This window comes from Phyllostomus hastatus, unplaced genomic scaffold, assembly GCF_019186645.2.
Source record: "Phyllostomus hastatus isolate PE091 unplaced genomic scaffold, TTU_PhHast_1.1 phas_scaffold_46, whole genome shotgun sequence".
NCBI classification, from domain to species: Eukaryota; Metazoa; Chordata; class Mammalia; order Chiroptera; family Phyllostomidae; genus Phyllostomus; species Phyllostomus hastatus.
Window position 1 is genome coordinate 21,121,216 of NW_025334032.1, and position 142,797 is coordinate 21,264,012.

The 142,797-nt window shown below is 43.2% G+C and overlaps 4 protein-coding genes across 13 annotated transcripts; 2 read left to right on the forward strand and 2 right to left on the reverse strand.

The window, feature by feature from the left end:
* Positions 1-331: 331 nt before the first annotated feature.
* Positions 332-12,183, forward strand: LOC123807651 (protein-lysine methyltransferase METTL21C-like). Its single transcript, XM_045821688.1, has 5 exons — positions 332-345; positions 2,471-2,606; positions 5,529-5,680; positions 10,218-10,335; positions 11,202-12,183. Exons 2-5 carry the CDS (start codon positions 2,483-2,485, stop codon positions 11,594-11,596), a joined length of 789 nt encoding a protein of 262 aa, XP_045677644.1. The 5' UTR covers positions 332-345; positions 2,471-2,482; the 3' UTR covers positions 11,597-12,183.
* A 12,744-nt stretch (positions 12,184-24,927) lies between these two features.
* Positions 24,928-49,913, reverse strand: POLB (DNA polymerase beta). 3 transcript variants are annotated; one of them, XM_045821784.1, is made up of 15 exons: positions 49,690-49,913; positions 49,287-49,344; positions 46,659-46,725; positions 41,498-41,572; positions 40,834-40,892; positions 39,342-39,391; positions 37,382-37,433; positions 35,732-35,786; positions 35,313-35,385; positions 32,507-32,577; positions 31,738-31,824; positions 28,335-28,382; positions 26,778-26,842; positions 26,170-26,309; positions 24,928-25,171 (listed from the first exon to the last, which is right to left on the reverse strand). In XM_045821784.1, exons 1-15 carry the CDS (start codon positions 49,748-49,750, stop codon positions 25,077-25,079), a joined length of 1,056 nt encoding a protein of 351 aa, XP_045677740.1. In that variant the 5' UTR covers positions 49,751-49,913; the 3' UTR covers positions 24,928-25,076. The 3 variants fall into 3 exon arrangements, with proteins under 3 accessions (XP_045677740.1, XP_045677741.1, XP_045677742.1); XM_045821785.1 differs by lacking the exon at positions 28,335-28,382; XM_045821786.1 differs by lacking the exons at positions 26,778-26,842; positions 28,335-28,382 and having other exon boundaries at positions 31,738-31,769.
* A 90-nt stretch (positions 49,914-50,003) lies between these two features.
* Positions 50,004-52,217, forward strand: LOC123807587 (STING ER exit protein-like). 4 transcript variants are annotated; one of them, XM_045821556.1, is made up of 2 exons: positions 50,004-50,135; positions 51,161-52,217. In XM_045821556.1, exon 2 carries the CDS (start codon positions 51,264-51,266, stop codon positions 51,930-51,932), a length of 669 nt encoding a protein of 222 aa, XP_045677512.1. In that variant the 5' UTR covers positions 50,004-50,135; positions 51,161-51,263; the 3' UTR covers positions 51,933-52,217. The 4 variants fall into 4 exon arrangements, with proteins under 4 accessions (XP_045677512.1, XP_045677511.1, XP_045677513.1 ...); XM_045821555.1 differs by having other exon boundaries at positions 50,010-50,214; XM_045821557.1 differs by having other exon boundaries at positions 50,010-50,214; positions 51,284-52,217.
* A 3,984-nt stretch (positions 52,218-56,201) lies between these two features.
* On the reverse strand, positions 56,202-106,424 carry IKBKB (inhibitor of nuclear factor kappa B kinase subunit beta). Of its 5 annotated transcripts, XM_045821450.1 has the most exons (23): positions 106,291-106,424; positions 106,052-106,211; positions 105,496-105,618; positions 94,089-94,183; positions 92,733-92,850; positions 89,855-89,924; positions 80,283-80,371; positions 79,120-79,209; positions 76,729-76,853; positions 73,398-73,505; positions 72,075-72,204; positions 71,512-71,706; positions 70,725-70,839; positions 69,038-69,161; positions 68,311-68,462; positions 68,085-68,146; positions 66,892-67,013; positions 65,154-65,203; positions 64,945-65,044; positions 64,589-64,736; positions 61,084-61,211; positions 58,774-58,864; positions 56,202-57,111 (listed from the first exon to the last, which is right to left on the reverse strand). In XM_045821450.1, exons 3-23 carry the CDS (start codon positions 105,598-105,600, stop codon positions 57,046-57,048), a joined length of 2,283 nt encoding a protein of 760 aa, XP_045677406.1. In that variant the 5' UTR covers positions 105,601-105,618; positions 106,052-106,211; positions 106,291-106,424; the 3' UTR covers positions 56,202-57,045. The 5 variants fall into 5 exon arrangements, with proteins under 5 accessions (XP_045677406.1, XP_045677409.1, XP_045677408.1 ...); XM_045821453.1 differs by lacking the exon at positions 106,052-106,211 and having other exon boundaries at positions 66,892-67,001; positions 68,335-68,462; XM_045821452.1 differs by lacking the exon at positions 106,052-106,211 and having other exon boundaries at positions 68,335-68,462.
* Positions 106,425-142,797: the final 36,373 nt, after the last annotated feature.

Consider the following 142,797-nt stretch of genomic DNA (forward strand, 5'->3'; position numbering starts at 1 on the left):
GTCCACATTCCAAATGACATCTCAGGATACCATAGAGGGCAGTCTCTGCTGTGCTGGAGTGATTTTCTGGACCTTTTGAGGGTGATTCTATTTCATGTTGCCAGGATCGTGTGTGCGTGTATGTGTGAGAGAGAAATTTTGAGAGAGAGAGAGAGAGAGGGAGAGGGAGGAAATTCTAGCAAAGCAATGTGTCTGAGTACTGGTGGGTAATGCTACCCTAAATAACTTGGTCTTCCACTGGCTGGCTTTTGTTCATAAAATGCTAATCCTTTTAGGTGCAGATCTATATAAAACATTGGGGATTAAAGGGTACACAGAAATCTCAAATCTCTTCTGCTACATAAGGTAAAGTTACATTTAAACTAACAGTTCAAAATTATTTTGAGGGTTTGTACTAACAAGGAGTCATTTTAAAAACTTCCCAATTCTTTTTTAAATACTAACATATAATATATATCTTATGAGGTGTCAAACTAATGAATGCAAGGCAGATTGCTGTAGTTATTCTCTAGAAAGGTTGTTTTTCAATGCACAGCTGTTTTTAGGAAAAAAATTGATTTTTCATGTCAACTGTAATGATGAGGGAGGGAGTCACTTCATTTCACAAGGCAAATAATTTTCCTTGGCTTGCATGCACAGGAAGAAATGTCTTAAATTGAATGCTGAGAGTTCCGTGGTGCTGGAAGGGAGGCCAGCACAGAGTGCTGTGCGTCACGACTTCTCTAGCTTCGGAGAGGATAGTCAGAGTAGACATTGCAGGGTGAGTCTTTGCACAGATTACTCCTCTCAACTCCCACAACCAACATTCGAGGTGGGTGTCACCATTCTCAACAGAGACAGTGCATGGCAGAGCCAAGGTTCAAATGCAGGCTTCTCGCCACAGCGCTGAGACTTCTGCACGGAAGATGCTCTAGGGGCTCATAAGCGACCAGTCTACTATCTTTTAGGAGAAACTTCCTGGCATTGCGGGAAAGTCGAAAGGAAGGCGCTAGTCAGTATCTTCAAGAGAAAACTCTTCTCCTGCAAAGCACAGACCAGCAGAGCACTCTTGGCTGGTTTGGGGAGTTGGAGAATTGGGGTAAATGTTTGCTTATTTGATTCAAGAGCCAATGAAAGCGTTAACCTACTTTCACAGCAGTCTCGTTTGTTTGAAATCCTGTGGCACATGAACGTGAGGGACGTGCAGTGCCTGCAGGGGTGGGATGGGACTGCATTCGTGTCAGGGGCCGGCGCTCCTTCTTGTGTTTTGTTTGCTGCTGGAGTAGGCCAGCGCCTGGATGGCCGGGTTCCTGTTGGTTTCTGGGTCAGCCGGTTGTCCCGGTGTGGCAGGTGTGGCTAGTTGCTATCCAATGCTGGCTGAAACAATATGATGACAGGCAATGCGTGTGCGGGTGGAAAACACAGAATGGTAAACGCAAACAAGAAAAACCATTCACATTCTGTAAAAAAGACTAGAAAATGTCCCTGTGTTGGGGAAACATTATGAGTCATTTCAGGGCAAGTTAAGCCCGGAAAGCCTGGGTCAACTCAAGTGGTGTCCTGCCTCATGTATGAGAAGGCAGAGTCTGCAGCTGGACCCGGGTTTGATTCCCGGCTCTGCCACTGGCCGGCTGCACCCACTGGGGCTGCTTATTAATCTGGGCCTGAATTTCTCTCATCTGAGAAGAGGCATAATAACAGCATCTACTTTGCAGGGTTTGTTGGGAGGATTAGATGAATAAATCCACGTAAAGCACTACAGCTTGCTTGGCAACAATATACATCCTGCAGCGATGTCAGATGTTATTATTTTGACACCAGTCTATGATCCTAGCAGCCAGGTCCCCTTTTCTGAATCTGGGAGAGTTTTCCTGTGCTGTACTAATCACCTTTGCTCTCCTGTTTCTTGCCACAGCCCTAGGCGGTATTCTTATCCCCTTTTTGCTGACCAGGGAATAGCCAGGAGGCATTAGATGAATTGCAAAGTGTTAGAGTGGGGAGACAACGCAGGCTCCTGGCTCTCAGCCCTATTGTCTTGCAGTAAAGCCTCAGAGGAAAAGGGAGCAGCCCTGTGTTTGCTCCAAATCCTGGCTACTCGCCCATGATATTTCAGGCCACGGGGTGCTCCCAATGGCCATATTGCTAGACCAGATTTTCTGTGTTAAGATTCAGTTCCCAAAGCTACAGAAGTACACTTTAGACCCTGGCAACATTATGCCTGCCCCCGGCTCCATTCGCTCTGTTTTTGCCTTTCTCCATACAGAGAATACCTTCAGTAGTGTTTAACGATCTCCCTCCACTTTGCCTGCACAATCAGGATGGCAGCTCTGTGAGTGGCTGCTATGCTTCCCAAGGGGACTAAGCTGGAAAGCAGGCGTTCTTTCCCACTCAGCAGATGCTAAGGCGATAAGCTGCACCTTTAGAGCCCTCTGAGAGATTCAGACAGCCTGGGCTGAGCAACTCGGGTCTTGTCCAATGTTCTGCTCTCCAGCCGGCTCCGGTTATGGACGTGTGTCTGAGCTCCGAGCAGCAGCCTGGGCGCCTGCGGGAAGGACTGGGCTCCCCGGAGGGCTGGTTCGAGGCCGAGGAGACTCCCCAGAAAGACGGCACCAGTGGACCTGCAGGAGGTAACTCCTTCCTCACCTCCTCCACACCTTCGCTGTTGTTTTCCCAGTGACGGCATTGTCCAGCTAACTCCTGTGACAAAAATTTGCACTTCCTTTCACTTTAGATTTTTAAATGACTGTTGCTGAGATATAATTGACATGTAACATTATATTGGTCTCAGGTGTATGACAAAATGATTTGATGTTTGGATATATTGAGAAATGATCTCTACAGTAAGGCTAGTTATTATCCATGTAAACTGTTCATATAATGAAGCCAAGTAGGAAAACGCCCTTGTGCAAGCGTGGGCATCCTTACTACTTGTCAAAATCCACGACTTTGTTTTATCTTGTGTATAAACCGGAGATTGTGTATTTTTGTAACAAGAACTTTCAAAGAGACATGAAATCTACATTAGTTTCTGCTTTGCACCAAAGTGCGTTCAGCTCTGTCATACACGGGACCCTTGTAAAGCCAAGTGTATTTCCCCATCAGGACAATGGAACCAACAGGGTTGCATTTCCGGACAGGGGCTGAGTATGGTAGTTAGTAAATGGCGGATGTGACAAATAATGCCATCAAAGCCAGGAGACAGCGTTTGTAACATTTACAGTCATTTAATGTGGTATAATTATGTTCCAACTCTACTGAACTCAGGTGTTTTTTATTTTTACTAAACTGTTTACATAACAATGCGCCTCTACTTGTCTCTAAAACATGGTCCCTCTAAAGCCATCAAGCTAGTATGGATACAATAAATGAAAATATTTAATGTACAATAAATGTAAATTTCTATATCTTTGTAGAACACAAAAGGGTCTTGTGGGAGTATATTTACAGGCCCACGTTTCATTACACTGTTGATCAGGAATCAGGAAAGTATGCACATCAGTTTACTAGCCTGAGAGGTGATGAGCCATTCAAAACCAGCTCACTGACTGTTCCCACAGTCTTGAGAGTCCCTGGTTGGTGACACGTGGAAGGAAGGGAAGAATGAACGGTCTGGCCGTAGCGGGGGTGGGGTGGGGGAAGGAAGCCTGCAAGAGCTGGCGTGAGGACCTGATGGTCTGGCTGCTCCTGGCAGACACTCTGTGGTGAAAGCCCTGGAGAAAAAGCACAGCCCTTACCGACTCCTTGTACCGACTGGCCTGCACTAGCTCCCGAATTTCAGGAGTTTCGTGAGTTGGTTATTAAACACAGCTACTATTGAAATTTAAGTCATATAAACTTACAGTTAAATCGGTTATATAAAAGGCAAAGGTATATAAAACAATAAGGTAATGAGTATGACTCATCATGAATTATTTTAGCACACTTGACGATTAGCTACGCTCTTGGGCCCACTGATGTCCAGTGTAGCTGGATGACAGAAGTTCTCCGTCAGGGTGTGCTGCTGCACATCTTTTCCCAGTGACACTGTGTGGTAGTCTGAAGTCACCAGGGTGGGAGCGTTTATACCACAGTCATTGTCAAACCATGCAAATCAGTGCTTCCTCCCCTTGCCCCACACTGGTTGTCATATATTTACCAGTTACCACGGTCTATTGCTCTGCCTTCTAATTGTCTCCGAAACCAAATTCAGAGTCAGCCTCCCAGCCCTCTGAGGGCAGGTAGGGCTGCCCTGTAGGTATTGGGTTAGTGTTTTTGGATGTCAGTAGCTTCCCATGGAGGTAGGCGAGGACCATAGATCTTCCCTCCCCTGATTAGCCTCTCCACAACCCTAACCAGGGCACGTGACAGGAAAGGACAACGTCTCAGAACTGACTTGGCCACTCTTTATTAGTAGATTCCAGCAAGTTCAGTGCAGTCTTTGGTCCCTGGAAGCTCATCTTTTTGCTCGGGGCCGAGAATTCTCCTTCCAGGGGGACAATCCCTAAGTCAGAACCTGTAGCCAAAGGCTACACTCTGGAGAGCTGTGGACATCTGTTCTGCTAGTTCGCAAACTAGCCTTGTCGTGCACGCGATGGGCAAAGACCTTTTCCCAATCTGCCACATACTGACACTTTTTTTTGGTAAAATACAACAAAAATGAATTTCTAGGGATACAAAATGAAAATACATGCAAAGACATGCAAAATACAAGCATGTAATTAGATTCAACAGACATGATCAAATTGTACACATTCTAAATGCTTACTCCAAGTTTCTGTACTGTTCTTCCTGAAAACCTGTTACAGTCTGCAGACCAGCAGCATAGAACTGTCCCGGTGCCTGTGGAAATCAGTGATACCCGAAACGGCCTGTGGTACCTGCCTCTCAGGGGTGGACTCCTGAGTAGGTTTCCTTAAAGACCTACCACCCTTCACCCTCTATTCACATCCTCCTCCAAGCAGGTGCTCTTTTCCTCTCATTTTATGTGATAGTTGAGAGCTGCCAGACTGGGTCATGGGAGTAAAGAAGTATTTAGAGCAGCCGTAACTTAATAGTCAGAGCTCATCTGACAACCTCCCCCTGGACTGTGCGGCTGGCTCATCTTTGGGTGACCCGTACCTTTTGAGGAGCCGATGTAGGAAGGATTTAAGGAACACACTCCAGCCAACATGTGGGAATGTTACTTCAAGACCTAAAAATAGTCAGGCCCGTGTATGCCCAGGTCTTCCTCCCACAGGCAGCCCATCTGTGACATTTTCCTCATGCCATTTGGCTTTCTCCTGTCGTCAAAACAGAGCGTGGGGATGGAGCCACGCCTTTTACGTCCTCTCCTAAACAGAGGGAAAGACTCGGGACACCCTTTGGCATTTCATCATATGTTAACAATGTCACATCTGAATTTTATGTCCCTGTCATTCCATGTCATTGTTTTGTGCTAGTTTGTGGCCATTGTCATTGATAGCATTGGCCCTCTGTTGAAAGAATTCTGTTTCCCTCTTACCAATTGTACTAAGTACATATTTGCATGGGATCAACAAATCATGCAACCTATTTTATTTTCTGCCCCGCAGATTTTAACAACATAGAGCCGTCTCTTCAGAGCCTCCAGAAATTTGTTCCTGCAGATTATGCCAGCTACACTCAGGAGTATTACCGGTTTGCAGGCGAGAAGATTGTGGTTCAAGAATCCATAGAGAGTTACGGAGCGGTGGTGTGGCCCGGGGTGAGGGGGTCGCTGCGCTGGGATGGCAGGGTGTCTGGGGACGATAACAACACTCTCATCCACCTGCGTTGCCTTGAACGGTTTGCTGGGTATTTTAACATTCCGTGTTTCTCCAACCGAGGGTCCATGGCTGCCCCGCCTCCAGGGCTGTGGGGGTGTGCTGGGGCTCCGCAAATATGTAGCATCTCTCCCATAAGCACTGATATTCCTCTGTGCTATGTTCTTGGAACATTATTCCTTACATGAACATGAACTTGAATGTATCAGGAAGTAGAACGAAAAATTCATGTGAATTGTTAAGAAAAAAAATCACATCTTGAGAGTTTAGGCTTTGCAGCCTGTCCTTTGGGGCCATTCCCACAGACCCTTGGGGGCTCATCGGCTTTTCGCACTGTGGATGCTGCAGTGGAAATGTTTAGGAGGCATGACTGCATCGCGTGTTCTCCCAGCAACAGCCCTGTGAGGATGGCTCCAAAGTGGGGGAAACACTCTGAATTTAGAGCCAGAAAAGCTGCTCTTTCCTGGCTGACTGGTCATGGATGTTCACTTCTCCCCCATTTGCCTTCATTCTCATATCTGAAGCATGGGGCAGGGTGAGTGTCCAGTTCCCAAGATGGTTGTGAGGGTTCAGTGAAGTGATATACCCAACCTCCTGCTGGCTGCAATTGTTAATGTCATATTATTAATATTAAGGAATTACTAAATGAATGAAGAAAAGTTCAAGGTCTGGTGAAGCTATTGCCTTGGGGGTGCGGTGCACAACCAGGCTGGATCAGCAGCCTCGGATGCCAGCACTGTTGTTCCTTCCACGGCACAGGTCTGCAGCCTGGGCTGAGAGAGCCTCCAGGGCAGAGCAGCTCGATCGTCAGCATGGACGTGAACCACACTGGGGTCTTGTCAACATGCAGATTCTGATTCAGGAGCTCTGGGGGCAGGACGGTGGGTTGTGGGCTGTGCTTCCGCACTTCTCGTGCTCCCAGATGATACAGACCTGCTGGTCCCCGAACTGCATGTGCAATGTGTAGTCATGATTAGAGGCTCCATGGAGAGCCCCTGGGGCAATCTGGGGTACTGGTGGCAAGTGAAAAGGGGGAGCAGGGGGAGGGAGGGGCAGCCAATGGCTCCACACTCTTAGAGCTTCACCCCTTCTCACTCCTCTCAACCAAGGAAGCTCCATTGTTACCCTTTATGCATATGAGTGTGACTTCTTTCAAACAAAGATTTTTCTTTTCTTTTTTATATTGAATTTACTGGGTTGACATTAGTTAATAAAAGTACATAGTTCTCTGGCCAAGATGGAGGCAGAGGTAGAAACACTTCACTTCCTTGCACAACCAAAAGAAGGATAACAACCAATTTAAAACAATAAACAACCAGAACTGCCAGAAAATCAAACTGCATGGAACTCCGACAACCAAGGAGTTAATGAAACATTCATCCAAACTGGTAAGAAGGGCTGAGATGGGCAGCCGGGCAGTAGAGGACTTGCAGCAAGGCTGTGGACCATGTGGGCAAGGCAGAGGCTGGCTGGCCAGTAAACTAAAGACTCAAAACCTCTGGCTGTAAAATCCTATGGGGTCATGAAGGCAGGAGAAACTCCCAGTGTCACAGGAGAGTTCCCATAAACCCACCCACTTGAGAATCAGCACCTGAGAGGGCACAATTCACTTGTGGGAAGTGAGGGAAGTGATGGAAAGTGGGACTAGAGTGGAGTGAGCGAGTGGCATTGTTCCCTCTCTGACCCCTCCCCCACATACAGTGCCACAGCGCAGCTAAGTGGGTTGCCCCACCCTGGCAAATACCTAAGGCTCCACCCCTTACAATGTAACAGATGTGCTGAGACAAAGGAATATGGCCTGAATGAAAGAACAGATCGAAGCTCCAGACAAAGAACTAAATGATGAGGAGATAGACAATATCTGATGCAGAGTTCAAAACACTGGTAATCAAGATGCTCACAGAATTGACTGAGGTTGGTTGCAAAATTAAGGCAGAAATGAAGGCTATGCAAATTGAAATAAATGAAAATATACAGGGAACTCACAGTGAAGGGAAGGAAACCAGGACTCAAATCAACAAGTTGGACCAAAAGGAAGAAATAAGCATTCACCCAGAACAGAATGAAGAAACAAGAATTCAAAAAAATGAGGAGAGGCTTGGAAACCTCTGGCACAACTTTAAGTGCTCCAACATCTGAATCACAGGGATGCCAAAAGGAGAAGAGCAAGAGCAAGAAATTGAAAACTTATTTGAACAAACAATGATGGAAAACTTCTCCAATCTCATGAAGGAAATAGACTTCCAAGAAGTCCAGGAAGCCCAGAGAGTCCCAAAGAAGTTGGACCCAAGGAGGAACACACCAAGGCACATCATAACTACATTAGTCAAGATTAAAGATAAGGAGAGAATCTTAAAAGCAGCAAGAGGAAAGGAGACAGTTACCTACAAAGGGGCTCCCATAAGACTATCAGCTGATTTCTCAAAAGAAACCTTACAGGCAAGAAGGGGCTAGAAAGAAGTATTCCAAGTCATGAAAGGCAAGGACCTACATCCAAGATTACTCTATCCAGCAAAGCTATCATTTAGAATGGAAGGGCAGATAAAGTGCTTCCCAAATAAGGTCAAGTTAAAGGAGTTCATCATCACCCAGCCCTTATATGAAATGTTAAAGGGACTTATCTAAGAAATAGAAGATCTGAAACTATAAACAGTAAAATGACAATAAACTCACAACTATCAACAACTGAACCTAAAAAACAAAAACAAAACTAAGCAAACAACTAGAACAGGAACAGAATCACAGGAATGGAGATCACATGGAGGGAGAGGAAGCAGGGAGAATGGAGAAAGGTCCAGGGAATAAGACGCATAATTGGTAGGAACAAAATAGACGGGGAGAGGTCAAGAATAGTACAGGAAATAGAGAATCCAAAGAACTTAAATGTGCAACCCATGGACATGGACTAAGGGTGGTGGGGAGTGCTGGAGTTGGGGCGGTGCAGGGCAGAGGGGGAATAAAGTAAAGAAAAAAAATTGGGACAACTGTAATAGCATAATCAATAAAATATACTTAAAAATAAAAGTATATAGTTTTCAGATATACAATTTTAAGACATCATCTGTATATTGTATTGTGTGTTCTCCACCCCAAGTCTAGTCTCCTTCCATCACTGTTTATCCCCCCGTACCCTCTGCGACCCCTCCTGCCCCCATTTTGCTCTGGTAATCATCATGCTGTTGTCTGTGTCTGTGATTTTATTGTTGTTCTTTTTCTTTGGTTTAACAACAAGTGTGAAAATCACCAAACTACTCCACAGCTTGTTATTGTAATATATTTGGCAAATAGACAACCATAACAAGAGTATCAGAGATTAGGGAAGGAAAAAGACCCTTGTCTACTGGGCTGTTTTCCTCTTGTTAAGGCCTCAGCCTTTCTCACACCAAACCTGGCCTCTCTGGGGACCTCAGACCCCTGAGAGCTATGAAAGAAGGGTTCACGTAAAGTGGGAAAACACCCTTTTCTTGTGTGATTTCCAGTGCAGTTCTCTGTGAAAAAGACCTCTTTTCAGAGCTTACAAATAAGGAGTTGGGGAGTGTTCGTAATGTGAAAAGATGTAGCTGTTCCTGAGAAAAGCCTTGCCTCTGGAAAGCACCCCAGTGGGGCCGGCCTCTCACAGGGCAGGGCTACCTCCTCAGAAAACACCCTGAAGCATATGTCCTCTTGATAGCCTACGTGACCCCTTCTTCCTAGTATCAAAACCCCCACATTGCAAATAATTACCCTTGTTCCCCCCAGGGACTATCTTATAAAAAGCTGTCTCAATTTATTTGCATGTTTGTGGGTTTTTTTTAACATCTCCTTGCAACCGCTGCTCAAAGTGCGGTCCAGGGACCAGGAGCCCTGGCATCACCTGGCGGCTCGTTAGAAATGTAGTCCTGAGCCCCCGCCACCAGCCCCCGCCCCCTGCAGGCCCTACTGCACAGAGATGTGCATCTCGAACCAGGTCCCCAGATGATTCGTGTACACACCCATGTTTGGAAAGCGCTGTTCTGGTCGTCTAAGTGTTTCTTAGAGAAGCCACTTTAAAAAAATAACTGCCCAGCTGACCACTGTGGCAGACAAAAGTCCTAGCCCGGTTGGATTTTAAAGAGTCCAGGAGAGAGGTGTTGAAGACACTTACACAACATTCCCAAAGCAGGCAGAGGCCCGCCGTGACTAAACCAGAGCAAGAAGCGGCCGTCCCATAGGCCTCGCTGCCCGGATTCGTGACACAAGCTGGCCTTCCAATGCCTGGAGACCGATCGGGAGTCTTCTGACGCAGGGGTTTAACACACTGTTTCCTGTGATGCGTGTTATAATTCCCACATTCCAGAGGTCTAATTACATCATTAAATGTATATTGTGATTCTGATGAACCTTTCCATGAACTGAAACTCTTAATGACATGTCCTAAAATAGTTCGCTTGGGATAGGGATAGGGGTTGTTACTGGTTTCCATGTTCTAGTGCCCAAGTGACAACTGTAAATATTTTTTAGGCCACGGCTTTGTGTCAGTATTTGGAGGAACACACGGAGGAACTGAATCTTCAAGATGCTAAAACACTTGAAATTGGTGCTGGACCAGGCCTTGTTTCCATCGTGGCCAGTATCCTAGGTTTGTGCCTTTGTTTATTCCCGACACCTTTACCGTGACAACAATGATGAGTGTTGTTATCACAGGCTGCGGTTTAGGTAGTTGGCCATGACTGCACTCATTAAATCTCCCCCAAATGTCATGTGCTAAAATTCCCACAGAGATAAGATCATTGCGCCTTAGATAAAGGAACTTGCTCGGTGCACCAATTACCAGGTGATGAAGTTGAAATTTTGGAGGTGTGACTTCCAGATCCCTGTCGCAAATAACTATGTTGTGTTGTCTTCTTCTTTTTATTGCAAATATTGTAACTAACGTTGTGAAGGGGGAAAAAGTGAGTTAATCCAAGGTGAGCATAGATTTACCCCGAAGTGCAGGCTGTGAGTTCCTGGGCCCTGGGCAGGAAGCGGCACTAATCTGTCCTACTTCTGCACACAGTAATGGAGTTTTTAAAAAAACTGATCTGGTGATCTATTTTATGAACAATAGTCGCTAACTTTAAAAATGCCTAAGCATTAATTACTGGATTTAGATAAGGGTGAGAGATCATCCTTTGTGGAAAGAAAACTGGTTGCTGAATACTTCACGTAAGAAAAAAATAAAACTGTCAGATAAATGTAATTCGGGTGGGGAGGTGCTACTGTCATCTAGTTAACGGGGCCCAGAGAAACTGCCAAACATCTTACAGAGCACAGGGCAGCCCCTACCTGCGCCCCAGAAAGAATTACCCAGTGGAATTATGTCAAGTAAGTCCAGCCCGTGTGTCAGCAGGGCCGGGGCTGAGAAGCCCAGTTCCATTGCTCTTGTTTCTTCCTGAGAGTGTAGGTCCACTCTGAATGCCCCAACGTTCCCAGGTCATTGTTACCCCATTTCTCTTTCTCTCTTAGGAGCTCAAGTCACAGCAACAGATTTGCCTGATGTCCTAGGAAACCTTCAGTACAATCTTCTAAAGAACACACTACAACGTGTCACGCATCTGCCTGAAGTGAAAGAACTGGTGTGGGGAGAAGGCCTGGAACAAAACTTCCCCAAGGCAACCTTCTATTACGACTACGTCCTGGCCTCTGACGTGGTGTACCACCACTACTGTCTGGACAAGCTGCTCAGCACCATGGTGTACCTCTGCCATCCAGGGACTGTGCTGCTCTGGGCAAACAAGTTCAGATTCAGCACTGATTATGAATTTTTAGATAAATTCAAGCAAGTTTTTGATACAACCCTCTTGGCTGAATTCCCCGAGTCATCAGTTAAAATTTTTAAAGGGACACTAAAATGGGACTAAATTAAACAAAATGCCCTTCAAAAAAATTAGTGCATGTTTTTAGCAGTGTTAGAGATTGCATTGTCAATAAAACACTTAAAAGATTGAGAAGGTAGTATATAAAAAATAACTTGTATACCCCAAATAAACAGAGCTCAAAATTACAGCGGCTTTCTACAATAACCTATTTAAGATGATTTGGTTAATCTAAATATCAGCTAAGAATAACACAAAAATGTCAAAATAGTTTTGCTGGCTTCCAAAAGTCTTGATTAAATGTTTAGTAAATTTTACACAAATAAATCAATAAGTGTATTTTCTCCTTGATATTTCTACTGTAGAACACAGTTATAAACTTATCAGCATACTTTTGTCGCACGGTTTTTTGAAGCCAAGCTTCATAGGGTTCTTACATCTTAATTTGAAGAATCTACTTCGAAGGGTTTTGATTAGCAAAGGGAGGAGATACTGAATGAGAGAAAGCCATCACAGGCTAAACAATGACTAACAGTGAAAAATACGGAGCCAATGCTAGAATGAGGGAACGGATGCTGCCTAAGACACTTCCTAAGAGAATTTAACTTATAGATACTCTCCCTCTGTGTCAACTGCCTATGACCACGGCAAGTTAAATTTCTCCATTGTCTGATTTTTTTCTTTTGATTAAAATATCTTAGAAAATTAAGAAAGAGTGGAATTTTTATTTGTTCTAAATAAAGAACACTACAGAAAAATCTAAAATAAACATCACACTTAATTATAAAATGTTAATAGCTTCTCCTTTGAGATGAGGGGGGAAAACTTAAAATTCCAGCTTACCATCATTTCTCTTCACCATTATACTAGAGATTTTAGCTGATGTAATCAATAAAAGGAAAGAAATAAAACATGCAAATTTAGAATAGTAGAAAACTTTTTTTGTAAAGGGCAAGCTTTGTAGGCTCTATATAGTTTCCATACAATATTTTTTGTATTTGTTTTGTTTTGCTTTTTTTTACAATAATTTATAAAAATGCAAGAACAATCTTAGCTTGTGGGGCCTGTACAAAGAAGCCCTCCATTGGCTTTGGCCCCCTGGCCATAATTTGTGGCACCCGGGAACTGTAGATAATTTACTATGGAATTGTTGAAATTTGTAAGTTTAGACTTCCGGCAAGATGGAGGCATAGGTGGACGCACCGTACCTCCACGCACAACCAAGATTAGAACAACAACAATTTAGAGGTAGAATAACACCCAGAACTGATAGAGAATTTATCTGAATGGAAGTCGGACAGCCAAGAAGTTGAAGTAGACCCGTTCATCCAGACCGGTAGGAGGGGCAGAGATGAGCAGCCGGGTGCGGGTCAAACAGGGAGAACTGGGCACATAAGGCAACCGGGAGGGAGCACGTAAGGCATCTGGGGCACACAAGATTGCAGTGGGTGGACCCTGAGTACTCGAGCAGCAGCTGGCAGAGCCAGTGAGGCAGCAATTATGGAGCAGGGCAGAGTGCACAACCCAGGATCCCAGAGAAGGGACTGAGGTCCCAGGACAACGGAGCTACCGCCATAGTTCCCTCCGGCCCCTGCCCCCGTGCCCACATACAATGTCACAATCTAGCGACTGGGGTGCCCAGGCGTGGTGAACACCTAAGGCTCCGCCCCTCACCATAACAGGAGCGACCAGACCAAAAAAAGAGAGAGACATGTCTCAAACAGAAGAACAGATCAATGCCCTAGGACTCATCCTTTTGAGTGACCAAGAGATAGCCAACCTATCAGATGCACAGTTCAAAACACTGGTGATCAGCAAGCTCACAGAAATGGTTGATTTTGGGTGCAAATTAGATGAAAAAATGCAGGTTACCATAAAAGAGATGAAGGAAGATGCACGGAGAACCAATAGTGATGGGAAAGAAACTGGGACTCAAAACAATAGAGCGGACCAGAAGGAAGAAAAAAAACAACCAATCAGGAAAGAATGGAGAAATAAGAATTCAAAAAAATGAGGAGAAGCTTAGGAACTTCCAGGACATCTTTAAACGTTCCAACATCCAAATTATAGGGGTACCAGAAGGGGAAGAGGAAAAGCAACAGATTGAGCACGTATTTGAACAAATAATAAAGGAGAACTTCCCCATTCTGGCAAAGGAAATAGACTTCCAGGAAATACAGGAAGCTCAGAGAATCCCAAAGAAGTTGGACCCAAGAAGGAACACACCAAGGCACATCATAATTACATTAGCCAAGGTAAAAACAAAGGAGAGAATCCTAGAAGCAGCAAGAGATAAGGGGACAGTCACCTACAAAGGAGTTCCCATCAGACTGTCAGCTGATTTCTCCAAAAGAGACCTTACAGGCAAAGAAGGGGCTGGAAAGAAAGTATTCCAAGTCATGAAAGACAAGGACCTACATCCCTAGATTACTCTATCCAGCAAAGCTTTCATTTAGAATGGAAGGGCAGATAAAGTGCTTTCTCAGATAAGGTCAAGTTAAAGGAGTTCATCATCACCAAGCCCTTATTTTATGAAATGTTAAAGGGACTTATCTAAGAAAAGAAGATAAAGAAAAAACATGTATAGTAAAAGGACAGCAAACTCACAATTATTAATAACCACACCTAAAACAAAACCAAACTAAGCAAACAACTAGAACAGGAACAGAGCCACAGAAATGGAGATCACATGGAGGGTTAGCAACAGGGGAGTGGGAGGAGGAGAGAGGGGGAAAAGGTACAGAGAATAAGTAGCATAGATTGTAGGTTGAAAATAGATAGGGGGAGGGCAAGAATAGTATGAGAAATGTAGAAGCTAAAAAACTTATAAGTATGACACAAGGACATGACTAAAGGGGGGATATGGGTGGGAGAGGGTGTACAGGGTGGTGGGGTGTGAAGGGGGGAAAATGGGACAACTGTAATAGCATAATCAATAAAATATATTAAAAAAAAAGAAATTTGTAAGTTTAGCAAGGTTGCCAAATGTCAATATACAAAGCTCATGTGTATTTAGAGATTCTAACCACAAATAGTTAGAAAATAAAATTTAAATAAAGAAAGTATAATAGCAATACCAAATACTTAGAAGTAAATCTAACAGGAGATATGCAGCAGGACTTTTAGAAATGGCGGTGGAGTAGGTAGATCCTGTGTCCCCCTCCTCCCAGAACCAAGTGGAAACACAGCTAAACTGGGGAACAGTCACCATGAAAGACCAGCTGATGAACAGCTGAAGAGGAGTTTTATAACCAAGGACTTGCAGAAGAAACTGTCGAGACTCCACCTGCACAGCAGCTCACACCACAGTCAGGGATGAGCCTCACCGCCAGCCTGTCTGAGGGCTGATCCCACACACCAACAGGCCAAGAGCGATCAAGGCTCAATGACAACAAATGGGCCCATGAAACCCACGCGAGGAGCTTCCTAGGGCACCCAGCTCAGGAGATCAAGGTGACCACACCACTGGGTTCCACAGGCTGCCTACTACATAAGGCCACCCCATGAAGACTAGGAGCCTGAGCAGATCTATCTACTACACTGAGACAAATACAAAGAGACAGACAAAATGGGAGACAAAGAAACAGACCCCTTATGAAAGAACAGGGTGACTCTCTAGAAAAAGAGCTAAATGAAACGGAGGCAAGTAATCTACCAAATACACAATTCAAAGTAATGGTTATAAGGATGCTCAACAGCAGTAAAAAGGACATGGGAACCATGAGAAGTAGCCAGTCAGAAATGAGTAACATATCTGAAATAAAGAATGTACTGGAAGGAATAAACAGTAGGCTGGATGAAGCAGAGGATCCAATAGGCAAATTGAAAGACTAGGTGAAAAAAACCAAAAAATCACTCAATCAGAGGAGCAAAAAGAAAAAAGAATTACAAAATGTGAGGGCAGTTTAAAGGACTTTGGGACAACATGAAATGTAACAACATCAGCATCCTAAGGATACCAGGAGAACAAAAGTGAGCAATGGATCAAGAACCTCTTTGAAGAAACAACCACGGAGATCTTCCCTGACCTGGTGAAGGAAAAAGTCAACCCAAGTCCAGGAGACACAGAGAGTCCCAGTCAGGATGAGCCGAAAGAGACCCACACCAGGACACATCATAACTGACATGCAAATATGAAAAACAGAGAATCTTAAAGGCAGCAAGAGAGAGGCACTTAATTACCTACATGAGAGTTCCCATAAGATGTCAGCCAATTTCTCAACAGAAACATTGTAACAGAGGACCCTGCCCTCAGAAACGGGGGAGGGGTTGAGCAGCACATGTGTGAATCGCCCTGGCAGCCAGGGCGTGGCACTCCCGGGCATGCAAGGGATCCTGCGGGGAGAGGTTGATCTAAAAAAAGAGGAGCGGGCGGAAAATCTGCTCCTCCTGGGCTCTGGACACCAGGGATAGTAAGAGGGAAGGGGAAGAGGCTTGGCAGCTCAGCGGAGTGCGGGCTGTCAGAGGCAGGCCCCCGCAGGCCCTGCACAGACCTGTTTCCCCGAGCAGTTCCCAGGCCGCTCCTCTGGTCGGGAGCGGGCCGACGGGCACCAGGAGGGCGGGTCTGTGAGCGATGGTGGGAAGAGGACAGCGCACAGTGGGTGGGAGGCCTGGACACACAGACTCCAAAGATGCCTGAAGCTGGACAGTGACTGGGAACCAGCTAAGCCACTACGTTTACGATAGTTTTGGCTGGGAAAAGAGGTTCCTGGTGCAACCTTGAACTGGGCTGACAGAGGGTGACAGGGCGATTTTTCTTTGGGTGTCTTAGGAGATACCCAAAGCTTTCAGGAGATACCCAAGCTTTCAGGCAGAAGCTGGCCATTATTTCCAAAGACCTTGGTGATGATAGCACTGTAAACAGATTTTTGTTCTTGTGTTTGTTTTTTTCAGTTCTTAACCTATGCAGTAGTTGAAATGACACATATTTAAATAGCTATTTTCGATGTCATATTCTGAATTTTTTCTTTTCCCTTTACTTTTGTTACCTGGATATTTTAGGCAGGAACTTGCCATTATTTCAAGTTATATGATAATTATAAATATTTAAGTAACTATTTTTGGGTTTTTCCCCTTTTGCCTTTGTTATAATTGTTAAATAAAAGATTCCTTCTCTTTCCACCAACCTGTCTGCAGATTTGCTAGGTTGGCAGCCCACAGTAGGAGCCCCTCCCCCTACTGGTTGGGTTCAGTAACAGCACTACAGGCCAGAAGGGATCGGCATTCAGTATTCAAAGCATTGAAAAGCAAGGATCTGAAACCAAGGCTTCTCCATCCAGCAAGACAGTTATTTAGAATTGAAGGTACAATAAACAGCTTCACAGACCAAAAAAAAAAAAAAAAAAGTTAAAGGAGTTCATTACCACCAAGCAAACATTGCAAAAAATGTTGAGGGAACTGCTTTGAGAAGAAAAAATAGAGAGAGGAACATTGTGGAGGATACCGGCCAGCAATATCCATCTTGGCTGCATATGTTTGTCAAAACATTCTAAAAACATACACAGAGACAACCAGGTCCTATGGAGAGGTAGGAATGGAATGGCCACTCTCTCTGGTGGGGAAAGCGACCCATTCCCCCTCCAGAGAGGCTTTTTATTGGTTTTGTTTGAATAAGAATTCAGGTAAAAGCTCATTACTCATTGCGAGGAAGTAAGGATCAAACAATAGATAACAAGGAAGTCTGAGGGCCTATTTTGAGTCAGGGTCAAAGAGCTGTAAAACTTTGAGGAATAAACTTACTTCTTGCTTGGACCCTTATCATTCAACTGAGAGCATTCTAAACAAAGCAGGTTTCACAGGAGTTTGCATATTCTTTCTTAGGTCTGATCACCTGGGGAACCCGCCCTTTTCAGCACAGAGCTGCACCACCCTGTCATTGTTTCAGGCTTAGGTGGAGCAAGGGAACTAAGGCAACCAAAAGATAAGGAGATTTTCTCCCAGACGTTGAGGACTCAGGCTAGGTCAAAGCCGAGGAGCGAGGGTTCATCACCCCCTTTTTCTGTAGCCCCCAAAGTCCTTTCCTGGGGGCCTCCCACGTGATCGTGCCTGTCTTAGGTCATTCCACCCTTGGGGAATCTTACCCATCATTGGCTAACCAACCAAGCTTTGGGGTTCAGTTATGAATGAAGCAGCAGAAACCGCACTTCTGCCAGGGAGATAAGCTTTTGTCTCTTTGCTGGCTTACGGTCCAAGGCCACTCCCTCAGCTTTAGCCTTGGTGGGGGTTACAGCTTCTGATACCAGGCAGGGCGTTTCAAGACAGAACATAGTCATAAAGAAAAAAAATGGTGCCCTGGATGGTGTGGCTCAGTGGATTGTGTGCTGGCCTACAAACTGAAAGGTTGCCAGTTCGATTCCCAGTCACATGCCTTGGTTGTGGGCCAGGTCCCCAAGTTGGGGGCATGCAAGGGGCAACTGATCTGGTGTATCTCTCACACATTGATGTTTCTGTCCCTCTCTTTCTCCTTCCCTTCCCCACTCTCTAAAAGTAAATAAACAAAATCTTTTTTAAAGGAAAAAATGGTAATAAATAAGTACCTACAATAGTATCCCTAAATGTAAATGGATTAAATGCTCCAGTCAAAAGACATAGGGTGGCTTAATTGTTAAGAAAATATGACCCATATGTATGCTGCCTCCAAGGAACCCACCTCAGAACAAACGGTTCACACAGGCTGAAAGTGAAGGGTTGGAAAATAGCAGTCTGTGAAAATGGAAATAACCCAAAAGCTAGGGTAGCAGTGCTTATATCTGACAAAATAGACTTCAAAACAAAGGTCATAAAAAGAGACAAAGAGGACACTACATAATACTAAAGGGATCAATCCAACAAGAGGATATAATCCTGGTAAAGATGTATGTATCCAATATAGGAATACCTAAATACATTTTTAAAAAAACTCTTTGTGGACTATAAGGGAGCAATGAACAGAAATACAGTCATAGTGGGCATTTAACACCCCACTAACATCACTGGGTAGATCTTCCAGATAAAAAATCAACAAGGAAACAGTGACCTTAAATGATACACCAGGTCAGATGGGTTTAACTGATATTTACAGAACTCTTTATCCCAAAGCAGCAGAATGCACATTCTTCTCAAGTGCATGCGTAACATTATCAAAGATAGACCACATGTTAGGACACAAAATATGTCTTAGCAAATCCAAGAAGATTGAAATCCTATCAAGCATCTTCTCAGAAAACAATGGCGTAAAACTAGAAATCAACTACAATTTAAAAATCCTCAGAAGCGTTCAAACACGTGGAGGCTAAATAGCACATTATTAAACAATGAATGGGTTACCAATGAGATCAAGAAAGAAATAAAAAATTATCTGGAAACAAATGAAAATGAACAAACAACAATCCAAAGTCTATGGGACACAGTGGGGGCAGTCTTAAAAGGGAGGTTCATAGCATTACAGGCCTACTTCAAGAAGCAAGAAAAATCTGGAATAAACAATCTAATCCTACAAATAAAAGAACTAGAAAAAGAACAAGAAAAGCCCAGAGTAGGCAGAAGGAAGGAAATAATAAAAAAAGAAAATAAATGACATAGAGACTAAAAAAAGAATACAAAAGATCAATGAAACTAAGAGCTGGTTCTTTGAAAAGATAAACACGATTGATGAACCTTTAGCCATGCTCTTCAAGAAACAAAGAGAGAGGACCCAAATAAATAAAATCAGAAATGAAAGAGGCGAAGTAACAACTGACGTCACAGAAAGACAATGGATTGTAAGAAAATATTGTGAACAACTATACACCTGTACAACTATAGTATCTATAAAACAGTAACACCTATAACATGTATATGAGGTCTGTCTGGAGAAAGTCCAGCCATTGTTAATATAATGAGAATGCTTTGTGTGACACTGAGGTAACCTGGAAGCCAAGGAGAGTGGACTGGAATATGCATGTGTGAACAATGACAACTTCACTGTACTAGTCAGTGGGGGCAGTAGACGCCATTGAGTGAGCATGTGTACTGTGTGGCCGTCACATTCAAAATGGCTAAGTGAGTAGAGCAATGAATATGCATCATATTTTTGTGTGAAGCTTGGACATTCCTCTGTGGAAACTATTCAGATGATTCAGAAGGCCGCAGCTATGGGCAACTGATGGTTGGCAACTTCATTATGACAATGTGCCCGCTCATGCATCACATCTTGTGCAGAGTTTTTTGGCAAAACTTCAAATCACCCAGGTGACTCAGCTCTCTACAGCCCAGATTTGGTGCCCTGTGACTTCTGACTTTTTCTAAAACTAAAATCACCTTTGAAGGGAAAGAGGTTTCAGACCGTCAATGAGATTCAGGAAAATACAATGGGGCAGCTGATAGCGATTGGGAGGACTGTGTTAGGTCCCAAGGTGCCTTCTCTGAAGGGGACTGAGGAGTCATTGTCCTGTATACAGTGTTTCTTGTGTCTTGTATCTTCTTCAATAAATGTCTATTTTTCATATTACTGGGCTGGATACCTTCTGGTCAGACCTCATATATCTATGCAAGTATTGATATGCACACCAGAAAAATTATTTGTGACCAAATAGTTTTTATAGTCATGTATCCAATGACAAATGTCAAAAGGTAAAAGCTTTATTTTTATCTCAAATGAAAATAAACACAAAAATTTTAGGCATCACTTACTACTTACTTGTTTTTCTTAATTTATGCTCTTTATGTTACACAATTAAAAAGTACAAGGGTGGGTTTTATATTTGGTGGCTTTTTCTACATAAGTTGGCAGCTAACTGTGCTATAATATAAGCTAACTTCATTGTTCTCATACTGTGAGTGCAACTAATTTGGATTTCCCATAACTCTTGCTGATGGACATTTTTGCCGTTAGATTACAGTGGAACAGACAGCACTGTATCGTATCTAAAGACTAAAGAGTTGAAAAAGGCTCCCTCCCTCTACATCTGGTCCTTTCTGCAGGTCCCAGGAGAATTTAAAGGAGGAAACTATACTATAAAGAAGCAGTCATACACTATAAATAAAAGTATCTTTACTTACGTTGTTCACTTAGTCTGGTAAGCCCTTTTCTCGATCATTTCTACTGGCTGAAACCCTCCTTCCCACATTCTTCCAGAAAGCCTCACCTAAATTCTCGCCAGAAGTGGCTGCACTTGTGCATCCCTCAGCACTGGACCTCTACTTCCCTTAAACCACTGACTCTGAAGTCCACTTCAGAGCAAATTCCAGATGGGCAGGCCCTGCGAGATTTTGGTTTCCTGGGGGTGTATTTCCGGTCCACGGTGCCTTGCATTCAGTAGAAATCCACTTAACATTGGAGTAACTGAGGGGTTTTTATGTTTGCTTATTTTTAATCTAGTCTACTTCTAGAACAGGAAACTGACCTATTACATTTGATGTAGTTCCACCTGGACAACCCACTGCAGAGAGGCGTGAGCCGTTATTTCCAGCACTTGGAACATGAATTACATTGTGCTTCCACACTGCTACATTAATTCATAAACTCTCCTGAGAGAGAGAATTCCTTCGAACATAAAAGCTGTCCAGCTTTTCAAGAACTATATTATTGTTATTTAAAAATATTTGCAAATATGGTTTATATAAAAAACCAGACTAAAATATGGTTCCAAGTAATAGAACTAAAATGGTGGCTATACATAAGAAAATGTGCATTAGAATCACTCAGGGGACATTCTCCAACTATAAATGCTTAGCCTCCATTTCCAAAGTATTTATAATACCAGAATTTGTTCAAGTGCATGGCTAAGCACCTTTCGGCACCACCCACCCTCGGTAGGACATGGTACAGCCATTCCAGGAGATGCGCCCTCGTTGGGTTCCAGTATTGGGAAGCAGTGATGCGGGGAAAACTGTAAAAGGAGGACTGCAAGCAAACACTGAGTGACGAGCAGTAATGGGTTGTGGGCGACTGTAGGTTTCACTTCCATCCCCCACTTAAAATAACATACTCAGAACCAGCTCCTTGGGGGAGTCCTATATATATTTGTGGTTAGTGTCAAAGATGAAGGGGAAATAAGGCCCTAGGGAGAACTTAAAAGTAAGATTTAAAATATAAGCAATTTGGTCAGAGCTTGATAGCAAACAAGAAAAATGTGCTGCTCCCCTTTGTGGGAGAAGACCAGTTATACTGAAGAGTGAAGATGCTGCCTAAGCTTTGTCACAGCACTCACAGTGCCACTATGACTTGGCTTCCTCTGCCTCCCGCCTTGAATAAAACGTCACCTTATATCTCGTCAGAGTACCTAGGCCTGTGGCCAGTTTCTCATCACAGGGTCCGCAGCCCTTGTCCGACAACGCCTGCAGTGGCACGCCGTGGGTGGCGGAGGTGCCCAGGGACTGCCCACGCTGCCCCGGGACGCTGTGCATGAATAGGAAGCTCTCAGAAACCCTTGTGGGTACCGCTTTGCTCCAGGGATTGTTAAACTGAGGACAGCATCTCAATCCCATAGACTAGAATATTCCAAGATAGGCATTCTCTAAACGTTTCCTTTGATTCATGCTTCAGGTAAATTCATGCAGCTGCCTTTTCTTGACACAATAGGAGGCTTTATTTCCTGGCAATAGCTCTTGCCAGCAATGTGAGGTGATTTTAAAGGAAGGGTGCAAGTTGGAATCTTTCAAATTCTGTTTTCATTTGGATTTTGTTAATACTTAACTACCCTCTTTGCCATATGTGAGCATGTATGTATTTAGTGCACATGTCCCAGAAATCTAGAAAGTACGTATCAGCTGAAGGCAGAGGTTCTGCCCAACTATTTAACAGTATGACAGTTAGCATGTCTGTGGTTCCAATCCTTGAAGTGAGTAACTTACTACACCTGGCTGTCTCTTAGATGTCTGTACCACTATGGGACATGCAACCCAATATTGGGAAGGCAGATTGAAGACAATGACGGCATAGTTACCTACGAAAGGAACAACTGAGCATCCAATTCAGGAAAACAAATCCAAAGGAAGCCAACTATTAAGAAATCACAAGGCAGTAAGGGTAAGAGCAGCATTTGGAGTACTTAAAAAACGCCCCAGCTGGCATGGCTCAGTGGATTAAGTATCAGCCTGCGAACAAAGGGTCCAGTCCTGGTTGGATTCACAGTCAGAACACAATGCCTGGGTTGCAGGCCAAGTCCCCAGTAGGGGGTGCAGGAGAGGCAACCACACTTCGATGTTTTTCTCCCTCTTTCTCCCTCCCTTCCCCTCTAAAAATAAAATATAAAATATTAAAAAACAAAATCTTAAGGATAGGCTGAAACTGACTGTATTCCTCTCTACCCCAGAAACACATAGCAACCATGTCCTGTTTCTACTCTCTTTTCGTATGCAGCTACGGAGATCAGGTAGAAAGCAGCAGAAGGAAGTCAGCAGGCCAAGAGGACAGAGGAATAGCCATAATTATGGACTGGTTAGCAAGAAAACTTTTCATTGTTGAATTGAACTTTATATACCCATCTTTTTACAGTCTGTAATTTAACAAATGGCAGTTTCCCTTTTCAGATCCTCAGGATACAAAATAGAGATGAATGTAGTACATTAACTTTGCATTCTCAAACTCCACTATGGTGCTTTGTAACAAACTCTAGTGTCAAATTCCAGTTCTTGACATAAAACAGCTGGAAAGTTTGTGGGTGGTGAACTGGTCGTTTTTATTTGTGTCCTCAGGTGAACTGACCCCTTTATAAGTTATGGTCTGTTTTTGTCAATATTAATCCCACTTAATGAAACTCTAATGGGTGATACAGCTTTCAAACCTGGAAATCCCGCCTTTCTTTGACAAAGGAGTTCTAACTAAATAAAGTTAATTCTGTCAGGTGGAGCTATAATTTCCATTTCATTATTGCTTTCAGCATAAGATCAAGCTCCAGGAGACCTGCAGGCTCTTTCTATTTTTACTTTGAGGCTTTTAGTTCCGTGTCCCAAGCCTTTATCCCAGTAGCAATTTTCCCCACTTACTGCTAAAGCCCATATTAATCTTGTTACAGGAAAAGAGGGAGAAAGCCGTTGAAGGTGGACTTGGACTTTGCTGTGCTTGTCATTTCTGGACTAACATTTGTGGAGTGGTCCTACTGCTGGGACAGGTTTGCTCCAGGAGAGGGCATAAAGATACTGCTCGAGAGCAGACACCTTCCAGCATCATGACTGTGGTTCTGGACCTTTTCATCAAAGTCAAGTGCCTGGCAATTAACCATGTGCGTGATTAAGAGTATGCCAAAAAATCTAAAAAGCTGTAAATATTCTGAAATATAAAGATGGCTCATTGTATTCAAGCAGAAATTGTGGGCATTAATTGTTAAATCTTCCCACACAAATGTATCTTAAAATCCAATCTTGTAGCAATTTCAACCTTGTAGCGATTAGACCGGGTGAGTGAATGGTGAGATGCTGCCTTGTGATGAGTGGACACTAGCTTTGGCTTTTGTCTTTCTGCAGAAAAGGGATGTGATTCTGTAACAAAAAAAAATTAAATTTGATCTAGTTATTCAATTAGTTCAAATAATCTTAAATAACTTCTGGTGAAGTTCTGGTAACTGGCAGTGGTTGGGGAAAATGATGGCACCTACCAGGGAAATTACCACAGCAAACACTATTTTTTCCTTAAAAACATTATTGTTTAATTTTCTTCCATTTCTTGGAAGGGAAACACAATTTCACTACAAACTAGTTTAGTTAACAAAGAAATAAGATGCAAAAGGTAGTATCATCTTATGTTTGTACAGTGCTTTGCAAGTTACAAAGCATTTTTACAGTTTGCATTCAATAGCTTTACTTATCATTTGATAACTTTTTGTATTTTATATTTACATAATTTTTTATGTTTCCAAGCTATGGTTTTCAAGGAGTGTTTTTAGTGATAGTTTTACCATTTAAACTTAAAAATTACCTTGGAGGAAAACTAGGGCAAAAAAGTGACATTTTTGTTAGAAGTTTAAGAGGCCATGTTTTGTAAGTATGGGTGCATTTAGAAGTGGTTTTGCTCAGGGAGGGTCCTTCTGATGGATCACTACCAGTTTCTACAGATTTAAGAGTTAAACCTCATGCCTGTTCTTCTATTTAAGTACATATTACAAAATCGAATATGGCCCAACCCAAGAAAAAAATTAAATGTATGAAGGTCCCTAGTTTTTAAAAAAATATCAAACCGTCCTCAGGAAGACAGTCTCTGGGTGTATCTAACCGACCAATTTGTAATCAGTTAACTAGAAGGAAAAGAAGTGGGGGAATGTTGGTTTATAGCATAAGGGCAGAAGATGAACAAATTAAAATTCCCATTGGAGTTTTGCTGGCATCTCATCTCAATTCTCTCTAGTACACCCTTAGTTAAGTGAGATAAAAAATGTAAGTGTAAACATATTTTCTAATAAAATCAGGACAAGATCATCTGATAATGGTACAGGAGGTTTTATTGAGTACAGTGCAGGTTCAAGCACGAAGAAGAAACAATCATTTAAAAACACCAAAGACCCTCACATCGCAAAGGGTAAGAAATAAATTAAGACTCCTGTGGGGCTGTGCCTGGGAGGGAGGACAGGCCTCATTCACTCCGGTCCTTGGGTTCTCGGTACTTCCACTGGATGTAGTCAAAGATATCTTTCTCACTATCCACTGGCAGGGGCTCTCCAGCAACTCCTGCAAGTGAGAGACAAAAGAAAGTTACAATCCAGATTTAGGGCTGACGGTTGTATGCGACACACTTTCAGGGGAAAAAAAATGATAACCAAGCCACTGAGAAAAGATACTGACTGCCTCCCCCCATGAGCTTGTGTCTGAGGTTTGTCACATACATGCCAGCATGCCAGTACTACAAAAGGGACCTGAGCATTCCAACTACCACCTTTGAGGTGGCCCTAATTCATGCTTCTCCTCTGCTGGATCTCTGCTGTGGCCATCGTGTATTATGTAAAATACTCTCATTCGTTCCTTGCAGCTCAGAATGTGGCTCTTAGACTAGCAGTACTGGTGTCCCCTGCAAGCTTACTAGAAACGCGGAATCGTGGGCTGCACTGCAAAGCCCCCCGACTCAGGACCTGCATTTATGGGGTCTGTGCATGGTCTGTGCACACAATGACATTATGAGAAGTACTGTCCTCGTCCACCAAGGATGAAGGCCAGATTTTACAATTTTAGGACAAATTAACAAAATCTTCATTTTTCCTAGTAGAGAGCAGTAAACCACACAGTATATTGTGAAATGTTAACAAGATCCACAAAGCAGAAATTAAGCAATTCTTGCTCTTTAAACTTTAAAAGCATGGGCCAAAGCTAGATCTGGCATGGCACCAAAAGCAATGATACCTGGGTTCACCGGAAGTCTTGAAGGCACATTTAAAGAAACACTTAGATCAATACTTTTTTTTTTTTTTTACTGACCATCATAGGTAGAAAGAATTTAATCCATTCTGATAGAGCTAGAAATAATTGTTGCCACTGGGGGCCTAGGCGCACACAAGGTTGGAGCCCCTGGCGTTGCCTGAGGGCCAGATGATGCGAAGAAACAGCAACAGTTAGAGATAGTTACTTGAAGGCTTTTTAGAGAAATCAAAGTTGCTAAGCCAAAATACTGTATCTTTGAGAATAACTCTCCCTCCACATGACTGGGGTAGTGTCTGAGGGACACACACGCTCACCGGTGACTCCTAAAGGACGGATCGAGTACTCGTTGATGGTGAAGCCCTTTTCTAGGGCATGAGCTCTCATGTTCTTATTGAAAATATCGCTCCCAGTGAAATACAGAACACCACAGTAATATTGATCCTTGGGTATCAACCTAAAAAAAAGAAGCTGTATATAAGTTTTCTACTACACACTTCAAATTTAGCAAAAATAACTCTTAAAATCAATATGGTATATAGCACCTAAAATTAAGTATGTGGCCAAATAACCTGACCTCGCTAGGTAGACCATTCCAACTACCCTAAGCTGCAGTGTAGGTTTTAGTATGCTATGCTGTGCAAGAGGTGTGGGGAAATGAATCACTCATTACAGCTAACTTTCCCCAGGCAGGAAACCACTCTGGAGCTATGGAAGGCATCATGGGGAGATGGACAGCTAGAGAAAACAAATTAGATTCTGTAGACAGTTATTGTTTATATATTTTCAGACTATACAGTCTATAGCCGGAATATATGACACCTCAGAATAAAAATGGATTCTAGACATTTAGGTGGATTCCAAGATATATGGGGGGAGCAGGTTGGAGAAAAGGAAAAAATTAATAGGCCAGCAACAAAAATACCTGATATCAATTCTTCTGTGTGGATATTCCTTTCCATCATTTTTACTGGGAAGCTGGCAAACACCCTAAAATGGATATTTAAAAGAATGCTTAAAGATGTTTTTAAATTCAAGGCTTCATTTTAATTAAATATTGAAAGTGTGAGGTTATATTCATTTTAAATGGAGGCAGTTTTCAAATTTAAAGCTTTATTATTATTATTATTTTGGTTGTCAAAAGGTCGTTGAAATGTTTTCCTTTGTGGTTCTTCACTAGCCGGGCACCCACTACCCCACTGCTGATGTCATCTATGACGTCAGTGGGGGCGGCCGTCAACACTGCAGCCCACAGCCTGGGCAGTCCCCAGAGCTCTTTAAATGTTCCAGAGGGTTCTCCAGCTAAAGGTCAGTGCGGCATCTGTCAGGCAATGCTGACAATCTCAACAGAAGTGGTATTTCCACCGTGCCTAATGTGTTTTTTGCTTCTTTCTGCTTCTTGGCGGTTCTTTGAGGGCTTTGATAATCAGGACAGAAGTAGAAGGCACTACCTCAGTTAGGGCCTGCCTATTCTGAATGGTCAGTTTCACTGTAATCCTCAAACCCTTCCAATCAACAGGTTGCTCTGGTGATGTCTTTTGGAAACAGGCCCAGAGGGCCGATCTTGGGGGGCAGGGCAGACGTGGCACCAACTTCCCCACCAGTGCACCTCAGGTGTACGACTTTGATCTCCTTGGGATCAAACTTCAGTGGCATGGTGGAGGCGGCTGGTGTCAGATGAACCCAGACTTGGGCAACCAAAGAAAGTTGCACCATAGCCTCCTCTGAGCCGGAAACCAAAGAAGCTGAATTTGGAGCACTTTTAACTTTGTTTTTCTAAACACTATATATTACTGCTACCTCCCTATTATACTTCATAAGTGAAGAGCTACATGAAACAGCAGGCAGGGTATGAGGATGGGCCTTTCTGTGATTATACACAAACAACAAGCTGATCAAGGAAAGCATCAAACACAAAAGACAGAGACCGAAACAAAAAAACCAAACAAACAGAAAAAGCAACTTGGAAGAAATGATTATTCAGGAAGAAGAAAACAAAAAGCTACAAGTAATGTTTCTAGGTAACAAGATATTCCATCCATGAAATAAGGGTAGAAGAATACTACAGAAAAAGAGCACTTAAAGAACAGATTTAAATCAACATAAAAATCATGATAGCAAAAGTAGAAGAGTTTGAAACTGTGGAAACCTCCCAGAAATTAAAAGACAGAAAGACGAAAAATAATAAAAATTTAAAAGATAAGAAAATCAGGGGAGGCCCTGGCCAGGTGGCTCAGTTGGTTAGACAGTCATCCTGACACGTCAAGGTTGTGGGTTCGATCCCCAGTTGGGGCACATACAAGAAGCAACCAGTGAGTGCATAAATAATAAGTCCAACAACAAATCAATGTTTCTCTGCCCCCCTCTCTAAAATCAATAAATTTTTAAAAATCAGGGGATCATTTTCTTCCTTCTCTACATGTGAGTTTTCATTATACTTCTACAGTTTTCAAACAGGTATTTTTAAGGTCTATTTTGTTACCTTTTCCTTTTCCAGAAAAATGGGCCAAAATTCTGGACTAGTCAACAACTGCAAAATATGTAAAAAGAACTAGACATCAACAGATTTTAAAATAGGTTTCAAATGCCATATTCTAAGAAAAATATGCAAGTGACAGGCTTATGGTTCTACAAAGTAGTTAAGTTGGTACAAATGTCACTGAAAGCCATCCATTTTCACTCAGCAACACAGAAAAATTAAAATCTAAAAACCCAAATGAGTATTTACTTTAGCTGTTGCTATAGCTGCAAGATTAATGAAACCGGTTTGTCTTCAAAATAGGACACCTGCCTTCTTGGGCACTAACCAGCTCCAACTCTAGCCTTCAAATGGGTGGGGTCGGAAACGACCGCCATCTGGCATTCCCGGGAGGCACCACCTTGCGGAGCCGGATGTTCAGATGCCACAGGCAAGGACCTTACTGTTGGTCACAGCAGCAGCAGGATTCCACCCAAAGGCTCCGTTCCTTTCCTCAAGGCTAATTCTATTTCCTGCACTTTTTCTGAAGTACTAATGTTAAAGAATTTCTCCTGGTTATTGTGAATTCTTTACTAGCCAGAGTGGATTGGATTAGTTTGTCATTTCAATTATGTAGCTTCATGTGAGTGTCTGAAATACAGCCCCTCTTGCTTCCTCAGGGTCCTCAAGGTCTCTTCTGCTTGTCCCTTGAACCCTTACTGTAGTAGCTATTTCACGGGAAATCATCCAGGGCCAAACCTGCACAAAATGCTAAAATCTGAATGGTGCTCATCACACATAAAGCAAATAGGCATCTAGATGCAGAGATATTCTTTTTTTCTTTCAAATGTTATATTTAAGGAAGAATAGCTTAATTATGCAAAGACCATGATTTTATAAGAAGATCCAGAATGATCCTGGCTTTCCTAAGGTTTAATTGCTATTAAAGGAATTAATGTTTTGAAGATAACTCAAGAAACACACAAAGGGTCCTATCTTTAATACCATTTAGTCAGTGGTGACAGCAACAAGAGGTTTTGAAATCAAGTGGACTTGGAATGAGAAGGGTTTGTTGAGCATTATAAATTGAATTCACTTTGCAGCCAACTTCCTTTCAGAACCTAGAGATCTTAACTTCTTTGGATTTCTCTACTAAAGTTCATGCACTTAGGGCCACTGCTCTCTCTTCCCCCAGGTGTCTGCTCGGCTAAACCCCGTCCCTCAGTCTTCTCCCCAGTCTCGTCCTCTCTTCCCCTGATCATCCTCCGCAACGCTGGCTCCTGCAGGCCCATCTCCCCACACCCTTCTCTCCCCCTTTCTTTTTTTTTTTTAATAGTACTTACTTATTATCCTAACCCAACACATTGTACAATTTACCTATTTATTATATTCATTGTTATCTTTCAGTCCCTTCCCATACTCCCCAAATATAAGTTCTAGTTAAATTTGCTGATGTATGCCAAGCTCCTAAAACAGTGCCTGGAATGTAGACGTTCACTACAGATTGCCGAATTGACTGAATATACCTTCTCATCCTATTGACACTCATTCTCACCCCTTTGTTCTTTCACGTCGTGAACAATGAGGTCTGACCCAGCCTCCTCTGCAGCAGTCGCCAGGATTTGGCTGCCCATACCCTTCCAGGCAAAGGTCTTCTCTTGTCTGATGGAGCAGTTAACTACAATAACCCATTTCCACCACTTTCGGCCAATTTTTAAGTTCACATATACTTGGCTACCCACCTTTCCTTTTCAGGTGACACCTAGCCCACCAGCTTGTATTCTTGCTAGCTGCATTACTACAGCCTCTGTTGGTTTTTCCTCTAGATCGCTATTTGAGCACCAGCAGAATACTGTTCAGACTGTAAAAAAAAATGCTTCTGCTATAGTATTGCATAAACACCTCCCACCTTGCTGCTAACTGAAAGCAGGTGGTGCACTTCCCCCGTGGGAAGGCCCAGTGCCTTTCACAGAGTTGACTACCTGGGAGGAGTGTGCAGCCGGAGAGGCACCTGGAATGCGCCCAGGCACACAAGGACGCTCCCACTACGGGGGAAAATCCAACTCGTCCAGTTCATACTATCTTTAGGGTTTTATCTTACTGAGTGTACTTTAAATGTAAGATTTATGCACATTCATTTTGAGTGAATTAAAATCCATCTAAAATTTAAAAGGATGTTCACAGAGCATATATAAACCCTATTTTAAATAGGATCTTATGTGCGCATATACTTTTGGACATAGAGGTTCAGGAAAAGAGATCATATATTTAATTCCCAAAGACTGACTAGAATTTTTATTTTTACCTTTCCTGAAGTTCTTTTGAAAACACTGATAAAGTGTGACCAACATAGGTAATACACTTTCATAGCCCATTAAAATCACCAGGCTGGATTTAATAACATATTTTTATATGATTAAATATACATAACATAAAATTTACCTTTTTAATCATTTTTCAGCATGCAATTCTGTGGCATCAAGCACATTCACACTCTTATGCAACTATCACCACTATCCACCACCTCCAGAACTTTCTTGTCTTCCCCAAAGGAAGTTCTGCACCCACTGCACAGTAACCGCCCAGGCCCTGGCAGCCACCACTCCACTTTCTGACACATTTCAGCAATCTACCCCAACTGTCATCTTCGACTGCTGGTTAAACTATCATCAAATTTATGTACGACACCTGCTAATTCTAGCATGGCTGCACTCCAAAAGCACAGTCTCTGTCCTCTCAGTCTCACAAGGGGAAAGCGGGGCACAGAGAACAGGGATGCAAATGATGTGTGTTTACGTAATCAGTAGAATAAAAGGAAGCCTGTATTACCTCAGTCCTAGATTTCTATTAGCCTCCCTGCTGGTTTTTACACAGGGTCTGTTTTTAATCCATTTGCCATTTGTCTTGAATCTTTACATTTTAGTTCCCTAGGAAGACGACAGGATTTTGACAGTTCATCAAGATGGTTCCACTTTGAAAAATCTCGCAGGTGTATTTCCCTCTACAAACTCCCCCACCTGTCACTCCACGTCACATGCCTCTCCCCCTGCGTGTTCTATCACACACCTTGACTCCTTTCCTTTCTCTGGCATTGTAAGAGACTAATAATTTTCAATTTTACTGGAGAATTCTGAGTCAGAGAATATGAAAATGTGCTATTTTAGGGAAAAACACATATCAAAGTCCTTATGGGTATTTTGAAATAGCAGATTATGCCTAATGATCTATTCCAATGGCACAGATATTACAAGGGGGAAATTTAAAACAAAATATTCTGAGATTAGCATTCTGCTAGTTCTTCTTCTCTAAGATCTCGAGGATATTTACTGACTGTAATATGAAGCAATAATGAGGTCACACACAACCATTACTGAACAGTCTTTAAGGTGCTTTTTTCCCCAACATGTTAACTCAAACGAATACTTACCATGAATTTTGTTTCACCTTTAGACAGAGTATCTGTAATAAAATAGACCTTTTGTAACTGCTCCACAACACGATGTAACAACTTTGGCTGCAGAATCACAATTAGGGAATAAGAAAAAGAGCAATTATTCTGCTACAGCAAGAAAACATTTTTAACACGAGTTTTCTGAGTATCTGTGGAGAAATGCCTATTTTCCTATGTTCTAAGTAAATACTTTTTTCCTCTAACAGATAATTCATCTTATTAAATAAAGCTTATTTTTAGATACCATCATTGTTCACCAGTATCATGATACTCCTAAACGAACAGTATTTGTGTTTGTTTCATTACATCAAAAATTAGCTGCTTCATCTTTAAAAGGCATATATTCCAAAATCAAAATGCTTTTCCTTCTTGGGTTTTCTAATAAAGGTGAAGTTTTTTAATCCACTATTTTTTAGTAGAACAATGTTCCTTTAATGAAAACCTAAATATCATACTGGCTATTTCTAAAATGTCTATGATAGACAATAAATCATTCTGGAAATACTTTACTAAATTTCATCTCTTTCAAATGTTGGACTGTCCTCCCAATTCCTCATGGAAAAACATGTATCCCTTTCAACAACTTCCTCTGCCTTTCACAAAATTCAATCAGTACAAAACACTTCAAATGACTTTTCAGAAGGATGAAAACAAAAACTTATTCTGAAAATATCCAACTGTCATTTAGAAAATGATATTCACTGCCATGTAAGATTGATCAAGTTGATTATGAACTCTGAGGTACCTGTTTATTTGATTCAGAGGTAAAACTTGGGTGGGTCAGAAGAACATCCATGTCACCACTGGACTCGGCACCTAGGACAACAAAGAAAACGTATGGAATTCTTCATGTAAATGTATCTATTAGACAAACAGAACCGAGGTAAAGACATGCATAGAAGGGCCTCACTTCTCATAGCTTAACTTTCTATTTCACTGTGTTTCACATTCAGAATTAGTTAAAGGATTTAAATTTTCTGTCCAACTATTCAGGTATATTGATGAAAACAGCAGAATCTAGTATAACAATAGTAACTGACATTAGATATTGCACATAATCAGTTAATTTAACATATTAAAAATGAACTTAAGTATTCAATAGAGTAAAAGTAACATTTAAAAATAGCTTTAAAATACATCTACGAATACTATACATTTAAACATTTCAAATTAAACAATGAACTTCAACTCTATAAAGGTTAATCAGAAAACTCATTTCAATTCTTATGACCGAACTTATTTAATGAATATTGATAAAATTTACAACTATAGCGTCATGGATAGGAACATAGCACAACATAGATAACGACTTAGGCTTTCATTCTGGTCTCTACTTTAAAACCAAGTAACTTCATGCAGGTTCATACAGTTGTTTAAACCTTTCTTTTACTATAGAATTTTTTTCATTAAAAATTTGTTTTTCAGTATTGCAAATGAAGACTGCATATTCCTTTAGGCCTCACTTTCCTTGTTTACAAACTACTAAAAACTACTTATAGGCTGTTGTGCAACCAAATAAGAACATATGTAAAAGCATCTAGAATAGTGCCTGCCACACAGCTGGCATAAAACAATCCTGTTTATTTCCTCTTTATAAGTATAATATATGTAAAAAACACTTCTGGTCCCTGAAGATCCAACAGTGCCTCTGGATCATCATCCTACCCATCAGTAACCTTTAACCAGAAATTTATAAACATAAAGAAGATGAGATGGAATATGTGCTGATTCCAGAACATTCATGGAAGCTATTTTAACAATAAAAAAATTTATTGTCTTTTCTTCTCATTTCTTTCTCCTCAAAGATGAATGTCTTCCACCATCCACCAAAAATGTACCGCTTTATCCATTTCAAAAACAAAAACAAATTACTTCAGCAAATAAAGAGGAAGCAACCCCAGGGTCCATTAACAGAGGACTAGATAAAGATAAAATACGGAAATATCCACCCCATCGAATGTTATGCAGATATGAAAAACAATAAGGAGCTCTCCACGTACCAATGCGGAATATCTCCAGGATGTATTTTTAAGTGAAAAAAGGTACAGTACTGTGTATATATTACATTGCTTTTGTGAAAGAGAGAGAAGGAAACTGAAAACGTGCATGCACATTTAGCTGTCTTTACGTGCAGCAACACTGGAAGAGTGAACAAGACAGTGGCTGTTAATGTAGGTCAGCAGTGGGAGGGAATGCAGACAGTGAACGGGAACACAGTAGAAGAGAGGCTTCTTAGTGTGCATCTTTTTTATACTAAAGCACATAACCTACTGAATAATAAATAAAAGCAAGAAGAAAATAAAAATATATAAATCCAGAACAGTTGTCACAGTCAAATGAGCACACACATGACTTGCTGTGCATCAAAGTATATGTCTTGAAAATATTGATTCCAAGGCCCCACCCAAGGAGACTCATATTTAGTAGGTTTGTAGCAGGGTACAGCAATGTGCATATTTATAAAAACTACATGTTTCTGATGCACGGACAGACTTGAACAATTTGTTAACTTTATTATTATTATTTTTAGAATTTTTTTTTCAGAATGGGTAAGGGAGAGGGAAAGAGAAGAAGAAAAACATCAATCGACTGCTCCTTGCACACCCCCAACCAGGGGACCTGGCCTGCAACCCAGGCATGTGCTCTGATCAGGAATCCAACTGGCAGCCTTTTGCTTTTGCAGGCCAGTGCTCAACCCACTGAGCATACCAGCCAGGGCACAACTTGTTAATTCAAATCCTCTCATTCTGCAAATATGGAAAACAGGATGTAGAGAGGCAGACTTACTTAAAATCATACAGTGATAGATTTAGCCTTAGAACCCAGGTATTTTGGCCCTAATCCAATGCTTTTTATTTATCAGCAGTTACAGACTTAGTCCTTTTCTCTCCCCAAGTCTACATTCTTACAGCAGCTACCCAGAGAATTTCTTGTAGCCCATCACCTACTTTCAAGCAAAACTCCAGAGATGGCCAGAGAGTCAACCAGATATCTATTATAAAAGTTCTAAATAAAGTTTTTCTATTCTAATTGCTAAAGTTTATATTTTTAAATTTACATTACCCTTCCAAATTTTTGAGGCAGTATGAGACTCAAGATTATGTGGTTCTTGCTTTGCTGGTATTCACATAGTAAATGGAAATCTATACAATCTGGTTGTTGTGAGAATTGCTTTTGAACTGGTACTTCTGAGACATTATTTTTAGACTAATTACAGAAAACTTAGAAAATACAAAAAATAAAACAAAAACTCCCCACAGATTAACTAGCACCTAGCCAGACAACAACTATTAGGATTTTAACATACTCATAAGTATTTTATAATTTTATTTAAAATTAGTCACTAAAATATCATTCTATAATAAATTCAGTATTAATTTTCTCTAATTTTTCATTTATATTTCCATCTATAAATAAATAAACTTGGCTAATACAACTGATCTTATTAAATCTGTTAAGTAACACAAATTACATCTCTTTAATCCATGTTTTTATATACATTAGACAATTTTGACATCAAGGTATAAATAACCGGAGATTAAGTATATTACCTCTCCTGAAACTGCCACAGACTGTAGCAATGTATTCAGAATCCACTTTTTTAACTTCATTTAGTACAATTTCCTAGAAGAAAAATTAAGTCAGTATTCTAAAAATGGATTTTCACCAAGTGGCACTGTCAATTCTTTTTTTTTTTAAACAGCCTTGCATGTTTTACTTTTTTTCAAGATTTTATTTATTTTTAGACAGAGGGGAAGGGAAGGAGAAAAAGAGGAAGTGAAACATCAATGTGTGGTTGCCTCTCACACACCCCAACTGGGGGCCCAGCCTGCAACCCAGGCACACGCCCTGACTGGGAATCAAACCAGTGACCCTTTGGTTCACAGGTCAGCACTCAGTCTACTGAGCCACACTAGCCAGGGCGACCCTGTCAATTGTAATCAAAGAATACAATCCAGCACACTCTTACTTGCATTTGTAACATCTCTTCACGAGGAATTCTTTTTTCAAAGTCCTCAAAATATCTATAAAGACAAAATAGAAAATATTTTTGTGACATTTAAATCTTCTTAAAAACTACATTTCCTACCATATCATGTGTCCTTATACAATCAGGTCATTCAAAAATCAAGGTTAAAATTCATTAAGACAACAGTAAAATTGGGGACGGGGAAGGATTATTCCTTAACTTGGATCAAAATCCCTAAGTGTCACCCTTTCTGATATTCTAGATACTCTATCTAAACTTATTTACAGGTAAACTTCACATTCACATATCAAGAGTAAATAAATACATTTAGTACATTTGCAAATTAGAATGCTCCCTATTGACAAATCAAGAGGATATAGTTTATTGCCCTTAAATCATGTAAAATTATTGTATTTTAAAAAATTGTGGTAGGATCCTGAAACATGAATGAACCCAGACATTATTCTAATTGAAAGAAGCCAATCACAAAAGACCACATATTGCATAATTTTATTTCTATGAAATGTCCAGAATAGGTAAATCTACAGAGCCAGAAAATAGATTAGTGGCTGCCAGGAGTTTGGGGTGCGGGGAGGAGTGGTGAATAGGAGGGAGGTGGAGGGGTGGGGAGAAAAGGAGAGTGACTGCTCATGGGTGTGGGCGCTTTCTGAGAGAACAGAAGTGGTCTAAAACTGATTGTAGTGACGGCTGTACAACTCTGGGAATATGCTACAATCACTGATCTGTGTGCTTTAAATGGGTGAGTTGTATGGTATCTGAATTATACTTCAATAAGATTGTTACAAAAACATTATCTAAGGGAAACATTATCCATGAAATGACCTGGTCAAAACCAATTCTCAGAACTAAGTTCTTCAGAAGATCTGTTTACGATGCAAATGCAAGGAAAGTGAGAACTCTATTACCCTGGGCCTCTTACTGGCTCAGAGTTTTGGAACAGCAGTGTAAGTCTGAAATATTATGGTAAGGTATCAACAGGAAAGTTCAGGTTATTAGGGCTGAATCGCCAACAAGACTACACAGAGACTAGGGGAAAGATACATGCCCACACCTGTACAGAGCTTACGCACTGTGCATTGTAAGTAATTAGAAAGGGAGTTCCTGATTACATCTGGCACACAAAATAATAGCTAATGCTGATATACAACATGCCTATTAGTTATTCCTTTACTGTTACTTAAGTGTTCGGTATTTTTCTTCCTTTTTTAAAATCTAGTGTTTGAGGTTCATGTCCTATCTTCTGGGGTAGATTCTAGACTTCTCAAAAACTACCCTGAGCCTGTCTGTGTCTTTCGACCAGACCTAGTGCAGCGCTTTGTGTAAGTCAGCACGAGGGAAACACGCACCGACTGCCTGATGCACTCGGTGCTACATGTTTCCAGAAGACGTTCCCTGCTCAAGTCCAGAGCGTGAGGGAAATACTTAAAACAAGCAAGCAAACTAGAAAGCTAAAACAAAACATGTGAATATAGGTATATTCTCTACTGGAGTGTGCAACAAATCTTAGCATTTCTAAATTTAAAAAATGGTTGTTTAGCTAAGTTTGAAGAATTATTCTGATGTATGGAAGAATGCTACAAAAAATTTTACTTTACATCTCCAGTGTCAAAATAAAATTTGCCACCTTACTTCAGTCCAATTCGCTGATGATGGTTCAATTTATCTTCATTTTTTCTGAGATCTGTTTTAAAAAAATGCTAAATTCAGTGATCCTTTTTATAAAAAACTATTGTGCTAAAAATCCTGTTAAAAGGAGAGGTGTTATCTTTATTTTATAACTTAAAAAACTGTCATATCATAACATCATATCTTAAATCTAAAAGTGACTCGTCCCACTCGGATGTTCCCTTATCGGGCACAAGTGCAGGAGGGAGCCGGGGCAGAGAGGCAGCCAGGCCAGCACACCTCCCAAGCAGCTCCTGCAGCCAGCCTCACGTCACCCGGGCTCTCTCTGGAAACACAAGCTGGAGAAAACAGGCGTCTTTACAATACAGAGAGCACTTAATGTTTCTCATACATGCATTTACACAGAAAATACTAAAGCATACGACTGAAACAAAATAGAAATACTGAGTTTGTTTGAAACAACATATGATATATGAACAGTTCTATCACATATCTGTGAATTGTGAAATAACATAAAATCCATTACAGTAGATCCTTCACACTCCCAAGGGATGCAACTGAATACCTTTGAGAAACAAATTCTTGACTACTTTATTCAGTAGTTGACTCAGATAAACCATATATGCCACAAGCAGAAAAGCACAAAACCTGAGATGCAGCTGTAGAGTTCATTGTCTATCCAAGTGACCCACACAAATTCTTAGTAATATTACTAAATTAATCAGGCCTCTTAAGAGTTGGTTACTATTTTTAAGTATTTCAGTAGGTACCAAGCATTCTGCTAAGTGCTTTACATGAAGACCTTATTTCATCAAATCATGAGATAAAAATTAAAATACCATTTTGTGGCTCAGAAACTGAAGTGCCAGAATCATGCATTCTAATGAAGTGGTGGAGACTAGATTCAAATCTGGTCAGTCTCTAACACCTGTCCACCTAGTCATCTGTGTTGCTTATAAGTAGTTGAATGAATGCATAAGTATCAAATCCCAAATGCCACAGTAATGTACTACAATGAATCTATTTATACAGTATATGTGCTTGAAATGTACGAAGAAATAAGTTATGTTTAAAGGATTGCTATATTAAGCTTAAGAAAAATGTTTCATAATTACTTAAGTTCTATTTTAATCACTTCTTTGAAAGTAAAAATTCAGCAAGCATTACCAACCTCTTACTGAATTTTTCTCAATATACATAACTTGACTTTAAGCTGAATGTGTAGGACTTTATTGTCCACAATTTTATTAACGAAACAAAGGTAATTTAACTCATCTAAAAATCTGCAAATGAAATCATTGCCTTAAAACCAAAAAGCTGTCCTAGCCAGGTAGCTCGGCTGGTCAGAGCATAGTCCCAATGTGCCAAGGTTATGGGTTTGCTCTCCAGTCAAGGCACATACAAGAAGCAACGAATGAATGCGTAAGTAAGTGGAACAATAAATCGATGTTCCCCTCTCTCTAAAATCAATGAGAAATAAAGGCTACTTCTTGCTCTTCTTTTCTTCTGAGTTACAAACCTAAACATGTTGAAGATGGGACTATAAGCTACTCCTTTAAAAAAAAAATTATTGATGAATGTTGGAACTTTTTAAAAAGATTTTACTTATTTTTAGAGAGAGGGGAAAGGAGGCAGAAAGAGGGCAAGAGAAACATTGATGTGTGAGAGAAACATCTACTGGTTGCCTCTCACATGCGCCCCAAACGGGGACCAGGCCCACAACCCAGGCACGTGCCCTCACTGGGAATCAAACCAGTGACCTCTCACTTTGAGGGAAGACACCCAACCAACTGAGCCGCACCAGTCAGAGCTAAACTACTCTTTATATTTACTCTCTTCCGTAGAGTTAAAAAGAAAACATCATTTGTATCTACTCATTGAGAAACGGGTTTTTCAAGTTCTAGCTTGTCAGAGCATCTAAGAGTCCATCGGGACCACGTTTACCCTGGAATTACAAACTCACCTTCTAATGTTTTAATTCCTTCATCTACAAACTTCCTTGCAGCAGATGGACTACAAAGAAAAAAGTATTATCTCAAAATTCAGGGAAACTCAGGATTCTTAGAACAAATAACCAATATGCCTTCTCTTGTCAAACATAAAGAGTTATTACTGAGCTGAACAGGACTCCCTAAAATGTTGCATGGTCAGTTTGGTAAAGATCAATTTCATCCAAAAGCCTCAATTTAGGAATACAACCACAAACGTGGATATGAAAAAGATGTGTAAACAGCTAGGTGTCGTAATGCCCATGTCCTTTATTCATAAAAGACATACAAGCACTTGAAAACTGTCCATTCATTCATGAGATTTACTGGCAGGCTATTATAGGTCAGATACACCTCTAGGTGCTAAAAATATAACAAGAATAAACAAATAAGGGCCCTAGTCTTACCTACTCACATTCCAGTGGGTAGAGACAATAAATACATATATAAACAAACACAAAAATATCCAACAGTTGAATTGCAATAGAATATAGTATGACAGAGTGGCTAGGTACTACTTTAGACTGGGTGGTGAAGAAAGGCCTCTGAGATGATATTTAAACTGAGAGGAATGACAAAGGGCCTTTTTACCGAAACCGGGTGGTACAGAAACCGACATTCATGTAAGGAAGGCAATGTGACAGGAAAAACCAGAACTGAAGAGGGAGTCGGGAGACAGAGGTTCTAATTCTGATTCTGCCACAGTTATCTCACTCTCAGTAATTGGTTTTCTTGCCTGGAAAAAGAGGTTAATATAACAGATGCCCTTAAAACAACTTTTAACTAACATTTTTATGAAGGCCTTGGGTCAAGCTCATTTTCAGCAGAGTAGGTTTAAAAATTTAATCTATTTTAGAGTAACTTTCATAAAAATGTCATTTAAAGGACTGCCATATATTTAAAAAATTACTCATTCCATGAAGATGAGAGTTCAGTAAAGCATTATAGCCTTAATATTTCAATGTGCATCTTTACTGTGTCTAGTGTCAAAGAAGCCTCTGTTCATGCTAGTTCAAATTTTAAGATAAAGATTCCTTCATTAAAAAATGTTTGAGGGCTAGTTTCAAACTCACAAGGTACTCTGCTAGGTGCTATGGAAAAAAGGCTTAAATGCTTAAGATACATATCATGCTGAGAGAGGCAAGTGAGCTTTAATCTGGAGGAAGTAGTAAACTGGACACAGAGAAAGTGGAGTTTGGAGGAGGAAGAGATTCTTTCTGGCTGGGGAATTAAATTGGTTTCATAAAGGAGACTAACATTTGCCTTGGACGGACAGGCTTCCCCAGCAGAGGCACCACCCAGAGAGCCAGCCTCACACATATGAGCTATGGGAGAGTGAGCTGCATGAGAAAGGCATGAGGGGGAAAAGCACAGGTTTTGAAAGGAAACAGCATGCACTTTACTTTGGCTGACATAAAAATATTAAACCAACCCTACTATTGTGTCTGCTTAAAAAATAGTTCATACCCAATGCCAGTAACTCGGGTCAGGAAATTGATGGATGAACTCGTATCATCCTGCCGAATCTTTAAGGGAAAAAAAAGGCATAACAATGATTTAGGAATGCTTTGAGGACTCAAGTGATCTTACTGGAAATATACCAGTCTGCTGAGAGACCTGAAGAACCACTTGCACGTGCCTGGATAACCCCTACATAGGTATTCATATATAACCTACACAGTTTTCAGTGATAACAGAGCAGCTGAAGATGTCTCATCTCTAATTTATCTGATACTCTTAAAAGACTTACACATAAAAGACCAGAATGGATATAATTATTATCATCAGGATGAAATAAAACCCTAAAAATGCTTGGAAGAATTTAAGCATAGAAATTCTAAAAGATAACACCTTTTAGTTAGAGTTTAAATCTCCCTCCTGAATGGTACTGAAAATATGGAGATAATTCTATCATATATGCTAATAGTCTCTTAAATGCCACATAAATGAAGTGAACATTTTATAGGATGTTCAAATTTTTAAGAAACAGAACACAAAGCCATAAACTCCCCTCCTCTCTTTCCCTCCGGAGTCCCACCAGAGGGAGACACTCTGCAGTGGTGCTCCGTGACGGGCACCACAAAGACAGACATTAAAATCAAATATGCAAATAAATAAGTTAAAATTTTACCTTTTCCAGTTTACGCAATTTTCCAGTTGCCAAAAACTCATCAATCTTTTCAGCAATTTTTGTTCCTACTCCGGGCTACATAAAAAATTAAAAATACACAAGTCATACAAATAGAATGCTTACCAAATCACTAAAAAGTAAAGTACAAAATGAAAAATGAAAAACAAATGATCATCACATGACCAGTTTTGAAACAAAGGATAAAAATAATTGAACCCTAGTAAAAATGTAAAATACTTAAATGATTGACAAAAGAGAAACCCTAGCAAAAACAATTCTAAATGACACACTTTTTAAAAATTAACTTTTATTGTAGAAAAATTAGAAAATATAGTTGCATAAAGAAAAATATTTATATCACTTGTTAATTTCATCACTGAAAATTTAAACTGTAATAACCTTGTAACTTAGTATCTGCTATATATTAACTTCTTTTATTTACACATATAGGTAGATTTACTATATATGTATATACAGTTTTCTTACAAAAACAGAACCATACTGCTTTGTGAAATGTTTTTTCAACTTAAAAATACATCGTGAGCAGATTTCCTTATGAATAAATACAACTACGATATCTTTAATGGCTTCATAAACATATTGCTGTATAAATATACTGTAATTTACTAAACAAATATCCTACAGGTAACATTTTGATGGTTTCCAGGTTTTAATATTATAACAATGCTGTCATAAACTTCTTCTACAACAGAGGTTCTCAAGCTTTTGCACACATCAGCATCACCTGAAGGACATGTTAAAACACAGACTGCCAAGTTCCACCTTAGAATTTCTACTTCAATAGGGTGCATATCCAGCAGTTCCCAGGTGATACAGTTGCTGCCGGCCTAGGTACCACACTTTAAGAAACACCACTCTAGACCTTAGTAGTCCAACATGGCAGCCAGCAGCCACAAGGGGCGATTTTAACCTTACATTAATTGAAATTTAAAATTCAACCCCTTAGTCACACTCACCACATTTCATGAGCTCACTAGCCAAATGTGGATCACGGTTACCATTTTGGACAGCAGTGCTCTAGAATACACGTCCTAAGAGAGCAGAGCTCCTGTCTTTTCAGGATCTCTGCTCTACCCCTAGCACCTGAATGAATACCTGACATACAGGCACTCACAACTTATGAACAAACTAACAAATCCTTGTATACATGTATCTCTGCTGGTTTCCTTAGTATAAATCTCTCAAAGTGGAATTGCTGGGACATTTTGCCAACATTCTGCCATACTATACTTCAGAAAGGCTATAAACAACCAACATTTTGATCAGCAGTAAATGAGTGTTTTCCCCCCCTCATCTTTACTCATATTGCATATTACACTTGATAATAGGCATTATACAGCACCTTGTTTTAACTTGCAACTCTAACTCATGAAGTTGAACTTTATTCATGCTTACTGTTAAATGTTTAACATGCATATGACAGATATTTCCTTCCTACTGTCTCTTAGCCCTAAGTATCTTTTTTGTCTGTTTTATTTTTTTCTACCCTTTTTAATTTTGATATATTTTATTGATTATGCTATTACAGTTGTCCCATTTTCCCCCTTCACTCCCCTCTACCCTGCCCACCCCCTCCCACCCACATTCCCCCCTTTTGGTTCATGTCCATGTGTCATAAGTTCTTTCACTTCTACATTTCCCACACCATTCCTGCCCTCCTCCTGTCCATTTTCTACCTATTGTCTATGGTACTTACTCTCTATATCTTTCCCCCCCTCTCCTCTTCCCACTTCCCTGTTGCTAACCCTCCATGTGATCTCCATTTCTGTGGCTCTGTTCCTGTTCTGTTTGCTTAGTTTGCTTTTGTTTTAGGTATGGTTGTTACTAACTATGAGTTTAATGTCTTTTTTTATTGTTCATATTTTTTATCTTCTTTTTCTTAGGTAAATCCCTTTAACATTTCATATAATAAGGGCTTGGTGATGATGAACTCCTTTAACTTGGCCTTATCTGAGAAGCACTTTATCTGCCCTTCCATTCTAAATGAAAGCTTTGCTGGATAGAGTATTCTTGGATGTAGGTCCTTGCCTTTCATGACTTGGAATACTTCTTTCCCTGCAAGGTCTCTTTGGAGAAATCAGCTGACATTCTGATGGGAACTCCTTTGTAGGTAACTGTCCCCTTATCTCTTGCTGCTTCTAGAATTCTCTCCTTCATTTTTTATCTTGGGTAATGTAATTATGATGTGCCTTGGCATGTTCCTCCTTGGGTCCAACCTCTTTGGGACTCTCTGAGCTTCCTGGACTTCCTGGAAGTCTATTTCCCTTGCCATATTGGGGAAGTTCTCCTTTATTATTTGTTCAAATAACTTTTCCACTTGTGTTTCCTCTTCCCCTTCTGGTACCCCTATAATTCGGATATTGGAACATTTAAAGGTGTCCTGGAGGTCCCTAAGCCTCTCCTCATTTTTTTGAATTCTTGTTTCTTTATTCTTTTCTGTTTGGTTGTTCCTTTCCTCCTTCTGGTCCCTTTCATTGATTTGAAACCCAGTTTTCTTTCTATCACTACTGGTTCCCTGTGCATTTTCCTTCATTTCTCTTATTTTAGTCTGCATTTGTTCATCTAATTTATGACCAAAGTCCACCAATTCTGTGAGCATCCTGATCACCAGTGCTTTGAACTGTGCATCTGATAGGTTGGCTATTTCTCGGTTGCTTAAAAAAACTGGCTCTGGGGCTTTTAACTCTGTTTGAGCCATCTTTTTAATTTAATTTTTTTCTTTTGGTCTGGTCGAGCCTATTAGGTATGAGGGGCGGAGCCTTAGGTGTTCACTAGGGCGAGGCTCCTCAGTCGCTGGGTTGTGACGTTGTATGTGGGGGTGGGATCTGAGAGGGAACAATGGCGCCCGTTCCACTCTCACCAGGACTCCAGTCACCCTTACCACTTCCCACAAGCAAATTGGTCCCCTCTGGTGCTGGCTCCCAGGCAGGTGGGCTTGTGCACTCTCTCGGACTCCGTGGGTTTCTCCAAGGAGCCTCCTGTGAGGCTGAGAGAAGAGAATCTTCCGGCCTCAACCCCCACAGGTGTTTTCAATCGGTGCCTTCAGGCTTTGTTTCCCGGCGCTGGAACCCTGGGTTGCTTGGTCTGTGTTGCTGCAGTTTTCACCTAGTTTATCTGCTAGAATGTGCGGCTGCAGACAGCCAGCTGCCTTGCACACCTCACTGGGTCTGCTCGTTGCCTCCCACGCCCAGGGTCTGCCACCAGGTCTGTCAGCTGCCCCTGCGCTTCTGGGGTCCGCCAACTGTGGTCTACGCCTTGCGCGCATGTGTCTGCCAGCCACCACCGATTTTTCCTGCTGGGACCCCTTGACCCCATAGGCCTCCGACTCCGCCCCTCCTTACTGGACTGGATGTATGGGAGTCAGACTTCCGTTCAGTTCATTTCTCTCTGTTCTGGTTGTTTTTTGTTTGTAAATTCTTGTTGCCCTTAGTTTTGGTTGCGTGAGGAGGTACAGTGCGACCACCTATGCCTCCATCTTGGATCCTCTCCTAATTCTTGATTTATTTAATATTTAATAAGTGTCCTAAGACTACTGAATGCATATTCAAGTTTTGGAAATAGAAAATACCAGATAAAAATAAAAAATACTTAGTAAGAATAGATTTGAAAAGGGACAATGCTCAGGTTTCTCATCTTGTATGTCAGAAGATACATACTGATCTAAAGCAATTTAGGCCCTGGCTATTTTCTAAACCGAACATTAAGGAATGCAAGGCAAAATACTCATTCTGGGAAGTTCAGACTCCTGAAATTATTGAGAAGTACTCAAATGCACCAGAAAGTAGCTCTGTTTAAAAACAGTAGTGACATGGAATAAAGATGAGATTTTCATATTAAGTCCAATGTTCTGCAAAAACAAACAAAAAAAAATTGGGGGTACTTCTGTGTTCTTTTCAGGGATATACCATAAACTCAGATTTGGGATAAAGTGCATCAGAGCTTGACAGAAGTCTGCCTCTAATAGACACTCATGCTATTTCTGATTAACATAAAAAAGGAGATTCAGTGATTAAAGGGGGATAGGATGGGAGAAGTAGCTCCTGAGGTTAACAGTGGGCCAGTTCACCACTACAGAAACTTAGAATTAAAATCTAATGTATTTCTAACTTGCTTGGCTAGTCTATCTGCAGAGGATATACTGATGTCAAGAACTATTATGGCACAAAGGATTTAAAACCCCAACACCAAAGCATGATTTATATTAAGTATTAAATTCAGGATGAAGGTGACATGACTAATGTGAATAATCTGTCACTAAGATAATCTGTCATAAGAAATACAAGATTTATGGTAATGTTAGGACTCTGAAGGATGAAAATATAAGGACAGTTATAGTTTTTACTCTGAAGGCTCTCATGAGAAAATTAAGGACAATCAAATATTAGAAGACTTCTATGAAACAGAAATGGATGAAGAACAACAGAAGAAGGTGATAACTATCAGGACCTGGACTAATCAAAAGCCATGTCAGCTTGACATCTTTAAGAAAAAATTAATTAGTCTTTAATTTTGAAGAACTCAGAATCTTTTAGTGAGATTAGATGAGACAGAATGTGATTATCAATAGGTAAACTTTCCAAGGATGTTCTTAACTATACTAATTACAAACTACCAAGATATATGACTTTCTAGAAACTGTGACACTGCTACCATACAGGGCTTTACAGAAATTAGAGGATAGGACTAAATGCCATAATATACAAAGGGGGTTAATCATGCACTTATTAATAGATAAAATCTCTTTGGGAACATTAAGTCACCTAAGTCCCTATACCCCGGATCAAAAAAAAGGTAGCTGGAGACCAGATATGCTGGTACCACTCTGTCAACACACTCTTCTTCAGGACTGCACTCAAACTGAAAATGAGTAAGTACATGCATATGTGGAGAAAGCAGAGAAAGAAAATTATAATTACCTATGTTTAAAAGTCTCTGAACCTACCCTGCCCCCAATCAAAACACTCTGAGCTTGAAAAAGTATGCTTGAACCAGAAAAAAATACTATTCCAAAAAGTCAGTAACAGTGAAATCTGCCTGTGTGGGTCAAAGCAGCTTCAAAGAGGCAAATTTCGTTTTAAGGGAGCCCAGCAAATCTGTACATGTATGAACTCTTCAAAATCAACTTGCTCACTCAACTTACCAATTTCTTAGCTTCTGCTCCACTCTTTATTTTCTGTGGGTACTTTGCTATCACAGATGCTGCTTTTCTATAAGGAAAAAGAAGAAATTAGAAATTAAAAATCCAGCAAGGTTTTAATTTTTCTTAAACTGGAACACACATATAAACAAATATGCAGCTTACACTTTCACCAAGATGATTTTCCACATCTGTGTAAAACTTATAAAATAGACAGATGAGCTGAGAGACCACCCATCCCTCTAACTTTTAGAAGTGTATCTTGAAAATCCTCACATTAGATAACATGATCTTAACTGTATATGTAAAACTAGGGAGATTCAGGAAATAGTGGCATTTCCTTTTTGGGATTAAGTGGAAAATATCATTGGGTCTTTTTTAATAGCTAGTTTCTGGAAATTATTCATAACTCTTTTATAAAAATGTGCCACTTCATAGTATTCAGACTACTAGATACCCAATTAGCTAATGGATGGTTATTTTTAAATTCACGGTTTAAAACTGCATTCCCCTATGTCCTTTTTTTTTTAATTTCCTGAATTTGTTTTTTTTTTAAGATTTTATTTTATTTTTAGAGAGGGAAGGGAGGGAGAAAGAGAAAGAGAAAGATCAATGTGGGGTTGCTGGGGGTCATGGCCTGCAACCCAGGCATGTACATAAATGCTATCGATTCCCTGGCTGGGAATTGAACCTGCAACATTTTGGTTCGCAGCCCGCCCCTATGTCCTTAATGTCAATTTTTTTTCATTGCTCCTACTTCAGTTCCATATAAGGCAAAGTGACCTGTAATTCTTGCCTGACTCCACACATATCCAGCTCAGTAATCTGGTGACAGATGGTGTACACCCTGGAAACACAGATGGTATCCTGTCTATAATGTCGATGCTAAATGTGGTTTAATGTTGATGCTGATAAACAGCCATAATATATCTAAGTCTAGAGCATAAATATTGGATGGTCTTTGAAGTCTTGGCTTTCATTCTGTATAGCACATATAAATCTTTAGACTAGAATTTCAACTTATCTATTAACATAATACTAATGATGAGTCTGGAAAGGTAGGTTGAGGGCAGTTTGCGAAGGGAATTGTTTCAGTAAAGGCAAGTAATTCCAGGTAACTGGCACTATGGGGCAAAGCCTGAAAAGGAAGAATTAGATTTTGAAAGACCTTTTGTATGCCACAATGCATTTAGGCTCTATCCAGGTAAAGAAGAAATATTTAATTACTTGACATGGAAGAGTGACAAGATAACATAACTATTTTCAAAAGAATATTTTGGCCACAATCAAGAGAAATGTGTATCGGGAAAGGGAGGAGCATACAGGGGTGTTACTTGCATTTCCAGGTTTATTTCCCACTCAGACCATAACCTTTAAGCAAACCAAATTTCTGACCCACTAGAAAATGCTATCCCCCTTCATGTTTCAATGCCTTGGCACATTATCAGTCCTATCTCTAGATTGTTCTTCCCCTCACTTATCCTTGATAGGTTTGTTTAAGACTAAATATTTTCTTTTTGAAAACTACTATGACTTAAGTTATATGGTTAAATCTCTGATTCCTAGATCATCAAATGCATGGATGATAGTACAATTACTACAAAGAAAGTCATAGGAGGTAAAGGAGAAATTTTTGAATTATGCTGGCTGGTTGGGAAGGAGAAAGTTTAGTTTTGAAAAGGTAAAGATAAAGGGCATAGAGACCTAAAAATCTGGAGAAAAGCCCAGTTAGATTTGGAGTCGTTGATATCCCAGTATCCAAAGCTACCTAGAACAGTAAGATTGTCAGGCAAAGTATGAGAGTGAGAGAAGAGAGTGAAGGGCAGACCTTTGGGAACTACCAACATTAAAGAGTAGGACAGAAGAGGTAAAGAACAGAAGGTGTGCCATCACTGAAGTCAGGGGTAAGATGTGAATGGAATGAGCTAGTAGTGAATGTCAGAGAGCCCAATAAGATGAGGTGTAGGTGAGAGCATTTTCAGAGGAATGGTAGAATGGAAATTTTACTGCAATGAGAAAAGAAATGACTAAGAATTAGGAAGTCCAGGCAAGGAACTTAACTTTCTTGAATAATCTAAGAAAGTTAACTGTAAAGTGGAGGAAAGGGGAAGTTTAGAAGATTGTTTTGTTTTCCCTTTTAGGAGCTGAGGGATTTGGACAAGTTTATAAGCTGAAGATCAGAAGCAGGTTGATGTGGGAATAAGGTCTAGGATAAGTCCCTGGTGACATGAAAAAGGATGGGATCCAAAGAGGTGACAGGATAAGATACAGACAAATCACATGAAAAAATGTGATTCCTCGAACCACACCTATTTCACAGCAGACCTCATCCACTGTCTTTTGTTATGGCTTAAAATCAAACTGTATTTGCAGTGATTAACGTTTGATGAGAGAAAATCAGTCTATTTTCAGTCAGAATTGGGAATTGATCAGAATTGATCCTGCAGAGCTCTGCCCATGGTCTCCCAGAAGGATTGCAGTAAGGTACCCCCACAGAGGCAATGCCCTTGGTTCTTGCTTTTTTTTTTTTTTCCTCTTGCAGATAGTCCAAAGATCCACTGGCCCCCTCAACCCTTTTAATTGCCACACATCCTAAAACGCATGCTCCCAGATATTGCTGCATCGTCCCACCTGTAAGCATTGTATTTGTGGATCGCTTGGTTCACGTTCTTCTCAAAGTTTGCGAGTTCTGAAAAGGTAACAAGAGGCTCGGGTGAACAAGAACCACGAGTAAGCAAACAAGAACTGAGTTTCCCGTAAGGGGACTAAACTGCCTCTTAAAGGACGGTGACGCCCCACTTCTACACGGCCCAGACCAAAGGCAGCTCAAGCGGTGACAGAGTCCCCAGCAGTGCTGACAATGTCACTGGCCACGGGGGCGGAAAGAAGACCCGCAAGGGAGACTACTCGCTGCGAGGGGCCGGTCCCATCCACTGGGCTGTCGGGACGGGACAGAAGGGAATGAAAGCAATGCGGGGGGGTGGGGGGGGGAGGTGGGGAGAAGAAAGCCAGCGGCCCCCGGTGCGGTGCTCACCTGTGAGCATGTCGGTGATTCCCCTGTTGAGAGTCTCCTGTGGCGCTTTCCGTTTGCTCATGGTGGCTTTCACCCGAGAACCTCAGAGTGCACAGACCCAGGGACTGGCCCTCCTCTCCGAGCTTTAAGGAGCGGCAGGGACTCGGAGAGGAGGAGTAGGACCTGCCCGGCTGCTGAACAGCCGGTGCGACCCGCTGAACAATGGCTGCCTCTGACAGGGGGCGCGGCGCACGGCGCACGGCGCGTCTGGTGACGTCACGATAGGAGGCGGTGCCGGCGCGGGGCTGGGACCGCGCTACTTCCGTTTGTGAGACGTGAGAACCTAACCGGGACGGTGGAGAAGACTGGAATTTGAATTTGGCAGGAGGAAGGTGGACACTCAGAACTGCATCCCAGTGGGGTCAGGAAGACCTGGATTCCTAACCTAAGACGTATCTGTTTGCCCAGTACGTTGCTCTGAAATCCTCTCCCTAAAAGGGGAAAAATTGGAGCCCGGTTTTTGACGCTGAAGTCAAACTTAAGACGGTAGGGTCTATAAGGTAGTGGGATGGGAGAGGAATACTGAAGACTGCGCACATTTTGTGTGCACAATAATTCAATAATTATTTATTGAATTCGTGACGTATTTAAAATGTGATTTGAGGCAACACCAGGGTCATACGTACTGTCAAAACTTGATGTAAGAATATAGTGCAGTCCACAGTGCGCTGGCGTACTCCTGTACTACGGGAAGCAGGAGTCCGGAATGAAATACGACGATAATAGGAAAACCTCCTATGTGAAACATTTTTTATTCTTCTGCCTTTTGTGGTGGGGGCCAAAGTGAAAAAGCCACTAGAAAGAGATAAGTACTTAACCTAAGCTGTTGTTACAACATGTTGACCTATATCTAAGAAACTTAGTTCTGCTTGAGAAATGAAAATGTAACATCAGCAATATTTTCCGTGTTAATTCCTGGGGTTCATATTAAATTGCCACATTCCAGGCTATTGCTTTGTAAATAAAATTAAAAGCTTATTACAAAGTGATACATGATTGGCTGTAGAAAAATCGGGAAAAGTATAAAAGGAGAAAAGAAAATTAAAATCAATGAACATCTTGCCATCCATCTTAATTACTGTTAATATTTTGGGACATACATTTCCAAGTCTTTGATTCCAGTTCATTTAAAATTCCCATTATATTTTAATAGTGGAATAATGCTTTAGGTATAGTTTCTTTGATTAGGTTCTGCTTGTGTTTTTTTGTGTTTACAGTATCAGTGTGCATCTTAAGTTACAGGTATTGGACAGTTGTATTTCTTTTGTGAATTTCCTATTATATCCTTTGTTCATTTTTCTAATGGGGTATTTGTCTATTTACTAGATTTTTAATATGTTACTCCCGACCCTTTCTGTACACTGTATTTGTATGGTTTTTGTAAATATTTGTATTTGCTACTTATCCATTGCCTTTTACCTTTATTCTGAAGCTTCTTCACTCTTTGATTCTCACCTTCAATTAGAAGTGAGTCATCTGGATTTCTGCGTGACTCCTTATTTTAGTGTTGAGATTGTGGGCTTACCCTATGAACTATGCCTAAAATTGTGTCCAGGTCCGTTGTCTGCTCCTACACGCGGGACCGGGAGGAATATGAGGACAGCGAGAAGCCCCTCCACATCTACTACTGTTTGTGTGGCCAGATGGTTCTGGTACTGGACTGTCAGTTGGAGAAATTGCCCATGAGACCCCGGGATCGGTCCCGGGTGATTGATGCTGCCAAACATGCCCACAAGTTTTGTAACACAGAGGACCAGGAGACTATGTATGTTCGCAGGCCCGAAGGCATTGAACGTCAGTACAGGAAGAAATGTGTAAAGTGTGGACTGCCACTCTTCTACCAGTCCCAGCCAAAGAATGCTCCTGTGACCTTCATTGTGGATGGAGCAGTAGTCAAGTTCGGCCAGGGTTTTGGGAAAATGAATATATATACTCAGAAGCAAGAGCCTCCTAAGAAGGTGATGGTGACCAAACGGACCAAAGACATGGGCAAGTTCAGCTCTGTCACTGTGTCTACTATTGATGAAGAGGAAGAGGAGATTGAGGCTAGGGAAGTTGCTGACTCATATGCACAGAATGCCAAAGTGATTGAAAAACAGCTAGAGCGCAAAGGCATGAGCAAAAGGCAGCTGCAAGAGATGGCTGAACTGGAAGCCAAAAAAGCAAAGATGAAGGGGACATTGATTGACAACCAGTTCAAATGATCAGGACCTTTCTTTGAACCCAGGCTAGAGGCAAGTATTTAGACCAGAGGCCAAAAAATTTTCTTGACTGCAGGGACTGGTTCCTGCCTTTATGCCCCAGCAGAATGCTTTATGTTGCTTCCTACATTCAGGAGGTCTTGGAATCCATCTGACCTGCTTTCTACAAATGGATTTTTAAAATATATGGGTCTTCTGTAGGATTTTGTGTCCATTTGATGTCAACTTCTTTAATTGTGAAGAAACTCTATGAATAGATTAGTGCTTAAGTGTCTTTAGTTTCCAAAGTAGCTGTTGTTTAATAAAATGTTTAAAGATTTTTTAAAAAAAAGTGGATCTTAGTTGTTTTTGTTGTTTTTCCTATCCATCTCTATTCCAGGCTATATTCATATTATTTTGTTCTGAAGAATGACCATTCTTCATTAAAGTTTTTATTTATCTCTGAAAAATGAATGTTACAACTTTGGGAAATTGTGGGATCATTTTTTATATGAGTGTCATGCCAACTTAAAAAAACAAACAAACAATGGAACCAGTGCCAGAAAACCCAAGGGAGATAATCAATTCTCTGTCCTTTTCTTTTTGGATCAACCATTAACATCTGATCCATCTAACTGATGGGAATCCCGGCTCCTGGGGTCTGCGGCATTGTGGGTGAGATGAGACAAATTCACACGGACGACTGAGTCCTGTGGAGGAAAAGGAATGGCGCGGCCACTCTCTCAAGGGGAGAGTGCCTCGACCCTTGCCTTGACAAGCTTCTATTGGGTTCAATTTGCATAGGAATACAGGGTGTATATGTAAAGCTCATCAATCATTGTCGGGCAGAAATGATTTAAACAATAGATAACATTCAAAGAACTCTGAGGGCTTATTCTGAGTCAGGGTCAGATAATTCAAGGGCATAAAACTTTGAGGAACAAACTCCCTTCCTGCTGGGACCCTTATTTAAATTGAGGGTATTAGCAAAGTAGGTTTTATAGGATTTTATGCATTCTTTTTTAGGCCTGATGCCCTAGGGAACCTTCTCTTTCCACCACAGGGCTGCACCACCCTCCTGCATTGTTTCAGGCTTAAGTCAGGCAGGGGAAGTAAGGCAGCCAAGAGATTAGGAGACTTCTTGCAGACAGAATGAGGATTCAGGCTATATCAAAGCCGAGGGGTGAGAATCCATCACCCCCTTACTCTGTAGCTCCCCAAGTCCTTCCCTGAGGGCCCCTTCGCAACCATGCCTGTCTTAGGTCATCCCTCTTTTGAGGAATCTTACCCATCATTGGCTGACAAGTCATCCACCGAGGAGCCAAGCAGGGTGAAGAGGAAGGAGGCAGAGGTGGTGCCCCTACAAGGAAGATAAGCTTTGTCTCCTAAGTGGCTTGTGGTCACAAGGTCCTTTACTCAGCCTTAGCCATGGGGGATTACAGCTTCTGAAACCAGGCAGGGTGGTTCCCAACACTTAACCACTCTCTTCTTGAAATGTTTTCGATTGGCTTCTAAAATAGTGTATGCTCTGCATTTTCCCTCTTCCTTACCCTTCTGTAGTAGCCACTCCTCAAGTTTGTTTTTTTTTGTATTGGTTCCCAGTTCCTCCTCCATTCTCCAACCTCTGTGGGAAAGTGCCTCTGGCCTTGATCTAACCAGCTTTTCCACCTTGTCCAGTTTCACCTGTTTAAATACCATGTCTAGCTTGTAGTTTCCTAAATTTGTATTTCTAGCCTTGATCCCTCTTGAGCTCTAGTACCATGTATCAAACTGCCTACTGGCTATCTCTAATTGTCCACAGTAGGCATCTCAAAGATAAAATGTCCCACAGAACTCCATTCTTGCTCCACTCACTAGCTTCTCCTTAACTTTTCCCCATCTCAGTTAATGACACTTTTTAAAGTTTATTGGGGTGACATTGGTTTCAAATGTATATTGTGTGTGTGCCCACCACCCAAAGACAAATCATATTCCATCATCATATATTTGGCCCCCTTTACTCTTTACTACCCTCCACCTCCTTCCCTCTGGTAACAATACTGTTGTGTCTGTGAGTTTCAGTTTTATATCCCATATATGAGAGAAATTGTGGTTCTTAGCTTTTTCTGACTTATTTAGCATAATATTCTCAATGTCTATCCATGTTGTCACGAAGGACAGTATTTTATCTTTCTTTATGGCTGAGTAGTATTCCATAGTAAAAATGTACCACATTTTTATCCAATCATCTGTCAAAGGACACTTTGGTTGTTTCCGTGTCTTGGCCCCTGTGAATAATGCTGCAGTGAACATAGGGGAGCATATGTCTTTGCAAATAAATGTTTTCAAGTTTTTTGAGTAGATAGCCAGAAAAGGGATTGCTGGATCATATGGTAACTCTATTCTTAATTTTTTGAGGGATGCCATACTGTTTTCCATAGTGGCTGTACCATTCAGCCACTTCCAGCAGTGAATGAGGGTACCTTTTTGCCCACATCTCCAACCCTTGTCACTTGTCTTGCTGATAGTAGCCATTCTAATAGGTGTGAGGTGGTATCTTATTGTAGTTTTGATTTGCATTTCCCTAATAGCTAGCAAAATGGAGCATCTTTTCATGTATCTGTTGGCCATTTGTATGTCTTCTTGGGAGAAGTGTCTGTTCAGGTTCTCTGCCCACTTTTTTAAATTGGACTGTTTGGTGTTCAGTTATATGAGTTCTTTGGACATTAACCCCTTGTCAGAGCTAATGTTTGCAAATATCATCTCTCATTTGACTGGTTCCTTTTTAGTTAATGATACTTTAATCCACCCTGCCATCAGACAAAAACCCTAGGCGTCACAATTACTCTTTTCACACTGCACATCCAGTCTGTCAGCAAGTCTTGTCTGATCTGTCTCCAGAATATACATTCTCAACTGGATTACCTCTCAGCACTTCTACTGCCCCTACCCTAGTGCACTCTATGTGATCTCACTCCCCAGCTACTGCCGTAACCTCCTCAGTGGGCTTCCTGCTTCTCCTCTTGTTCCAAGTAGGACAAGAGTGGTTTTTTTAAAAATGCATATCAGAAAATGTCATTCATTTGCTTAAATACCCTCTTGTTACACTTAGAATAAAATCCACACTACTTTCCATGGCCTACAAGGCTTAATGTAACCTAACCCCTACCATCTCTCCCAGTTCTGACTTTTCCGTTTCGTATGTATCAGGATTTACCGCACACACGTACCCACTCCAGGGCTCTTCCAACATTGCTCAGGCCTTTGCCTGGCTGCCTTCTCACCATCCAAACCTCAGTCCAGTAGTCACATCCTTGTCACATTCCTGAACAAGACTTATTAACACTCTCTACCCATTACTGTTTCACTTTCTTCATAGCATTGAAACTATTTGACACTTACACATGTTATTTGTCTATTATCTACTGCTTGTTCTACCCACCTTCCCACCAATGTAAGCTCCATGAAAGTAAGGAATTAATTTTTGTTTGCCATACAGAGGTGCTCAATAAGTACTTGTTGAATATCCTAAATTGTAATTTTGCTGAAATGCTTCAAATTTCACAGGATTTGGACACATCATGATGTAGAATGGCTAATCATCCCAGGTTGGCAGGAACTGAGTTTACTGGGATACAGAACTTTATGGGCTAAAACCAGGAAAGTTCTGGGTAAACCAAGAACTGTTTGCTCAACAGTTCTTGCTCAACCTTAGATAGTTAAGTTGCTCAACCTTAAGATATGTCACCATTTCAACAAATTGTGACAGTAACAAAATATTGTCAATAGGTTCTGCAACTTTAAGCAAAAGGATATATAATGAAACCAATTTTACCATAGGATAATTCATACAAACAAGAGTTAAGTTCCTATAGTATCTCATCAACATTGTAGTGAAATGACATTGAATGAAATGTTATTCAAAGACCTGTTTACTTTAATATACCAGTGTACAATGTAGCTCTAAGAGGCAATTAAAACATGAAATATTTCCAAAACTTACTTGACCATGAAACCCTTCTGTAGTATTTCCATGGAAGCCATTTTGTGAAACTCTTCTATTCCAACTTTATTCTCTAACCAAACTCATTTCTGTCATCATCTGAACTTGTTTTGCTTTCCTGCTTTTATGTAAAGTTTTATGAAATGTCAAAGAGGCAGTCCTAGTGCTACAGCACTGTTTGGTAAAGGCACTATTCCATCTTATAAAATTTAAGTTGGATTATGAGTTCATAAGTCATAACCGAAGGCACTATAAAAGTAGATTGTGAAACCCACTATGAGTGTTTGAGTCATATTAGAAGATACAGAAACGAGTTTTTAAATAAAACAATTTAATTCTGCTAGATGATATGAGGGGCAGGGACTCCCTGTCCCCCTACCACCACACACGACGCGACTGAGCAAGGACAGGAGGTGTGAGCATTGTGGTCAGCAGGCCAGTGGTGACAGGTAACCTTTTCTCCTTTCCTTCTTCTGCATGACAACTCACTCCCAAGTCATCTTTGGGAACTAAAAGAAGGGAGCTGCTCCTCCATCCTGGTTCTAGTGAGTCACTCCGAGGCTGAAAGGACTACAGACAGGGAGCTTGCATTCACAACCTTGCCAAAGGGAGAATAATAACCAACGTGTAAGTAAAAGGACAATTTTAGCAGCCATAAAATGAAAAAATGGGAGAGGAAGGATGGGGCCAGGCCAAATGCATGACTTAAAAATCTGTTCAAGAGAAGCCAAATCCTCTGGAGATTAGGAGGGCTCCAGAGAAGACAGGCTGGCACCAAGTGCTGTTCGTACTATGTCCCGAAAAATTCACTTTAGACATTTGTCCAGTGGTCTTTGTGTAACTGTACTTGAGCACTTTTTTCAGAGAAGAGGAAGTAGTTGCTAGTGGTTTAATCTCCCGAATGCTCATGCCTGGCATCCATGTTTGCTGGGCCTCTGGGATGGAGGACTTCCAGTGTACGGACAAGCTGTCGGCAGTGCCCACAGAGGGCCACACCCTTGGTTCACAGTCAACACCACAACTGTGGGACAAGTGTGAAGGTCTCCATCTGCGTGCCAAAGATGCTGGGTGCCAAAGACATCTGTATAGCAGGGACCGCTGTGGGAGGGCCTCAGGCCAGGCAGCCCCATCAGGTGGTCAAGGCCACACACACAGTCATGAGGCCTGCTCCAAGCTATTCTGCTCTTCTTCCTCCGTCTGCAACCAGCTCCAGTCTAGAGACTGAAAGACAAATGGCAGGTTAAAAATACAGCAGCCACCAATACACCTCAGGCTGTTTTTCTTCTCTGGGAGGCAACCAACACAATGTAGAAGGAAATATAAACCCTCTCATTAATAAGTCTTATTATTGCAGGGTACCCTTGAGCTAAAGGGACATATTCAAAACCACAGAGGATCTTTTCTTTGGACTGGCTTACAGTCCCTGAGATTCCTGGACTATGGAAACTGGAAAGGCAATTTTAGTATTACTTGTACTCATGGCATTTATTTACACCTACTGTGGGTAGGTAGTATGAAAAGCATTCCAGGTGGAGCAAAATCATAAGCAAAGGCCCTGTGGCTATAGGAGTACATCATAATCTAGGAGCAAAGCAAATCTCAGTTATTGATTTCCAACCTCACCAGGGGAAGTACTCTAATTAAAGACGTCCTCTTCCTCTGGTAGAAATGCAAATTAACAATGAAAGGATTAAATATACAGTCCCATGAGGAGGAAGAGCAGCAACAACAGGTACAGAAAGCCACCAAACCAGAGAATGACACTTGAATAAATACCATATCATCACAATTAATGGTATCCCCTCTGATCCTTCTGAAAACTAAGAAATTACGGGGGAGGCTAGCAGGTCATTGTACTGGCGAGAAGAGGCCCTGTAAAGGTCTAAGGGAATGATTTAGGATCCTCACCGTAATGTTGGTTTTGTCTTTTTTTAATCCTCGCCCGAGGATTTGTTTTATTGACTTCAGAGAGAGGAAGGAAGAGAGAGAAAGAGAAACATGGATGTGAGAGAGCAACATCGACTGGCTGCCTCATGTACACGCTCTGACAGGGATGGACCCCGCAACCTGTTGGGTGCATGGGACAATGCCCCAACCAACTGAGCCACCAGGCCAGGGCAGCTCTGCCTTAATGCACCTATATCTCGACTGGTTTTCTTTAGGTTAGTTTCCCTATAACCAGTACTACCTACTGCTAAGCTCTGAGTCCCTGAGAAGCTGGGCCATGACAGGTTCTTGCTTTGTCCCTGAAAGCCAGCACAGCACCCACAACACATAAATGCTCGGCAATGGAGCAAAAGTTGCTGGGGGTGGGGGTGCGGGGGCAGCAGGGCAGGTCTTTTCGGAATAATATTACCTTCTTCATTGCCAAATGTTGTAAGGATTAAATGACGTAATGCACGTAAAGTACTTGTGCCCATTTCATAATGTGAGCATTATTTTGATGATGAATAATAATAAATATGTACAGCTGACCCTTGAACAACACAGTTTGAACTACGCAGGTATACTTGTATGTGATTTTTTCCAATAAATACAGTAAATGTATTTTCTCTTCCTTATGATTTTCTTAATATTTTCCTTTCTCTAGCTTACTTTACTATGAAGAATACAGTATTAATACATACACAAAATATGTGTTAATTGTGTTATCAGTGAAGTCAACAGTAGGCTATTTATAGTTAAGTTTGGCAAGTCAAAAGTTACACGTGGATTTTTGACTGTGCAGGGGTTAGTACCCCAACCCCTGCATTGCTTAAGGGTCAACTGCACTAGAACCCCCTGCATGTATACTGAGATCAAGGAAACAATGCCTTTCCATTTTCTTTTTCTCATCTGCTGTAGAAGGGACATGGAATAGCTGGGGTTCACACAGGCCATTACCCGTAAACTCTGGTCCTGGTCTTTCATGGTGTCTTGCATTGCGCTTTCTAGCTGGGTGCAGAGAGTGTGTGCTTCAGCCACCAGTGCGTCACTAAAGGAAAGGATCAAGTTATTAGAGAGTGGTCAGCATTATTTTTTCAGAGATGATACTGTTTTAAAATATGCTAAAGAAGTTTTAACAAGGTTTTAAAAACTGAGTGAGAATTATTTTGGTGCCGAGTGTCTTAAAGCACCATGTTGTGAGCGAGTGACCTCACGCCTCCAGGGAAGCACTCTTTGGAAGCCCGAATCTGGCGTTACCTGTCATGGTGTGGGAAAGCAAACCAACCCCTGCTTAATAAAAAGGTTAAAAGTAAAAGAGCTCTTTTGGACTTAACTAGACAGCTGAATTTATTAATTCTTTCCAAACTGCCAAAATCTAAAGATAACTCCCAAATCACCTGTTTTCTAATTTTTGAAATGGCAAGAAATAGAGAGAGACCAAGCAGTTTCACCAGGTCTCCACAGTCCCTTGAGATCCGACGAAAAGCAAGGTCTGGAAGCTGGTTTCATTTCACTTGTGCTCTCCCCCTTCCGTGGCCACCATGCACGTGTCCTGTTAAGAACGGGCCACGGGGAGACAGGGGAGAGTGTAACAGGCCACCCGCCTTTTCTAATCGCAGCTCTATGACCTGTGCTCCCAGGATAACTTTTCCAGATCTTTCCGTTATTACTGGAGGGAACAGGACAAATCCCGGAAAGCAGTGTCCTCTCACCTTGCAAGGTGTGGCACTCTGATGGAAGGAACACAGGGCACCTTTCTGCTTAGTCTCATCTCCAGGACTACTGACTAGGTTCAAGGCTCGGTGCCGGCTCCAGAGGACAACGTGGGAGGCACAGGACCCAGGCATTATCCTCAGGGACCCCACAGTAGGTTGGGGAGGGAATCGAGAACCTAAGGCCATATGTGATTAAGTACCAAACCACTACAGGCTATGAACTCCCCAAATACTGGAACAGGACTTTTTAAAACAACTTTATTGAGATAAAATAACATACCATAAAGTTCGCCCAGTTAAAGTGTACTTTGATGGCTCAGGATATTTACAGAGTTGTGTGACCATCCAAATCATGTAGTCTTGGAACATTTTCATCACCCAAAAAGCAATCCTGTACCCACTGGCAACCACTTCCCATTCCCTCTCCCCACCTGCCCCAGGCAACCATTAGTCTGTTTGCTCTGTCTATAGACTTGCCTACAGGAACTGACTTCTTCTCCAGTGTCTAGGGCGTGGCACATAGAACGTGTTGAGTTAATGGGTGTGAGACTGAATTAAACACAAAATCCCCCCACAGAAGGTCCAAGAAGAGAGTGACCCCTGTGTGCTCTGGTGGTCAGGGCTTTAGAGGGGGTGGGAAGCAGATGTGCCCTCCAGATGGGAGGACCGTCTCCAGGAAGTTCTTGAACTTGAGCATGCGTCAGAACCAGCCTGGGCTTCTTAATCCTGACAGCTGTGCCCCACCACTGAGCTTCTGAAGCAGAATCTGCATCTCTAACAAGATGCTGCTAATGCTGCGGTCTGAACCAGACTTGAGGAACCACTGGGCTGGCGCAAGGAGTTTGTGTGGGCACAGTGGATCCCCCTGAGCTGCTCTGAGGGGCCGAGAATGTCTGAAAAAACTCAGGATGGATCCTCTAGGGAGAAGGAAACCATTACAAGTTACTGGCCAAGGAGTAACTTGATCAAAATGGAATTTTGTGAGGACTAATTTGACCAGAGAGGGCTTGGAGACAGAACCAGGCAGGAGGCAGGGAGGCTGAAAGCCTTGCCAGAAGGGGCTGAAGTGCTCTGTTCACCACCTCTGCAGCAGCGGTACAGGTGACAGGAGAGGAGAGGAAGGGATGAATGGGAGGTGATGAGAGGCAATGGGAGGAAAACAGTAATTTGGTAACTCAAAGTGGTGGTGGTGTGAGAGGGAGAAGGCAGGTGACTGGGGGGCAGGGGGGAATCTGGTTTTGAAGACCAGAGAGTGACTGATAGACTACAGGACAGCCTGTGACTGACTAGCACTTTTCAACATTCTCATTGAGCAATTAGTAATCCAACCCTCACACAAGAAAATTTTGGTTACTGAGATATGCTGACTCCCAAGGCACTAGGAGGCGTTTGTGCCCGCAGTGCCACCATGGGTAACAAGCACAAAGGAGAACATGCACAAAACCATTAGACAGGCGAAACGGCCTATCAGCGATAAACATCCACTTCCCCAGCAGGACCTGCTGACGCGCCCTTGAGTGTTACACCGGGCTGTTAACCACGACGGACGTACCTTTTGCTGACCGACTCTGGTAAGCAGTCAGGGGCAGTGGGAGGCTGAGACATGAGCTGACCAGAGTGGCTGAGGCGAGAAGCATTCATGCTGTCTGGGCTTCCACTGACAGGACCACGGACCTTGCTCTGAAACACAGACCGAAAAGGAAGTCAACCAAGTTCTGGAGCAAAGGGAAAAGTCAACTCCTGCATTCACATCATGGTATTTTCCCATGGGACAATTGGTTATCAGACACATGTTATTCCTAGAGGATCTCGGTCAACACCTCTATCCATGACAATCAGCAGTTTGCCTTTCCGTTTAGAAAACATTTCTGTATTAGGTGTACTTTTTGATAAGAGATTCTAAATACAGTCGTCCCTCGCTATATCGCGGCTCACTTATTGAGGCTTCACTGAATAATAATAATACTTTGAGATACAGTGAAGCCGCAATAAGTGAACCGTGATATAGCGAGGACGACTGTATACTTCACTGGTGAGTACCCATATAAAATTTTATGTTGTTAAAATACGTAGGTTTAAGAGTGTAGAAAGGGTTTAAGAGCATATGAAGTGTTTATAAGAGTGTGGGAAAGGTTAATAAGAGAGTGGGAAAGGTTTATAGGAGTGTGGGAAAGGTTTATAAAGCCTTAAAATATATATAAATAACAAAATACATATTACGCCGCTACTTCGAGGATTTTCACCTGTGGCGGGGGGCTCTGGAACATAACTCCCACGATAGGTGAGGAATCACCGTATAGGGAGATTTGAGTGCCTGTATTTGTAGGCTTTATTTCATTAAATTTGATTGCTTAATGAACTCTTATACGGAAATGAAAAGTGAGGTGTTTTTACTCTTTTCCAAGTAGAAGACTAAGACACATAAAAAAGTTGTCAGTGACTTCCTGTGAATTGCACCCTCTGTGGACGCTGAGAAGAAAACCAAAATACTCTGACTCCCAGGCTGCTGCAGCCAGTCCGCATCGAAGCCAAGATGCTAAACCGATGGCTCCTGCTCCAGCTACTTGCACCTGCTCAAACCCACAGCCCACAGACACGACCTACGATTGACCTTCTCAGCACCTCCTCCTCACCACACCTTCATCTGTGGGCCTCACCTGCTGCTCATTAACCCCTCTCCTCACCCCCTCCCCACCCTGCAGCCCACAGCTTTTCATCCCTCTCAGCCGCTCAAACTGTGGGACCTGTCCTGGCTCCACATCTTCCCTTCCAGCCAAATGTCAAGGTCCAACCTCAGCCAGCCATTCAAGTCTCCTAGTCTTCCTGCCCTTTGTCTTTCTGCTGGATCTTCCCTGCTGATTATCACCCTCGGAGAGGCCCAGTCATCTACCTCCTTCGCTTCTGCCTTGGTCAGCAAGTGAGGAAGGAGATCCCCATGGTGCTGTTCGGCTCCTCACCCTGCTACCGGCCTGTCCTGTGCACACAGGAACTACTCAACTCCAGCCCCACTGAGTGGCCCCTCGTGCTCGACAGTGGGGTCTGCCAAAGCCTCAAATCTGTTCTCCAGCTGCCACCAGAGTGAGTTTTCTAAAACCCTAATGGGATCCTCCCATTCCCGAAATTAACTCCCTTCAATGAGACGAAAAAACAAATACTGCAATGTTTCCTCCATCTCTTTAAAATAAAGTGTGGCCTGAATGAGCTAGCCCTTGTCTGCCTATCGAGTGCCATCCCTGGGATGCCCTCCCCAGCACCACACCAGCCTGCTGATACCTCCTCCCTCCAGGCTTTGACAGAGCAATGTCTTTGTCCTGGAATGTCCTCATCTCCACCTAGGCACCCACCTACGTCCTACGGACACTTTAGGTGAAACAATACCTCCTTGTGAATGTTTTCTGTGGGCCCTTCACCTCTTAAGACTGAAGCTGGCATTCCCCCTCTGCATTCATGCCACAGCTAGTGCTTATTACAGCTGCTGTATGGCACTTCCTGCCCTAGACTGTCCTCATTCCTTCCCCTGTCTGGGCACCTCACCAGATTGTGAGCTCGTCAGGCCAGGCACCATGCGTACTTTTCCTCCTGCAGCTCCAGTTTTCAGGCCCCTCCTGGCACATACAGTCAGCACTCAATCAAGGGTGAATGGACGCAGACCAGGCCATCGCTTGTGAATACCTCAGCTTCCCTCTTCAATATTCTCTGCCTCGTTGAATCTTCCGTTTTTTCCCTCCTTACTTACAGAAGAAAATGTCATTCACCCCTTCCCAAGGCCAAGCTCATGATACTGACCTCACCATCGTTCTCAAGACTGGAGACTAAACTGTCTCCTGTCACTTTGATGCTGTGAATCCCCGGAACACTGTCTCCTGCTAGGCTTGTAAATATACTCCAGTTTCCATGATCTTAAAAAACACCATCCTTGTATCCTGCTTCCACCTTAAGCAACTATATTCCCATTCTCCTCTGCCTTTTTTTTTTTTTAGATTTTATTTATTTATTTTTAGACAGAATAGAAGGAAGGGAGAAAGAGAGAAGCATCAATGTGTGGTTGCCTCTTGTGCACCCCCTGCTGGGGACCTGACCTGCAACACAGGCTGTGCCCTAACTGGAAATCAAACCAGTGACCCTTTGGTTCGCAGGCCAGCACTCAATCCACTGAGACACACCAGCCAGGCCTCCTCTTTGCTCTTAAAGGCTATCAATGACTCCATGGCTCTCTTTTCAATCTCTTCAGCTTTGTGCAGCCTTCACTGTGAGGGTCACTCTCTCATCAGCTCTGGTTTCCATCACTTTTGCCTGGCTCTTTTCTCTTCTCTGTCCTGAGCTTTCTTTTTTGTGTTATGTTTTCCCTCTAAGCAACATTCAGTGTTCACAGCTACATGAGACAGGTGATGGGCACAGAAAGTATGAACTAGAACAGACTCAGCACATGCAGATGAGGACCCACCATGTCATGCTGCCATGCACTGTAGAGGGCTAAGTGCGGGACCCCCAAAAGATCTGTCCATTCCTAATTCTAGAAACTTGGAAATGTGAGCTTTTTGGAAAAGGGTCTTTGCTGATGTAGTTAAGGGTCCTGAGATGAGATCATCCTAGACAATTTGGTGGGACTGAAGCCCAGTGACAAGTGTTCTTCTAAGAGACACCCAGGAGACAGACACAGAGAAGGCCATGAGAACATAGAGGCAGAGACCGGAGTGGTGCACCAGGGAACATCTGGGGCCACCAGAAGCTGGAAGAGATAAGGAAGCATCCTCCGCTGGAGCCCTCAGAGGGAGCCTAACCCTGCCAGCACCTTGATTTCAGACTTCTGACCTAATACGCTGTGGTAAGTTATTACAGTGGCCACAGGAAATGAACACATGCATAAACAGAAACAATGGGCCTAGGCCCTAACTCCACCCCCCACTGCTCGCTCTAAGGCACAAAGAAGTGAAAGCCAAGCAGCAGCAGCTGAGCGGTTATCAATGGGTTTGTGGTCCCTCTTGCACGGCGATGACAGCGCGCAGAGGGAGGAAGGCCCGGAGAGGGCTGCAGGCCTGGCCACGGGGCTCACTCACACACGCGATCTTCAGGAGATTCCAGAGCTCCTTCTGCCGCTTTTCCTGAAGCCGAACAACAGTCTTCTCATCCTCGTTCATTAAACTCACCACCTCTTCCACCTTGGGCAACAATTCCAGAGCCTTCTGCTTGCAAACCACAGTTTTACTGTAAAGAGTAAACAAGACAAAATGCAGTGGCATTTGGCGTAGAGAAAGCAGGAGAACATAATCCCTGGCAGTTATGAGTCCATTCGGCAGCTGTATAAAAATTTTCTTCCGGTGGGTAAGCACATCAGAGTGGAGTGAAGAAATGGCCTCACAAGGCTTGCTGCTTTTCCACATTCCCCCTGGAGTGGCAAAGTCGGGGTTCATACCTGAGCTGTGTATAAATCACTCGCACTTTCTTCTCAAAGGCTTGGATGGCCTGAAGCAGCAGTCGCACCATTTCCTGACTGTCACCCTCAGTCCGTTGGTCTGGAAAGAGGGAAGGAGGTGCGCAGTTGCTGCAGGGGGCAGGCATGGAGACCAGGGCCTCACACCTGAGGCAACAAGGGACCCGAGGCAGACGTAAAACCCCGCTCACCTCTTGGTTTTTCCCTGAGTCTCCTGTAAAGCTCCCTTGCTTGCTCTTCTCTGAAATACATGAAGAAGAAGTTCTGTATAGATCTGAGGCCAAATTAGCACATTTGAAGCATTAATAAGCTAATTCCTGCCAGCAGAGTTGCTGATTTCTAGAAATAAGACTGACACTATGTCTTCATTGGGGAAAATGATTATTCCTGGTGATATTATAGATGATTATCTATAATAAGGAAATGGTCATTATCAAACATCTCCAAAGTTTCAGGGGAGACGACCTAAAGGAAAGGAGTCTCCACTCTGTCCCATGGAATTCCTATCCCCTCGGCTTCTGCAGCAGTGCTTCCGGGTGCCATCCCTGGCCCCAAGCCAGGAGAACACAGCTCCCTCTTAGAAATGCGAGCCCAGGTGGACACAAACTCCTATCCCTTTTTCACCTTAACACAGTGAGACTAGCTAACATTTTCAGAGGTGACTTTCATTTGAAAACTAGAGGAGAATGAAGGTGCATATGACTCAAGAAAATGCAGAATACAAACAATCAGATTTCTGACAGTCTGGCTCCTGGTCCTGAGAATCTTGGTAAAAGCCTCAGAGGATACTGCTAAGCCCAAGTGAGAGCTCCTGAGAGGCCGATGTGCTCGCTGCCTCCCTCCACTCTGCACCCTGGGGGCTGTGTGCAACTTCCTTCAGGCCAGGCGTCCTCTTAGAGCCAAGGCGAAGTCCTGACAAATACCTCAAAAGAACAGTTTCCAGGTCCAAACTTCTAAGAGTTGCCAGTCTTGTCCTTCTCTTTGAGCTACACCTGGGTCAGGGTGGGCTGGACGAACAGTGATGCCTGATGCTGTGGGAAAGGCTCCTTGCAGAATAACTTTTATAGTTTACAAACTACTGATCTATGCATTATCTGAACTGATCCTCCCAACTTTGGGAGGTCAGACAATTTTTTTGGCCACTAAATACAAGGGGTGACCCTGCCAAAAACAGGAATCATCTTCCGGAGGATAGGCCCCTTGTGAGTGTTCTAGGAACCCATGTGTATCACTGCACCAGCTGGCATTGTTGTTAGAGGCTGTGTTCGGCTTCAGTGAATTTTTTTTGAAGACTCTTTGATTGCATTTGCCCGTTTCATAATGGGTGATTTATGAGTGCACCTGCTCACACTGCACTGAGTGAGTGTTCAGCAGTTTTTGACCAAAAATGGCATGACCCCCATGCTGCACCCCCCATTCACCTGATCCTGCCCCAAACAACTTTTTTCTTGTTTCCCAGATGGAAAAAACCTCAGAGAGAAACATTTTGCCAATGTGGAAGACGTGAAACAAAAAACGGCAGAAGCACTAAAAGGCATCAAAGTTGACAAGGTCAAAAACTGTTCTGAGCAGTAGAAAAACATCTTGATAGGAGTACTGCATCAGATGGAGAGTACTTTGAAGGTGACTGAAGTTTAAACATGCAAGAATAACACACAATTTTCATAAACAAATTCCGGGGTTTTTTGGGTCCCCACCCCACCTTGTAGATATGGAAACTAAGGCTCAGAGTGATGATGATCTGTCCTTGCTCATTTCTGGAACATGCAGAGATGACTCACTGGGGGTGGGGAGGGTGCACGTCTACAGGAGAACAGTTCCATGAGCTTACTTAATAACCACACAATTCCAACACACATGTGGAAACTCCAGTTCTGGCCTGTGTGTATGTTGGGGACAGCATGTGCGCCCCGCCCAGCTGGTACTCACAGGTCGTCCAGCGTCCCGCCCTGCTTCCGACCCATCGGGCTTCTCTGCAAGTCCACAATGTCCGTCTGCAGTGCCATCATCCGTTCCACCAGATGTTTCACTTCATTCTCCTGGTGGAAGAGCTATGCTAATGTCAACTGACGTAAGAGGAACATTCTGAGATGCAAGGGTTTTGGGGGAAACCCTCCAGGCTCACTACAGACTCTCAACTGACTGGCTAGAAGGAGTGTGGGTTTCGGAGTCAGAAAGAGCTAGGTTTGGATCTCAGGTCTACCACTTTCTGTGTGACCCTTGGGCAAGTTACTTAACCCTTGCTGTGCAGTTTCCCACCATAAAATAGGCTTCTAATGGGGCTGGCCTGGGGGTCAGGTAAGTATGTAAGGTATCCGGAATGGTGCCTGACACATAGGATGACCGATGTTCATTCCTGTCTCTTCTCTTAATTTGTCTATCCAATGCCATCTCGTGTGGGGCCCTGGATTCCTTTCCTTTACAGATTATGTAAGTGAGTGCTGTGCTGGGTGGAGCACTCACCGGTCTCTATGGTTAACTAGGGAGTTGTCTGTACACGCTCAACGTTAAGTATGCATTTAGTACTGATTTTCAGAAGCAAACACTAAAACACAGAGGCAAAGGTCCTTGCCCAAGTTCACAGGAGAAAATGGTAGAAAAGCCCAAGAAAAACCCTCAGAGCCCAAGGTCTTCAATCTGTGTGAGGTTCACTAAGTAACACCTCTCCACCTTCCTAATCCACATTTTCCAGTGGCACTTGAGTTACACTGTCCTAAGACTCTCTGCCTGGACCTCTTCTCCCCTGTGGCTTTAGTGTCCCAGCAAAAGTAGGCAAAAACCTTTGACGAGATGGAGTATTGATCATTCATCCGAGGCCCTTCCTAACGGGAAGAGGTCCAGGCTTCCCCCCAAGGACACTTCACACTTTGCTCCTCATTCAAATCTGGACCAGCTCTGTCCATCTGGGTAGCTCCCAGACCTGCCACAGTGCGGTCCCTTTCAGTGGCCCCTTTTACTCTCCCAGTCTCTTTCCAGCAAGTTCTAGTAAAAGTCAGAGCACGGCGAAGAAAACTTGAGTTTTCCCATACAAGATAGGCCTAGTGTTGAAGAGAAAGTGGAAAATGGTAGAAAAAAGCCTCATCCTCTTCAGTAAGGGTAAAATCCTAAAATGAGTGTCCTACCCGCCCACAGAGCTCCACGGCCTGTTCCATTTCCCTCCAGGCCAGCAGCAGTTTATCTGATGCTGGAAAAAAAAATGTAGGGGGAAAAAAATGAAAAACAAAACAAAGACACCACAAAACCAAAACAGAAACAAGCAACTCAATTATAAAGGGATAAAAGAAACCTCAGGAACAGAAAATAAGAATGAAATGGTCTCTCCAAACTCATTGAAAAGAGTACACTCACTGATCCCAAACTCAGTTTGCTCACTATACTTCTCCAGGTCAATCTGGATGCTGGTCTTAAAGAAATCCAACTTGGCCTTGAGCTGCTGAGACATGGAGGCCATGGAATTCTTCATCTTGGAGAGGCAGCTGTTATTCCGCAGGAGATTCATCCTGCGGGGACCGCAAGAAACAGAACCTTGGGGTGTCTTTGGGATCCAAATACCATTTCCTGTACAATAATAACAAAACAGCCTCAAATGCCAAGGCAGACCCCTGCTATAATTATTATAAGAGCAGCCAGTTCAAACCATAAAGACAACTTCCTTGTCCTCAGCAATGCATGAGGTCCTGCACCAAAGTGGGAATCAGGCCGACTACTACATAAAGGGCCCATAACCCACACCAGTCAGAACCCAAGGAAGAGGCAGCCAGTCCCCAGCATGGCAGCCGGGGAGGGATGCTGACCCAGACTGCAATGAGCTCCTCCACGTTCCAAATTCCGCCCCCACGTCAGTCAGCCCAGCCCTCAGTTCACACTTCTGCTCCATGTGCCCACATCGCTCAGCCTGCCAGGTCTGAAAGGGCCTGCCTCCCTCCAGCCCTGCTGGCCACGTCCTGCCCACCCAAACCAGTGTCTCCCTCTTGTCTCTCCTAACCGTTTCTTCTGGGCCCTTGCCTCCACCACCACCCTGTGGCCAAAGCCACCAAGCAATTTTAAATAAGCCCCAAACCGCCTGGCACAATACATGGCAGCTCGTTGTCCCTGCTGCAGCCGGTTACAGTCCTCCTTCAGGGTTTGGATGCTGTGCCAAACCTGGCCCCATACTTTCCGCAGCTGGAAGAAAGACAGGTTCCTCTTGGGCTCTTGAACTGGAACAGAGACATATACAATTGTCAGAGAATAACGCCCTATGATTAACCACATCCTGCCTTGCAACATCGCTGGCTTTTACAATTTTAGAAGTTACATAACTACTATGCTATTATATAACTCTTTGGGGTGCTATGTCTCGTTACTGCCTCATACACATTTTTGTACCAGTGTGCATGAAAGTATGTACTAGTGAATAAACAGCTGTTGCTTTGATCTGAAGAAACAATTTGTGAATCATGAGGAGACAGTTATATATACACAGACTCATATAGAGTCTTGCAGAAGTAATACCTGCTTGAGTGTGGTTGGTGGGGTAATAATATGGGTGAAATAATATATAGTTTTAATTTGACCATTCCACTTAAAATGTCATTATGGTGTGATTGAGTGTGATATTCTTCTGTTACAGAATTACATGCTCATGATTTTGTAATAGAAGATTTTATAATAAAAAAGGGGTGTTATTTGTGTTAAACCCTGTATTTTTTTTAAATATTTTACTTATTTACTTTTAGAGAGAGGAGGAGGGAGGGAGAAAGAGAAGGAGAGAAACATTGATGTGCAAGAGATACATGGGATCGGTTGCCCCTCTCACACACCCCCAACCGGGGACCTGGCTCACAACCTGGGCATGTGCCCTGATTTTGGGAATCAAACCGGTGACTTTTCAGTTCACAGACCAACGCTCAATGCACTGAGCCACACCAGCCAGGGCGGCTCATATATTTTTAATAGATACTCTATGCTCACAATATTTAAGGTCATATGAAGCTTTCTAAAAATGCAGCTTCAGTCAGCAGTACTGGAAGATGACTAAATAAGCAATAAGCCTGGAGATCTCTAAGCCTTTGGACCTCTGATCTGTTTATTCTGCGTGTGGGTGTGTGTGTGTGTGTGAGAACAGGACTGGGAGAAGGGTTAAAATGTCCATCTAACAAACAACAATGTAATGCTACAGAGGCAGGTAAAAAAATAGGCAGCTCTATATGCACCAAAAGGGGAAAAAAATCTCCAAAATATAGTAAGTAAAAAAGGCAGGTACAGAACAGTACACATGGCATGCTACCATTTTTTGGGGGGGGGGTAACAAAGTGAATATATATAACTTATAAATGCACATGTGGAATACCCCTGGAAGGTACACCCAAGAACTTGACAGCAGCAGTTTCTCTGGAAGAGACTGGGAAACTGGGGAGGGAGGATGGCTTATTTTTCACTGTATATCCTCTTGTACCTTTTGATTTTTTGTATCATATGTATGTATTAACTATTAAAATATAAATAAACTCAAAAGTAAATAAAATGGCCATCTGATTCAAGGTCAGTGGCTTGCAGACAGCAGTCTCTGTCCTCTGTCTAAAGCTCTAGCTAGGAGGTTGGAATATACGCCTTGTCAGCTGTGCTATTCCTCGCATGCCCCTAGCAAAGAAGAAGGCTGCCCCGAGGTCAGGGCGAGCTGCCCTCCGTGGTAGGCGCCTATCCCGTGGCCCATGTCTCTCTCTCCTACCAGGTTCGGAGCATTATACGTGATTATTTTAAAAAAGAAATGATGTTCTTACGGATACAGCTGACGCTTTCGGGTTGGGGCCGTGGAGAGATCTGGGTCTCGTAGGTGACTTTACTGTTGTCAAAGAGAAAGACGAGGTCCATGTCCAGGGTGCGGCCCTCATTCAGCTGCAAAGCGACACGAGCGAAATGAGATCCTGTGGACCGAACCCCTCCTTTTTCCATGTAGTAACGAAGAGACCTCGGAGTGTTTCCCTCTGTTTACCAACAGCATCATCTTCAGCCAGCAAGTACTAGGCACTTGTCTTGCCCCTACTTCCTTTTCCTGTTCCTTACTTGTTTATCCCAATGTACACCTTATTTACGACTTATCACATTCTATTTTATTCTATGGTTGTCTTTTGGGTGCAACTTAGACATTTTCTATCTCCTTTCCTCTCCAAGAATCGTTTCTTACATGCTAACTTCAACAGCTGGCAGGGGGCGGGGGGCAAGGCAGGGACCATGTCTTTCATTACTATGATTGTCAGCATTTTTGTACACAAGGGGTGCATCGTGAATAGTTTTGGTTGACTTGGAAAAATGAAGCATCACTTTGATGACAAAGGTGAAATAAAGGTACTCTAAGTGGTCTGGAAAGTAACAAGTCAAGTGTGGAATGACTGGTGTCTCCTACTAGGTCACACAGGAGACCTTCCATTCCCACTTTAAAAAACCAAGCAGGTATCTGTGTGATGAACGGAAATGATAAAGCAGAGCTAAAATCTGAACCCGTCATTATTTTCCCCACCGACAAAGTCAGGAAAAAACTGGGCGTTCCGCAAGAAGCCAGGGGCTCACCTTGCCGTCTGAAATACACTGAGTGGCAGGCTTGTCGGGGATCAACGCCAGACCCGCTTCTTGCAGCAGCTCCTGGTCCTCCTCGGGGATTCCTGTGTCCTGCTGGATTCTGGTCTTTAAGCTCTGTAGACTCTCGTCCTCTGACACTGGATAGGTGTGAATGGTGCCTGTGACCATGTTCAAGATATGAACCAGCTGCAACACAACCCAGATGTTACTGGAAAATCCCAACTCTAAGATGCCCATCTCTTTGCCTGGATCCTCTGCCACTCCCAACACTTCCCAGCCACACAAAGGATAGCTCCCTAGCTTGAGGATGGGAGCCCTAGTGCCATGGTATATATACTCTAATCTTTAATATTCGTATTTGTCCATAGCTACAATCTTATAGCCTATGTCCGTCAGCACAGGGGTTCTATCCTCTACCTTATGCAGAGATACTCTCGGAGCAGCCAAAATTCCCCCACTGGTCAGACAGCTCATGACCTGTTTTTTAAGGAGCATTTCTTCCTCATAAGAACTGCTGTGTCCCGTGGGACCTGACCTGTTGCCTCCGTGCTCACCTTTAGGTTTAATATGCCATCCAGGGCCTTGAAGCAGCCGTTGGGCCCGTGCACAGGATCAGTGCCCCTTTGTCGAGGGTGCCACATCAGCATCAGCTGCAGCCACTTCTCCAGTCGCTGTGCCAGGACGCTGAGAAGAGGAGCACAGTGTAGGAGGTGACACCTCTAACTCGAATTTCAGGTGGCCTTAACGTGCGAACTGAAAAGCACACACCTTGCATGCATTTCACCATTAAACACACAGATGGCAGCCAATAAATGATCACTGAAAATCAATTAATCTGAGAGAAAAAGGGAATATTTCCAACCAAATTAATTACTCAGGTGCTTATCACCTCTCCTGATTTGCTAAAACACCCCTTCAAATCAGGGATTTCTCCACAGATGGGTCAACAGGCTGGTCTCCAACTGCCCACGCTTTTAAATGCACTCCAAAGGTGTGCCTGACCTCCAGATGGTCTCCACGCACAATCTAGACCCCGTACTGCACATTCGTTTATTTTTTTAATCACCTCCCTCAAAGGCCTTTGGTGGTCTCATACGCCTTCCCTTGGCCCTGCAGGCCCCCCACAGCCTGCCTCCTATGAGGTTGCAGCTGGCCTCTCACTGCCCCTCCAAGAAAGTCCTTTGCGAGGCCACCACAGCTACTGGCTGATTCCCTACACGTGTCTTTGCTCCCCCCAGCCTTTACCCTTTTAACTTTCTCTTTATCTCACCATGTCCTGCACATCTTTCCAGATCCTTCCATAAAGCTGTAGCTCACCCAAAGTCATTCCACATTAGCTCTAATCTATACAATACATCTCCCCATTCTCTAAATATCATGGTAGTTATTATCCATGGTACTCATGGATAGTATGACTGCCTGGTAGCTTTCTTTTGTACTATTACTCTTCATATTCTGGCTCTAGGATAAGATTATAATGCTGTTCAAATTACAACGGTTAATTTGTTGGCTATGACACAGTATTAGTAGGCTACATAAGGAGTGCAAAGAGAAAAAAGTTTAATTCCCTACCTTTAAAAGACTTACAGTTGAATAGGAGAGCAACTCAATGCAAAACCAAATGTAACACAAGATCAAAGCTACTGAGGGTAATAGAAGGTACAGAGACATTGTTATGGGAATTTAGAAAAGATCATTTCTAGATGGGGCAAGGAGTGGGAATCCATTCTAAGTTTAACACTGAGGTGGATTATGCCTAGTTCTTAGTTATAGGATGATATCCAGATTACCTATCTAAAAGCCATCAGGTGTCACCTCAGACATCTATTTCAAAAAGAGGAAAAAATTTGCTGAAGAAAAAAGCCACTGTACCTTACCTGTTAAGATTATTGGGGTAGGGTAAAGAGCTTGAAAATTTCACTGCTCCATTCAAGTCTTCAAACACCACGATGTCCATCTCACTCTTCTGCCGGACTTTGGAATGCCTGCAGACACGAGTTCTCGTTCATGACAGCCCTGCAGTCACTTCACAGACGAGAGCCGTTTTACATTTGTAATATGTCGCTTTACAACTGGACGGGACATGCCCAGGTCACTATTCTACCTTTTCAGCTAATGGCAGTGCGTGTGCACCCCGGTAGGAAGGCTGCTTGGAGAGTTCAAGAACGGTCAGTGCTGCCTGCACGCCTGGAGCCGCTAATGTCGTCCTTCCAAAGCACGATTACGGCACATTTCACACGCACAGGAAACGTGCACAGCACAGGCACGTCCCTCTAACTGCATACAGCTAAACATTACTTCTAGGGGTAAGTGTGCGTTTACATTTCCTGACTGAGAGAATTTATTAATGCATCTGAAATGGTATTTAAAGGAAAGAAATTTTAAATCCAACTGGTTTAAAATCTTCTTGGTGAAAAGGACAGTAATTTGAATTAGGCCTCACAAATAACCAAGTACTTTGACACTGAACAAGCACCTCCTTTACCATGGTAACCCCATGTGGTAGACATTGTTTTCAGTCCATTATCATTGGCAGGGAAACAGGGATCAGGTGATTTGCCCGAGGTCATACAACCAGAGAGTGGAAGAACTGGGGACTCAAATCCAAAGTCTGGTGTTCTTTCTACTCTGTTTGAATGTCTGAAGCTTTCCTTTCCAAAAACACCTAGGAAATTCAAATAAAAGTATCCGAACACATCTCATTGGTAAGGGGTGAACTGGCCGATCTGGGGCACACGGGAAACCCAGAGGAGCTGGCGGACGGCAGAGGCCGGTGGGTCACAGCTCTGGCTAAAACTGACCGCTGTACGTCAGGTACACCAAGACCTTGTCAGTACATTCAAGTGGGAGGATGATCCCCTAATAGAAAAGTTAATCTGTCAATGGAAAATTATAAAAATAAAAGGACATAATAAATAAAATGCTTGTTGCTTAGGTCCTAAAATGTGTTGCAAATTAGCTTTATAATCCTATGATAAAGCTGAAATTACATTTGTCCTAAAATTACTATCCACCTGCCATCTGAGATGAAAGTGAAATTTTAGAAGCGTTGTCTGAGGCATTACAGACCAGATAAGACGGGCACGTCTCACATACTAGGTCACTACACAGCTCCTTACTGGGCGTCAGAGGAATCCATTTGAAAGTGGTCACCTGGCCTTCCAGCCCCGATGAGGAGAGTTCTAGGAAGCCAATTCTGCAGACAACAGACTTACTATGAAGATGTTGAGCCTTTAGGAATGTACTTTCAGATAGCACTTGTTCTTCCAATTCTAATGGATTTTACCTCATTTTGTTATAATACTCGAAAAGGTCAACATTTGAACTGAAGAAATGCAGTAACTGCTTCATTATTTAAAAATACTGCAGCTGTACAGATAAAGTTTTCTTAATAATAGCTACAGTATAAAGTGTAACTATAAATTAACCAGCTAATTCCTCAATATTCAGAACCTATGCAGATCAACAAGCATTGCTTGTTTTAAAACAGGCCACCACAGGAGGGCATTCTTTGCCATTTCACCAGACTCCTCACGAAGAGCAAGGCCCTGGCCTCCTGCATCTTTGCACTTCCCACACCTGGTGCATAAAGGTTGATGGAAATGGGCTACCATCGTGTAACGCCACTCTCTGGAACAGATTTCAAAGGCTACATCTTATTCTCATAAATAAATATTCTCGTGACGTAAATACCTGCTTTTAAAAAACTTCTGTTTTTACTAGTTCCAGAAAGGTAGAGAAATGACAACAGCCAGTGCTGGCAATGGCGGGGTGAAAGGGACAGCTTTGTGTACTCCTGGAGGAAATGGTACTAACGCAACCTTTCTGTTAAGCATTCTGTTAATACACATCAAAAACCTTTGAAAACGTGCACTGTCTTTGTTCCATTTCTAGGACTTTATCCAAGGGAAAAGTGACTGTGCCTATATAAGGACTTCCCTACCAGGATGTTATTCTTGGTGTTATTTTACAAAGTAAAAATTGTAAACCACCCACGTTTCTAACAATGGAGGGTGAGTTAAATGAGCTATAGCATGGGCACTCTGTAGAATAGCAAACAGACATCACAAATAATACGGGACAACATGAAGCATTTTCAATAATAAGTTTGCAAAGCAGGTTCTATGCAAGTACGTGATTTATTTGTGTTTTGAGGGGAGTCTAACACACACCGAAGAGCCTGGAGACACACAAAAGTGTTCACAGTGGTTGTGTCTAAGGAGGGAAGGAAATGTTCACGGTGTTAAACTGCCTTAGAAGCATGTACAGGGCAGAGTTCTTACTACGCCACCTCTGATGTAAAAGAGAGAGAGAAACACATTCATGAACAAACACACAAACACATGCCGATGCACTTGTATGTGTGTGAAACCAGGTGGCTGGGAAACTAGTCAAGGTGACTTGTCACTGTGTACTCTCTCACACTTTTTGCAGTTTGAACCTTGGGAATTTATGACTGCTCCAAAAAACTAAAAACTGAAAATTAAAAAAGAAATTTGAGCGACAGTAGCATTGTTTAAATTAGGGTGTGGCCTTTCAAGGAATAATTCTGAATGAAACCTAATTAGGAGAATGTTAATTTTTAAATTACGCATGTCCGTAATGATTAACTTTTATAAATATATTATGGTCAACACATTTTTTAAATCAAGAGAGTCAGAGAATATAGAGTAATTTTAAAAACTTAATTGTATCCTTTGGTTTTTTACTAGAAAATCTTTGTAACTTATTTGGCTCACATTTTAAGCCACTTTCTTATACTTTTAATATAAAAAAATTATATTCAGGTGTAGTAAAATTTGTCAACAGTAAATTTTCATACAACTATTTCCCATTTGTCTTGTGCACACACCTTTATCTGTTTACTAATACACAGATTTTTCAGGTAAGCACACACATTTGCATAACTGTGAATGTGCTGACTTGTTGCTACTGAATGTAGGGCGAATGTCATTTATATCACATCATATTTAAAGATGCTAATACTTAACAACTGCCCTACTTTCCTAGATTTTCAGAGCTTGAACTGCCCACAGGCTGGACTCCGACAGGACTTTCTCTCTGGAGACAGATCACAGATGTCTCAGGCTGAGCCTGGGAGCACCCAGGGAGATGGAAACAGGTAAAGTGACACGACAAAGACAGAGGGACACACTGCTTCAGGAGACTCTCCTGGCCCCTATCCCAGGGCCGTGGTCTCTCACTCACCACTGCACAGGCTGCCAGTTGGGGAGGAAAGGCCGGAAGCCCGTGATGCACTCGAAAGCCAAGGTGCCAAAGCTCCAGTAGTCGACGGTCACTGTGTACTTTTGCTGCTCCAGCAGTTCTGGGGCCTGCAACGACGCAGGCGGAAACACACCTGAGCCCCTGCGAGAGGAGGCAACCAGCCCTTCTAATCACACCCCACACTTCTCCCAGCTCCATCCAGAAGATACTGGCATGTCCATTCAGGGGTGAGGAGGTGACTGTGTTTAGGTGGTGTTATCTAGATTTTTCTGTACCTCATTGACTCCTGATGCTGACTCAAGAACCCCTAAGGGTACTTTTAGATAGATCAGAGTACATCATATACCCTTCTCTTGGGCACTGTGTAGAGACGGGAAGATAGACTACACACAACAGAGAAAGATGATACTGAGCTGTACACACCAAATGCATAACACACGCATTAATGCTAACCAAATCTCCGAAACTGATGTGGTTTATGATATGTGGTGTGCAATGAAATGCAATAGTTACAATCAGGCAAGAAAGAAGCCAGAAGCATGACTGCTGCCCAAGTAGAGAGAGCTGGGGTGACCAAGGAAAGCTTCAAAGCGCAGGTGGGGCCACACCCGGGCTTGGAAGAAGGCTCCCTGGACATGAGTGTCTGAGAGGAGACATTCCAGAAAGGACCATCACAAGCAAAGGCATGGGGACAGGACTGTGCATAGTCTGGTTGGAGATGTGACACTATGGAAGGGCCAAGGAGTCCAAACCAAGAGGAAGAATGGAGGGATGGTCAAGTCAATCTCTGTGTCCAGTTATGCACAGAAGTTTGGCTCCTGCAAGTAAACGATCTCACTGAGCATCCTGGTCAGAGCATGGGGTGCCCCCTCCACTGAACTGCTGCGGAGTCGATGAGGATCCCAGAGGACACTCCGCAGGACCTATGTGACTGCATCATATGGACCCAGGTGCCTGAATCCTAGCGCCCCATGAGTCACCACTCTGAACCTCTATCCCCTAGAGAGGGTGATAAACTGATGGAACCCATCCCCTAGTTGGTGGGATCAGTAGGAAGTATAAATGCACTCAGAAAGACTTCAAAGAGTTTCCTTTTTTTTTTTAATATAAGAACTAAATGGGATATTTAAGCTCATCAAATCTAGTGGTTTTCAACCTTTTTTAAAAATTTTTGTCTTTTAAACTGCAGGCTCCTTTATTCAGTCACCATTTTAGTGGTTGTTATCATCCATAAGCAATCTACTGTGTTTCCAAGTCTTGCTATGTCTCTTGGTACGCATGGCTGAAACTGTTTCTATGTCCTCACTGCTGCCATCAGCTCTGAACTTCTGATCACAGTGTCCCATTACTACTTGCCCATAATTTTACTCTTGTTCAGTGAAATTCATTTTCCCACCCTATCAAGAGTGAGCTTTTCAAAAGGTGAACCTGATCCCTCTCTAACTTAAAACCCTTTGATGTCTCTCCAGAGGTTTCAGGAGAAAGTCTAAAATCTTGAACCCAGCCAAAAAGGCCCTGAATCATCTGTCTTCTACCTCTTTCTCCAGTTTCAACTCAAGATACTCTCTTCCTTCTTCTCTAGGTCCCAGCCATACTTTCTGGTCTCCCAATGTACTATCCCTTTGCCCAGGATTTCCTCTTCCTCCTCCTACCTCCAGCCCCTTTTCACCTACTCATCCTTCAGGTCCCACACTAGGCTAGGTCTTCCTAATATATATTCTTGTCACACCCTGCACTTTTCCTTTGCAGCACTTATCACAACTGTAATTTCTGAGTTATTGTTATAAATTTTAGGGTAATGCCTACTTTCTTGCTAAACTCTAAGCTCCTAAGGGTCAGGGAAATGCTTGTCTTCTTTCCCAATGCCTCGCCAGCTCCTAGCACAGTGCCTGGCCCAGAGGCTACCCTGGATCACTACTTCTTGAGTGAATGAATGACTCAAATAGAACCACAATATTCAGACCAAATACTGTAAAGAAAGGGTGGGAGCTCAGAACTATCAGCTCCTCCTCAGTGGCCCCTAAGACACCTCATGGAAACTGTGGCCTCTATGGAGCAGTACGGATCTAATTTAAATTCTTTATCTTCAGTCAAAACCCTGAAGCACAGGTGTTACTGGATCTGTGTGAGGACACAGTAGCAGAGCCCTTCTGACATCAGAGACGATGACCATAATCCTTCCACCGGGCCTCTGCCAGCAAAGTGCTGACTTGACCAGATTATGGCTCTGACCTCCTACAACAGTTCCTGCACATCTAGGAAACATCCAGAGCTGGAAAGACTTAGGTGCTGGGAGGCAAAGATACAGAGAAGCCCATACACATGGCCACCGGAGAGAAACTGATCAGCAAGCATGTAAATCCTGTTTCTTACCAGGTACTGCAGGGTCCCCACAAAGGAAGTACAGAGACTGCCCTGATCCAGTTCCTTGGCATATCCTAGGTCAATAATTTTGTGTATTAACTGAAAAGAAAGGGGAAGAGGAGAAAGTTGAGGATTGTGAGTATACATCGTACTCCTATACAGATTCTGATTTTTTGCTGACAGAGCAGGGGATATTTCTTATCTGAGGTGTTACTAAATCCTAACTTCCTAAGAACCACCAAATACACAGTAGGACATCTTCAACATGGTAAATTTAGGGCAAAAGGAAACAAACATATGCTATAAAAACGCTGGGAAAAAAAGGGGATATGTCGTTCCTTGCTCTGTGACCCATCACCAAAGGAAAGCCAACATTAACAGACCACTGGCCCTCAACATAGTTAAACTTGGACTTCAGGATGTGAAAGACCAGGCCGGTCCCTTCTCAGAAGTAAATAAATTGGTTCTCAACTCTTAGAAGCAATGGCAAGAAGGAGGGTGAACTGAAACAAAGGTGAGCACGTGACCGTAGCGGGTCAGCCTAGAATGCTGACGGAAGCTGCATCAGAGAGATTAAGTGACCCCACTTGGGCAACTACATTCCTCTCGGCTGAGCCGCTGCTCATCACCCCCAGCAAAAAAAACAAGGCTGTGAAAAAGCACAGCACCAAGCCCCATTGGGAAGGCTACTGCCACACCTGCACAGCAGGGCCACCGAGAGCTCTGGGGAAACTGCAGGCTGGGCCCTGCTCTGTGGGCAGTTCCAAAAGCCTCTTCTCAGCCACATCCAGAACCAATTTAGAGCTGGTTTCCAAATTAGCATCAAAAGTGGATGCTTTCAAACAAACAGAAAACAAAAAAGTCTTTTTCTAAGAAGTGCTAATCCCAAGGATTTGGGGTTAGAGCTGGGAGGGAAAAACTCTTTTCCTTATCAGATTCCTGCAACTTGGCCAATTAACAATGTGATCCATTCAAACTTGCTTCAATTTGAAAGAAAGAGCTTTTTGCCAAATTTTGCTTCAAATAAAAAAGCATTCCCAGAGAATCAAAGCAAATATAACCTCAAGGGAATGCAGACATAAACAAACATGCAAGGCTTGTTTCTTCCCCACCAGAGCAGCTTCCCCGAGCCGGTCCCCAGGACCCTCCAAGTCCCAGGAGGGATCACTCACCCTCTGCTCTCCTTGCTGCAGGACGATGTTTTCCGGCTTGAGATCCCGATGAATGATTCTGTTTTCATGAAGATATCGAAGCGCAGACGCTGAGAGAGTGGAACGGGGAGTGAGTTTTCATTAAGCCTAAAAAAACACTTTTTATTTCAAAATATCCTATGCTGTGAAAGATGATTATTGTGTGCGCCTGACCCACAGTCTGACTCCCAGAGCACAGGCCCATGGCGGAGGGATGGGGCCGGGCAGATGCCCCTCAGGTGATGTAAAGGAGGCCTGGCTATGTAAGCAGAATTGGGATCATTAAGAATCTGGCTTTTTGATGCAAAGAACTATGAGATCATCGATACAGTCTAGAGCAGTGGTTCTCAAATTGCATTGCTTGGACCAGCAGCATCCAAACTCATCAGAAATGCAAGGTTGGGGTCCTACCTCAGACCTACTTAATCAGAAACTTTGGGGGTGATCCTGCAATCTGTGCTTTAACAAGCTCTCCAGGTGATGCTGATGAAGTTTGCAAAGGGAAACTTCTCTGATGTAGAGGCTCAAAACCCTAATTTCTACAGGGAGGAGTGCCCTCTGGGCAGAGAACATGTGCGTCATTGGATCTAGGCTCCAATTAAGGTCAGAGGCAGCCTCCAGGAAGAAGCGGGGAGCACTGAAGAAGAGGACAGGAGCACATTCAGCACATCTGACAGTTCGACATGTTTATTAAGCACCCAGTTGTCTGCCAGGTTCTGGGAAGGACATAAGGACATGATCCCCAACATTAAGGGGTTCAGAATCTAGTTGGGAGGGAAGAGCTGGCACAATACTGGCTTTGCAGTTACTTGATACGCACAACTTCTGCTGTGAAGAGGAAATCTGATCATGATACCCAGGAGGGGCAGGCACCGAGCAAAGGCGGTGGGGGACGGGGATGTCCATCTACAGCTCAGACTCCAGGCAGGATGTGATTTTTTTTACTCGTAAGGCAGGTTCCAATAACTCAACAGAAGTCCTAGCTAATCATACTACAAAAGAAAAAAATGGAGTAAGTATCCAAAGGAGATAAAATTATCTTTATTTGGAGATGATATGACTAGATGCCTAGAAAATTCAAAAGGCTAAAAACTGGAAAGAATTCAGTAAGTTATTTGGAAACAAAACAGGTATATGCAAGTCAATAGCTTTTCTCTATGTCAGTATATCTAGTTGAAAAAAGAAAAATAATGTCATTCACATTAGCAACAGAAACTCTAAAATAAAATACCAAGGGATAAATTTAGCAAAAAAAAAAAAAAAAAAGTAGGTGAAGAAAAGTATATGGGAAAAAGAAAAGCAACACAAATAACATAGAAAGGGTTTAAAAGTTTATGGCAAAAGATACTATTCACAAAGACAAAAGGGTTGGGAAAAAAAATAAGCCAAAGAGTAAATATACCTAATAGACAAAAGCTCTCATAAATCCATGAGAAAGCAACACAGTGGAAAAAGAGGAAATTCACAGAAGAAAGACAAATGGCGACACACAAAGCTGCCCCAGGTCACAAATAGCCCGAAGGGTGCGAATTAAAGCACAGTGAAATAAATGCCTTTCTCACATTTTCAATGGACAAAAAATTTAGATGAGAAATAGAAGGCACTTCCTTACATTGTTGGAAGGAGTAAAAGTTGCTGTGCCTTTTTGGAAAAAAAATATGGCAATATCTATTAAATTTTAAAATATACATGTTTAACCCATTTTTTCCACCTGCGGTAGTCTAGATTATAACATCAAAAGCATCATAACATACAAATAAGGATGCTTATTTCATACCTTGCAGTGAAATAGCTAGAAACAAACTGAAAGTCATCAACCACAGAATGGTTGAACAAATTCTGGTAGATCCAACTTATAACAGGCAACTGTTTTAAAGTCAGTTAGGTTTACAGATGATATAATTCAGAGATAGACAGCACAACTCAGGAATGTTAATGACACACTTCAAGTTAATGGTATGATCTGTGTTTTTGCTCAAAAAAAAAAAAGTCAAAAGCAAATGCAATAACAACACTAAGAGAGGTTTAACAAACTCATCAAGCCAGACTGAGAATGAGGGCGAGCCAGGGAGGTGGGCAGCCCTCTGGCCCCATACAGCAGTTCCTGTTGCTCTGCAGAGCAGGAGAATGGCCTTCCATAGGAAGCAGGGATCAGACACCCTACACAAAGGCCTTCAGGCTGAATGTTTCCTGAAAACACTTGAAAGTCAAACCGGGCCAGCTGAACAACTGACTAATATCTGATTCAGGCAGTTCCATCTCAGAACAATATGTGATATTACAAAACCGAATTACATCTGCCCTTTTAAACCCAGCCTTTGACCATAAAGTTCCAGCAATTCATACTTGCTCCTGGTTTTTCTTCTCTTTCATAACTAAATAGATCCACTGACTGTCCAAATGAAGTGAGAAATATATTCTCTATTGTATTAACTTTTACAGACCAATGCTTCTTAATGAACTTTCACTTTTGTTTTACTAATTTTATTAAAGAATCAAAGCAAAGTATAATGAAAGACTGTAATAATTGCATAAACACAGCCTTGCACACAGGGATGGTGTAACTGCTGAAACTGAACCAGTGGCTGGCAGGTAGTACTGATGTGCAGCGATTCCGTGTTCAGTGACCAGTTCACAAAAGGCCTGTTGGGGAGATGACACGAGTGTGAGGATAGAATAGATAAAGTGTGAGTTGATGTGCTCAAAAGCAGAATGAAAGAAAGTTGAGACTCCTGTATTTTGAGCAAGCATATATACTCAGACTAAAATAAAGCCTCTGAAGGTAGATGTGAAAATCTCAGTGCAAACAGCACGGGGCACAGGCAGGTGAGATGTCCCAAGCAGCCCCCCAGTGATGGAGGAGAGCAGTCAGATCAGACTGAAAGCATCGTTCTGTATGCCGTGCTGATTAAGAGTTGTCAGCAAAGCTTTAGTGATGAGGGATGACAAGCTGATCACTGAATCTGCTGATTACTATTAATAGCTGTCTTTTCTAATGCTCAAGCAACAGTACATAACTACCTTTAATCCTCATTTTGGGGCACTCATGTATTCTCAAACATTTCTGTCAACTTAAACTTGAAAAGTAAAGAATTCTACAGATATTATTATATTCAGTTTCTTGGATTGAATAAAACATCAAAACTTTGATAGCCAAGACCTCTTAAATAGTTCCCCTTACAGAATCAGTCCTTAAAAATCTTAGGCTGGCCTGACTATGCTACACTTCACAAAATAGTGCCTAAAGAGCATCCTGAAATGAATCAAAATTGTCTGAAGCCAAAAGAACTTGATTGGATGAAAAATAAGAATTTGGGATGAAGAAAAATAGTTTTGCATTTGAAAGTTTATTTAAAAACCTAAACTTCTACCAATAGTCATAATATACATGTATAAAAATTAAATCCCACAAGCTTTAAAGCCTAAAAGTTCATTTCTCATGTTTTAAGTATAGAAAAGGATTCCTAGGACAGATGTTGCATATAGAGAGTTCAAGTCAAGGACCTGCCATAGGAAAAGGGTCGCCTCCTCCAATTGTCCTCTCCAGGACTGGCGTCCAGACATTCGCCCCAGCTTTCCCTTAGCTCGTGAGGTAGACGAACCCGTGACTGAAGAATTCGGCACTCCCGGAGTTCTTATTGATGAACCAGAATCCAAAATCAGAGCTTCTGTACACTTTATCAGATTATAAACCACAAAGTAGGGAACAGACTTCTTTGTAGAAAACCAGTTTTATAAGGGTTGTGTCTATGAGCCCTAGTTACTACATTCCAAACTCAAAGGGGTTACTAAGTTCCCTGAAGAACATTTTTGTTTGGGATACATTCTAGGGACAGGAAATGGGAAGATAAATGGACCAAAAGGCTGACGGAGATTAAAACAGACAGAAAAGGCAGTCACCGATTGGTGATTTAAGTCACCAATGAGTAAGAAGGGCAACAGGATGTTCGTTCACTCAGTAAAAATTGACCATGTGCCTACTATGTGCCAGTCACTTTGGTGTCACTGAACTTTCCAAAAAAAAAACAGGTTGGAAGGCCAAGTGCAGACATGTGGAGGAATATTTAGTCTCAGCTAAAATAGTCCCTATGACTAATCAGCAAGGCAGTCACACCAAGTGCTAAGAGAAAAGTGAAAACTCATCCTCTCATCCATTCAACTAGTAAGTAACTTATAAAGTGTCTTCTATTTGTTAGGCGTTATGGACAATGTGTCAGTGAATCAAAATATTTTCTTCACTTACTGCACAAAGTTTGGTCAATGGGCCCCAAGCCCAGAGGTCAGGCCTCACTGTCAACCACAGGCAGAGGGCACATAACAACAGCAGAGAACTAAGTGAGTGGCGAAGGCAAAATAGGGGAAGGCCGTGAAAGCCCTAACTGGCATGGCTCAGTTGTTTGGGCGTCATTCTGCAAAGCAAAAGGTCACCGGTTCAATTCCTGGTCTGGACACTTGCCTGGGTTGCTGGCTCAGTACCTGGTCAGGAATGAGTGAGAGGTGGCTAACAGATGTTTCTCCCTTCCTCTTTCTCCCTCCCTTTCCCTCTCTCTAAAAGTGAATAAATAAAATCTTAGGGAGGAAGGGAGGAAGGGAATGGAGGAAAGGGAGGGAAGAAGGCAGGGAGCCATGAGAGGGAGAAGCACTGTGAGTGAAGGGTCAGGGAAGTCCCCATGGAAGGGACAAGTCTAAAGCCATACCTGAAAGACAACAAGGCTTAGGGTTGCTGGGGAGGTGCAAGAGCAGCATTCTCAAAGGAAGAGCAAGTGCAAAGGCAAGCAGGAGGATCGAAAAGTGGGTTTTTGAGCCATGTACATGTGAAGTTGGCTATAGTGGATCAGAAGAAATGTAAGGGTAAGAGGTTTGGCCTTGACCTAATGATGGATTATGATACAAGTGTCCTTGCAAATGAAAGACGGGTTAATGAAATGAGATGGGGAGGTGAGGTAAAGGGTCATTACAGTAATTTGCTATGGCCAATTAGTGAAGACAGTAGGAACAGAAAGAAAAAAAGAGACATACAACATAATGGAAGACTGAAAGTATTTGAAGGCTTTTTATTTTTACTTTGTTTTTTATTTTAAAATTTTTTTCATTTATTGAAGAGAAATGGCAATTTGTTGTTCCACTTATTTATGCATCCATTGGTTGATTCTTGCATGTGCCCTGACTGGGATCAAACCCACAACCTTGGTGTATGTGGATGATACTCTAACCAAACGAGCTACCCAGCCAGGGCATGTTTGGAGACTTTTAAAACAGAAGGGTATAGAGCAGGAAGAGGGGCAGAGTCTAAGAGATGAGGTTCACAGTTGGCAGAAAAATGGGACAAGTGACACAAGAAAGAGATCGGAGTTGAACATACAAATTTTGGAGATGTGGTTGATATAGATGTCATGAGAATGGCCTGGCAGTGGGCAGCTGGTCCAGGGATGAATAGGACGGAGCAAAAATTAAAAAACACATCCAGCAAAGCTCTGGGCAAGAGACGATGCAGTAAGAGAGAAGGGAGAGAAAAAAACTGCCCAGGGAAGCAGTCAGGATGGGAAAATGAAATAAACATCAAGACATTCTGGGACAAACATTCTGAAAATCAGCCACTTGAGTAAAGGAAAGGGAATATTTAGAGTCAGAAGGGATCTTCTCTAAGGTTATCAATAGACCAAATTCCTCATTTTAAGTTGAGGACATGTAGTCCCAGAAAGTTACCATAGTTTTCCGTTAGAAAAGGTAGATTTAGACCAAAAAGGTCCTTGAACAAGGAGAAAGAGCTGGGAAAGTGGAGAAGCCAGCACTGAAAGACAGTTTTCTTCTATTATAATATTCATAAATCTGGTTGTTTATGCTTTCCAAATGATCTAAATTTCTGAGATCAGGTAATCCTCTTTTGTTATAAACCCACAATCAGAGAGACACTAAACAGAGAGCCCCATTTCCTGATTTCTAGAATGGAGCTACTCCCTAAAGCCCTGTGTTCTCTTTGAAACCTCTCTGCTCCTCGGTGCTGCAGCGCTGACCCTGCCAGGAGCCACTCCCGTGAGGACAGAGATGGGGACCCGAAGAAAGAAGCTCGGACAAAAACAGGGTGTGGGGCTCCCGAAGGCTCGGAGGACAGGATGGCCAGTCACCACAGTAACCCAACCACCTGGAGAATCAGGGAAGACTGAGTCAGATCCAAGATCAGATAAGGCCCTGGCAAATTCACAACCGGCCCACACAGCTGGCCCCGAGGAAGGGGGCAGGTCCCCACCCCCAGAGAGCAGAGCCATGGTACTCTGGAGCACGGTAATCTGTACCTTAATCTTGAGTGCCCAGGAGTCTGCTCCTCTACTGGCAGAAGGAAACACATGTCAATGTTTTCCAAAGAATAATGAGCAAGACTGTTTCAATAGAATCCATTTAGGTACCGCTTTCTGGAGCTATTTTAGGATCACATTAGGTGGAAGACAAATAATTTCCAGCCGCTTCTGCCCCTGCCTCCTGTTCTCTTACCAGCATAAAAGCAATGGTCTGGCGGAGAAAACAGGGCTCACCCACGTGCTCACCGGGCATCTGCTCATTTTCTCACATGTACATTGATTGCAATAGCTTTTTGGGTAACTTAAAGTTCACTGGAGAAATCCTGCCTGTGTCTATTATCTTGGCACTGCTCTGAGTGGGCGTCTAGGGGAGGTTAGTGGCACAGAAGATATGGGGGGTAAACAGGCTTAACCCAGAAGACAAGGCAATGAATCCGGACGCAGCAGTCAAGGGTGTGGCTCTGCCACTTATCTGAGGTTGACCTGGCAGAGAACAGAAGTGGCAACTCCAACAAAGGGAACGTGGCGCCAGCACTTGAAACGAGCTGGAACAAAATATGCTCAGGAAATGTTTCAGAACACAAAAGAGTAATGTGAGATGAGCTCCAAAAACAGCTTTGGACCTTTGGCTTGGTGACAAAATTCTTGCAAAAGAAATAAATTTGATGAATCTTGTATACAAATCAGATATGGGAACAGGAGCAAAATACAAGCTTATCAGCCACGTCCACCACAACCGCAAAGTTAGGGGACGAAAGGACATCCAAAAGCTGGCTGAGACAGAAATGGGTCTGAGGAAGGGAAGTGTCATAAGAGAGCCACCTGCTTGGCTCACTGGATCCCAAGCTCAAGTCAACACCCAAATTAGCGGGATGGAGGTTTTTCAAAAGGGGTGTTATAAATCCAAAGCCAGAGAGCGAAGGAACTGAGAGAGGAACTAGAACTCGCTGAGTGCACATTCTGCCAGGAGCAGAGCACTGTGCCAGGAGCTGTAGGTACATCGTCTCACTTTATCCTCATAACAGTTCTAATGAGGCAAGTAATGGTTCCTCTTCATAGCCAGCAAAATCGATGTCCTTAAAAATTAAGTCACATGCCTATTTTCACACTGCCAATAAGTGGAAGAGCTGGTATTTGACCTGGGAGTGTTACGTATATGTGGATATGTTCTTTTTTAATAGGTCCTTACTCATTTTAATTTTCCTTGAGATTTAATTCATTCATGTCAGGAATATTTACAGAGAAGCAGCTATGTAAGGTTTTACTGTTCCGCACGTTGGAGTTATAGCAGTGACTAAAATCTCTGCCTGCAAGAATTTAATTCTAGTGTACTAATACTTCAAAGCCTCATCATTTCCCATTTGGGGCCACAAAGAGGAAAGACAGGGAATCGGTGACCTAAAGAATTTTAATATTCATCCACCTATAAGAGAGCTGAACAACACAGGCCCGTGGGAGTTTGCCTGTCTGAGTTGTTCTGACTTATGTGGAACTTAAGCCACATATACAACTTGAACAGGTAATCAGTAATATGAAAGCTACCCCACAAGTCATTAGTGACTGGGTACACATTGTGCCCAGACCCAAGAATACACAACCAGAAGAATAAGCTCTATTACTATCATTAGAAAATCTCTTGAAGTACAAAAGTTATATGGAGTTATAACAAAAGTTATAAAAGTTATATGTACCTAAGTCAATAATTTAAGACATTTGAATAACTATCTGCTGAATGCACAAGTGTGTAAAAGAAAAATATTTGAGAGCATAATGTTTAAAAAACAGCAGATAGTTAAAAAAAAACTTGAAGCTCTAACCAGGAAAAAACAAAAGTTGCCCATGAAGAGCAAAAGAATATTTCCCAAGTTAACAGAGGATAAATTAACAATCTGGCTACTGGGAAAAATACAACCCACCAAATATCTGAGCAAAATGTAGATGGGCAAGCCATGCAGCAAGGTGCCAAGAAAACAGGTAGATTCTTGACCCATGGGATAGACCCCACAGGTAGACAGACAGGACCCTCCGTAGGTCCACATGGGCCAACGCACAAGAGAACCGGTCAGGTAGAACCGGGGCGATGTCAAATTGCACTCACTGTGAACTCCATTCAAAGGACAAAGACACAGCACAGAGGGGGAGACGGAATTTTCTGTGTCAGGTTGTTTGGATCCAAACCTTAAACATGTCACTGCGTGACTTTGCCCCACTTTATTTTCTTCTTTCCCACCTTTCACCAAAAGTGGCAAAGAGCAAGGAAGAAGCAGATCCACAGCAGCGAGGCGAAGTGTTTTAGGGACATGAGGCCCCCCTATCCTTCCAGGCCAAGACTTAGAGCTTGTGGCAAAATGGTAACAACTGGTGAATCTAGACGACAGGCACGTGGGTTTCACTGTACTACTCTTTTCACTTTTCTGTATGTTTGACATTTTTCTAAAAACTAAAGTGTCAGCAAACAAAGTGCAGCTTCAAAAAGGTTGCAGTGAGAAAAGGATAAAAAGGGTTTGTATATAATTCCCCAAATCCCTGGACAATACTCAGTGATAAACTCCAGACAACTCTGAACTTTAGATCTCAAATGGTCAACTTGTGCCAACAATCTTGGAGATTAAAAATGATTCTTCTCTCAAGAGGCCTGGGAAGCCCCTCTGTCAGTCGCGATGTCTATCTCACTAGGCTGGAGCCATGGGCCGACTGGCTGCAGAGTTCCCCCTCTGGGTTGCCTCCTGGAGCAGGCGCCAGGGTCCAGGGCATGGCTTCTGCCCTCTGCAGTCTCCCCAAAGCCAGCCCGGTCTCCCCAGAGAGTGCCGCACATACCCTCATCTGAGGACACCAACAGTACGAAAGGATTAAAAAAGGGCAGTTTTTCCTGTGCCTGTGGTTGGCAAAAGAACTGCCAGCATGGAAGTGGAAACATTTGTTGCCAAGGGATGAAATTCATCCAAATGACAACCTACTCCATCACGGTCATTCCAGGAAAGTAGGGAGTAGAGCTTTGTAATGGGAAAGGAAATCTGTTATTCTATATATATTGTAATCCACTTCATGACTTAGTCCGGAAGGAAGAGAACTCTATTTGAGTTCAGTGCCTGGCTCACTGGCCCCTTACTGCCCTCCTCACTGTCATCCCTCAACCAAACCCTCTGCAAAGACCAGAGGACCAAAATGTCGCCTCTCCTGTAGGGGCGACAAGGACTCACAGGGGCACCACATACTCTCTCTGCAGGGCTCGGCCTGACTTCCAGGGCTGGGATTTACCAATGTCACTCAGCAAGGTGAGGATGGCTCCTTCCCGTAGGCCACAGCAGTTCTCAAACTGGTTCAGGTACTGTCAAGAAGATAAAAATAAGTGTCAGCTGAGTGGTCACCAGCCACCAAGAAGCCCCTAAACAGCTCTTGCCAGCTACAGACAGTCATCTGAGTGTGGTCCCGGCCCTGGGCTTTGGGGACCCAAGCTGACAGCCAGCCTGGGGAAGCAGGACTGGCAGAAACCAGCCCAAGACGAAGGAGGAAGCTGAACTAAGAACCCCCAAAAGCACTCATTTCCGCAAGCAGAGGTGTCTGAGTCATTCTGTGATGAGGGATTTTCAGTCTCACCTGTGCTGCTGTTCTGAGGGAGACGGGACAGTCTAAGCTCAGCCACAATTGGTCCACTGCTCCTGAGCATCCCGCAAAAGGCAGGATGGAAGGCAGTCACTAAAACCGCCCTCTGACCACTTCCTGACATCACCTTGCCAGTGGGGTGATGATGACAGGGGGACAGGGGGAGTATTTAATAAGTATTTACTATGTGCCTGGCACCAGGCTAACCTCTGCACAAATTAGCTAGGTAAAGCTTTACCTGAAATATCTCATTTCATCCTCCTCACTACCACAGAGGCAAGTGCTGTTGGAATTTCCATTTCATAGATGAGGGACCTGAGGCTGGAGGGAGTCATTCCAGGCAGAGCTGGTATTCCTACTGGAAGCTATGTGTCTCTGAGACACTTAATCCTTTGGCCCTCCTGGCCCTCTCAGCTTACCAAGGGGCTCAATATACTGTTGGCAATTGGCCTCAAATGAACACAATGGAGAAAACACTCCCCAACTGAGGTTTACAGTCATTAACGAACATTGATAACCAAGAATGTCCAAGAGCCTCTTTCCCGGGCCAGGCATATGGACTTCACTCTTTCAGTCTGATCTAGCTTTTACATCTGCTAATGTGCTGGCCAAGCTTGTCTCTCTATGACCAGGGTGTAGATTTTGAACTTTTCTGAGAAGGCAAAGACAGGCTACCTAGTCTGGAGAATAAGATAACCCCATCGCTCTGGGCAGCAGCACCCTCCTCCAGTCCCCACCAACCCCACCCCATGGGAACACTACAGAAGGGGCCCCTTAGGGTGCAATCACTTCCTGCCTCCCCAGCTCATCCTGCACCCACGCCAGGGCCATCATCCTGAAGTGGGTATCTTCTTCCCTGACTAACTGGCTCTTTATCGCCTGCGAGATCAAGTCTGAAGTCCTCTGCCCAGTTTTAGGGCTCCCCATAATGTGGTCACATCCCACCTATCCCCTATTCTGCCCTCTAAGAACCATCTGTTCAACTACGACATAGTTTTATCTCCTTAAATAACTACAGTTAGTAATCACATAATTGTCAAAGGTTAGGAAAATAAAGAGGAAAACTGACGCTTGGTCATGTTCCCCATTTCTCATCTGTTATCAGTGCCCTGCCTGTGGCCATGCCAGCGACTGTGTTCACATCCGGCTATGACACTCCCAGGATGCACCCACCTCCCACGGCAGGAGAAAGCTACTGCGGTGGACCAACCCTCATGGAAAGCTTCCTTGTCAAAAAGAAGGTGGAAGGGGCCGGAAGAGCAATGAGAACAGCATATGTGCTGGGTCCAGGAAACTGCTGTGACAAGACAGAAGAAATGCCTGGGTGCCTCCCGCCCCAATATCATGGACCTTCTTCTGGCGTGAAGAGCTTAAGGAGATGTGCACTGACAGAGAAACCTCTTCCTCAATACAAAAACAACTCTTCTTTCCCAATCCTCCCCTGAAGATATGTTTATTGATTTTAGAGAGAAGAAGGGGGTGGGGAGAGAGAGAGGAACATCAATGTGAGAGAGAAACATTGATCGCTACCTCCAGTATGTGCCCTGACCAGGGATCAAACCCACAACCTAGGGGTGTGCCCCAACAAGGGATCAACCTGAAGTCTTCTGGTGTTCAGGACTATGCTCCAACCAACTAAGCCACCTGGCCAGGATGCAAAAACGACTCTCTTGTCCACAGCTTTTAATTTTCCCCATGTTATGTGGCATTATTCAGTTTCACAGATGGAGAGGTGGCCATCTGTGGCTGCGGCCCAAGTTCTGCCACTGCAGCTGTGTAAGGCTTGGGAAGCACTTAACCTCTTTGGGCCAGGATAGTCACCCTTTACACAAGAATCATATCAGTTTTACCCACGTCACGGGGTTGCTGTGTTTTCCATGAGGCCATGTGTAAAAGCAGGTTGCGTGATGCTGTTTTAGAGAACGTCAGGGGGTAGACACGCACCACTGTCCCTGAGATGAGGGAGGTGTGCCGTCACCCACCCTGGAGCGCCCATGCTAGTAAAGAAAGCAGATGTGCTAAGAAGGAAGAAAGCAGAGCCCAAAAGGTGACTCAGTGGTGGCTCTGGAACGATAGCTGGGTTCCCGGGTTACTAAGCCAGCCCCTTCCTGCTGTACGCTGTGACCCTGCAGGCGCCACGTCTGTGGGAGAGTCCCTCCTAATAAGGACAGCAGTGACGCTGCCATGAAAGACTGCAGTGGCCCTGACGTGCGCAGGAGGACAAGTTTGTTTTGGAATGTATCCAGTCTTTCCCTGTACTCGAGACCTGGGGGTTGTTTCCTTGTGCTTTCAGTAATCACTGTGAAGAGCATACAGCAAGCCCTTCCCTGACTTTCTCGTAAGAGCTTCTGATTCAGTGTCTTGATTCACACCCACATTGGGCATGGACGGGGGATTGAGGGAGGAAAGGCAATCCGCTGAAGTCACCATGGCTCCCTGGGCTTCCTGGTGATGAAAGCGGTGAAAGGCCTCCCCACTGCCCCTACCCAACCCCCCCGCCCCAGACAGGCTGCGCCCCACCTGGGAGCCTCACCTTTCGGAGATCTCCTCCTTGGCAGTACTCCATGGCCAGCAGGGGCAAGTCGTTGGGAGCCAAGTTCTGCATCCCCTCGGGGACATCCCGGGCGGCCACCACATTGGGGTGGTTGAGCCTAGGAGAAGATATCAGTGAAGGAGGAACCCAAGCTTTGGCTCAAACCCATTCCTCACTCTGTCCATGTCTCAGCAAAGCCCACCTTACAACAAAGGCCTGGAATAGCCAAGGGCCCTCAGGAGTCAGTAGGAAGACAGAGGTCAGAAACCAGCGACTCACCGCTGTGCCAGGTCAGTTAGCATCCACCTAGCCCCCCTTTCAGCACCATGAACTCAAGGAGGCTGCCACAGCATCGAGTATAGCTTAAGTTTTATTTTGAGCGCCCCACATCAAGTCCTCGTTGGACTTGGAAACTGCTTCTAACACAGAGAAAGCAGAGGGACTTCCAATCTCATGCCATCTGAGCGGCGATGGTGAGTGTGTTGGTGTGTGCACACATATGCGTGTGTGCACGCAGACAAGGTCACACCTCCTCCCCTTTTTAAGAGGTTCGAGGAGGGAGCGACTGCTTGAGGTCTTCCAAGCTGACAAGGAAAGCTGTGGGGAGGACAGCACCCATCTAGGGACTGACAGGCTCTGTCTCCACATGGAGGAGTAAGTGTCAGCAATAGGTTCGCCGCAGTGGAATGTCACATGCCACCTTGGAATTGGAAATACAGGGGAAAAAGGATTTCTGTTAACCAAGGAAAATTCACTCGGATGGCTGTTTGTTTAAAAGTCCTTAGTACAGCCCTGACTGGTATGGCTCAGTGGGTTGAACATTGTCCCACAAACCAAAGGGTCTCTGGTTCAATTCCCAGTCAGGGCATATGCCTGGGCAGCAGGCCAGGTAGCTAGTTGGAGGAGTGTGAGAGGCAACCAATCAACATTTCTCTCACGCATCAATGTTTTTCTCCCCCCTTTCTCCCGCCCTTCCCCGCTCTCTAAAAATAAATGAAATAAAATCTTTAAAAATAAAGTTATATAAATAAATAAAAATAAAGTTCCTTAATACAACAAAAGAAAGTGACCAAAGCCCTTGACAAGACCTGGTGTTGGACACCAACTACCATGGCTCAGAAGTCACCTATGGCTCAGAAAGTCACCTACCAGTCTGGCTGGTACACTGACCGAGGGCTGAGACATGCAGGAGGTGGGACTGAAATGAGCAGCAGGAGGGAGCAGGCAGGACTCCCTCCAGATTTCATTTCAATGTCTCATGGCCCCTCAGTTCCAGCAGCGCCCATGTCCCCCCCGAAACCTCCCCCAGGGGTGGCTCTGTCAAATGGCTCAGTGTCCAGTGTACCAAGTCCTCACCTTCTCATGATCTGGATCTCCAGACACCACCGCTCTCGATTCCGGGGGCTGAGCTCCTGCCGGCATTGCTTGATAGCAATCTGCTCACCTGTTTCCTGCGGTGAGAGCACACAGGGGAAGCATCGGCACAGCCAATGACCAAACGCAGAGAAACCCATCTGTCAAATCTGAAACTGTCTCCCTGGTGCCCAAAGCACGGGCCATGGCTCCCGAGGCCTGCATATGCACGCACTGATAGACATCCCAAGTCACCTGCCAGCCCATCAGGCTAGTCTTACCCTCCCCACCTCTCACCCTGCCTTTCTCTCTCCTTATTTCCATCCACCCAGGGTCCCAAGGCCTTGCACCATTTCCACCTGGACTTCAAGATCTCTGCCGACCATTCCTGCTCAAGAGCTTTCTCATTCCTCCAAACCCCAACTGCTGTCATACTGGCTAAACCATATGACATCGAGAGCTTGACATTCAAAACTGGCACTTCCATATGGTTCACCCTAAAGTTAATGCCACATTCTCTTTGTGTTTCATGTTTCTTTCCTTTCTCAGGTTTCTCTCTCTGGAGGGAGTTATCTCTCCAGAGAGAATGTAAGCCTAGTATAGTAGGTGGAACACAGACCAATTCATTTTCCAGCTCAGCTATTTACTAGCTCTGTGACCTTGGGCAGACGACTTGGTCTGAGCCAGTTTCCTCACCTCTAAAATGGGAACATGGATGCCCAACTTTCAGGGCCGTCATGAAGCTGATCCCTAGTAGTGTTGAGCCTTGAGCAGGTGCCCAATAACACTCCTGGCATTTACAGTCCTTCACAGCCTGGCTCCATCCTGCCTTCCCAGTCATTCTCCTGCAATTCCACCCCAGGCATCTGTCACTGCAGCTGGGTTACACCACCTGCCCGGTCCCTGTGCTTTTCTAGTCTATGCTCTCACAGGCACTCGGGCACTACAATCTTCCTACTGCACGGTGCTCTTGCTCTCCTCCCTAAACAGCTAACTCCTCCACCATACATACCTACCAAAGACTTATTTTCCATTGGGTCATGGGGTTATCTTTTTTCTTTGTTGAATTATAAGCTCGTCTATCCTCATGCACCTTAACCTCCATTCAAGTAATTAGCATAATGCCCTCAGCTGAGGGGTTTTTTGTGAATGGAAGAGAAGACAATCAATAAAATTTGTGAGAATAATTAACTGACTGCCTGAGTCCTGGGAATTAACCCTGCCCTTTTCCTTAGCGCTCTAGGCAGCACCAAAGAGCCTCGGAGGACAGAATAAAAGTGGAGGGCCCTGAGGCTGCAGCATTGGCAGCACAGGGACAGCAGCTCTGGCATTGGCCACTTCGGCCATCACAAGGAGGGGTCACCACTATGCTGCTTCTACCTCCATGGGGGCCTTCAGGATTGGTGAGGGACAGCAGCTGCCCCTGGCTGGGGCTTTGGTGGCCACCAGCCTGGGGGCTGTTCCTGCCATCAGTGGGCAAGCTATACCAATACCCTGTGTGTTCCATCACCTGCAGCAAGAACCTCCCTAAAAGCCCCGTGCTCAACATGCACCGAGGAAAGGGCCACAGCCTGCAGGATGGTGCAGTCCCCATCAGTAGGAAAGATTTCAGAGCCAAACCAAAACCACAGTTACCCACTCAAAGCATATCCTAGAGGTCCTACCACACCACTTTCTCATTTTATGAAAATGCATACCCAGATAAGGTCAAGTTAAAGGAGTTCATCATCACCAAGCCCTTTTATATGAAATGTTAAAGGGACTTATCTAAGAAAAAGAAGATCAAAAATATGAACAGTCAAATAACAACAAACTCATAACAACTGAATGTAAAAAACAAAAACAAAAACAAAAACAAACTGAGCAAACAACTACCACAGGAACAGAATCACAGAAATGGAGATCACATGGAGGTTTATCAGTGGGGAGGGCAAGGGGGAAGAATTGGGGCAGAAGGTACAGGGAATAAGAAGTATAAATGGTCTACAAAATAGACAGGGGGAGGTTTAGAATAATATAGGAAATGGAGAAGCCAAAGAACTTACATGTACGACCCATGGACATGAACTAAAGTGGGGGAATGCTGGTGGGAAGTGGAATGCAGGACAGAGAGGAATAAAGGGACAAAAAAAATGGGACAACTGTAATAGCATGATCAATAAAATATATTTAAAAAAACACAAAAAGAAAATGCATACTGAAAACAATCATAAGCCTTGTATAGCACCGAATGGAACTGAATGGGACTTAAACACACCGAGGATTGTGGCAAGGCCTCCCAGGGAGCACGTGGCTGCCCTTCAGGCAGCAGAACTGCATCACAGCCACACATTCACTAAACCAGCCATGATTCCTGCAGGAACAAGGGCCTGCCCAGGAAGCAAAGGAAGAATAGGTGTCTCCAAACACAAGCAGAAGTGGTCTAATAAGAGCACTGAATCACTGCTCAATAAACCAGTCCCTAACACTAACAGTCAAAAACTATAAGCTTCAGACACAGGGCGGAAGCATCTCTGACCCTTACAGGTCCAGTGCCAGAAAACAGACACTTACAACACTGCTCAGATACTCTCAGAAGTTGCTTTTATCAAATCCCAACATTGCTGTGGTTCCGCTCTCCATCATGCAGTTACCTCACACACTTACTTTTTAGCAGCTCTACTGAGATATAATGTATATACTATACAATTCATCTATTTAAAGCATACAATTTAATAGTTTGGAGTGTATTCAGAGTGGTTCAACCAAAACCACAATAGACTTTGGAACATGTTCATCATCCCCCAAAGAGAAACCCCATACCCATCAGCAGTTACTCCCCTTTTTACCCCCGACTCCTCCAGCCCTCGGCAACCAATCTACTGTCTGTCTCTACAGATTTGCCTGTTCTGCTCATTTCAAATAAATGGAACCATACACTATGTGGTCTTTTGTGACGATATCTTTCACTTAGCATGTTTCTAAGGCTCACCATGCTATTGCCACATGCCTACGTTTGTGAGAACAGAGTCTTTGGTGCAGCCTGCAGTAGTAGGTGTTGATAACCAGGTTCTGCCATAAGCATCGTCCACATACTTTGCTAGTAGATCCCTAATATTTGCCCAGATTTCCAAACCTCTCTCTGAAGATGTTCAAAAATTGCAAATTATTTCCACTGAACCAATTAGTACAGTTGTTCAAGTAAACTTGGGTAGAAGTCCACCTAGGAAACGTGTCAAAAGAATACCATTTCTTCACCCTGGCTGGCGTAGCTCAGTGGATTGAGCACAGGCTGCGAACCAAAGCATCGCAGGTTCGATTCCCAGTCAGGGCACATGCCTGGGTTGTGGGCCAGGTCCCCAGTGGGGGCCACGTGAGAGGCAACCACACATTGATGTTTCTCTCTCTCTTTCTCCCTCCCTTCCTGTCTCTAAAAATAAATAAATAAAATATTTTTTAAAAAGAATACAATTTCTTCAATCAATGTACAGAATTAATTACATCTCTCAAAATGTTATACCATCTACATCATGTACTTCCAAATTCCTGTCTGTTATTAAATTGACATGAATTTGTTTTCAGGCCCTGGCTGATGTGGCTCAGTGGACTGAGCACCAGCCTGCAAATCAAAAGGTCACCAATTTAATTCCCAGTCAAGGCACAAGCCTGGGTTGTGGGCCAGGTTCCCACTTGGTGGCATGTGAGAGGCCAACTACACATTGATGTTTCTATGTCCATCCACGTTTCTCTCCCTCTCTTTCTCCCTCCCTTCCCCCTCTCTAAAAATAAATAAATAAAATCTTTTAAAAAAATTTGGTTTCAAGTTTCACTTCCTATTAGTGTTCAGACTCACAATTTTGCCCAGTTCTCTAGTAACTTCATCAAGAGCCCCTCTCACATGCCAAGATAGATGCCTGTTTCCAGGCAGATGGGATCCCCACAGAAACTCAGACTGCGGGATGCAGAGTTCTACAAGTGAGAGAAGGCTGATGGGTCGAGCTGTGGATGAGGCAACACCCCTGAGTGTGTCCACTCAGCACATGGTGTCTTTACGGGCAGGCTTATCAGCAACAGTTTACCAGAAGACCCCCATGGTTTGTTACCTCAGAATGACTCTGAGAGTTTAAACCAAGATATTTTAAAACGTGCACCTATTTTAACTTCAAATTCACAGAAGAGTGTGTTCCTTTTCTACAGCTGCTGTAACAAACTGCCACAAACTCAGTGGCTTTACACAACTTTATTTCCTTAAGGTTCTGGAAGCTAGAAGTCTAGCACAGGTCTCATGGCACTGAAATCCAGATGTCAGCAGGGCCTTGTTCCTTTCTGGAGGCTCTAGGGGAGAATGCGTTTCCTTGCCTTTCCCAGCTTCGAGGTGGAAGATGCTTGCAGTCCTTGGCTCGGGGCCCCTCCCTCCATCCTCAAAGCCAACAATGACTAGCTGAGTCCTTGTCACATTGCACCACTTAGTGGTGCTCCTGCCTCCCTCCTCCACTCCAGGATGATCTTTCCGTCTAAAGTCAACTGATCAGTAACTTTAATTTCATCTACCATGAAATTATTCCCCTTTGCTATGTAACTTCATATATTCACAGGTTCAGGAAATTAGGATGTAGACATCTTTGGTAGGAGCCATTTTTCTACCTACCACAAAGAGTATGCTTCCTTCATAAAAATGACTGACCAATCAATCCCAAAGGGCAGATTTATTAAGTGACTGAGAAAGTGTTTTAGGTACTCCGCCTACCTATACACTGGATAATTGTAGATAATTGTAGCTTCTGTTCAACACGCACATTGGGCGAGCAGACTTGTCACCGGGCCCAGCCCAGAATCCAGGAATAGATTTTTATATTGAAGACTGATACAAAAGATCTGTCTTTCATTAGATCTTCCATCTGTCTAATCGAAGATCTGATACTGGCCTCAATGTTCAGACTCAAACTAAAGAGTGAATTTAGTAATGTGAACACTGGAACAATTGGGCACAGACACCAAATCTGACTTTCCACTTGTGACCCGTTCCGCTAAGTCCTAAGGTTGTAGGGGAAACCCTGCTTCCCGAGGCCTGGGGCTGCCCCGCACAGATGGAGGCATATAAACCATGCTTACACAGCGGCCCTCTAGGAAATAGTCTAAAACATTCCAGTTCTCCTGTGAGTAATGTTTCATTTGAAACATAAACACAAACACTGACTTCCCGTAATTAAAACACCCCTTCTCCAGAAAGCAAAATTCAGTGAAACAGTACAGAAGCAGACTATGAATACTGGTTATGGAATCCTGGGGTGTATGTTCTTTACCAACAGTGAAACTTAACGGCCATGGATGACTCTCTTTATTTGGCTTGGTGCCCCCTAGTTTCAGCTCAGTTCCATGGCAACCTAGACTTGGCCTGAACCATTTCACTATCCAACTTCCAGTAAGTGGACTCTGTATGTGGGACCAAATTTAAAATCAGTTGTATTTTGAAAAGTGGAGAAAGGGGCCGACAGTGTAATCTATGGGGGACGTAGTTCATTACGAAGGTCATTAAGAGTCTCTGTGATTCTTCGCTTTTTGTGCATGAAAATATAAAACTTGCGTGTAAATGTGAATGCATCATAAAGCGTAGGAGGTGGGAGGCGAGGGACACGTCCTCAGACTTCAAAGGGCTATCAACAGCAGCCACACACAGCACAAGTGGTCTGGAAGGTTAGTTTATACAGTGGCTGGTGCAGCTTCCCAGAGGTAGCCCTCTTTTAATGACCGGGGATACTCATAGGCCACCAAAAAGGTACACTCAAACGCTTGGCACAGAAAGCCCTGTCTCCTGTTACCATGGCGATCATCCAGCAGGCCACTGTGGCATAAAGGGGCAATTAGTAATAACCTCCTCTTTCCTCCTTAGGCCCTGCCGTCCAAAAATGAATGTTTAAGAAAAAAGATGCAAAGCTGGGCTCAGAGAGATCCTAGGAACAAACCCAGGCCTGAGAGTCAAAAGGTCCAGGGCCTGGCTGAAACTTCACCCCTGACTCAAAGCGTTGACCAGTCTACACTGAGAGGGCTCTGACCTCAACCCACTTCATTCAGTATAAACACCCATGGACACAGTTGCCTCCAAACTCACCCCTGGGGCTTGGGGGTGAAGTAGGTCAGGGTGTAAGTCCCTCATCCTTCACCTGGCAAACGTGACAATGAGCCCATTACTTAAGGTTCTGGGCCTTTATCCACGAGACGGAGATGACTCTGCCCCTTCCGGTGTTGTCAGTTAAAGTGAGATGGAGAGTCTGATACATAGTGAGCCTTGAGCAAAGCACAGTGGTATCATTTCCTTTCTCTCGCCCTGTGTAGATGTGGCTCTACCCATCTGAAATGCCTTCTGTTCTCCTGTCAGACTATCGAAAGTCTACTTCCTTTCAAGATCCTGCTCAAGTGCCATTTCCTTAAGAAGCCTTCACTCTCCACTAAGCAGCCAAGGAGCAATATGGATAAAGCCCCCAGACCCGCTGGCACGTGACACTCTTGACAGATAGTAGCCATTGTCATTTCCACACAATTTGGTGCTTACGTATGGACACACCTGATATATTCCTGAGTACTCATTTTCTCTCCTCAATTAGAGCAGAAGCACATTAAGGACAAGGTCATGTCTTTTTTTCTCCCCTGATGGATCTGTGATGGAGCTTGGGTCAGTGCTCAAAAAATTCTTAGTGAACTAAAATTGTTAAGACTTCAAAACACAGATAAGCGGAAGTGAGCCTAGTCTTCTCCAGTGAGGGGCCAGGTAAAAGTCAGTACTACTTCACAGAGGGATGATTAATAATTCCTTACTGTTTATATGTTTATAACAGCCCAGTGCATACGTCACCTCATTTAATTCCCAGACAAGCGTCCTTTGGGACCCAAGACAGTGCTTCCCAGACACTTTCACATCAAAGTACACAGCGAATATATTTACAAGGCATCCTAGAACTTTTCCAGATGCTTCCAGAGAGCAGCTGCCCATGTCTGGCCCAGAGCTGGGGGGATCAATTTCTTAGGATCCCCAAAATCCATGGTGGAAGTTGTGGCCCAAAGCTGTGATGCCGGTGGTAACAGAGGCAGGATTTGAACCCAGCATTATGTGACTGCGAGTAATACGTTTTTTTTTTTCCTTTTTCCCCACAAGGTGCTGCAGGCTGAGGTCACTCAGGTTCATCTCCTTTTCTTCTTCCTTTGTATTCAACAAAGATCTTATTGAAATTATCAGTCTCTCTAGGCTGTACTGACCCTTGGGCTGAAGATTCAAGGGAGTACCGCAAGGACTGTCAAGGTCTACGCGTGATAGGAATAAAGAACCTCAGGGAAACAAGGGTGGGTCCTGGATACACTGCCCTTCCTCACAGAGAAACAGCCTTTTACGGTTCTCTGTTAAACAAGGAAGACATATATTTTTGTCCTCCAAAAGGGAGTTTTCTCCTTAGTGCTTCAAAATGGTTTAGACTGGCTGTGGAGAACTGATAATGTCCTAGGGGTGTCCCCCACCCTGGATTCCCTTGCCACACAGAAGCCACAGTGAGGAAAGCATGAGGCTGAGATTCAACCAGATCTAGATTCAGATTTCAACTCCTTCACTTACTAGCTTAGCCTCAGAGTAAATGACTTAACCTCTCAGCTATCGTTTCAGTTTCCTCAGCTATAAAATGGAATTAAAGACAGTAGCACAGCACTCAGCACTTCTACCTAACGTTACTGTGCAGACTGGAGATAAAGCATGTACAATACCTCGCCCAGTGCTGGCTTGCAGTAGGTTCTCAATAAACGATGGGTCTATTATTAGGCATCACTTATCTGACTGAGGATATCAATGCTTAGGCTCTTTTATGCAATTTCTCTTGTGATAAAAAAAAAAGCCTCTCTTTTCGGGCTATGAACCAAAGGATCGCCAGTTTGATTCCCAGTCAGGGCACATACCTGGATTGTGGGCCAGGTCCCCAGTGGGGGCCACATGAGAGGCAACCACACACTGATGCTTCTCTCCCTCTCTTTCTCACTTCCTTCCCTCTCTCTAAAAATAAATAAAATCTCTAAATAAATAATTTTTTTTAAAAGTCATCTCTCTTTTGCAGACAAGATGAAGTACTTGGAATATTAGGAAAACATGCATGGTTATGTTCCATATAATCATTATATTTGACTGGAGTTAAGTAAATTGGTACCACTCTAACCCAGTTGCTTTCTTCAGACAAAACACCGCTTATGTTCTGACCCTGATCTCTGATTAAAGAGCCTCCTCTAAGCACCTAAAGCAGCTCTACAGGTGTCTCCAGATGAACCCAGGAGGATGGTGGAGGGCTTCCTGGGCCCAGCTGGGCCGTCAGCAAGCATTCACTAAGTATTTGTGAACACTCAACTCCTCCCACTCCCTCAGCCCCTCCACTTTCTATTCCACTACTGTGTCCCGTCAATTTTACTCCTAAAATAGCTCTTTAATCTGCCCACTGCTCTCCATCTCCACCACCATCAGCCCTGTCCAGTCTCTCACCTGGACTACTTCACAAGCCTCACAACTGGGGTCCCCACGTGACACAGCAGTGTCAGTGGGGTCCTAGTACCAGGTCCTCAGGCCTGACTGTTCAATATTTAGGAATTCAGTGAGAACTGGTTGTTAAACTCTCACTGTCTTGAAATAGCCATGGAGAGAGTAGTTACTCTGTGGAGACTGCGAACCACTACCAATCAGGGCTTTTTTTTTTCTTTTTCTTTTTTTTGAGAGCTCATTTCCCAGCATACCACTGCTTGGGCCCCTTCCAATCTGTTCCTGCAGTCAGAGTGGACTCCCTTTGCCAGCCTCCTATTGCTCTTTGGATCAAAGCAAAACGTCCTCACCAGTGTCTGATTCTCACCTTCTACACTTCAGCCTCCCTGGCACCTGGCTCCCTGTCACCCTCCCTTTCAGTCCCACTGGCTTTTCAGTCCCACCAGCTTGCCTTGACCGACCCCTTCCCAGGGCCTCAGAACAGGCTGCTTCGCTCAGCCTGGAGCTCTCTTCCTACATTTTCGGCCCAGATAACTTCTATCAACCCTTCAGGTCTCTGCCACAGTGCCCCTTCCTCCGGAAAGCCTTCCCCGACCCCTGGAATCAGGTCTCATTGCACTGAGTCCCTCTCCGGTGTCACCCTTACCACAGCTGGGAGTTTACATTTATAATTATTGATTAATGGCTCCCTTTTCCAAAAACATCTTTATCAAAACCCAAAGGGGTTTTAATCACCATGGTATCCCTAATAGACAGTACTTATGGACTGACTAAATGAACGATTTTGTGCAGCTAGTACACGTATAACATAAAGAGAGCAGCTATGGGGCCCCTGAAAGAAACCCAAAGCCAGACAGAGCCCTGGCTGACCAGGAACTCAGGGCCTTGATGAGACATACTCCCATACACAGACAAAAAGGCATTTTATGAAGCATGCCAAACAAGAGAGCTGAAGGCATTCAATGGGAGAACCAGTTCCCACAGAATTAAGGAGTCCACAGTGGGTTTACGGAGGAGATGGTCTAGAGCTCATCCTGGAACAATGGGTGTAATTTAGAGAAAGCTGTCCAGGAGAGAGAGACTTGACCTGGAGCAGGCTCAGCCCACTAACCTGCTGGGAGCCAACAACGGGCAGTAATGCTGGAAAGACAGGGGGAGGCCAGACTCGGAGGGGCCTCAAGTGGCAGGATGGGGAGGAGTCTGGCTTTTGGCTTTTTTAAAAATGAAAAACAAGTTAAGGCTTTTCAGCAAGGAAAGGAACTTGAAACTAGTAATTCTAGAAGAGTAATACACACACACACACACACACACACACACACACACTCTTAGGCCCATGTATATGAAGCCAGAAATAAAATTCAATCTGACAATAGCTTTTTACACCCAGAGAACAGATAGAGGGCATTTTGAGCTAGAGATGATGGACAAGCAGCACATCTGCACAAAAAGTCTTTCGAAAGAAACTAAGATGTCTCTAGTTCAGGGCAGCAAGATGTTCGCCATAGTCAAGACTCTAAAAGCCCTGGCTTGTTTAGAAGCAGCCCAGGCCAGGTACATGTGGGGCTATAGAATGATCTAGCTCTTCTGTTGCAATGCTGGGCCCCTGGTTATACTCTGACCAGAATTTGAGTCAGTGATATTACAAAGTCCCCCTTAGCCAGGTGTGGGGTTTGCTGGAACCCAGTTTACCAGTCGGTGTGAGAACGTTACTGCAGTGCAGAGCAGAGTACTGGCTAGCCTATGGCCTTGATAACTCTCCCTGCCCGCTGCAGCCAGGCTCTGGGAAGGGGTACACAATTTGCCACCCCTTCAGTCCAAAAAGGTGCTCAGCAGCCCTTGACTAAAAAGCAGTTCCTTCAAGGACTTCAGTGGGTCTGAATTTTGGATTAGGAAACTAATTTACCTATTTGGTGAGTGAGGGTTCCCTAGAGCAGTGGTCTCCAAATTGAGTATATGCACCCACGGGTTACCCAAGACTAGAATCCAAAAAAATGAAAAAAGAAGTTAAGCTTTTCCGATATTAACTATATGGCACTCTCCTCTGACCATCTGTCAAAAGGTCACTTGCCACTTCTGATACTCGAGGTATCCTGAGGAAAAAGGGCATTTCATAGGCAGGGGTGGACAGGGGCCTAAGGGAACAAGTTGCAGGTTACATATGCTCTGCTTAGTTAGAATTATGGGTTCCATTCCATAATTTTTAATAACTCTCATGAAATGGTTGAGTGGCTTAAAAAGATCCCTGCAGAGAATTTCAGTATGTGTAACGCCTACACGAACAGAAAGATGGAAGAACTAATACTTCTAGTGTGAGAAACTCATGTCAACTATGTAAGGAATAAAGATAATGAGGTACTAATCAGATCTAAAAAGAAATCAGTCCAAATAATTCAAAATTATAAAAATTATTTCAAATATGGATTTTCACCCAAGATCCTTAACGACAACTCTCACTTTCACATCCATCTGTGTCTGTTGTGTTGTGAAGAATTGCAAACGATACTGGGAAGACATTTAAAAATATTTCCTTACCCCCATCTTTTAAATTCTTCTACTTACATGTTTTATAATATGTGATGTATTAGTTCATAATGTATTTAGTACATGATAGTCTAGTGTTCCCCATAGGTACATATTGTAATTTAAAATATATATAATTGAGGCTGAAAAGCTCAAAATATATTTACTATTCATTTAGGTGACATAGTCAATAAAGCTTGGAGACCACTAACCTAGAGTCAGCTCAGCGGCCCTGAAGTCCCCCTTCTCAGTCTCCCTTTCTCACCCTCTTCCAAGAAGCCCAAGACAACGGTGAGCCCCATTCACCCAACTGGCACCTTGTAGGACACAGGCAGTGAGAGGGAGGGCCTGTCTTCCCCAGCCCCCACCCCCGCCGGCCCGTGGCTCCTCCCAGCTGCACGGAGCCCCTACCTGATTGTGCCATCGGATGACGTTTCCAAATCCCCCTGTCCCAAGTCGTTCTTTCATTTCCCAGGCCCCACATGTCTGAGTTGGCAGGGAAGGTGACCAGCTCATACTGATGCCGTGCTAACTCTGTAAGCAATTTGGGGTGGGGGACAAAAGGTTATGGTTAAGAAAAAAATGGAACTCAAGGAGATGGAAGAAGGTAACAGACATTATAGCCCTTCGGTGTAAGAGAAGAAAAAACTGAGCTGGTTTTCGTTTCATATGAAAGGAAAGTTTGGTTTGTATTTTGGTTTTGGTAACAAACTTTTACCTTAATCACTTTCCCCCACCCCCACCGCAGGCATTGTGCAAGCGAGCAGGGAGGAAAGTCACTCAAGGAGATGATGCCCCACACCCCAGGACCTGAAAAAGGGATCCCCAGCCTGGACTTCAGCAAGGGGCGCCCTGCACGGCCACTCTGCCCACGGTGGCAGGGGCAGAATCTCTTTGACTTTCCCCACGGTCACGTGTGTCTTCACACAATCCCAATGAATCACAGCTCTCTCCCAAAGCCACCCACCTGGAAGCAGCCACCTGGAACCGCCCCAGCTTGGGCTGTTCTCCTGGGCCTCCCCATTCCAACTGCATGAGAAACGCTTTCTCGCCCAGAACCCCCTGGCTTTTAAACTCGACAGAACTTTCTTCAGGAGCCTCAAGTAAGGCGGGAGGTGCAAGCACGCCTGGGCAAAGGACACAAGGGGTTCGCAGGTGGCACCGGGGCCCCGGCGCCCGGTGGCCCACGCCCGCCGGAGGACTCACCTGTCGGCGGGGACACGGGACGCGGGGTGCGGGGCCTAGGGCGGCAAAACTGGGGGCTCTGGTACCACCCCGAATACATTAAAATGCGGGAATCTTAAACCTGCCAGCCGAGCGCCGCTTCCTCAAACACTTCCTGCTCCGTCGTCACGGATCACGTGGGCCTCCCGTCCGCTCTTAAAGGGGCCGCAGGGAATGCTGGCCCAGGCCACTGCTGGTGCTTGCGGACAGCGTTCCGGCAACACCGGGGGCCCGGCGCTCAGGTGACACTGGGAGGGATGCGTGTGGCATCTAGACAGTGTTATTTGAAATTGAACATGCTGTGTTCTCAGAGATAGAGAATAGTCCTAAAACAAGTCCTAATACGCCAGAGTTCTCTTTAGTAAGTTCTACCTGAAGCAGGTTTTCAGGATAAGGCGTGACGGGGATTTCCTCACCGCAGCCCTCCTAGGGTGAACTTGACCTTGCTTCCTAGACTTCTAACTAGGTGGAATTTCCCGCGCCCCCGCTAGGATTGATGTAGGGACTATTTACAAGAATTGCCACTGGCCTCCTGTGCTCACGCTGTGCTCCTCGGGTCTGGAGGTTCTTTGGCTTGGTATTAAGAATGATAAACCACAACTGTACTTAGAAGTGACAGCCTCCACTCCCCTCTTTTAAAAAAGTAAAGGAAAGGGAAAAAATCTGTAGTGTAGCACTGAAGTGCAGCCTCAAGCCCAGTGACGCAGAGAAATTGAGAGGCTCTCAACCCTGAGGTTTATCCTCCATTTCCTACCTACTTGATATTAGAATAAGGTCTTTTACAATAGTTTCTCCGTCTGTGGCACATATTAGCAGACAAAGGAGTTGTGTGTGTTGGTATATTTACTAAAGCAGGGGAAAATATTAAAGGAAATCAGAAATAATAATAGCTGCATTTATAGAGTGCTTACTAAGTGTCAGGCACTTTCTAAACTGTGTATTTGAGTTTCTTCATTCAATCTTCAAGGCAACCCTACAAACTGAACAATACTGAGTTATTATTATCGTCTCCATATTACAGATGAGACAACTGAAGCACAAAGAGGAAAAGTCTTTTTTATTTTTTTTATGTATTGATATTTAAAGAGAGAAGAAAGGAGAGAGAGACAAACATCGATTTGTTTTTCCACTTATTTATGCATTCATTGGTTGATTCTTTTATGTGCCCCTCCCTGCCTGAAATCGAACCTGCAACCTTAGTGTATCAGGACAATGCTGTAACCAACTGAGCTACCCTGCCAGTTATTTTTTTAATTTTATAAGAGTTTAGGGGGTGGTTAAAAGATTTTATTTATTTATTTCTAGATAGGGGCAAGGAGGGAGAAGAGGAGAGAAACATCAATGTGTGGTTACCTCTCGCATGCCCCCTACTGGGGATCTGGCTCGCAACCCAAGGCATGTGTCCTGACTGAGAATCAAATCAGTGACCTTTTGGTTTGCAGGTGGGCCCTCAATCCAGTGAGCCACACCAGCCAGGGCAGAGTTGTTGTTGTTGTTGTTTAACCAAAATGATAACATATGCTGGGGAACAACATCTAAAATGCTCCAGAAAAGTCTTTATCCCAAAGTCACAGGCTAGTAAGTTGATGATCTCATATTGAAACTCAGGCAGCTGTTTCTTGGGTCCATGCTCTTAATATTTGGTTAATAGTGGCATCCTAAGAAGTTCAGAAGGCCAGCTGGATTTTGAAGCAGCTACTGCTATTGACGGACTGCCTTAGAGAATCCAGGGCCACTTACTTAACCAGTGCAAGCATCCATTTTTCTTCTTTAAAGTGTGGGCAATATGAGGTGGAATTGCATGAAACTGTCATTTTTGTAACTCAAAAACAGTTGTAATATCAGCGACAAAGATCAGCAGTTTCGTCTGGTTCAGCCTAAGAGCAGCAGGAAGATAGGGCACACAAGTCAGAGAAAAGAGGCGCCAGCAGGGTTGTTATGAAGGACAGATGAGGTCATGGTAGAGCCGTGCCTGACACAGAGGACACACCTGCCTGACCAGAGCCCAGAGGCTGACGTTAGCTAACTCTTGGGAACTATGTCAGCCCAAACAGATGGGTCAGCAGCACCCAGGACCACCCTCGGCACCCTGGGCAGCTCAGTATTTCCCGATTTACTCTATAGTCTCTGTGAAATAGAACACTCAGCCTCAAGGCAGGAAGAGAAAGGAACATGGGTAAATAGTTGTAAAGCAATATGTGTTTGCTTAATAAATAAACTTTTTAAAATAAAACATTTATTGAGCTCTTATTGTGCTAGGCCCTCTGTAGAGTCAATTTCCTGTATGACATCATAAAAGATTTCTCTTTAATCCTGTCCCCTCTGAAAATCACTGTCCCTGAGAAAACATAGGGAGACATCCACTGACAACTGAGACGCTGAAGGTTTACTCTGTACTACTATAATTTAAGAGTTCTCATTGTTCAGCTAAAAATAGCTTGTTTCTCTAAAAAATATATATTTATTTATTTGTAGAGAGAAGGGAAGGGAGGAAGGAAGAGAAGGAGAGAAACATCAATGTGTAGTTGCTTCTTGTGTGTCCCCAACTGGAAACCTGGCCTGCAGCCCAGGCATGGACCCTGCCTGGGAATCAAACCCGAGACCCTTTGATTCGCAGGCCAGCACTCAATCCACTTAGCTACACCAGCCAGGGCAAAAATAATTTGGTTTTCAACTGAACATAAATCTCTCTGATAAGCCATATATTACTAAATTATTTTTAAAACCTTAATGATGGCCCCGGAAGGTGTCTCTGGGTTTCATAATGTCCCAAGATATTTATCAGCTTACTTCCTGTTTTCCCTCCAGATAAGACATGTCCACTGTCTACAGCTGGTCTCTATTCTGCTCTAGAGATGTGAGCAGACTGTTTATAAAAGTATATATTTTCAAATGGAGCAGAGAAATATTTCTTTTCCCTGTTTTGAGGCTGATCATGCTATTCAGCAGTGACTATAGGATAACGGAGAAATACTGAGCACCCAGAGTGCCTCCCACAGCCCTGGGCACTGCTGACCTAGGGGATCTAGCAATGTAACTCTTCTCCAGAGACACGTAGAATCTTACTGGGGACATAAGACTCACAGAGAGCCATCAAAGAACAGGAGAAAAGGACAAAGCAATTTAAAAAAAAACGGTGCTAATTAGTTCTGCAATAGAGGCAGTAAGGTATTTGTGATAAGGACAAAGTTTTGAAGCATTCATTTTAAAATGAAATCTTCCCAGGGTAAATAAAAAATATCTATCCACTTACTCGGTCTTTTTGCGTCATTATTTGACAAAACCCTGCTCTCTCACCTAACAACATCCAGGCAAATCAACACTGAGCTCCTTTGAGTGAGGAAAGAATTGTTTTCTGAAGAATCTGCAAGATGAGTCATAGTAAGAGAAGCCAGCTTAAAAGATAGAAAGGCAATAAAACAGACCACTCAGGATAGGGAGGATTTCTCCAACCCCCCAGCCCCCAGAGTCAGCTCTGATTCAGTCATTTCAGCAACTCGTTCATTATCCTGCCAAGTTTTTTTTTTATCCTAGCCCTGCAGAGAGAAGACTTTGCAAGTCAGACTGCTCCTTAAAAAAAAATTCTTTCTCCAGGAAAGTTAGTAAGCTCATTTAGTTGGAAAACACCAAAAAACCCACCTTTCCTCTAGGGAAGCTGGTGGGAGATGGGGTTGTAGACTTGTGGAGGCTGATGGAGGGAATAAATTTTGGTCCAGACCCTTCAGGGCTCAGCGTATCACTGACTACAGATGAGGAAGGGAAGAAAATGAGGCTAGTTTTTGTCTCTGTGAACGAGACCTGGGCCAATGGTGAAACTTGACAGGAACCAGGAAACTTTAGAGGACCATCCAGGTCATCATGCCTCAAACCTTGAGTGAAACACTGAAAGCTGAGGATTTGGGGTTCTCAGTAACCTTCCCTGGAGAAATGATAGGTTGTGGGGGAAATGATAGCTTATATTCTTCCCTCTATTTATGTACACACATTTTTATTCCAGTAAATTCAAATTCAAAAAAAAGAAATTCCTCCTGAAGGAAGAACCCCTCAGATTCTTCCTGCTGTGCTTCCACTCTCATTTCTCTCTTCTCCTGCCCCCTCCCCACCAGGGACCACTGTGCTGGTGCTGGAGGGGGCAGGATCTCTTGCTGGGCAAGGCCACTGGCCCTTAACTTATAGATGAGGCTCCTCCCAATGTTGAATGCAGACCAGGGCATCTGCAAAGGTTCAACATTTACAGCAGCTGCTGTAAAGAGGGCATTGAGCTTATCCTTTGTGACTGTCACCTCATTGTCTGCAGTCTGAGGACCAGAAGATACAGGCTACTCCAGAGATGGATGCCCAGGTGCAGGCAAATGCTGGGCTGGTGGTTCTCAGGCCTGGTGCTGCTTGCTGGGTGAAGAAGGTCTCTCCCCAAAGCAGCCATAACTTCCTTGGAAGGACCCAACACATTAATGGCAGCTGTGGAAAGGGGGCCATCACGGATTTTAATACAATATTAGTTCATTGTTTATTGGTTGCCTCTCCCACTACCGTTAGCTTCCCATCTGCCTATTCTGTCTCCCTCTGAACTTGCATCACTTACTTGGGTGCAGGCCACAAGATCATCATCATCATCATCATCATCATCATCATCATCATCACAACAACAAACATTTATGGCCACACAGTAGGAGCTTTATAATTATTTGAGGAATTTGATCAGTTGATGGGTCATTTTGCCATCCTGGGCTTGTGGATCTGGTTCTCTGCCCCTCGTGGAAGTCACCCTGTTACAGGGTGCAGCCAAGAGGGGGGACCCCAAATAGGCATTTGAAATGGGGTCCAGAGCTTAAGGTGTCCAGGAGATTTTAAGATGTCTCCACCACCACCCCCCACCCTACGGTGTGGGTTGGGGGAAGGGACAAATGAAGCAAGGCCATTGAGAGCTGTTTTGCATAGCAACAGCCTTGCAGCTACCCTCTGGCGTGGTCATTTAACATATCTATAGCCTTTGGCTGGTCGCTTAGATATGTTAAATAGCTGTCATCATCTCTGAGCCAGGGGAATGGAAGTAACTTCCCCACCAAGACATGACTGGGGGCAGATCCCCCAAGCTACAGCGCCTGCGCCTGCGTGGGAGCTCGGAGAAGATTGGCTCCAGGACATGGGGCCACACCTGCCCAGACTCATGATGGCAGCCCAGTAAACCTGGAAGGATACGAGTTCTGGCATGTGAAGCCGAGTGTGGGAGGAGTCGGAGATGAGGCTGCAGAGGAAGATTGGCCGCGGGGATTTAAAACCCAGACGTGGCGGCCATTGAAGAGAGAACCATGCGCATCCCAGAAGAGAGAGAATCGTGCTGCTTTAGGAAGGAGAGCCATGCACAGCCCTGGGAGGGAGAACCACGCGGCTTTGGCAGAGTGGGGACTCTCCCCTTCCCGCAGCCCTGAGAGAGAGAACCACGAGGCCTGGACAGAGTGGGGACCCCCACAGCTTTAGAAGGGGAACCACTACCTGGTTTTAGCAGAGATCCCGGCAACTCAGCCGAGGGTGCCGGGAACCCAGGGAGGTCTCCCAGTCGAGATGGAGGACTAACTAAGAACCAGAGGACTGTCTGAGCCATGGACTTCGTTTTCCTTTCCTGAGATACGGTACTCTGGACTGGGCAAAGGGGGAAGGAAGGAAGGACTGTGATTGTGTTTGTGGGTGTTTTGGGGGACTTTGGGATTTTTGATAAAGACATTAGGTCACTACTTTAAGTTAGTATAGCATTAAATAAACATTTCCTTTTCTTTTCACGAATCTCTGGCATTGAGAAACGTCTTTCCTAGGGTGGTGGACATAACGGACCTGGGGCCTTCTTTCAATAATAGTATATTGTTTCAGGCCCCCCTTGTTGTGTTCTGTAACAACCCCTTTCCCCCAAATTCATCCAAAAGATCATCCGAAAAAGGACTTGCTTTTTCACAGAACTCACCAAAGATTTTCAGAGATGGAGGGATTCACATCACAGTGCTGAAGGCAATTTAAAATTAAACATCGGAGAACTTCTCTTCAGAAGTTTCCATTTCTACCATCTGGGTCCAAAATCCCACCCAGTTCTCCCTGCTGCTGCACAGTTCTTGGGTCTTCTGCTCTCAGCAGAGAACTAGCTCACTCCCAATTGCTCATGCAGAAAAGCCAGCCCTCCTCGGCCACAAGCCCCAGCTTCTGGTCTTGGAAGGGCCTGTGCAGCCAGGGGCTCTGAGGAGGCACAGCGGCCTCTCTTCCACTCCTATTTCTCAAGTCTTAGACTGAGTCCCGATGCCTGCCCCGGTTTCCTTCTGATGGCCCACTCGCCGTTCACAAGCTGTGGCTTCTCAGGCTGACAGGACCTCCTCCAGACCCTGTGTGACCCCTTGAGGGTCACCCCTCTGCGTGAGCAAGCTCTGCGTTAAAACAGGCTATGCTACATCTAATTTCTTTCTCTGTCCCTGTCCAGCCACCACCCTCTGTAAGAAGAAGGCCCCTGTAGTGATTTCACATAAAGTATGCTTCCCTTTAGAAGGTAGAGAAATGTACAGACCATATTTGTTCCTAAAAACATTGTTGTTCTTCTCTGATGCTTCTGTTATTACTACAAACTGCCAATCTGAGTCAGTTTACACTAGTCCGGTAGATGGTCTGCAAAGTGGGCAAAAATGGCAAAATGGCTTCTTACAGGGGATAAAACTGTAGAACCCTTACTCATTTTATTACCAGAGGGTGTCAGATGATTTACATACATAGATAATGTCTCTACTTCACTTTGATCATTTAAAAAAATCAGGTTTATATATGTACGACTTACACAAAATAAAATTTACCAATTCTAAATGTACAATTTAATGAGTTATTTTACAACTGCATATAGGTTCTATCACTCCAAACGGTTCCCTCCTGTCCTCTTGCCATCAGCCCCTCCCCCACCTACTGACCCCACCCCCCAAGTTCCTGGCAACCACTGATCCACAGTCACTTTTGTTCTGTAGTTTGGCTATTTTAATTTAATTTCTTAGCCGTCATTTCTAGAAAACTGCTAAGGTGTGGCCAGACTGTTGGGCTGGCTTTGATTTTTCATGCTGAGGAGTCAGAGGTTGAAAATGACCCAATGACTGCCAGACTGGAACTGTGGGGGTCAGCAGCTCTAGAATAGCTCGGGCTGAGCTAGCCAAGGCGGGAAGGGCGGCTAATCATGAGATTTCAGAGGTCCTGCCAAGAATGAGGAACAGAGAGAAAGGGGAAAAACCAGTGCACAGTCAGGAGGGAGGAGGGGTGGGAGAGGCCACGTAGCCAGTGGAGTTGGCAACTTGATGCAAAGGCCTTGACTTGTGCTGCAATTCAAGGTCAGACCCAAATCCATCCTGAGCCCAGGCTGCTTGCTGTCCACACTTCCCCTCATCGTGGGCGTCTGCCCCACCTATCTGCCAGTCCCAACCTCACCTTCTGCAAGAGTCTGCTTGCGACTCTCAGGGCTGCCGCATCACCAAAATTGGGTCTTGGTGTCTGGACCATGCCTCTTCTCACCTTTTTTCCTGCATTCATTGATGATTTTCTATCATTTCTCATAGTTGGTATTCTACTATAAGAAGTTGATTCTTTTTAAGCTGGTATTCTGCTGCGAAGAATGGCTTTCGCTTCTCTGCTATTTATTTATACATTTGTTACAATAGTATAAACTCTTAGATTCTTATTTTATTCAATGAGCTATAACCGAATGCTGTTTTTTTAAGTATTTTCATGCTCAGTTTAATTCAGAGGGCCAGGGAAAGTCACCTCAAGCTGGCACCTGTGTCCCTTTGGCATGTCCCCATGATTCTGTGAGTACTTCCTTACATTCTGGTACAAGATATTCCATGATCATCTTACACTTTCTATGTTACAGCCCTGGAATCAGCCTTTCCTCAAAGGAGTCCTGGTTCTTTTTAATGGAGAATGGTATTTGGAAACCAAGCACACACACTTTCACCTGACTGATTTATCAGCTGCGTATTATTCTATTCTATGTATGTAACATGATTTATAGAACAACCAGGTAATGGAGGTTTAGAATGTTTATCAGTTTTTTGCTCTTACACAAATGCACTGCTGTGAATATTCTTGCACATACATCTCTGCTTACATTGGAACGATATCTGTAGAGCAAATCTCTAGCAGTGAAATAAATGCTGGATCAGGTTTGTGCATTTAAAAATGCAATAGGTAGTCCTGGCTGGTGTAGCTCAGTGGATTGAGCACGGGCTGCGAATCAAAGTGTCGCAGGTTCGATTCCCAGTCAGGTTACATGCCTGGGTTGCAGGCCATGACCCCCAGCAACTGCACATTGATGTTTCTCTCTCTCTTTCTCCCTCCCTTCCCTCTCTAAAAATAAATAAATGAACTCTTTAAAAAATATGATAGATTAAAAAAAGGAAGAAAAAACAAAAAATTTAAAACAGAAAATAAAAATGCAATAGATGTTTCTGACTATCCTTTGGAAAGATTAGAAAATTGTCCTGATTCACATATATTCCCATTAGGGATGTACAAGAGTATCTTTTAACCCAAATCTTGCTAAGTCTAAATACTACCAGAATTTTAATTTTTTGTCAATTTAATTATGTATTTAAATGCATTTCTTGTGTTACAAGTGATGTGGAATCTCTTTCATTGGTTTATGACCACTTGTACTTCATACTGCCTGGTCAAGTCTTTATCTCATAAATATACATTCTCTCTATTCTTATTTATATATACCTCCCTTGTTAATTAAAAACATTAGCCTTTATGATAAAAAGCTTCCCAATTTATTTTCTGACAATGCTTAGTATATTGTTGTTTTTTTGGCCATGAAAAAATTTTAAACATTTATTTGATATTTTGTGGCTTCCAGGCTTTATATTCTGATTAGACAAGGCTTCCCTAATACAAGATTATATAAATTTCACTCACATTTTCTCTTTGTAGTTATATATTTTCTTTTTTTAGGTTTAATGATCCATTTAGCATTGGTTTTGGGTGAGTACAGAGATAGGAATTCAGCACTGTCCCCCCCACGCCCACCCAGGGGCCAACTTCTTGTTAAAGCCATTTATTTAAAAATTCATCTGATTTCTCACTGCATAGATATGCCACCTTTATCAGAAAATTAATTCTCATTTGTTTTGAATCTATGTCTGCATTCTATTTTGTTTAATTCAGCTTTCTTTTCTATGAAAAAATTATTTTAATGATTGTAGTTTCATAATATGTTTTTAAGATCTGGGAGATGATTCATGGTCTCATTTGAACCTCAAAATAATTCAGGGAGAAAAATATTTCTCCATCACTGCTAACAAGGAAATGCAAAGGAGGTGAAGCAACTCATACCAGGCTGCAGAGAAGTTAGTAGAATACGGAGACCGGCACCAACCTCTCCATCGCTCTCCGGGGCCTTTTTTGCAGGCGTGGCCTTCGTGGCCTTACAGCAGGGCTTAGGAAGTTCCCATGTCTTACCAGGACTCAGAAGAGTAATACATTTCTCCTGCAACTATTGAAGGTCCTGCTGCTGATTAGTCTTGTTAATTTTAGATAGTCCCAGTTTAATAGAAATATTTGCTGCTCTATGTGATAAATGTTTCTGAGAAGTTGAGCATATTTGGCTTTATTATCAATTTTTCAATTTTTCTAAAGTGAATCCTTTCTCAAATGAACCAGAGAGCCTCTTTTGAAGGAAACTCCAGAGATCTAGTAAAGCAGAATCCTTTTTCCATTAGTAAAATATGCTCCTTCCCTTACCTGTCTCACGATTCATATTTGGAGAGGAGATCTGAATTCCTTAAAAAGAGGCCTACCCAGCCCACTAGAGTCTTATCACATTGTGGCAGGTGGGCATGAAGACCCGAGGTATCAGTGAAAGGGGCAGTAAGGTGGAACTCTAGGTAAGATCAGTGCTTCCCAGGGAACATCCTTCATCTTACTTCACCAGTATCTGATATTCACCGATCAGCTGTCTGGCAAAAAATGACCGGCAAGACTACTGATGGTATCAACAGTTCATCTTCCTTAAACAGGAAACTTGAAATTACTATGAAGGGACAGTCAGAGGGCGGAAAAGCTGCTGAAGAAACTTTTCCACTGGCCCTCCTCACTGAAATGCTGTGGTTTTCTGCAAAAAGCTCAAGAAGGTGTCTTATGGCCCCTAGATGTTTGCTGATACTGCAGAACTTACATTTAGCGAGCATCACACCATGGCTGATCTGTGCTAGGGGCTTTGTAAATCTCACTGGATCCCCATGTATACTTTTTATTATGTGTACATTTCCTATTTAAATACATTTTAAATGCAAAACAATATATCTCAGAGAGGAAAAAACCAGAGCAATACAGAAGTTTATAATACAGAAAGTGAAATCTTCCACAAGGCCACTCACAGAGCTAAGCTCTTCTGCAATTTTTCCACTTCATGCTATGTCTTGAAAATTTCTCTGTGTCAGTTCTTGTTCTTTTTCATAGTAGCTTTGTATCCCATTGGATGGATGTATCACTTCTTAACCATTTCTCCATTGATGATTGTTCCCAATTTTGGCTATTCCGGCTGTGGTGCAATAAACATCCTTGTATGTGTCTCTTGCACACATGTCAAGAATTTCATAGACATTTCTAGAAGTGGAATTGCAAGTTCAAAAAGTACGCAGATGTAAATATTGTAATAGTTGTTGCAAAATGGCTCTCCAGAATGTTTATGTTTTATAGGGACTTTCCAGATGAAGGCTCTTGTATCTGAGAAACTAAGGGCTGCCCTTCCTCTCTGAGTTGGAGTGTCCTTGACTTTATGATTACAGTAAGATGCAACTATGGATTCCTGGAGACAGGGTCTCACTCTCTCTTTATTTTGCTGTCAAATGCATGCCAAGTGGTATCCAGATAAAACCCACACTACTCTCTGCCTGCCTGTGTGATTCTTGGTCACCCCAAGGCTTCTGCCCTGCAGAGCAGGGTGACTCCCTGGGCACTGCTGACAGATGGCCAGTGACCTGTCTCTGAGCCTTTGTGAACATAATTAGTCAGCCCTACTGGAGCATCTTAACCTCCTTTGCTGCTTTCTGCAGATCAGAAGTTGTAGACCCAATGTGACATCCAATCAGAAGTTGTAGACCCCATGTATCATCCAATCACAATACTCTCCCTTTTTTGCGAGTACTGAGGGGAAAGTGGACAGGTGCTCCTCACATGTATAGAATCATAGAAAGTATGATTTCTAAACAAAGGGCCTAAAAACCCCTTTTGGCCAGGGCTTTCCAGATGCCCAGTAATTGGATACTACCTTCCAATTCCTGGTCCAATGACAGGAAGTGCCTGGGTATGACTGGATAATTCACTGATAGCTGACAATTTAACATACAAAATTAATTACAAATTATTTTTTTAATCATTGTTAATCCAACACAGGAATGCAGTAGAGAAGATGAGTAGTAGGAGGAACTTGGCACACTTAAATCAGGCTTGACTGCTCAGAACATAATCTGTGACATTGTGTGTTACAGGCACTACCTGTCCAGTCCCAAGTGCAACGCCTACTGCACTGGGACTGCCAAGGACACAGCCTCCTTATTTTCTAAACGGGAAACAGAATGGACCCTGTTTTAGTATTTTCTTCTAATCAGGATAGGTAACTAGCCTGTGTTGAGTAGGGTCAGATTAGAAGACTCTGAACCTTTAAGCAATTAATCCATTCAAATAAAATTACCCCACTTATGTGACAAATGCATAGGCCTGGATTCCCACATTTTGGCTAGATGACCTCAAAGCATGAGAAAACTCCCAAATAAAATAAAATAATAAAGACATTTTATGGCAAATGTTCATGTATCATCAATGCAATCTAAAACTGATTACAAGAAATAGCCACCAAATAGCAGGAAATTTGGGAATTTATATGGACAAAAGGATATACAGGCTTGAAGTCAGATTAAAACATCCTAGTGGGGAAACTGCTAATAAAACCAGATATGCTCAATGATTAAAACGCATCATCTGAGTTCAACCCAGTTTCTACCTATATCCTAATTTTTCCAGTACCTTCAAAATCCCATATCACATGCAATTCTAAAAGCTCAGATATTATGTGTCCAACTACAGATGCTCTTAAAATTATTAACCAAGGAACCAGGACTGGTTTTTTTTTTTTCAATTTTTATTTCCTAATTTTTAGAGGGAGCGGGGAGAGAGAGAGACATTGATTTGTTGTTCTGCTTATTTGTGCATTCATTAGTCAATTCTTGTACATGCCCTGATTGGGGATCAAACCCACAACCTAGAATATATCAGATCAATGCTCTAACCAGCTGAGCCACCTGGCTGGGGATACATATTCTTGTTTTAGTGTTCCTAACACCAATGCATCACCATAATCACTTGGGGTTACAAACTTCAGGTTCCTGTCTGAACTGTCTCACTTAAACTCAATCCTATGATCTGACTCCACTTCTAGCCAAAGTAGCCTCATGCAGTACTACAAGCAGTAGCACAATTTCATATGAAATTATGCTAGGGGCCATTCTGCTGCTTGCACTTTAATCAGTAGTTATTATGATTCCTCACCACAATTCAGTGGAATGGTGGGACATAAAAACCTCAGAGATGTTTTGGGACTCTGAGAACAGAGGAGATCTGTGCCTGCGTCCTGAGCAACTTGCTTGTTGTTGGCAAGCCCACAGTAGTCATGAGGACGTGGCGACTGGGGTGTCCAGTTCGCAACATCCCTAGGCCTCCTGGAGAACCTCAGAAGTGAATGGTGGAGGCTCTGAGAACCAGGAGGAACCTCTCAGCAATGAGGGGACACCATCAGCAAAAGTGGCACTGACTTCATAAGCCAGAGGCCATGAAAGGCTGAGCAGCAGCAGCAAATGCTGCAGGCAGTGAGGCCAGTGACCAATGGCCCAGCAGGATGGGTTGATGTCTTTGTGGAAGGTGGCAGAAAACAGCACGGACTAGAGTGCCCTGCTACCCCCTACAGAACTTAGCCATAATTAACTTACCAACTACAGAGATACAGAGTGGTCATTATACCTTTATTATTTCTTATAGGGGCCCTACTTCTTTTCTATACCTACTTAACAACATCTACCTTAGTACCTCTAATTTTTCTAATATTTTCAGTACACAATGCTGCTATAAGACAAGGCTTGCTGATAATAGTATCTAACACCTGCAATACCTACCTACTCAAAAGCTTAATCATTGTCAATGTTAGAATCCTAATCCCAACCACAGGGATGGTGCTCTGCACTGTCCTTCCTTTAAACTGGTGCTCTCTGTTTTGTCACTAATGCCTCTCTACCCTGATATAAGTAAATCCGTTATCTAATTTAAGCTCCAGTTCCACCATTCTCTTTCTCCTTTCCCATGGCTTTTATCACGACTCCTTGTAAACAGAGGAGCTGGTATTTCCATACTAACTCATTCTACTACTAACAGTTGAGACTTCCTGTTTTTCCATGTGTTTCGAGGGTGTTCTTAATCATTCACTGAAGCATTTTTATGATAGCTGCTTTAAAATCTTTGCCTGTTAATTCTAACATCTCTGTCATCTCAGTCTTGGCATCTATTGATTGTCTTTTTTTTCACTCATTTTGAGATCTTCCTGGTTCTTGGTATGATAAGTGATTTTTTAATTAAAATCTGGGTTGTTTTTAAGCCTTGTGTGTTTTTTGTTTTTTAGAGAAGGGGAGGGAGAAAGACAGGGAGAGAAACATCAGTGTGTGGTTGCCTCCCATGTGCCCCCCGCCAGGGACCTGGCCCGCAACCCAGGCTTGTGCCCTGACTGGGAACGGAACCAGTGATCCTTCGGTTTGCAGTCTGGTGCTCAATCCACTGAGCCATACCAGCCAGGCAAGCCTTGTGTTTTAACTTACTCCCTCTGACATCACTTCTGGAGGGGAAGGTGGAGGGAAGGACTACTTCATTACAGACAAGAGGAGTAGAAATCTAGATTCCCTTCTCAGCCACTTTTTTACGTGTATGTGTAAAACAAAAGTGTTTTACAGTAATTTTCAAATGTATACAAAAACGGAGAAAGCAATACAATGTATACATGTGTAAGTGCACATATCACACAACTTCAGTACTATCGACAGCTGGTCATTTTTCTTTCGTCTATTCCCTACCCCTCTCTGTTTTTATTTTTAAACTGGGTTATTTTAAAGCCAGTCCAAAATTTGGATACAGTATAATTTCATATAATTTCACCCATTGAGGCAGTCACCAGCCGGTGGTAACCTGGAGCACTGCAGATGCTCAAGATACGAGAAAAATATACATGGATTACCGAGTCCTGTGGAGAAATAGGAATGGAACGGCCACTCTCTCAAGGGGGGAGTGCCGTGCCTTCCCGCCGAGCAGGCTTTTGTTAAGAACACAGATACAGTTTGTTGATTACAGTCTGGCAGGGGAGATCAAACGAGTAGGTAACTTTCAAAGAGCTGAAAGGGCTCATGCTGAGTTTGGGGTTTTATCACCTAAAAACTACAGGACTTAAAAGGCTAGTTTCATTTTCTGCCCGTGTCTTCATATTCTAATTTAAGAGCATCCTACAGCAAGCAGTTTTCACAGGATCTTGCATATTCTATGCTTCAAGCCAAATTATCCTGGGAGGTCCGCTGACTCTGGTCTGGACTGCACCGCCCCTTGTTATTTCCACAGGCCTGAGGTGGGCAGAGGAGACAAAGGCAGCTGGGAGATTTGGATTTCTCACAGGTAGAATAAGGACTCAGGCTTTGTCAAAGCTGAGGGGCAGGAGTTGATCACCCCCTCATTTCCACAGCCCCGATATCTCTTCCCTGAGGGCCTTCCCACGTGATCATTCCTGTCTTAGATCCATCCTCCTCTGAGGAATGTTACCTGTCATTGGCTAACTGATTAAGCAATGGGGGCCTTACATGGAGCAGGCAGTGCTCACGTCAGGGAGACAGGCTTGTCTCCTTAATGTCTCCTGGTTTGGAGGTCTCTCACTCAACCTTAGCCACGGTGGGTTTCCGCTTCCTGAAACCAGGCAGGGCAGACCCCAACAATCCATAAATACATCAGAATATGTCTCCGCAGATAAGGCTTTAAAAGATATAATTGCAACACCATTATAACACATATCATGAAATTAACAATAATCTCTTAATATTTCCTGAAACCCAGTCTGTGTTCAATATTGCCCAATTGTCCCTGAGATTATTTCCCGCAGTTAATTTGTTTGAAACAAGATCCAAATAAGTTTCACATATTGAATCTGGGTGATAGGTCTCTTTAAGTCTTTTTAAAATTTATAATATTTTCCTATTTCCATGTTTTTTCCCAGGCCCTGTATTTATTGCATAAAACTTGTCATTTGAATATAGATTTTGCTGTTTTATGGACTTGACTGATTGACTATTTGGGACATTTAGCATGTTTCTCTATCTCCTGCATTCTTGTAAATTGAGATATAATTAGCATATAACACTGTGTTGGTTTAAGGCCTACGACATAATTATTTTATGTATGTATATATTAAGAAATAATCACTACACTAAGTGTACTTAACATCTCATTCGAATCAGGGGGATGGGGTAGGGGGTGGCCTAGGCTGTCCCCTGGGACTTTGCTGGTATGGGTAGGTGTGGGGTCACAGTTTTTCTGTGAAGTTTGTCCACAAGTTTTCTCTCTTGCAAGGCTACCACTTCCCTGGTCCCTTGCCTAGAAAAAGCAAGCTTTTCTTCAGGGTTTTTTTCTTTGTTCTTTTTTGTCTGTATCCATTAGCATTTCCAGGTGGCTCACATCTTCGGCTGCAAGTCTGGAGTATATGAGGCCAAAGGAAAACCCAGAGAACGCACCGTCGTGCAGTTCCCTGGGTCTCGGGGTCCACAGCCAGTCTGTCTTGTTAGGTGTGTTTTATACATAATGTCCAGCACTTCCAGCTGTACTTAGTGCAGGAGGAGTAGGGAGAAGCAGATCTGCTCCATCTTTCCAGAAGCAAAGAATTTATCTATTTTTACTACTGCCTGTAAAGGATATTTTTACAACAAGACTACAAATAAAAACCACTACAAATGGCTTCTTTACCAGCAATAGTTGCAACAGCACTAATCCAACATAGGAAGATTTTTAGGGACAAAAGCTATTCTAATATCTCATGTTTCACTTCTGTATTATTTATGTGGTAATTCAAGTCAGAAGGAAATTCATGGTAGTACTACCCATTTGTGTGAGGAATTATGAACATCACCACTAGCTAACTTAACAAAATCAGCTTTTTTCCTCTTGTTAGTCTAATTGGAACCAACTTATAACTAATGCTTCTTTCCTTTAATCAAGCATTACTGTTTTACTGATAGGTCCAAATTTAGTAATTACATACCTTTCTAATTATACAGAGTCATTATAATAAAATGCAGCATATATATACCAGTTTAATTGCACTAAGCCATCTTTTATGTATAAACATTCATATAAATTTACATGTAATCTCTCTTCTACTCCTTAGCCTAACCCTAAAATTATCCTTGTCTTTAAGTACTGTAAATATAGTTTAAATTAAATTTAAATGAAATTGGAGTATGATCTTATTAATAGAAGCTCATTATTTTGTATTTACTAAGAAAGATTTTAAGAATTTCTAATTCCTATTACTTTGTGTAACCTTTTTTAAATATTTTTATGATGGTATTTATTTTGTTTTTAGGTGCCAAAAACTTGGCGATGTTCCAAATTAAAGAATATTAATGTATTGAATACTTCGATAGTAATAAGTCTGATCACTTTTCCTACATTATCCACACATTCACGTAAGTCGCACATCGATATAGAAATGATCTTAAAATAGCTATTCCATATGCCTAGATAAACAGGCTTGTCTATACCCTTAAATTTACTAATGCCAATCAGATGACCAGCATTTCAAACCTGCAAAGAGCGACAATCAATATAATAATAACAGTAATAATTAATATTTAGGCTAACAAAAATGATAAATTTGATTATTTTTTTAGCAATCTTTATTTCTATTGCCCTTTCCATAACATGGTCAGTTCTTAAAGCTTCAAAAATTAGTACATATTTACTCAAATATTAACCAATTACTTAAAAAATTTGCCCTCATTTACAATCACTGTATCAAATCAATCCTAACAATATTTTCGAGCTTTTTATTGGTTAATAAAACAGAAGTCACGTCACGTGATTCCTCGATAAATGACACAATCAAACAGATGTGACACCGTGTCCCTGCCCAGCAGCTCTGTATCTACGAATGGGTTGGAGGAGTCAGCTTTGAACCAGGTTTTGAAAAATTTAGAATTGACTCTACTTTTAAGCTTTTAACTAATTTTTATAATCAACGCTACCTGGCTACTCATTTTGGGATTACTAGGCCCAGTTTGACCTCTGCTCATGGCTGCCTTCTACAGCAGTCATCTGCCACCATTAACAGCCTCACCCTGTTCCAGGACCAGAGGAAGACGGGGTTTGTTTACATTAATCTGAATCTGGTATCTCCCGGAGAAAACAAAGCAAAACAAAACACTTAAAGCCTAAAACCTCTGTCAATGAGCCCAGACCATACTATTTATGGCAATCTAAATAATAAACAATTACATTTTAAAAATAGTTGCTCTTTCAACTTTTGACCTACTAGGAGTAATAATAATATTAACTGGAATTCATCACATCTGCTTAAAAAGAAGACACAAATAAGCTTATAAAAAGATGCTCCACCTCACGTCCTTAAGGAATTGCAAACTGAAACAACGAGATGCCACTATACATCTCTTAGAATGGCTCGAATCCAAAACACTGGCAACACCAGTGGCAGCGAAGATGTGGAGCAACAGGAAATCTCTCCCTCGTTGCTGGTGGGAATGCAAAATAGTACAGCCGCTTCAGGAGGCAGTTCGGCAGCGTCTTACACAATGAAGCCTGTTCTTACCATGTGACTCAGCAATTGTGCTCCTTGGTTCTTACCCAAATGAGCTGAAATTTTATGTGCACATGAAAACCTGCATCTGGATGTTTATAGCAGCTTTACTCATAATCACACAAACCTGGAGGCAACCAAGGTATCCTTCAGTAGGTGAATGTATAAACTGTGATAACCCCAAACAATGGAAATTTATTCAGCACTTTAAAGAAATGTGCTATTAGGGCATGAAAAGACATGGAGGAACATTAAAGGCATATTACCAAGTGAAAGCAGTTAATCTGAAAAGACTACGTACTGTATGCTTCAACTATATGGTATTCTGGAAAGGGTAAAACTGTAGAGACCGTGAAAGGATCATTGGTTGCCAGGGGTTGGGAGCAGGGAGTGATAAATGGGAGTACAGAATATTTTTAGGGGAATGAAATTATTCTGAATGATAACACATATCCACCATTAATTTAAAAATAGATGTTAACATCCTTCCATATTTGCTTCATTAGCATTTTAAGTATACTTTATTGATGATGCTATTATAGTTGTCCTGTTTTTTTCTCCCCTTTATCTCCCTCAACCCTGCACAGCGCTCCCTCTAGCATTCCCCCTCCCATAGTTCATGTCCATGGGTCGTACATATAAGTTCTTTGGCTTCTCCATTTCCTATGCTAATCTTAACCTCCCCCTGTCTATTTTGTACCTCCCAATTATGCTTCTTATTCCCTGTACCTTTTCCCCCATCCTCCCCACTCCTACTCACCAGCTGATAACCCTCCATGTGATCTCCATTTCTGTGATTCTTTTTCTGTTCTAGTTGTTTGTTTAGTTTTCATTTTTGTTTTTGTTTTTTTATGTTCATAGTTGTTGATATTTGAGTTTGTTGTTATTTTACTGTTTGTAGTTTTTTAAACTTTTTCATTTTAATTGTTTAAGTACAGTTTTCTGCCTTGTACTCTCATCCCAGCCCAGTCCCCAGCCCTCCCCAACCCCTCCCATTTCCACCCCCACCTTGTTTTTATCTATGTGTCCTTTGTACTTGTTCCTACAAACCCCTCCCCTTTTCTCCTGAAATTCCCTCCCCTTTCCCCTCTGGTGATAGTTTTGATCATCTTCTTTATCTTAGATATATCCCTTGAACATTTCATATAATAAGGGCTTGGTAATGATGAACTCCTTTAACTTGACCTTATCTGGAGAGCACTTTATCTGCCCTTCCATTCTAAATGATAGCTTTGCTGGATAGAGTCATCTTGGATGTGGGTCCTTGCCTTTCATGACTTGGAATACTTCTTTCCCAACCCTTCTTGCCTGCAAAGATTATTTTGAGAAAACAGCTGATAGTCTTATGGGAACTCCTTTGTAGGTAACTCTCTCCTTTTCTCTTCCTGCTTTTAAGATTGTCTCCTTCTCTTTAATCTTGGGTAATGTAATTATGATGTGTCTTGGTGTGTTCCTCCTTGGGTCCAATTTCTTTGGGTCCCTCTGAGCTTCCTGGACTTGCAAGTCTATTTCCTTTGTCAGAATGGGGAATTTTCCCTTCATTATTTTTTCAAATAAGTTTTCAATGTCTTGCTCTTCCTCTTCTCCTTCTTACACCCCTAGGATTTGAATGTTGGAATGTTTAAAGTTTTCCCAGAGGTTCCTAAGCCTCTCCTCATTTTTCTGAATTCTTGTTTCTTTACTCTGTTCTGGTTGAATGTTTATTTCTTCCTTCTGTTCCAACTTGTTGATTTGGTTGAATGTTTATTTCTTCCTTCTGTTCCAACTCATTGATGTGAGTCCTGGTTTCCCTTCCTTCACTGTTGGTTCCCTGTATATTTTCCTTTATTTCACTTTGCATAGCCTTTACTTTTTCCTCTATTTTGCGACCACACTGAACCATTTCTGTTAGCATCTTGATTACCAATGTTTTGAACTTGGCATCTGATAGGTTGTTTATCTCCTTGGTGCTTAGTTCTTTTCCTGGAATTTTGATCTCTTCTTTCATTTAGGCCATGTTTTTCTGTCACAGCACACCTGTTATGTTATAAGGGCAGAGCCTTAGGTATTCGCCAGGGTGGAGCAACCCACGTTGCTGCACTGTGGCACTATATGTGGGGGAGAGGTCAGAGAAGGAACAATGCTGCTTGCTTGGCTCTTGCCCCACTTTCAGTCACTTCCCCCACTACCCACAAGCAAATTTGACCCTTCTGGTGCTGATTCTTGGGTGGTTAGGTTTGTGTATGTTCTAGGACCCCATAGGTCTCTCTAACAAACTCTCCTGTGAGACTGGGAGTTCCTCCAACTGCTGGAACCCCCACATGTTTTTACAGCCAGAGGTTTTGAGGCTTTAGTTTCCCACATTGGAACCCTGGGTTGCAAATTATCTCTTTCCCCAGTTGTTCCTCTGCTTTATCAGCACTCAAATGTAGCACTGCCTGGTCTGCCAGCTGCTGCCTCACCTGCCCAGTCCACACTTTGCCACCCATTCTTTCCACCCTGGCTGCCGGTCTCTGCCCCTCCTACCTATCTGGATGAATGTTTCTTCTTTAACTCCTTGGTTGTTAAACTTCCATACAGTTTGATTTTCTGGAAGTTTTGATTGATTTTTGTTTTTAAATTTGTTGTTGTCCTTTTTTTGGTTGAGCAAGGAGGCAAAGCATATCTACCTATGCATCCATCTTGGCCAGAAGTCCTCATTAGCATTTTTAAAGACAAGGTATGTTACATTTTTGATGGGACAAAAACTTCACTATTTGTAAGCCTTATCACCATGCATATAATCTCTACATTTTTTCTTGATTAGGTTTTTCTTGTGAAAACCCAGCAGCGCTGTTTGAAAATATCCTTCATCCTGGCCCTGACGCATTGTCCAAAGTAGTTTCTAAGCTGAAATATAGACATTCAATATCCAGTTATTTCTTCAAGATCATGTAACCTGAAATTGCTTTTTATTACTCTTAAAACATCATGACAATGAATACATGACTCATTGGTCCATGGCCATACAAAACTGTGGTTAGTTGGATATCTTTTGTTTTATATTTTTAAAGATTTTATTTATTTATTTTTAGAAGGGGGGAAGGGAGGGAAAAAGAGAGAGAGAGGAACATCAGTGCATAGTCGCCTCTTGTCCACCCCCTACTGGGGGTCAGGCCTGCAACCCAGGCATGTGCCCTGTCTGGGAATAGAACCAACGACATTTTGGTTCACAGGCCAGCACTCAATCCAATGAGCCACACCAGCCAGGGCTGTTTCATTTATTTATTGTTCAATGTCACCTTAGCACACACACAGGCAAGCATACAAAGTATAAGGGCGAAGTTTGGCAGCACTCAGATCACACAGATTTCATTAGATTAGGGAGATGCTGTAACCCAGACATGGCAATAAAAACCTGAAGGCAGTCTCTGAGCTTACAGCATGTAACTTAGCAATGTTATTTACTTAATGTCTATGAGATATAAAATAAAATATATTTTTATTTTATCAAAAATAATGTATAACAAATAAATACACATGGGCACAAATGCACATGCATTCGTTAAGTGTTAACTAGCAATAAATACAAAGTTAAATTAAATCAGCTTACTGAGAACCTTCCTGACTTTCTGAATTGCCTAGCTCTATTACTTTTAATATCTTGTTAAACCTCTAAACTAAGATTAGTATATACAACAGCAATAGCTACCATCGTGTATTAAAAGACAAAATTTCAGGTATAAATAATGTTAAAATGACCAATGTCCCTGTAGAATTTTTACCTTGGCTTTACACTTATGTAAATGACCTGCCATTATGCTTCAGTACAGACACAACACACAAACGCTTCCCTGGTTAACGTAGCCTACCTTAAAGCCGGACCATGGAAATGTCCAGATGGGCTTTTATAAGCCCATAAACATAAAGGTGGGCCTGGCTTTATTGTTAGTCATCAGCAGAGTTGTGCATGCAAGCATCAGCACACGGGCCAGACAGGCCTCTGGCTCGCTGAAAACTGAAAGCCTGTAGCACCAGTACCATAAGGCAGCTCACCACATCTCGTGTGACCATATCCCAATGGAATCATCAGTAATTTCTTTTTTTTTTTAAGATTTTATTTATTTATTTTTTTTAGAGAGGGAAGGGAAGGAGAAAGAGAGAGAGAGAAACATCAATGTGTGGTTGCTGGGAGTCATGGCCTGCAACCCAGGTATGTGGCCTGACTGGGAATCGAACCTGAGACACTTTGGTTCGCAGCCCGCACTCAATCCATTGAGCTACACCAGCCAGGAAGGAATCATCAGTAATTTCTTAAAAATCAAGCAATGAATGAAAGTTTGACTAAGCTAGCCTTAGAAGGTAAATTTCATTAGTAATTGAATTCATATAATGGGCTTTAACCAATACTTTCCAGTGTAAAGCATGTCTTAAATGTGAAGATAAAATTTAACTGAATTGTGGATACCTTCGATTGAAATGACAATGGAGATATTTTATTTTTGTCTTTTTTGGGGGGTGTATTTCAAACATACAAAAAGTTGAAAGAATGGTACAAAGAAAATCTGCATACCTTCCACCCAGATTAAACAATTGCTAACATGTTGCCATATTTATACACTCTCAATTTCTCTCTCTCTCTGTAGGTAGATAGATGATAGAGATAGATAGATAGATAGATAGATAGATAGATAGATAGATAGATAGATAGATGTAGATGTACAATTACATAATTTATTATGTTTTTGCTATGTCATTTGAAAGTAAGTTGTAGGCATAATGACAGAATGACAGACCATCCCCAAATATTCCAGCAGGACAATCTATGAATGTGGACAATCTATGAATATGGAAAATCTCCTACAGAACAGCAGTACTATTACCACACCTAAAAACTAACAGTCATTCTGTAATAGCATCTATATTCAAATTTCCTAAATTGTCCCAAGAATGTTTTTACAGCCTTGCAATCTCTTGTTATGCTCTTCAGCCTCTGTCAGTCTTCAAGTATCCCTGTCTACTTTTTCTCCTCAATCATGTTGACTTTTGCTGAGTCCAGAATAGCTGTCTTGTGGAATGTTCCATAATCTGAATTTGTCTGAGTTTGTCTAATAGGTCTCTTGTTGTCATTTAAGTCTTCTCCCTCTGCTATGCTTCCTGAGAACTGGAAGTTAAGTAGACAGCCTTGATTAAACACAGATTTAACATTTTGAACAAAAAATACTTGATGGGCGATATTGTATGGTTTTGCATCATATCAGGAGATACATATGGACAGGTTGTTGCACTATTTGTGGGGCTAATTTGATCACTCAAAGTGCTGGCCACCAGATCACTCCATCATAAAGGTACATTTTCTCTTTGCAGTTCATACTTAGTCTATGGATGGTGCTTCATTGCCATGAAAATAGTCTTCACTAACAATCTTTCACCCATTCAGTGGATTCTAGCATCCACTGATGGTCCTTGATTGACCCAATTATTACATTTACAGTTGCAAATTGGTGATTTTTTAAAATGACTTTAATATTAGAAAACACATAAGTCAAGCCCCTGGCAAGAATTAGATAGTTTATTATGCCTTATATTAATACGAACACAGACAAAGCGCATAAGCATGTTTTTGTTTGTTCATTTGTTTTGCCACGGAATTGCTAGTAATAGCTTAAAATGCAAGTAATGCATGGTTCTTGTATCTTTCTGAGAATCTGTTTTATAATTAATAATCTCCCATAAACCTCAGCTTACTTGCCCTCTATATGAGCAAAGCCTTAGTTGAGTAGAAGAATAGATGCAAGTGCAGTCATAAAATCCTGAAGAAGAGGTGCAGCATTTGTGCAAAGAACAAATGATCTATATTCTCTAGTTTACAGTATTTATGAAAGTCTCCATGTTTAAATAGTCCAAAGGAATATTTAATAATTAATAAAAACTATTCATAAGGTACTCACATACCACCTCTCTCTATCCTCAGTGAAAAATCTGTAACTCATAATATGATGGATTTTTCTGAAACGTACAGAGATGAGTCAGAACCCAGAAAGCAGGCTGAAAGGTACAATGGTCGACTCCAGGCGTGACTCCAGTCATGACTCCAGCCAAGAATCCAATTTACTCGGAGGAGGTTTGGGGAACACCTAGTTACCGTGAACTCATCCTAATCCTTTTCTAAATCTGGTTAAACTATGCTTCACATTTCCTAAAGCGTTTATGTTCAGTCACAGAAGTGAAGAACACTGGGGATGTTTAAAAAGTATTAAAAGAAAATGACAGTCAAAGTAATTGTAAAAGTTAGTAAATTATAAAAGTTACATCTTTGGCATAGAAAATTAACCAGAACTATACACCCCCAAAACTTATCAGTTTAAAATCCCGTAACTAAATGAACAAATGAACAAATGCGTCATTTAACTCATGAGCAACGAACAGAGTGAAGTCATCTATGTTGCAAAATAGTGAGGGAATTTATTAGAATCGGGGAGAGGCCACCTCTGCCTGGAGGCGGTTGTCTAAAATGAAATTCAGGTTAAACATTAAACATACATTATAGCAACAATAATCACAAGGTCATTTTAACAGGAAAAATGATACAGTTCTTTTGAAATAGAAAATGTTCTTTGTTAAAAAATAAAAATACCAAAACTAATAGGAAAGGCATCCATTAAGTAGCTTAATTCTAATAATCAACCAGTATGGTTAACAAACTATTGGACATATCTGTAGAAGAATAATGCTTATATAAGTCAGAAATAAGAAAATCTGATTTTTTAGCACACCTTCACTTAAAGGAGAAGTAAGATAGAGGGGTGGGAAGGTGGGGACCAGATGGGGGCAGGGGAGAGGCACATTTCTCCCAAATATAACGGGGAGCCAAAGGGTGCTCTTGAGCACGGTGACAATGTGAAGAAGAAGGCGTTGTTGAGAGATGACTGGGGACAAGTCTCTGAGAAATAATGATGGCTAATTTGGTGACACTCAATATGTGCCAGGCTTGGTGCAGGCTCAGGGGACAGTCTCTCTCAGCTCAGATCCACCCTGCAAAGTGGACATTGTCCCTGTTTTAGAAATGAGGGACAGGCTCCGAGAGCATGTCTTTCACCCAAGACCACGCTGCTGGCACGTTACGGAACTAAGATTCAAAACAAGTGCATTGACTCTGAGGCTGGTGTTCCTTTCTCCACTCCAGGCAGTGGCCATGAAGAAAGCACCTGCCCTAGGGAGCAACCATAGAAGCCCTGCCTTCTGCGCAGAGGAGAGTGCTGCGGAGCTCAGGACCAGGGACTGGAGGGCTCCTGACTTTCCAGCGACAGTGGTGCAACTAGGGGATCCTCCGCCCCTTGCCCCATCCCTTACCACTCTACTAGCTGTGTGATCTCAGAAAAGTCCCCTTACCTTCACTCTAAACCTCTAAAAGTCTTGGCAAAAGAATAATGAAATAGGACACAGGATATGAGTAGCCTATGTAAGATGGGACTTTCAGGGTGAGATATTTGGCTCTGATCCTCAAATGCGTCATTTAACACTTTTTCTATTCCCATTTCCTTCTTGCCTAGCCAATTACCATCATCACCATTGGAAGCTTATTAGCCAACTACCATTGTCACTAGAAGCAGGGATGGGGCAGATACACAAAAGGGAAAGAATTGGGAAGGGGTACAGATTGGTGACGACGTTAATAATGTCTTCTGGGTTCAGAATATATAAAGAGTATCATTTTTAGAGGTTCTTTCAGGAATGGAATTAGGGTTAGTGGCCATTTTTGGGTTCAGTTGCAAAATCATGTCCCTGGCAATTCTCAAACTCAACTTGTGCATACAAATCACGTGGAGATCTTATTTTTAAAAGATTCTGATTTTGTAGGTCTGAGGAAGAGCCTGTGATACTCCCAGCTGGGGCCGATGCTGCTGATCCACATCCATACTTGGAGTAGCCACAAGTCAGACTCCTGTAGAAGACAAACCTCTGTAAATGGCTTCAGGAAATATTGGTGTGGAGCATATGTGAAGAACTAAATAAAAGGCATTTGGATAAATGATATACTTAAATACATTTTTTAAAGATTTTATTTATTTATTTTTAGCGGGGGAAGAGAGAAAGAAAGAAAGGGAGAGAAACAGCGTGGTTGCCTCTTGAGCGCCCTCTACTGGGGACCTGGCCTGCAACCCAAGCACATGCCCTGATTGGGAATCGAACTAGCGACCCTTTGGTTTGCAGGCCAGCACTCAATCCACTGAGCCACACCAGTCAGGGCTACTTCGATAGTAATTAAATTAATTAACTTATTGAACACCTACCAAATACCTGACATACATGATAGAGGAAAAAGAGACTTGGTCTTGAGAATTAGCCTAAGTTTCAGAGGATGAAATCAAAGAATCAAAATGTTCAGCTACTAAGCAACAAAGTAAACTAGGCACAGGGAAGAGGAGAGTCAGGCGTGAGTCCTCCTCTGGAATCTCTGGAATTCCTTTCACTTCATGACCTCAGGCGTAAGGAATAGTGGAGCTGCTGCCCCTGCCAGGGATCCAGATGGACCTCAGCCAGGATGACAGGAACAGAGCAGGCAAACCCTCTGCCACAGAGGCACTCCCCTGTCCCCTCAGTGAACCAGCCCCTCCCTGGCTCCCAGCCAGCCACATGGCCACACTCCGGTGCCCAGAGGGGCCTGCTGCTTTCCCTGCCTGACTAATGGAGTGATTAGCCAATAACCCTTCACCTTGAGATCCCCTCCCCACATCACCCAGAACCACTGAAGTCTCCATCCAACACTGAGAAACCATGGCAGTCTCAAAACTTTCCTGCAGGCAGGGGGAGGCCACTGGCGGTGGGACGAAAGAGGAAAGATTCCTCCAAGTTCCCGCCCTGCAATGGGCAGCAGTGTGGGCAGAGCCAAGGGTGGGACACCGAACACATGCGGGTTTGAACCCTGACAAGTGCTCCCATTACAAAACAAGACTAATAACACCCACCACCCCTCTGTGTTTTGTGAGAATAAAAATGAGATTGTTTATGAAAACTATCTGGAATTGGGCATGTTTGCTCTTCTTCCCTGCTGCCCTGATAAAGACCAAAGTCTTCATCACGGTCCAAATGGCCTCTCTGAGCTGCCTGCCCCCTTCTCTACATCTGTGGCGCCCCACTTGCCCCTAGTCTCATCACACTGACTGTCTGTGGTCACCTAAACCCTGTGCCAGGCTCACATCACCGGGCCTCTCTCCACGATGTGCCTCCCGTGCAGCAGAGCTGCCCCTGGCCCCAGCCTACGTGGCAAATTCATACACCTCTTGTTTGGCCGCACGGCAATGTCTTCTTCACGAAGCCTGTTCCATCCTAACGTGTCCTTAGAAAAGCAGCCCCTCCCTCCTTCCCATCAGTCTGTACCAGGTTCTCACACCTGCCCTGTATACCCACACTCTTGGGCAGGAGTCAGCAAACTGAGGCCCCACAGGGCCACATCCAACTGGCCACCCAATTTTGTAAATAAAGTTTTCTCAGATCACACCCAGACTCATTGGCTATTATATTGTCTTGGCTGTTTTCATGCTAGAATGACAGAGTTGTATAGTTATGACAGAGATCGTGTGATTCATAAAGCCCCAAAATATTTACCATCTGGCCCTTTACCAAAAAAAATTTGCCAGCTGCCTTCTCTAGTACACACTTGTCTCTTCTCACTAGACTGTTACCTGCCTCTATATTCCTAGCAGGTCGCACACCACCTGGAACAAAGCAGGGATCCAGTAAATGTTTGAGGAGTGAAAGACCTTACGTGCAAAGAAATGAAGGCATGTCTCTTCTGTCTTCCTTATCCCTAAGTGGAGTGAGGACCCTCTGTGAGGCCTGAATTTGGAGGCACAGGGTTCGTTTGATTGAGATGAGGTTTCCTGGATCCCACTAAGTGTACCAGAATGAAATGGTGAAATAAAATAGCTTATCTGGATCATGAAAAGCTCAGTTGCATACAAGAGATTCCCTGTCTCTACACGGTGCTTCTGAGGGTGGCTCCTAGAACACCCCAGAACTGCAATACCGACACTACGGGCAGGAGAACTAGGAAACCAAGCAGAAGTTGTGCGCATCTGCTTCTGTCTGAGGAAGATGCAGAGGAAGATGCTGGGGAAGAGCTCTGTAGTCCGATTTTGTAAAGAGGGAAAACAAGTGCTCAAATTAGTCTCTCGTGAAGTGAGAAAGGCTTCATTCATTAAATTGGCTGGGGCTTTTTAATATCTATTTTTGTGGAGGGTCATCACTGGGCCTTTATTCCAGTAGAGAGCATCTCTTACCCTCCAGCCACCTAACTTCATCGGCCTTCATTTCTCTGGAGCAGTAAGGGTTGTTTCATGGTGCTCTAGAGAGAGCCCTGGGCTGGGCCGGGGACACTGCGTTCCCAGTTCTACCACCAACTGATGAGTACCAGTGGGTCCAGAGAAGTGGAAATGCAGGCTAAACCAAGTGAAATCTAAGCCTTCTGCTAGTTCAGATTTCTGCAAATCTAATTTATTCATCTTTTGTCTTTGCAAGTAGAAGATTTCCTTCTCATGTATGGAACGAAGGTTCCGGGATCTCAGTGCAGAGAGACTGGTATGCTGTGTCTACTGTTTGTGTCTTCCTTGCACCCCTGTCTGCTCTCTGTAACAGACCCCGATCCCCAAGCCATAAAGATAGATACATGACCCAGGCCTGCGGGATCTTTCTGTGGTTACAGCTGTAAGAACTGGAGCCTGCAGTTGTAATGGCTGTGAGCCCCAAAGGCACGGAGTGCCAGTCTGAGAGGAGCTGTCATGCAGACAGAAGGAGAGAGATGGCAAGCAAAGACCCAGGGTCTGCTGCCCTCAGGCCAGCTCAGTGGTTGCCTCAGCCAATAAACCCCCCTCTCTGCTCAAGACAGCACCCAGGGCGACCTCAGCAGCACCTGGAAGAGACCGACCTTTTCACAGCACTTCAAGCAGTTGTCCACTGCTTGGGTCCAAAATGGCACCCTTCCCAATGCCACCCAGTTTGTTCTCTCTAGGAGAGTCTTGTCTGGGAGCTCATGTCTTTACTAGGCCGTGTTGCATGATGCTCACCCAGGCCAACCCTGGATCAGGTGGGAGTAAATCCTATTTCTGTCACTTGCTAGTTATCTAACACTGAGCAAGTGACTCCAGCTCTCAGTGCTTCTGTTTTCTCACCTGCAAAATGGGGACAATCATAGCACCTAACTCACAGCATTGATCATATGTGAAGTGCTAGTCTGTGAAATGAGCTATGTAAGTTGTAGTTGTTAGAAAAAAAACACCCTATTTTTATAGTTTTTTTTTAAATTATGAGAGCCAGGGGCGGTGAAATGTTTGAAACCTGGACAAGGGGAATGTCAGTTAGTCACTCTGTTGGTTGCACCCAGAGACAGCCATTCCGCACCATATCATCACGTGGGGTCACAAACGATCTGGACAGAATCACACAACTGTGAGTTTGCAGGTGACGGAGCCACTCTGGGGCCTAGGACTGCTGGGAAGTAAAAACGTATGTTCCTAGGTCCCTGAAATATTCTCTGCGGCCGGGGTGAGCTGATGCGTGCTGAGGGGGCTGTCGTGGCCTTTGACTTCTCTGCCCCAGTCGAGGAAGTTTAGGCCACTGACTGAACCATGGTCTCCTTTCGTGACACTCCTGTCACGGGAGTGCGTTCATGATAAACAATTATGTTTAACTTTTTTGTCCCAGCTCCCAGCCGGATAGAACCACTTCACATATATTTTTGTTTATTGCTTTACCTTGAGTCATTTATAGGAATTTAGCACACAGGCACCATTTCCTGTTCAGACCAGGCAGATGTTCTTAAGGGAAGTGGTGCAGGTTAGCTTTTCCAGCCCCTGCTGCCTTCCCCGTCGACCCCAGGACGGCCAACCAGTCCTGGTTGATCCCGAAGTGGCCTGAACGCATCCCGTGGAGCTGTGTTACCAGGTGGAGCATGCAGAGGCAGCTGTACTTCCTTCCCCACCTTCCCTGCCCCCAACTTCCTTTCCGTTCTGTACTTTTATGAAGGTACCTCACAGAGAATAATTTAACTATGTTTGCACAGCAATGTCTCACCAATGATCGCTGATCCTCCCAAGCTGCTCTGAAAGTAAGTAGTGTCAGATTTCGTTTACATTTTACAGATGAGGAAACTGGCTCTGAGGAGTTAGGGGGCATGCCCTCTGGCCCCCATCTGTGCTAACACGGGCTGTCAGAGCCCATGGGCAGATGTGTTCCAGATGTGGACCTGTTGATCCCCCTACCTCCTGGCACCTCTCCCAGCTGGAAATCGGCTTCCCCAGCCTGGCTCGGGGTGGGGCCCAGCATTCTCTGGCCCCCACATCCTAGCTGCTGGCTGAGCACAGGCCAGAAAGACCTGCCACCACCACAGGGCTTGTGGCACAGTGGGAGGTCACATCTACGGGGACAACTTTAATGACTCTGGCAAGGGCACGCCTTTGGCATCTCTGGGGATGGAAAAAGAGTGATCTGTCTCAAGCCCGACAGGGTGGAGGGAGGTGGGGGCGGCAAACCGCTGCAGCTGCAGCGTCCTGGCAGTGATGACCTCCCCCTGACCAGAAAGCTGTGGCCATTTCAGACCAACAATTTCTGGGGGTTCCCCACTGGAGTGTGGGAGCTGAGAAGCCCAGGAGGAGATGTGGGGGCAGTCAGAAGACTCAGGGAAGGGTCTTCTAGATCCATTAGTGAGGAAGACAAGCAAGAGGAAATAAGATACACAGCCTCAGGAACATTCTGTGGAGACAAGAGCCCAGCTTGACAGCTCTGCCTTGAGGACATGAAGAACACAAGGGTGGTGTGTGCTACAGGAAGCCACTTGGCATGTGAACCTGCCACAACAGAATCCTTCTGGCCACCACGCCATGAGAGTCTGTTTCAGATGTGCTGTGGGTTCGGCTGGCAGCAGGTTAGACAAAAACATCAACAAACTTAATCCTCACTTGAGTTGCCCCTATGAGAGCTGATGTTGGGTTGTCTAACTGCCCTCTGACAGGTGGTCAAAGGGAGGAGAGCATCTCTAATGGGTAGTGTCCTAGAGCCCAGACTTTATTTCTGTTGACCTCCTTGTCCTCATGTATTGATACTAGTAAGCAGTTCTGTGGCCACAGGCAAGTCCTCAGTTTCCTGCTCTGTGAACTGGGTATAATGCCTTCTCTATCCCTCTAACAAGACGTCACATTTGTGGAGAACAAATGTGATCGTGGATGAGAAAAAGCTTTGTAGAAGGCCAAGCACTACATAAAATTAGTTATTAGCCATAACCACATGGTGTCTGCAAGTCAGGCTCACGCTGGAAGCCTTTGGCCGCCCCTGGTTTGAAGTCTCCTTCCTCTGTCTTCTGTCCAAATAGTCTCTGTCCTCTAGGTACGGGCTGTGGTAAGGTGACGCGGAGAGCCACACCACCAGCACCATCCTCAGGAATACTTTCCACCTTCCTTGGTGACTCAGACTCCCTTTCACTTCCCCAGTGAGCCGCCTTCCTTCCCAGCTTCATGCTGCGCCCTTAGCCTTCCCAATTGCCCTCCTCCTGACCCTTGAATCTCCTCTGCTCTTCAGCACTGTCCCTCCCTACCCCTGACCCCTTTGCCCTCCGCCAGCCTGGACTCAACAACCTGTTAACCACAGTGCCTGCTGACAGGCTACAAACTCCGCCTCCCTTCTTCTAAAGCCAAGGTTCAAATCCTGGCCCTCTCAACACTCGCTGCTGAGGGGTTCACCTACTCCCTTTGTTTCAAATAGTATTTCAGAGCAATTGTTTTTCAAATCTTCAGCTATAACTTACGCTCTGCTGTTAACATTTGAGGAGTGTGTTTTCTAAAAGTTGGCTCTATAGAGTTTTGTAACCTGATGCATTTCTTTGCATTCCAAAGTAGTTTCTGTACTAGCCCAAACACATGGAATAGTGATCTGAGAGTGAGTGCGTCTGCGCCCTTGATGTGCTACAGGTGTGCTGGTCAATGACAGGTGGGTAAGTCGGTGCTCAGCAAAGTCTTTCGTTTTTATGGGAGGACAGGCCACTCAGATCAACAAGGGCTCGTTCGGTGCTCTGCATTCTGGCAGCTTCATCCGTTTCTAAAAAAGCTGTGGACTGAGCCACTCCTGAACCAACACAGCGAGACAGGACAAGTGACATTTAGAATGTGATTCAAGTCATCAATCTAAAATCAAACAGGAAACCCTGTGCCCCACAGATAAAGGAAGGCTGAGGGGAAAAAAATGATCTCAGGTTCGTTTGGATTGGTGCAAACCCCACACAAGGGAAAACATGCACAATTCAGTCAGGATGAGGCAAAAGAGTATGTCCTAAAATATGCATCACTTCCCCGAGGTGGAGGAGAGGGGTCGGTGGAAAGCTACCTCAAACCCGTGTTCACTGGACAAGAATGCTGGACTCAGGAAGAAGGCCTCCGGCGCCGGGAGTCCTGTGATCCTGAAGTGGGAAGGTGGGTCCAATGTAAACAGTATGTTCCTGCCACCCTGAGCACGCGCAGGTCCCCGGCTGACGACCAGAACTGATGCGAGGCCTCGTTTTCGTAAGCCACCACACACTCAGAGTCAGCCTTCCATATCAGGATGATCTCAGCCAAGCCACCACACACTCGGAGTCCACCTCTCATATCAGGATGATCTCACTGCGGAGATGACGAGCGCTTTGGTGGCTCTGTCCTGGACACCACGAGGACCTAATGCTTTGGGGTCAGCGTGAGGACAAAACTCATTGGGTGGTTTGCGTCCACTTGGTTCTGGTTATAGCTGATGTTATTATTTTGAAAGAAAAAAGAAAAGAGCAGAAAGGCTGAAAAGAAATCAATCAAGCATGTCACCTGAGGCTACCAGGTGTGGAGGCCCTAGGTCCGGCAGGACAAGGGCTGATAGAAGCAGAGGACACCAGAGTGGTGTCCTAGCAGAACCTACACTGTGACTTGGAACAGTCACTTCTCAGTGTCCTCAAGTTTAAAGTTAAGGAAAGAGCTCAGTTTTCCTAAACTGAATTGACCACCGACACCCTTAAAATCATAAGATGCTGAGAGAATACTTGTAGATATTGATTAGAACGGATGCACCTGAATATCAGCAGATGACACTGGATGCCAACTAATCTCTGCAAAAAACTCCATAAAAGTTAGATTTCAATGTGTAATAATGTATGCATAAATATGTTGTAGTATAATTTTATCTCAGAAATGGCTGTATTTTGCATTTTCAAGTAAATACTGTTTAATTGATAGACATTACTTTTTAGAGAAGTTTTAGGTTTACAGAAAATTGAGTAACGAATACAGTTCCCCACACACTCACCCTGCCCTCCCCCGCCACAGTTTACCCCCATAACTATTTTGCATTTAGTGTGGTGTTTTTAAAAGAAAAAAATATTATTAGCATTGATATTTTTTCCAACATGTGTGACACTAATACAGCTTGGAAGACAGTTTGAGAAAAATCTGGGATAGAGGCTCTTCAAGGTCCCTTTTGGCAGCTCTAAAAACAGAGTGAGAGCTTTTCCACTGCCAAGGGCTTTCCATTTGAGAATAGATATAGGAAAGGGAGAAAGCTAAAAAAAAAAAAACCAAAAACAAACCTTATGAAACAGCTTATTAAATGACCAATAACATGTCATTTGTCTCAAAGTGCGTTCTTTCCCTTTTCAGCCAAATAATAATCCTCTGAATCACAAGGAAGCCAAAGCACAAGGCAACCTGGCCCATACCATAGTCCTGCAACTAATTTCGGAGAAAAAAGTGCAGACTTCCTGATTTACAGCCGCAGGCTCTCGGCACCAGCCGCACAGCTCGCCAGGGAGTGAGCACAGGTGGACTGAGCTTGCGCACTGCTAGAAGACTGAAACCAGGCGTCCTGACTCAAGGCTCCAAGGGGTAGCCTTAGGACCGAAGGCAGGAAGTTCTTAAGAGAACTGGGAGGCCACCCTGATAAACTCAATTCCCTCCATGATTGGAAATGAGATGTATTCAAGAAGAGTTTGAATAAATTCAGGAAAGTCTGTGAAAGGTGAAGGAAAATCCCCAACCTCCTGACACGCTGTCATGGACAAGTCTGCCTTTTCAGAGCCTGTGTCAGAGAGAAACTGGTGGAGACACTTAGACTGGCCCGGATCCAGCCTGGAGTATGTAAGTCTCTTTTTATTAAAGCAATTTAAAAGTATTAAGAAAGAGCCCTGGCTGTTGTGGCTCAGTGGATTGCGTGTCAGCCTGCAAACCAGAGAGTCACTGGTTCGATTCCCAGTCAGGGCACATGCCTGGGTTGCACACCAGGTCCTCAGTAGGAGACGTGTGAGAGGCAACCACACACTGATGTTTCTCTCCCTCACTTCCTCCCTTCCCCTCTCCACAACTAAATAAATAAAATCTAAAAAAAGTATCAAGAAAGGAATTGAAAAAATGCACCCAAAATTACAGCAGTCCAACACTTGATTTTCTCTTTCAATTATATATATAAACTGTATATAGTTTATATCACAGTGCATATACAAATTTTTTTCTTTGGGTAAGGGAATGTATGATCAATTGTGATACTCTGTATAATTTATTATCAATCATCAGAACCACACAATATTGCATTATATACTACTATACCCTAATTTTGGGATATATGTCATTTTCAGTTTTTAGGTAGTCAAAATAATATTTTAGATATATCCTTTCCTTGTATGAAAATTTATTTATTTATTTTTAAAATTATTTATTTATTTCTTTTTAGACAGAAGGCACGGGAGTAAGAAAGAGAGGGAGAGAAACATCAGTGAGTGGTTGCCTCTCATGTGCCCCCCACTGGGGACCTGACTCTGAAACCCAGGCATATGCCCTGACTGGGAATTGAACTGGTGACCTTTTGGTTTGCAGACTGACACTCAATCCACTGAGCCACACCAGCCAGGGCCTTGTATGAGAATTTAAATTTTTTATTTCATTGGGCTAAATATTCAGAAGTAGGATTACTACTCCGTGAGAATAACCCAGTTTTTACCTTTTATTTTGAAGTCATTTTAAATTTACAAAAGAGTTGCAAGAACAGTACAAAGAGCTCCCGTACAACCTGGTGAATGACTCTTAACAAGGACAACCGTATTTAAGGGTGCTTCCCAGGAACTTGATGTAAAAACCCCAAGAAATGAAGTTCCTGGGTGTTTGTGCAGAATTCAGGTCGCTCACTGGTGCAGCTGACCCACCTGGTACTCTGCAGTCTAGATGAAGGCCTAGCAAGTGCATGTCACAATAACACCCTTCCAAATCACTGTGCTCTTCACCCTAGCGTCTGAAAAACCAGATGGCAACCCAAATTAAACCTTCCCCTATCGCACACAGAACGTCTGTCTTCCGCTCCCTGATTGCTTTGTCATACATGGCCTTTCATCCGTCTCTCTTTGCTTCGGTTTCCACAGAAATCACATCATTTCTTACTCAGCTGATGGGGCCTCAGTGTGGTCCTTGTTCTCCTGCCCCATCCCTGTGCCCACTCCAGTGATAAGGTGCCCCTGCTGGTGACTCACACATTCTGCCCACCCTTTGGGGGAGAGCCCCCCCCCCCCTCCACCTCAGGAGCAGTGGCAGGCTGGGAAAGCACTGCAGGAATGCTTTCTTCCAGTGTCCCTGTGCCCACTTTGTCTCTGTGTTATCTGGGCCTGGGTTTTATTTCTCTTCCTTGAAGGCAAAGGGCTTTGATACAATTTTCCCAGGATGTGATTTCACCAAGATTTATTTTCATTTCCCCCCATCGCCCCACAGCAATCCCTTGACTAAAATCAAGGCTCCCATTGTGTTCCTATTAACCTCCCTACACCTACCCCCTCCTTCTCAGGCTTCCCCAGATCCCCAGAGTCCATGAAAGGAAAACAACTTCATATTTAGTAGGAACACAGAGGTTCCAGTGCGTAGAACCAGGCTATTATCTGGGGTGAGTCATTTGGGAGTATTTCAGCAGAGCTCAGGGGCACCTGTTAGTGACCTGCAAACTCTTCTCAATTTCCTGCTCTAGGTCCATCCCTCTTTTTTTCAAGACCCCAGGCCTTCCTCCCCCCCACAACACAAACCGTGGGGGAGGGAGCAACAGACAGCCCCCCTTCACTGGAGACTACTTTGAAGGTTAACTGATCAAATTTGCATTTTTACTGGGGGCTTGAAATCTAAGGGAATGAGTTGCTAAAGGTGGAATTGTAGGCAGCCAGACAGGTAGGGAACTGGGAGGATTCTCCTCATCCCTCCCCTCAATCATGTCCGGAAACACCCTCACCCCCATCCCACCGCCACCAGGCTTTAGAGCCAATACCCAGACTGCACTCTCTGTGTGATCTGAGGATTTGAATGTGATCATTCGGGAGCAAATCATCCTCTCCAGGAGTTCAAGTTAAAATCTCATTACCACCATCCCCTTCACTCCTGCTGAGCCAAAATGCCAGAAAAATTCCCTGCCCTTCATCACGGCAGGCCCTGTCACAGGCAAATAGACATGTCTCCATGAGACAGGGCCACCCTCTGCTGTGCCTTATCTGATGTCCTATCCCCAATGCTCTGTAGCTAACTGGTCCTTTACTTCCTTTTTTCTAGTAACGCCCATTGGGAGAATTACATCTTCATAAAAATATAGAAAAACAGTTTGACTCTGGC

What these genes read in the sequence shown, in the direction of transcription:
- LOC123807651 (XM_045821688.1), top strand. Translation starts at nt 2,483, where the DNA reads ATGGACGTGTGTCTGAGCTCCGAGCAGCAGCCTGGGCGCCTGCGGGAA. An exon ending in CACCAGTGGACCTGCAGGAG is followed by an intron (nt 2,607 to 5,528) that starts GTAACTCCTTCC and finishes TCTGCCCCGCAG; the next exon opens with ATTTTAACAACATAGAGCCG. An exon ending in CATCGTGGCCAGTATCCTAG is followed by an intron (nt 10,336 to 11,201) that starts GTTTGTGCCTTT and finishes TTTCTCTCTTAG; the next exon opens with GAGCTCAAGTCACAGCAACA.
- POLB (XM_045821784.1), bottom strand. Translation starts at nt 49,750, where the DNA reads ATGAGCAAACGGAAAGCGCCACAGGAGACTCTCAACAGGGGAATCACC. An exon ending in GAGCAGAAGCTAAGAAATTG is followed by an intron (nt 41,573 to 46,658) that starts GTAAGTTGAGTG and finishes TTTTTTATGTAG; the next exon opens with CCCGGAGTAGGAACAAAAAT. An exon ending in CATCAGCGAATTGGACTGAA is followed by an intron (nt 35,787 to 37,381) that starts GTAAGGTGGCAA and finishes TTGTCTTTATAG; the next exon opens with ATATTTTGAGGACTTTGAAA.
- LOC123807587 (XM_045821556.1), top strand. Translation starts at nt 51,264, where the DNA reads ATGCCTAAAATTGTGTCCAGGTCCGTTGTCTGCTCCTACACGCGGGAC.
- IKBKB (XM_045821449.1), bottom strand. Translation starts at nt 105,600, where the DNA reads ATGAGCTGGTCACCTTCCCTGCCAACTCAGACATGTGGGGCCTGGGAA. An exon ending in TACCCCAATAATCTTAACAG is followed by an intron (nt 72,205 to 73,397) that starts GTAAGGTACAGT and finishes TCCTCTTCTCAG; the next exon opens with CGTCCTGGCACAGCGACTGG. An exon ending in CGAAAGCGTCAGCTGTATCC is followed by an intron (nt 69,162 to 70,724) that starts GTAAGAACATCA and finishes TCTCTGTTCCAG; the next exon opens with TTCAAGAGCCCAAGAGGAAC.